Source organism: Juglans regia, chromosome 4, assembly GCF_001411555.2.
Source record: "Juglans regia cultivar Chandler chromosome 4, Walnut 2.0, whole genome shotgun sequence".
NCBI lineage: Eukaryota > Viridiplantae > Streptophyta > Magnoliopsida > Fagales > Juglandaceae > Juglans > Juglans regia.
In genome coordinates, this window is record NC_049904.1 from 11870346 (window position 1) to 12014524 (window position 144179).

A 144179-nucleotide genomic window follows, 5' to 3' on the forward strand; every position below is an offset into this window, starting at 1 on the left:
CACCTCAGTTTACTATTTCCCCGCAAAGAACTTATCAAGAGAAGGAAAAAAGAAATGTCAAATTTGGTGTGAAGTGAAGTAATTACATTTTGCAAGGACAATATTACAGGACACAAGTTAAAAAGTTACATCAAACCTGTTCTTTTCAATCCCAATAAGGAATGCAGCCTCAGCCAGTGCTGCTAAAAGACTTCCCTTGCCAGCATCTTTCCCAGTTACAGCATACTCACTTACAAAAGCCTGAATTTTATTTCAATGGAAACATTATTCATAGGTATTTCATCAAAAGTAAATATTATATCATAAGAGGAGCGCAACAACACACCTTTGGACCATCACGTGATGTATTATCAAACTGATGAGCCAAAGAAAACAAGTTGTTGGCAGACGTATAAATCTAAACAAGAAGCCAGACAGTGGTAAGAAGATTCTCGTTCCTTGTTGCCCAACATAAGACTGAATACATTCAAATCATAACGCAATTGTTTGTCGACAAAGGTCCATTCACATATGAAATAAAAGAAATGGTGATAGAAATTTTACATGAAAATCATAAAAGTGGGCCGGATGATCCAACGCTCGAGAAGACCCATCACAATTTGAGATCATTTTGATATCTGGATAGGTCTTGTTTATGGCACTATAGAACTTGAGGTAATTTCCTGGCGAATGAACAAGTAAAGAAGATAAGTAATAAATAAAAGGTATCCACACACAATCCGTATCGCAATGATAGTTTGTTCTTTAATTTTTCAGGTTTTAATTTTTTTAGAAGGAATAATGGATATTGCAACTAAATTATGGCACGCAGTTAAATTAAGCATCCAGTACACTTCACAATCTCCTTGGAAGCCAAAGTCGAGAGTTTTTCAACAAAGCTTTTAGTGAGATGTGCATGTGAAAGACATAATGCGCCATATAAAGGCCAATAAGGATCATTAGTGTGATATTAGTTTTTTTCTTAGAATACTAGAGTTTACATCATTAGACATTAGGAAAAATAGTCATAGATCTGCGTGATGCACAAGAATAACTATTTTAAATAAATACTATTAATTATTCTAGATTATTATACCCATTATAAAGGGAAGTAAAGCTCATTGATTATATATGACTTTGGAAATAAGATAAAATGGGAAATAGACTTTACTGACTTATACAGAAAAAAATAATTTAGCAATATGGATAGGTGGTACACAGACATCTTACTTGATGTATGGAGTAGGTCATCTTATGCTCAATTTATAAGCTATATTGTAAGACTAAGCACAACATCATCAACAACTAAAAATATATGCAAACCTCGGTAATTCTTTTTCCCACAATCCTCATTCCCTATAGCAACATATCTCAAGTCAAAAGGTTCTGGGTGTCCCATTGCAGCTCGAATGGAACCCCATGTAGAATTAGGATCACCTCTGGCAAACTCAATACCATCAAGGGCTTCCTGTAATCATGTCAGATTTAATCAAAGAAAATTATACAGCATAGCAGTATATAATTTTACCACCAATCAATGAGGCTGAATTCTACAAAACATGAATGGGGGAGATGTTAGTAACACCAAATTGGTTTCATTTTTCTTTTGTTATCAGATTCCCCCCTTTTGACCTATAAAACTCTATTAAAATGTTATCCATAATAACAACAGAAATTAGGCCAATAAGATTCAAATGAAACATCTTCCCCCCATAAAATACAGTTAACGTTGAAGTATTAACTTGATCAAGTTGATCAACTTAATGTAGTAGGAAGCAACAAAATCAGACTTACTTGCACAAAAGGAATGACACTGGAAGTATCAACTTGATCATTATGACTGACTCCTGTAGAATTGTTTACATAAAGATAATAAGAGATGTAACATTCAACTGCTATATTGAAAAGAAAAATAGTTTAAATCACCAAGCATTGGTTAAGTACCATTATTGAACACCCATATTGGCAATGTCCCTAGGTCCTCTGCTAGCTGCAGAAATGAAAAAAAAAAAATATTATGGATTAATACATGCTCAAGCAGCATACATAGAACTTATTCAGGTTACTAAGAACTACAAAAATACTCCACCCACAACATTAAATAAGATACCTACTTGGAGAAACTCATAATAGCCAAGGCCATCATCCGTCCAGTACATCCAAACATCACCGAAATGCCCTGGTCGCTCCTCCCAGGGTCCAACGGTTGCTTTCCAGCGAAATGCATTTCTTAACCATTCACCTTCAACAAAACAGCCACCTGATGCAATATATTCAGAGGGCATACATCTATAGTTAGGTTGGAAGATCAATCTGAAAGGCTTCATAAGTTTTTGTTCATTCACTCACCAAAAAGTTCTAGGATTTGTGGCTTTTCGGCATTAAATTAAGGTAAAGTAACATACAATACAACACTTTTTTTTCATAAGTAATAAAACATGTAAGAAAAGCCCCTGACTATGGTATTGCCCCAGAATAACAAAAAAAGGATAAAGAATTCCACCTGAAGATTTAAAGTCAAAACCATCCATAAACCTAAGACAGACATCAAAGAGGCAAAATAAGTGTGAATTAAGACCCATTTGGAGAAAACTCCTTTTTTTTTTTTTTTTTTTAGGTAGATCCATCTGAACAAAACTTCAAGAAAACTCTACTTGATTTCACAAATGGATTTCTCCGCACCAACAAAAGCACAAGTTGAGTGTCATAAAGGGAAAAATGCTGAGACAAATAAGTAATCAAAACAAGGAACCACCATGTGCCTAAAAGGAAGGCATAGATCAAGTATTAAAAAAAGATAAACCTCAACATCCACATATTTAGACTCAGAAACCAGTATGATCAAGTCTAAATATTATTAAGTTCACTTGTATGAAAAAAACCACTACCATGAAAATTTTAGTTTGAAGACATAAAGTTTTAGTTTGAAGACATAAAATTATGATTACCTGGAAATCTGAAAAATCGAGGTTTTAGATCTGCCAGCATTTCAACAAGCTCACTTCGGAAACCATGTCCCTGTGCCAAGACAACGTTTGTCAAAAGACTAACTAGACATGCTAGGAATGCATGTACCAAGGCATAAGAAGACGCTCTTTGTGACCATCAATGTCAAAACTGGAAAATGAGTAAATAAACAATTATTTTGGATAACTTATGCTGAAGATCGCATTTTCCAACATGAAAAAAGCATCCTGGATTAAAGGTGAAACGTTGCATATATAATCTATATAGAAGTTTCAAACTTCCATAAGGTAGTTCCATTTCCTATGTCCGAATCTCAAAAATTGGTCAAAGAAGATTTGTACTCCCTTACGTTTCTCTGTCATTAAGTGGCTATGGTTTTTAAACAAACTTAAGGAGGAGAATTTCAACTTCAAAAATACAATGGTGGCTAAATGCTTGTCAGGTTGTTGACAATAATAGCACAATCTATGCAGATTTGTCTCAGATTTTTCACGGATTATTACTTTTTTTAATTAATGTATTGTACCTTCTTTTTTTCACTATTAATGGACTACCCGGGATAAAGTCCCGAAGTTTCATTAGAGCAATTTAGTTTATACTACCTTTTAAAGGGGTTGACATAAAAGCAAGAAACAACATTAGCATAAGGAAGAGCAGCTGATAATTGCCACTTGCAGAAACCACAAGAGGCTTATGTATTCAGACTACTTTATACTAGATTTACAAATAAACATCTGATTTTTAAGGCAAGGGAGGCCTTAAAAAAATCTATAACCATCTCATATTCAAAGATCTTTCCTTAATGTGCATATTTTCAAAATCAAAATTAAGATAAAGTAAGTGTTACGCCCTGCATCGGGCATGAAAAACACCGGGTTACTTGTATAAATTCCATTGCATGGTACAAGGGAGAGGGGCAATGCAAAGAAACATGAAAAATCAATAGGCACCCCATCACTTATGATGGACAGATTGGATTCACCAACCATCCTTAAAGAAGACATTCAATTCATTCATTTATAAACATTTGAGATTATTGGTTTCCTTTCACCTCCTTTCTAAAAAGAGAGAGATACATGCTTATTTAGGATAATTACAATAGTTACAATCATATAAAAAGAATGTATAAATGTATAACATATTATATCAATGTATACAAGCCACAGTTTGAGCATATTTATAACTCATATAAAGGCATATATGCAATAGAAAATCAGCAAATACCTTGTATGTATCCAAGGGCATAGCTGACACTTGGTCAAACCAAATAACTCCTTTCCTGGTTGTTGTCAATTGAAGTCTAGAATTAGGATTTGTGGCATTGGCTTTCAACAGGACCTCCATCTTTGTCCAGTTAGAGACCTCAGATGCAGAAGCTCTGAGAGGCAAGGAATGTGTTTCAAAGGATGCATTAGCCCCATTTGATCACATAACATTTACAGAACTCTGAACGAATGTGCAAATGATACTCACATAATGTTAGCAGTTGATAGCGTCTGCAAGCCGTCTGAGCCCATCAATGATACAGATACATTAATTGCTCCTGAAGAACGAACATACAGAACCACTTTGTATGTCTTTCCTTTCAGAATATTCTGAAAGAAAACAAAAGTAAGGCAGTTTGTCACACTACAGCATCTTGTTTCCTACACAATTAAATCTCCTCAAGCTCACATAGACTCTAAACCGTTTCAAAATATTCATTATTTTCCCGCAAAGTTCGTGATTCCATGCACACTAGATTTGGACTTTTAAGTCTTCCAGATCAGGGTGAAAAAGAAATAAAGGGAGCAAAAAGGTTTGAAGCATATTCATATCCGTAATCTTGTAAAAGAGGTAGCAACTAGTGCTTACCATGCCCCAAAAGCCTGGGTTATAAACACCAACTCCCCCAGCTGGACAGATAGCAGTACCTTCACTGCCACATAGCACCTCCATTCGGAGTGCAACCTTATTGCGTTCAAAACATGACGAGCGGTCGGTCGATACTATAAGGGAAAAGTCATCCCCAATAATAGACCAGGGGTCAATATTTGAGGGAACATTAGGGCCCCCAGCTTCAAAACCTGGACAAGAAACTTCATGAGAATCCCTGATATTATAATATACAGAGGAATTTGAAGTCAACGGGACATGAAAAGGCATGTGAACCACCAATCTGCCAAATTCAAAGATCACGTATTGCATCTAAAAAGCTGGTAGTGTGTGACAATAAATAGATGGACAAAGATATAAAATGTCATAGGAAGATTCAATGAGGATTTTTTAGACCGATATTGTAACGCCCTAAGGGAGGCCTAAGCCATATTTGGGCCTATACTCCAAAAGAACTAATCAATGGTACAATTGGAGGCCCATTAGAATATTGTAAAGTAGCAAATACTTCTCCCTTCCAAGCAATGTGGAATCTCATAGCCCACCTACACTAACCACTCAATATGGGATATCACATATACAAAGCTAGCTTGAGAGTTGGATACCGAATTAGAAATCTTCCGAAAATCTAAGAAAAGTACTATCAAGCATTTAGTGAGAATCTGGCACACATTGAAACGCTTACTATGGGTCTCTTCTTTCTACTATTTTTGTCATATATTGGAAGTTTAGAGTAGTAGGAAATTATCACCTCTGTTGCTCACAAGCTCTGCCCACAACCCCCCAGCACCAGCATGGTTGATCTCCTGCAGAAGCATTTGAGATGATGATCATTTACCCTAGTCATAAACTTCTATTATGCACAGAAATCATCATACACATTATAAAGGCTCACAAATTCTACACAGTTTATCCATCTAATTATTTTTCTCCAAAGAAACATTTTACAAGAATAAAATCAAATGGAGCATGGCCAGACCAATCAAGCTTCCATTTAAAATGTCTCAAACTACTAGAGATACACAACTCCATTTTGGTGCACAGGTATGCATACATGAATGTGTAAACGCAGGGATGCATATGTGTTGCCATTTGCAAGTATACAAACTTGAACTAAACCATAGTTACAATACAGATAGCATATAAAGCGTGACTGGGAATTCAAAAAAAGAAACTATGAAGATTTAAGAGAGAGAAAAAGTGACCAACTGAAAATCAATCACAATTTTTTATAGGTAAAAATCAAGCAGAATTGAAGGGAGTGTGTAATTCCAGGTCAACAAACTAACCTCGAAAAATATTCCAAAAAGTGTTTTGGGTATTGGCCGTCCCAATTCTTTAGAAGCATTTACAAGCAGCAATGCTGTTTGGTTGGCGTCAACTCCAATAGCAAGACATTGAGGCACAAAAAAATTCCCAACGAAAAAGTAAAGCAGAAGAACACCGTAAGGGACCTTGCAAGAACCCATTTTGTACTCACCACATCTGATCTGTTCAAAACCTTATGAAGACATAAAGGAGCATATTCAGTTACATTCTGACCAATCAAACAAAACGAGAAGATAAAAGGATAAGCAACACACGTTTGTCTGATATGCCCAAGATTAGGAACTGCCGAAAATTAGGAACCCGTAAGCAACTCTATGATCAGTACCATTTAGCCACTGTCAGATGAATACTACTACCAGCTATATAAATTGGACAGTATAATTAATACGCAGTGTCTTTTCCAAATATTTTGGGATGAAGAATGAGAGTAATAAATAGTTGACGCTGATGACTTCATCATAAAATCCCACTTACATCATTTCATTTATATGATCTCTATTTTAATCTGGAGGAGGCAATAAATGTAAACTGCCGAGTTTGTAAAGTTTTCATTGCAATTGCAGCAGAGGTAGTGGCTTGAACAATTTACCGTGATTGAATACAAGAGGGGAAGAGAGAGAGAGAGAGAGAGAGAGAGAGAGTTATTGAAACACCCCGAAATCATAGAGCAGATCCAAACAAAAAGTAGAACCATGAATCAGAAACTAAGCCTTAAAATGACATTATTGCCTTCGTTACCAATCTAATCAAGAACAAAACAACACAGAGAATGAACTTCAGTTCAATTATCATAGTCAACCAAAAAAGGGAGAACCCAAGTTTAAAAGCAAAACAACAGAATACCCAACAATCATCCCAGACGCAATTCCATTAATACAGAATATAAGTCCAGAAATAATGATCCCCAGAAATAAGTTTTAGAAGAGAAATCCAAAGGGGAGAGAGAGAGAGAGAGAGAGAGAGAGAGAGAGAGAGAGAGAGAGAGAGAGTTACCAGGATGGATTGTTGGGGAAAGAAAGCAGGAGTGAGACAACAGTGTTTCGGGATGGATGGCGGATGTCCCCAACGAGTGGGAGGTTTGACTCTCTCTGTCTTCGATGCCTGAAGTTCATCCCAACAGAGTCACTTTATAGTTGGGTCGAGAGTGTTTGTTGCCTTGCCTTGCTTTCACGTAAGCAAAACATGTTTTGGTTTAGGCAGTGGATTGCAAGGTACAACTTGGTCATTTGCTCGTGTACCCCTCGCCATGGATTCCATCTTCCCCATAGTTTTTTTTTAGAAAAATTTTATTCATAAATCTCGTACAACATACATTATTATTTTTATGATTTTTTTATTTTGTTCTCTAACTAAATATATATGATATATGGATGAAGAGTAGAAAATTTTAATTATTTTAAAAAGAATAAAACCAAATAAAATTAAAAAAAAATTTAAAAAAATAAAAAAATAAAATAAAATAAATTATAGTGTATAGTGTGTAAGCTTATGAATAGAAATGCTATTTTTTTTAAGTAAAAATCCTTTATCTACTTCTCGTCCTTAATTATACCAAGAGTACTAAAGAGAAAAGATCTCTTCATAAAACGTAGGATAATTGGAATATTATTCTATCCATCTCTTATATTTGTTTATGACTTCGTCAACAAATACGCATGCACAAGATGCTTTAGGGTAGGTTTGGGGGTAGGATGAGAGATAAAATTCTCATCTCATCTCATCATTATATCATTTTTAAATTTTCATATAAAATATAATAAATAATTTAATTTCAAATCTGAATTCAACTTTTTTAAATCCGAACACAATAATAATACTAAAATATAATATTTTAAACACTAAAATAAAACACAAAATTCTCATTTCACATCCCAAGCCTGCAATGCATTACCTTTTACGTATTGGTTTAAATCATCCAATAAATTTTGTTACTAAAGACTTCGTAGAATTGGATGATTATTTATTGAGAAATATTATGCATCAACCACTAGTCACTCTCACACCTTACGCCTATAATTTTTTTTTAAAATATGTGGGTATTTTTCATAAAATGTGAGATAATGAATAATGATTGATGAAATTTTTTTTTCTTATTTTGATTTCTATTCCTGTCAGGCCAACTGATTCGAATCCTATTTTATTATGGTGTTGCAATATAGAACATAGCGTAATTGGAAGCTCCCCTTCGTTATCATTTCACGATTTATTAAAAAAGATCAAAAAAAATTTATTCTCCGAGTGTACAACCACTTTGATAAGTTATTATGAAAGCCATTTCACGTGTACGACCACATTGGTAAAATGATATTACTTTTATAAATTAATTTACAAAAATAATCTTCTTTTTAAAACATTGTTATATAAAATATTGTGAAAAGTGATGTGTATTTATCATTTTTTCCACTAAATATGGGATATGTTATAAGAAGCTAATAAGATCTGCGATATAAAAAATAATCATATTTACGGTGGTCTTTAAAAGTTATTTTGATAATTGATGGTATCAGTGGCGGAAAATAGATCCACTAAATCTTGGATATGTTATAGGAATACGTCTCATATCTCATAGATTTAGCTTAAATAAGAACTGAATAAAAGAAAAACCATTTTTGCAGTTGTCCTTGAAAGCCATTTTGATGGTATGCTCTCAAACGTATATGCATGCGTGTACGTACTGTCCCCCCAAAACAAAAAGGTATAAGAATACAGGCAGACAACGTGGAGTGTTCTTTTAGGATGCCTTGCGTTCACTCCAAGACCAAACTTCGTAACTGCCTTATACAAAGGCATCTATGACCCTTTTGATGCATTTTTATGTGCATTTGAAGCCTCAACTAGGGGGGTAAAAAAAAACCGGTGAATCGGTAAATCGGATCGAACCTGATTGAACCGATCAAAATCGGTCTGGTTCCTGTTTCATTTTTCTCAGAACCGATCAAAATCAATCCAGTTTCGATTTTTCTTTTTCTAACACCGACCAAACCAAACTGGACCGGTATATAGATTTTAATTTTTTATATTGTATAAAAGATTTTTTATATGATTTTTTATATTATATATTTTTTTTAGTTGAAGGAGGACGGTATTTCCAGTTTTTATTGATTAACCTTCACTTTTGGCAGAAGAATCAATGTTTTGAATACCATACCGGTCAAGACACTGGAACGAAATATTTCAATACCGGTACCATTTCGGGATAGTCGATATATGAATAAATTATATATATAAATTATATTCCAAAATAATAGTGTATATATAAATAAATTATATATAAATTATAAATAGTCTAATCTGAATTGGGGGTCAAAAAATAAGCTTATAGTTTGAAAAAATGAAAAAAAAAATTGAAGGCAGAAATTGAGGCCGGTACGACCTGTATTTGGGCCAGTACGAAACGTATATGGTATTCCGGCCCAGTGGGGTATGACAAATATCAATCGTACCGGTCGGTACGATACGAGATTGAAAACAGTGAGAGGAATATCATGTTTACATGACTTCCATATAAAAATAACTCCTTATTATCAATCAATTACAAACTAATAAAAAATACCTTACAAGAATAAAAAACCAACAACCATAAGCAAAAATGCACTAATAAAAACGTAATGAAGACAACCCTGAATAATCCATACTAATTAATCCTCTCAACATACGAAGTATATCCCCAAAACTATTCCAAGAAAAAATTGAGCCTACCGCCCCTTTCTTAGCCAACCAGTCTGCCACTTGATTCCCTTCTCTGAAAACATGATTCATAGAACAAATCATAGAATCCATTATGTAAGTAATTTCGTCCTAGAAATCCTCCAAATACCACACCCCACATCTTCTTCGTTTCCACCATGATACTACAGTCATAGAATCAATTTCAATTTCAACAAAATTAATACCCAAAAAATTGCAAACCTTGAGACCATGAAGAAAAGCTAATACTTCGGCTTTATTGTTAGAACCAGAGCTAACATGTGAAGCAAAGCATGAATCAAATGGCCACGATCATCTCTAATGATTCCACCAACACCAGAAGAACCTGGATTGCCAAGGCTGCTACCGTTGGTGTTCAACTTAAACCAACCAGTAGTTGGTCTTTTCCATGCAACTAATTTACACCGACGAATTAAAGGGGTCACAACAAGAATATGCAACCATTGAAGCACATGCATATCAAAATTGGACAGCTTAGAAACTGTGTGAATGTCATGACATAATAGGCCAATCCAATGTTTAATAGAATGCAATATATCAGTAATGGATTCAATAAGTCCCTCCATACGCGTTGTAACAACCCACTAGAAATTTACTAGTGAAATTTCTATTGACTTTAGGAATATCATGAAAATCCCATAAGTTTTTACGAATCAACCAATCGTACAGGTTTTAGTCTGTCAACATAATCAGTGTTATCACCTACTATGGTGTCAGAAATACGATTTTAATTACTTGAGATAGTTAGAAGTGTCAGAATGTGTTATGGTCTATGTCATTAGATTCAGTTGATTATTTATGATTTTATAATGCAATAGCCCATTTTCATAATTTCGGATGAAACGCTTGTTCGAAATTGTGAAATTATTTTTGGAGGCACTTCGGGATTAAATTTCGGTAAATAATTTTCATTAATATGAATATTTACAATTTTTCAGTACTAAGTTTATTATGCATTTTTTTGGAGTAAATAGTAACCTCGATAAGTGCACCCAGTACAGTATTTTCAAAATCATAGTGTGGAATGTCCAAATTTGGTTAGAGAAGTTTTATTTGGATACTTGGCAAGCTCTTAGCCACACATAATGAATAGTATTAGACACTTGGCACCATGAGGAACCATTAAATGGATTTGTGAAGGAAGTCAATGTATGAGATCACCTAAGCAAAACTTTATTCCATCTAATCAACCAAATTGTGTCAGACCAAAGAGGATTTCAATCCTAGCGAAATCCTAAATGGATGGGATCCAATTGAAACCCCAAAATTTTGGTTGAAACCGAAACCCTAAACGGTTTCCCAAACCCCTAAAGTTGGCCTCCAAACCCTTTTTAATTCGATTTCTAGCATTGTGTTTAATCACTTGATTAAAACACTTTCACATACTATTAATTAATCAAATTCTTGTTACGACATCATTATCCAACCTTTTAAACCTTGAAAATTTGATTGAGTCAAGAAAAATGGATTTGGACTTGTTAGCATCCCAAACCCTAACCAAACCCCAAATTAAAGCCCACTTGGTTGAGGCCCACCAAGACCCATGAATTTGGCCACCTTGGTAAAGTTTCTTGAGGAAGTTTCCTCCCTTAAATGGCAGACCATTTACTGCCATTGACTGCACCCAATAGTGCCTTGATGTGAAGGAGAAACCCACCCCATCAACCTCCATATCCAACAGCTGTTGCAGGCAATCATTGCCCCTCACTATTCTCCATTTTGTGTCACATAGCCACCTCCAATTAAGGGTCATTCAAGCCCATAACTTCCTCCTCCAGGAGTCTAAAGTTGTGCAAGACACATTTCACTCCCTTTTATCACTTCTTCACCCTATTCTTAGAGAGAAACTCGAAAGAACTCTCTTGGACAGATTTATGGATCTTTTTGCGTGGCGATGTTCGACCCTTTATAAGTATATTCGCACGATGACTCCTTCATAAAAGTGTAGTTTCCGTGGATAACTTATTAGTCTCATTCGATGCTCTTTTGTTCGGTCAAAAGTATTTTTAACCATGGAATGATCATTCTGGGCTTAAAACATCTCGTATGTTATGTTTTGAAATTTTTGACTAAGCTAATGGACATATCTTGGTCCGAAAATTTTATGGAGTGTTGTTAGCATGTTTTATGAATGTTAATTGAGGTTTTGTTGCATAAATAAAACTTTTGATGATAGATTTCTTTAGATCTAAAAACTTGAAAACTGGAAGTGGAAAAACATTTTTTGTTTTGTGAAAGTTTGAATATTTTGTGGTCTAATCTTATTCTAAAGGCTTTGATATTTTTATGTGATGATTCTAAGCCTCTTATATACATTTTAGGATGTTATTTTGAAGATATTTAGTATTAGTTTTAAAGAGATGATTTTTCTATGCAAGAAGATTTCAGTTAGACCTAAAATTTGATGTTGTTCGGTTAGATCTATGTTTTATTGAGTTTTAGCCATGTGATTTTAAGATTGATGGTTGGATCTTCTTTAGGACACATTTTTAAACCATGTGATGTGGTAGTTTGAAGATCAGATGTCTTTAAGCCATGGGTCAAGAGATTGATCAAAGTTAGTTGAGAGAAAAGTTTATGTCTTTGGACTGTGTAAAATCAAAAACTCCAAGTGTTATTTTGTGATTTTTGGTGACTTTTGTTTGATGATTTAAAGTATGGTTGATTTTAGGATGATGTTATGAATATGTTAGAAGTAAGATTTAATTTTTTGAAATTCTTAGAGATGTTTTTATTAAGGTCAAAACTTGTGATTTAAGGGTTTACTTTTTGTTAAAAAGTTTAGGTCTTCTTACAAAAAGTTTGGTGTTAATCATTAGTTTTTTCTTAATGGATATTTTAAGTGTGCTTTAAGATAGGAAGATCTTTGTTATAAAATTTTGGTTTAATCATGGGTATTGAATATGGAAGAAATTGCAACTAAAATGAAGAGAAATGACCTATGAATGTTTCGGCCATAGTGAGTTTTTCATAGTTGTGAATGATTTTAAATTTTTTTGAGTTAATATTTGAGTCTAGGATAAAATTTCCATGAGGAATGTAAATTTTGGTAATTTTTGGAGTTAGGATATAAAATCCTTAAGTTAGAGGTAAAATAGTCATTTTCCCAAATGTAAAGGGTAAAATAATAATTTTATTCTAAGTTTTCTCTTTTCGCATTTCTAATTGTTAGTAATTAAATTTCTAACTTTTAGAATATCCTCTTACAGTTCCTCGTGTTTTGCGCTTTATTCTCATAGAACGCGACGATCGAGGTAAGTTAGCTCTTAACTTATTATCAGTTTACTGTGTATGTGTGATGAGTAAGGGAACTACAGTTTATGTTCGTATATTGTTATATATGCCATGTCATCACAAGTTTGTCTATTACACGAATTATTCTGTCATAGAATACTTTCTGTTACACAATTGTCAGATTACATAGAGTACCTCTAGGATTGTCTCAGACAGGGATACTCGGCTCACTTCATTGTTTTGGAAGAGTGTACAGAAGGAGTTGGGGACCTAGTTGACCTATAGTACAGCATTCCACCCACAAACAGATGGACAGTAAAAGAGAACGGTTCAGATTTTGGAGGATATACTCAGAGTATGTGTGATGGACTTCAAGGGTAGTTGGATCCAGTACTTACCCCTTAATTGAGTTCACATATGACAGCTACTAGGAGAGTATTTAGGCAACGGCTTATGAGGTCCTCTAAGAGCAGAAGTGTAGATTTCTCATTTACTTGGACGAGGTGGAAGAGAAGAATACTTGGACAAGTAATCGGACAGGACGTGCGAGAAAATTTCAGTTATTAGGAAGAAAATTGCAAAAGCAACAAAAGTAATAAGCAAACCAGCGAAGGCGAGAATTAAATTTGATGTGGGGATCAAAGTGTCCCTAAAGATTTCACCAATGAAGGGGATCATGAGGTTTGGGAAAAAAGGCAAGTTGAGCCCAAGGTACATAAAGCCCATTTCTTGTTCTATTATAGGCTCTATTCATTAATTGCCATGCTACACTAATACAACGAATTTTACCTTTAATCTCCCAACATAGGCCCTTTTGAGATCTGGGAAAAGATAGGAGCTACAACATATAAAAGCACTTCCACCTCAGTTGTCAGCTATTCATGGCGTCTTCCTCTCTCTATGCTTCAAAAGTATGTTCCAAACCCCACTCGCGTGTTGGAGTACGAGCACCTCCAAGTACGAGACAACCTCACCTATGAGGAGTTCTTGATGGGAGTATGAGGGTAGAAGACCCAAGTATACGCAACAATATCATTGAAATGGCCAAGGTGCTTTGGAGTCATCACACCGAGAGGGAAGCCACTTGGGAGTGCGAGGATGATACGAGGGATAAATATCCCAACCTATTTTATTGAGGTACGCTTCATCTTGAGGACAATATTTCTTCTAAGGGGGAGGTTTGTAACATGCGAATCCTAAGATGGGCCATGGATATTCATTTTTGGGCATAGAGACAAAACCCATATGAGAGAAGCTCAGGTATGTACATCAGAAAGTTTACACTAGTTCAAGGTTTTAAGATTTCGTGGAGATAGAACTGAGTCATGGCTTCTACTTCCGATGAAACATTTTTAGAGATTTATTTGTCAACAAAACCAAACAATATGATGTAGAAGACTGCATTTGGTTTCCCCAAGCTAAGTGACCGTGGTATACTATGGTTCCACAATGCTACATTTTACGATTGAAGTCAATATGTCATTTATGACCACATACTCTCTCATTTAGCCGTTGAGGTATTATTATTAGCAGCAAAAATTTAATTAGTTGTCTATACTCATAAACCACATAGTATGTTGTTTAAGCTTATTAATGATGGTGGCCAAGGTTTTTGGTTTACATGATTTTTTAATCGTTGCACAACAGTATGAACTATGTATACACTTGACTAGAGTCAATATTTAAGTTCCTATAGCTATTTAGTATAATACATTTGATAGTCAATACATGGTTCCTGACTAAACCTTGAACCTTTTTTTGCTGCTTTTCATAACATATCGAGTTCTTTACCAGCTCACCTTCATCTTCTTATAGCAAAATATATACATCAAATTATTGACAATTATACAATTGAACATCCTTGAAGCTAACTGCTAGTCAAAGCACCCAAAACCACATTTGAACATCCTTGAACATCTAATTACGTTTTACAATCCTGTCGCATAACTTTATTGAAAGCCCAGTTCACAATTCAATAACCCATGATAATCCCATTCATTGTTCTATAGGCTATTCTATACTCAAAAGGTAAGCAAACAAATGAAGCAATCGAAGTGATCCCAGCAACAGAAAATATATGGGAGTTTCCAATGAATTCATTTGATATTTCCTTATTTTTAATGAAACAACCATGGCCAACAACTCGGTTGCAATATATTATTCACTGTAACAAAAATCATATAAAGAAAGTCTTTTAGTGCAAAATGAACAATAGCATGCTAAAAGTTCTCTTAGATAGTTTATAATCCAATAGTTAGAAGATGGATTTGAAAAAGAAGTTATTGAGATAAAATAAGCGGCAGAAATCAAGTATGATGGAAACTTATTAAAACATTGAACTTTCCCACCAGCAATAAGGAAAAAGGGAAACAAAAATTCATGAGTTGACTTAAATCTTCCTGAATAGTAGGCCATGCATAGCCAACAAAGCCATCAATCAAGTGACCCAACCTATTTGACAAAAATAGCATAATGAAAACACAATCCATTATTTTACCCACTACCAACAGAAAAAAATACCTAACCATTCTGCCCACTGTGCGATCAACTGAGAAAATAGAAGTATCCAATGGAGATTTTCTTTCCTCCATTCCTCATCCCAAAGATCTTCAAGCTTGGATCCCCACAATAAAGCAAAAGATGGACCAACAAAAAGGTTAAAAGTATCCAAATAGCATATTCGAACACTCCATCTCATAACACGTAACAATAAAAACAAGAATTCAACTCTGAATGCCCATCATCATACTCAGAATTCCCTAACAGAGGCTCATCCAAACCATCCAGCCTTGAGGTCTCCAAATGCTCTTGCCTTTTTCCATCGACATCCCCATGAAGGAGTCTTCACCTCAAACTTCTTGATGTCATCAATATTTTTATTATTTTAGCTACATATTTTTTTTTTTTATAATTGTAAGTATATTAACAAAAGAATAGGCAAAAGCCATGTTCAGTACAAAGAATGTCCTAGCTAAGTAGGAACATTGGAAATAAGGAAAGCATGGAAATCTTGGCCATTAAAATTAACGGAATTAGCCCAAGTACATAGGGTTCTAAACAAGAAAGCCTTTAGTTCCTCTATTGATCTTTCCTTGTCTTCAAAAGTCCGTTCGTTACGCTCCTGCCATAGACACCACATGACACAAATAGGCACCATCTTCCATATAGCCTTGATCTGTTTGTTACCTCTTAAATCTGTCCAACTAGCCAACATCTCCACCACGGACTCGGGCATAACCCATCCCAAGTCTAATCTTCTGAATACTTCATTCCATATCCCTCTAGCTATATCACAATGTAGTAGAAGATGATCCACCGATTCACCCTCGTTCTTGCACATGCAGCACCAATCAACGATGATCACTCCTCGTCTTCTCAAATTATCTGTTGTGAGTATCTTACCCAAAGAAGCAGTCCACACAAAAAACGCTGTTTTGAGGGGCTCCTTGTGTCTCCAAATCTTTTTCCAGGAGAATTGGGTTGGCTGTTCTTGTGATAAAGATTTATAATACGAGCGAACAGAGAATAAGCCTTTCCCCGTGTGTAACCACCACAACCTATCAGCTTGATGATTGCTGCGTTTGAGAGAATATAAGAGGCTGAAAAAGGCTGCAAAAATATCAACTTCCCAATCATGTGCTGCCCGGGTAAAATTAATGTTCCATTGGATTTGTTCCCCCACTATTACCATATCTTCCGCCACGGATACATCATTATCACTTGCCACCCTAAAAAGAATAGGAAATAGATCCTTTAAAACCCCATTACCACTCCAATTATCATACCAAAATTTGATCCTAGTCCCATTTCCAAGACAAAATCTTATATGCCTGGAAAAGACCCCCCAACCTCTTCTTATATGTTTCCACAAACTCACACCATAGGTCCCACTCACTTCATTGGTACACCATCCCCCCCATAATTCTCCATATTTACTCTCGATCACCAGTTTCCATAATGCCTCTGGTTTTTTATGATATCTCCACAACCATTTCCCAAGTAATGCCCGATTAAAGATTCTCAAATTTCTAATGCCCAACCCGCCAGAAGAGATAGGTTTACAAACATTTTCCCACCTGACAAGGTGAAATTTAAATTCTTCCCCCATTCCTCCCCATAGGAAATCTCGATGTAGTTTCTCAATGCGAACTGCCACACTTGCTGGGATAGGGAACAAGGATAGAAAATATGTCGGTAAGTTAGATAACGTACTCTTTATCAAGGTAATCCTACCGCCTTTTGACAAATACATTCTCTTCCATCCTGCTAATCGACGCTCTACTTTCTCAATCACTATATCCCATATAGGAATCGCTCGTGAGACAGACCCCAATGGAAGACCAAGGTATGTCATAGGGAGTGAAGCAATCTTACACCCCAGAGTATTAGCCAACTGTCTTATCCGTTGCACACCTCCAATAGGCACCATCTCTTATTTATCCAAGTTCACTTTCAACCCTGAAACTGCTTCAAAACAAAGGAGAAGGGCCTTTAAGACACGAATCTGATTGTTGTCTGCCTCGCAAAAAATAAGAGTATCATCTGCAAACAATAAATGTGAAATATTAATTGATCCTCCCCCCGGGGATCCTATTGAATACCCATTCAGACACCCGTTTGCAACCAGAGCTGAAATCATTCTGCTCAAAGCCTCCATTACAATGACAAAAAGTAATGGTGACAACGGATCTCCTTGTCTAAGGCCTCGTGTACTATTAAAAAAACCCGTTGGACTTCCATTTATCAGCACTGAAAATTTTGTTGTAGAAATACACCAACGGATCCATGATCTCCATCTTTCCCCAAATCCACATCTCCTTAGAAGGTCTAGTAAAAATTTCCAATTTACATGATCATACGCTTTTTCCATGTCTAGTTTGCATAAGACCCCATTACTACCATCTTTTAGTTTGATGTCCAAACATTCATTTGCGATAAGGACAGCATCTAGGATCTGTCTATCCTTGACAAAAGCATTTTGAGGCTTTGAAATTATCTTTCCCACTACCTCACTAAGGCGTTTTGCAAGAACCTTGGAAATGATCTTGTAAACCCCATTTATTAGGCTAATGGGTCGGAACTCCCTGATTTCTTCAGCCCCAACTCTCTTTGGAATCAAAACAAGAAATGTGGCATTTAGGCTTTTCTCGAAATGTCCAGCTTCATGAAACTCCTGGAACACCAACATGAGATCATCTTTTAGTATTTCCCAGCAAGTTTGAAAAAAACCCATAGAAAACCCGTCAGGACCCGGAGCCTTGTCTTTGGCCATCTTCCTCACCACTTCGAAAACCTCACCCTCCTCAAACGGCCTCTCCAAGTGAATACCATCCCTAGGCCCAATAGAGTCGAAAGCTAATCCATCAAGCTTTGGTCGCCAAACCTCCTGTTCAGTAAGTAGTTGTTCAAAGAACCCAACTACATGATCATTAATTCTCTGTTCATCCTTGCACTCTGCCCCATCTATCTTCAGCATCTCAATATTATTAGATCTTCTGTGAGAATTGGCCACCCTATAGAAAAACTTAGTGTATCTATCACCTTCCTTCAACCATAGTGCTCTCGACTTTTGCCGCCACGAAATCTCTTCTAGTAGAATGATCCTCTCAAGATCTACAACCAGCTCTAATTTTTTAATCATTTCGTCCTGTGATAAAGACCTGGACTCTTGAATCCTATCCATTTCAGCGATCTCCCTTGTCTTGGTTTTCTTCTGTTCCCCAATGTCTCCAAAAGACTGTCTATTCCATAATTTTAAATCTTGTTTTAAAGCTTTCAATTTCCCCGCCAGAATAAAACTTGGAGTGCCCTGAAAATGATAAGATGACCACCACTGTTTGACCCTATCAACAAAACCCTCTGTTTCCAGCCACATATTTTCAAACTTAAAATACCTACGTCTTCTTTAAATCCCACCAGAATCCAACATAATTGGCCAATGATCTGAACATAATCTAGGCATTCTTTTTTGCCAAACCTCAGGGAAATGACTTTCCCACTCAGGGAAAATTAAGAATCTATCTATTCGAGACCACGACTGATTATTAGCCCACGTACCTAAGCCTCCCACCATAGGTAGATCCACAAGATTCAACTCAAAAATACATTCCGAAAAATCAGACATAGCTGGCCGTAGTCTTCTATTACCAAAGCTCTCACTAGGGAATCTTGTTACGTTAAAATCTCCTCCAATACACCATGGAAGATCCCACCAACTGTATACTCCAGCTAATTCATCCCACAAAAGTCTACGATCCATGTCTGAATTTGGACCATAGACCCCTGCAAATGCCCACAAAAATCCATCCTAGACGCTCATAAACGAGCATGCTACCGTAAAAGCCCCAATAAACTCCTCCTTTTTCTCCACTACCCTTTGATCCCACATCACCAAAACACCTCCTGATGCCCCATTAGCTGCCAAGTATACCCACTCCACATGTGTGCAGCTCCATACACTTCTTACAATACTTGTGGTGATAGTTTTCAACTTCGTCTCCTGTAAACAAACAATGTCCGCCTTCCATTCTCTCAACAAGTTTCTCACTTGAAGTCTCTTACTCAACACATTTAGGCCACGGACATTCCATGAAACTATTTTTGGTTTCATTTGGGAAGGGCCAGCCCCTTTCCTTTAGTCCTTTCCCTACTAGAACTACCTTCAGAGTTCATTGACCATGTCAACCTCCTAAGCTCACGCTGTTTTTTGGATCCTATTTTCTTTTGTTGTTGATGGCCTGCTTCAATGGCTGTGAGGAGTGCCATGAATTTCTCCTCATACCCTTCACATTTCAATCCCACAATTTCCTGAATATCTTTTACTGTTTTAAAAACCCAATCTGAAGCATTCGACTGATCTGGGAAGAGACAGCTCAACGGGAAAGGATTTTGAATTTGAAATTCCTGTAGTTCCTCCAGACCTACTTCATCCATAGAGTTATTTGACACCTGAATAAGCCTCTGGGAATTTTCCTCATCCGAAAGGAATAAATTTTCACTTGCCGAATCTCCCATTTCACTGTCCCTCCTAAATACGTCTTCGTTGTATGGCTCAGAAGTGTACGTCGGACCTTCATCACCCCCCACTCCCCATCGGCACGTTCTGTGCACCTTCAGTACCTCCCCCACTCCCCATCGGCGCATTCTGTGCACTCGGAGGAGGAAGAACTACGCTCGGTGGTGGTGGAAGAACCACTTCTCGGTTTGTTTCTATCGTTGACGTGTGCTTCTCACCTTCCTGCTGGATCAGTGTCTTTGTCGGCGACTTCTGAGTTCGTCGCGACGATGATTCCGGCAAGTCTTCAGCCTGTTAATGGCGTTGCGACATCGATGACGGCTGCTCTCCTCCCTTCGCAGAAGTTGCCCTAGGCCTCCAGAGGTTTCGGGTCTTGAAGATGGGCCTCCATCTTCCGCGCGGGTCTCGGGCCTATTTTGGCCCATATGGGCCCATATGAGATGGCCCTCCAGTTGTCTGCCCCTTCCCCTTATCATCCCTTAAACGCCCCGTTTCAACAAGACCCATTCCATCCCTGACAACACGCAACACCTTTTCGACTTCCTTCTGCAGGTTCCTCAACTGCCACTGCACGTCCCTCACCATGCAGTGTACCTCCCGCATGTCTCTCTCGAAATCTCCTTCCCGAAAGTAGCCCTGGTGACCTCGAGACCCTTCTCCTCCGCCAACCCCTTTCCTTGGCTCAATGCATGTCTCTGTCGATGTTAAAGCTTCTTTATTTGATTGAAATTGAGTCTCCTTTCCCCACTGCCTCCTCTGAATATCATCACCATACCCAGCGGACTTTCTACCCAGCAGAGTGGCCTTCCTTAGCACCTCCCTCAATCTTCTCCATCCCCTTCCTCCCTCTTCTTCAGGAATCAAAATGACTACGGCGACCCCCTTCAGCATACACAGCAATCTCCAAGAATCTGCCACGTTTATTGGAACATCTCTGTGCTATGAAACTCTGGTACCCCTCCCTTGTTGATGAATAATAATCCTTTTTAACACCCGTCTCACTCTCCTCCAAAACTCTCTGAAGCCACTGTGCAATGCTCAAGCCCATCAATACCTCCTGTTTAAACCTCCTACCTCTCTCAGTGATACGTATGAGACCTCCTTCTCTCATGATGGAGAAGATTTTTGCTTCAATGACAAGTTCCCAAAAACTTCCCATACTTTTCTCCAGATGATATGCCTTTTTCCAGATGATACCAATCTAAATTCGACACAAGACTACATGCTAATCACCACTGGACTACATGTTAATCACCACAAGAAAATACCAACACAGCAGCAATACACAAGAAAACCAAGAAAAGAAAAGAGTGTACGGAGAGAAAATTTTTAGGAGAGAGAAACTTGTAGAAAACCTGGATTTTTAGGCCACGGACACATTTCCCCAATTAAACTTGTAGAAAACCTCAGGGCTGGATGGTTTGGATGGTTATATTTTTAATTAAAATTCTAAAACAAAATTATACAAAGATTAAAAAAACATCATTAGTCATATACGGTTAGTGTGGATAAAAAACTTTTTAAAGAAAAACAAAAACCCGTGACAGTTCTGATTCCTTCGTTTCGATAAATTGCAAGAAATAAAAACATTCTCACAATAGTTTTTATTATAGTTAGAATATTAAGGCCCTGAATTTCCTCTTCTTCCTATTTCACTCTAAGAGAGTTTCTAAATTTTCTCATCTCAAAATGATTATCCTCTCACATTAAGGCACTGTCTGTAACAGTCCGCTGAAAATTCATTGATGAAATTTCTATTGACTTTAGGAATCTCGTGAAAACTCTATAAGGTTTTACGACTCGACCAATCGCATAGGTTTTAGTCTGTCAACATAGTCAGTGTTATCACTCACTATGGTACTAGAAATATAAGTTTTATTTATTTGAGGTGGTTAGAAGTGTCAGAATGCATTATGGTCCACGCCATTAGACTCAGTGGATTATTTAGGATTTTATGGTGCAATAGCCTATTTTCATAATTCCAGACGAAACGTCTGTTGGAAATTGTGAAATTATTTTTATGGGTACTTCGAGATTGAATTTTGGTACAATATTTTCACTGTAGGTTAATATGAATATTTAAGAATTTTTAGTGCGAAGTTTAAGATTCACTTTTTTGGAGTGAATAGTAACCTCGATAAGCGCACTAATTGCAGTGTTTCAAAATTACAATGTGGAATGTCCAAATTAAATTAGAGAAGTTTTATTTGGACACTTGGCAAGATCTTAGCCATACTTAGTGAATAATTTTAGACTCTTGGCACCATGAGGAACGTTTGTTGGATTTGAAGGAATCAAGGTGTGAGATCATGTCACTTAAGCAAAACTTTGTTTCATCTGCTCAACCAAATGGTGACAGACCAAAAAAGGTTTCAATTCTAGTGAAACCCTAAATGGTGAGAATCCAATTGAAAGCCCAAAAGCTTGGTTGAAACCGAAAGCCTAAACGGCTTACCAAACCCTAAAGTTGGCCTTCAAACCCTTTCTAATCTGATTTCTAGCATTGTGTTTAATCACTTGATTAAATCACTTCCACATGCTATTAATCCTCAAATTTGTGTTAGAACATCATTATCCAACCTTGTTAATCTTGAAAAATTGATTGGGCCAAGTGATATTGGATTTGGGCTTGATAGCAACCCAAACCCTCTTTAAACCCCAAAATTTAGGCCCATTCAGTTTAGGTCCATTAAGGCCCACGAAATTGGTCACCATTAGCATTGCTTTATGGCTAAGTTTTGTACCCCCACTTGGCTGGCCAGATCTGTACAAGAAGGGCCTAGAAGGTTCTTGAAATACAAAGGTAAAATGCCACCTCACTCTTTCACTCTTACACTCTACCTTGAGAAAAGATCTTGGACTGATTTTTATGAGAAGAAAAGGCCAACACTCAACCTTTCCTTCAGTCATATCACTTCCCACAACTTGTGTAAGAGGCTCTTCAGTCCACTTCCCACGAAAAGCAACTCTCATTTACACTTTTCCTTTATAGAACACAAAAGACACTCTCAGACAGTTTTTCTTACCTCTTTTGAATGCCTGTTTCGAAGCTTTTGTAAGTGTTTTCTCGCAACGTTTCCTTCATGAAAGTTGTTTCTTTTGGAGTAGTTTACGTGGATATCTTATTTGTTCCATTTGGAGATCATTTGATTGGTCAAAAGTTGTTTAGACCCCAGAAAGGTCATTCTGGGCGATAAACTGGAGAGTGTGTTATATTTTGGAGTTTTTGACCAAGCTAATGAATAGATCTTGGTCCAAAATTTTTATGGAGTACTGTTAACATGTGTATATAATTATTGGTTGAGGATTTGTTGCATGATTAAAAGTTTTGGTGAAATATTTTCTTAAATCTAGAAACTTAGAAACTGGAAGAGGAAAAACAGTTTCTGTTTTGAGAAAGTTTAAATCTTTTATGGTTTAATCTTATTCCAATGGTTTTGATATTTTTATTGGAAGATCCTAAGCATCTTATATACATGTTAGAATGTTATTTTGAAGATATTTTATGTTAGTTTCGAAGATATGAAATTTTATACATTGAGATATTTGGTTAGGCCAAAGTGATGATGTTCTTGGCTAAATTTATGTTTTGGGTGATATTTAACCATGTGATCTTGAGTTTGAATCTTGGATCTGTTTTAGGACACCTTTGTAAACCATGTGACGTTTTGGTTTGAAGATCACATCTTTAAAAGTCATGGATCAAGAGGTTGATCAAAACAAGTTAGAAACAAAAATCTGTTTTGAACTTAGAAGAGAAACCAAAAAGTTCAAGTATGGTTTTAGTGATTTTGATGACCTTTGTTCATGATTCAAAACATGATTATTCTTAGGAATATGTTATGAGTATAGTAGAAGAAAAATTTTGGTTTAATCATGAGTTTTGAGATTTGAAAGAATTAAAAAAAAAATCAAAGGAAATAGCCTTTGTAAGTTTTGGCCCTATAGAGTTTTAATGGTTGTGTTTAGTTTTAAATTTTTTCTGAATTGATATTTGAGTTTAGGATAAAATTTACATAAGGTATGTAAATTTTGGTGATTTTTGAAGTTATGATGCAAAATCTTTAAGTTAGGGGTAAAATGGTCATTTTTTCACATGTAGAGGGTTAAATGGTAATTTTACTCTAAGTTGATATTTCTCCATATTCCTAATCGTTAGTGATTAAGTTCTAATTTTTAGAAATCACTACTTTCAGTTTCTCGTGATCGCACTTGAGTTTTGTCTCGAAGCACGAAGATCGAGGTAAGTTAGCTTTTAACTTTCTATCAGTTTAATGTGTATGAGTGATAAATAAGAGAACTAAATTGTATATATGCATGTTATCATATGTGTCATGCCAAGTCATTACATATTTATCTGTTACATAAAATTTATTCTGTCATGAATTATTCATTTGTTACACAATATATTCTGTCACGTATTACTATACATTGCAAGTATGTCGTGTTAAGTTAAGTATGCCATCTGTTACATGTATTTCATGTCACGTAATATTCACTATCACATGTTACGCCATGTTAAGAAATGTTGTCTGTTACATGGTATGCTATACGAAATGTTGCCTGTTACATGTATGACATGTTATGAAATGTTGTCTGTTACATTTATGTCTCAAAGTATGTCATGTTTGTCTTCTTACATTCATGTCACGTTATGCTACGTCAGGATTTCTGTCTTTTATGTCAAGTTCATGTTACGTCACGTTACGAAATGTCATGTATGCCAGTTAAGTTATTCATGTCAATCACGACCCTAAGCGCTAGGATGGGGTAATATCCTAGTAGAACTCCTTTGTTCACGCTGGAGTGTCTAAATAGGTATGAAATTCCCTGGGTTGACGAAGTACAGTCAACAGGTTGCGAATGGGGCCTAATTAGCTGGTCACCGGAGCGCACCAGGCACTAACGCCGATGGTGCCACACATTATGTTACGTGTGTCCACAGCAAGTGTGGCACAATCAATTCATGGGCCATAACAACTGTGGAGCATACACTACGTGAGACACAACGATTGTGACACGTAGAATACGTGGGGCCACAGTAACTATGGAGTACGTATTAACGCACTCGCAGTTGGTATAGATACATGTATTGTGATGCGGTAATTGGCAGGGACACATGGCTCAAGGGGACCCGTGTAGCACCCGTCTGGTCACTTTTATTAATTAAGTCTATTGAATAAGATTTCAAGTTCATGTATTTCACGTTCAAGTCATGTTTCACGTTATGTTATGTTCAAGTTCATGTTCATGCTATGTTTCAAGTCTATATCATGTTTCAAGTTCATGTACATGTCAAGTTATGTTCACGTTCATGTTATGTCATGTTCACATTCACGTTATGTTTCAAGTTCACGTTTATGTTATGTTATGCTCAGGTTCATGTTATGTTCAAGTCTATGTTCAAATTATGTATGTTCACGTTCATGCTATTTTTCAAGTCCATGTTATGTTTCAAATTCACGTTCATGCTATATTGCTAGTCCATGTTATGTTTTAAGTTCACGTACATATCATGTCACGTCAAGCTAAGTTTCAGTTTCAGTTCAAGTTATGTCATTTATTTCATGCTATATGTCAAGTTATGCTATGCTTACTTATGACTTTAATTATGCATTCATGCATTTACTGCCATACATGTATCATTAACTTGTGTGAAAGTTTCTTGTTAAGTTGCTGAGATTTGTAATCAAATCTCATCATGGTAGTCCCAACTACCATTCCCCCCAAATGGTAGGCGATGTGTCAGAATCAGAGTAGGGAATAGACACTGGCAGACTGGAGAAGGTTGACTAGACGCCATAGACGCAAAGCGGAGCTTGTAGCTTTCATAGTTAGGTCTTTGGATAGTATTCCGGCATCATTAGTCGAGTTACGCGAGTTACTCAACGAACTAGTCCAATAGTGTATTTTGGCAATGTAATTATGGAGTCAGGTCTCTGTTGTTTTGAGATTATAGTCTTCTGAGACCGTGCTGTAATAGTGGATGCTTATTTCGTGAAGTATGCATGGGTTATGTTTTAACTATTTGGGATATTATAAGTTTGGTGCTTAGTATTGCTAAAAAAAATATATATTATCCGCTGCGAATATTTCATAATACTAGATGCATGTTAGGAACATTGCATCTTATATGTCATGAACGTGGACAGGTAACCTTGTATTGCATGTTCCGACGCTTTAGATGTTCGTTTGATTCCAAGCGGAATCTAGGGGCGTCACACGCGTTAAGCATCTTCTCCTCCAAAGCCTCCAAGTGATGATCACAAGTAAAAGTCCCATAATTAAAACCACTTGAGTAGAGGAGGTTGCACGGCGAAACTAGGTCGACGCCGTCTCTTTCCAATTTCGGCCAATCGGAACACCAAACAAAGATCCAAAAAAAATGCCACACCTTACTAGGTAACTCTCCTTCAAAAAGCACATGATTTTGATCTTCATAATGTTCTACATCACAACGAGAAACAATCCAAATACCAATCCTACAAAAACAACATCAACACTTAACTCCAAATGCCATGCCTTCCACATAACAATAGACATTTTTAGAGGATGCAATTTATGCCACATCCAAGAATGCCATTCAAAATTAGAGCCCCTGATACTAATACAGTCCCAAGTTGACTTAGTTGAAAAATAAACCATTTTCAATTTTTGTCCAGATTAATACATCCAGGCCATTCTTGCAAGCTGCTAAGGACTCCAAAATATCATCAACATTATCCTGACCAAGTAGCCCCACAAGCAAATCCACATCCTAACTGTTATTCAATTTACAATCCTTTACTCGTAGTAAAGGTTGATCAACTAATTGCATATCATCAATTAATGGAACACAATCTTGCCATTTATCATACCAAAAAAAACATTTCCCTCCTTAAGCCTCCACTTCGAATTACTCATGACCGGAGTTATACTTTTAACAATCATTTTTCAAAATCTTGAACCCTTATTTGGATCAATGAGAGTCCAAGGTTTAGCACCCACATACTTTTCTTTAAAAAAATTCTCCCATAATGATTTTTACATTGAATTAAATTCCAAGCAAACCTCATGTGCAAAGCCTGTTGCATATCATCAAGGTGTCTGTCTCAATACAAGTCCTCCTTCCTCAATAGGTTTGCAAATACTTTGCCATGACACCCATTTTTTCTTCCCTTTTCCATTATTCTCCCCCTAGAAAAAGGTACTCATCAATCAATGTCATTCTTTAATAATGGATTGAGGAACTTGCAAAACAACAAATAAATGGAGAACCATACTTGATAAAACATGCCGTAGTAAAACAAGTCTACCACCCTCAGACTTGTATATAATATTATATAATAAATTACTAATTAATATAATATTAAATTTTAAATTGCTATGTCACTATAGTCTATTGTATTAATAGTTATACTAATACTATATCACTATATTATTATAATATACCACAATATATTATCACTATATTATTATATACTATAATATACTATATTATATATACTATATAATATACCGAAAAAATCTGACTGGAATCAGTAAAACTAGAAGTATCGGTTTAGGGGTATAACTGGTGTAGTATCAATTTTTCAAATCTCCAAACCAGTATATACTGGTTTGGTTCTAAAATATGTCCAAAATCGGACAGAACCGGATCAGTTATACCGGTAGCCTCAACTAAAGATTTTGGTGATTTCAAAGAGCTTCATTTCCTTATGTAATAAGAGGGGAAGAAAAAGGATTTTGATAATAGCTTTATTAATTTGATGGATAATGTTACAAACCACACTTCTATATTATTTTCATCCTATTATGTAAAATGTGGCACTCTCATCACCCTCTTTTATTTTTTTAAAGAAAAAATTTACAGGTTGATGGACAAATGCCACCTTATCATAATGGGATGAAGGTGTAGCTTTTAGAATTTCTCTAATTTGATAAAGTTGTTTTAAATTAATTATGATTATAAACGATCACAAAAGAGTTTTTCTAACTCAGCTTAAGCTGGTAATAAACCTGCGCTTTGGTTTGAGAAAATTTAAAAGGATAACACATTTTTTTTTTTTTTTAAAAAAAATAATTTACCAAACGGTATTTACAATCTCATAGTATATTTCATTTTCCATAATTCCTCCTTTTTTGTGTGTAGCTGAGAGAAGAAATTTTGAAATGTCTTATTTATGCCGTCTGGAGAAGCATGTGAAATGCTTGCCTCATCAGTGATCTTTTTTATAGCATTGTTTTTCCTCCTTTGAGTAGCTCAGCTGCGAAAATATTCTAATATAAACTCTATGCAAGTTTGCTCAACTGAGGTGTCTATTAATGCATACACATGTCATGTCTATTAAATATTTTTGGTGTTTTAATTTTACTATAATTATGTCAAGAGAATTGTTTAATTTGGAAAAGTATTTTTATTTGTAGATGGATGATGGATTTGGAAAACGATGATATTTTAGGGTTATGAGTTTTGGATGTTGGATGTACTATTTTATAGGTCATGATTGGATATTTAGTTGTTTAAATAAGCAAGATTCATATACTAGCTTTGCACAAAAAAAAAATGAAATAGGTTAGATTTGAAAATATGGATATTTGTTTTTGAAAAGAACGACCACATATATTTGTTCTGTATATGCATAAAAAAACTGTAAAAGAGAACTTTATGAAGTGTAGACATGAACTTATTTTTATGCATTTCTAAACTGAAAAAGAGCGAATTTTGATTTTTTGTTACCATATTAATTTCTCTTCCAAAATTCGTCAATCGTGTTTTGATTTTATGCCCCATGCCCAGTACCCAATGACATACATATCACTGAAAAAATTTTCTTTGACACTTTATTCTCTAAATAAAATTACATTCTATGTGGTGGGGATTCATTTGAAAACATTTTTTTTTTGCATATTATAAAATAGATATAGCATTGCCACCTAATCCCGTAGATATATATGACACCTGCATGCCCAGTACCCTATGACGATAAATATAATTTTCTATAGCCCCAATGACATACATGTCACTGAAAAAATTTTCTTTGATACTTTAATTCTCTTTATAAAATTACATTCTATGTGGTGGTGATCGCTTATTTATTACGCCATTTTATTTCATTTTTACCAGTTCAAGGGGGCTCAAATACCTTCGAGCAAGAATAAACTAAAAATTCGAGGGAGGATTTGATAAAATGCTGATCAAGGATACTTGTCCTCTTCTCCTACATCGGCATCGTCTTTATCTTTGAAGACATTGGCGTTGAATCTCATTGCATGGCTTAGACAAAACGTATAACAGTGTCTGAAAAATATTGGAACAATTTAACATTCCCATGAACTTGCTAACATTTACTAGCATACATGTATCTGCTCCCTGTTTCTAGCTGTAATGTTTGAGATAGTCTAACAGGCTTCTTTCTTAATAATCTTTTTATGTTTGTGAGACAACAGGCTCAAAAGATATGGCAGTGCACCATGGTTGATTATACATTGAGAAAGTATGTTACCCATCAAAATCATAGACTAATAATATTAATGGAAAAAAAATAAAAATAAAAAAATTACGGATGCAGAGAACTTTTTTTTGTGGAAGGGGTGGGGGGAGGAGATTTTTCCCAACCGATCACTTGAGTATGTTCTCCTACCATTTTTTATATTAAAATCTATGGCATCTCAATTGCATGTTTCAATGAAATAGGTCTACAATGCTAACAAGTTACTTAAACTCATTTAAATGTTTGAGAAGTTTCCAAAACGGAGTTCAATATCAAACAGAGGACAGTTGTGCCCATCTCAAATTCCAAAAACACTTTCGTTATTTGCCACTAAAGCTAACACAAAATCACAAAAAATATCAAACCCATATTTAGAAACAACGTTCATCATGCCAAATCTCCACATAAAGCTATATATCAATGTAAATAACGTAAGAAGATATCATTTTCTACATTATATGTTTTAAATTAGGAGTTGCAGGTAAAAAGTAAGAGTTATTGTGAGATCTGTACAACCGACAACCTTTTACTAAGCAAAATAGCGTTCTATTTTCTAGGCATATACATATATATATATATATAAATATATATATATTATTGAAAAAAAAAACACTAAACTAACAATAACTTTTACTTATTTTGTACCATCCTTATTAGTGGTGCAATTAAATTAAACATAGTGACGCGTGATAATCCATATAAATTAAGCATAGTGAAATGTGGTAATCCATGTTTCACAAAATTCAACAATAAAAAAATGCTATATACAAATGATACTACATGCACAGTTTTGTTTTTTATTGGTAAACAATTTGTTAACCATAAATGGGAAAAGGCATAGCCCAACTATACATGGGGACACTAAGGGCACAGATGTTTAGGGTTAAGGAATAAAACAAAAAAGCTCTTACTTAAGTCTGAAGATCATCTCCTATCACAATATTTCCAACTGTCCGAAGGGCAGGGATTAGCACTGATGCAGATGGATGTCCGGAAACAACATTCATATGCTTCAAAATGGTTATAAAAAATTACAAACAATTGAAAACATGATGAAACACGTAGATCAAGGAAATGTGATATACTCACAGGAGGAACTCAATTAGTCGGGCACAAACACCTACTTCAATCATAGTTTGGATTTTATCATTTGTACCACCAGAAAGATGTGGGAGAGCCCAGCAAGCATCTGTCAGGACTTCTTCATTATTTGAATGGACGAGACGCTCAAGAGCATATTGACCAAAGGGCAATTAAACCAGCATTAATAACAGGCTGCATCATTGCAGAGTTGACTTTCCATTATTTCCAAATAATCAATCAAGAAACCCGACAATTTCTTAAATATGCCACAAGGCATTCATAATTTAACATTATAAATAAGGTAATGCTACGTATAGTCCTGGAGTGTGCAGTGCCCACGTACTCGCTTTGGAAAAAAGTGAGGGCCACCATTAAAAAAAAATAATTTTTTAATGTGGGTCCTAGATTTACTTACTCGTTTCAAAATGGAGGGTAAATTGACAGGACTACAAATATCATCTCTCTTATAAATATGCCACATTGAGACTGATACTTTGTGACTTTTCACACAACTTAAAAACTCACGGTTAAAATAGACTTCAATAATCCAAAATACTCAAATTTCCTACAGATTTATATCAGTAAATTCTCCACTAACATATTCAAAGTGAGATAGGTACAATCCTGATTTAAACGTGAAGGGAAGACCTGTATCCAATTCCCTTATTATGAAAGCAAGTGAGTAGCAACCAATGCACACAATTTAACATTACCATGAACTTGTTGACATTTACTAGCATACATGTATCTGCTCCATGTTTCCAGCTGTAATGTTTGAGATAGTCCAACAGGCTTCTTTCTTGGTGCTCTTTTTATGATTGTGGAACAACAGGCTCAAAAGACATGGCATAGCACCAAGGTTGATTATACACTGAGAAAGTATGTTACCCATCAAAACCATAGACAAATAATATCATACTAGAGGGAAAAAAAAAGTTTGCTCATGGAGATAACTTTTTTTTTATGGAAGGGGAGGGGGGAGGAGATTTTTCCCAACCGATCACTTGAGTATGTTTTCCTTCCTTTTCTCATATTAAAATCCATGGCATCTGAATTGCATGTTTCAATGAAATAGGTCAACAATGCTAACAGGTTACTTAAACTCATTTAAATGTTTGAGGAGTTTCCAAAACTGAGTTCAATATTCAACAGAGTACAGTTGTGCCCATCTCATTGTCGAAAAACACTTCCCTGAGAAGTTGTTTGCTACTAAAGCTTACACAAAATCACAAAAAATATAAAATCCATATTTAGAAACAACGTTCATCACGCCAAATCTCCACATAAAGCAATACAAAAATGTAAATAACATAAGAAGATATCATTTTCTACATTATACGTTTTCAAAATAGGAGTTGTTGATCACAAATAGGAGTTATTGTAAGATCTGTACTACCGACAACCTTTTACTAAGCAAAATAGTGTTCTATTTTCTAGGCATATATATATTATTGAAAAAAAAATACTAAACTAACAATAACTTTTATTTGTTTTGTACCATCCTTATTAGTGGTGCTATTAAATTAACCATGCTGAAGCGTGGTAATCCACGTAAATTAAGCATAGTGAAACGTGGTAATCCATGTTTCACAAAATTCAACAATGAAAAATGCTATATACGAAGGATACTACAGGCACAAATTTTGTTTTTTATTAGTAAACAATAAGCTAACCATTAATGGGAATAGGCATAGCCCAACTATACATGGGGACACTAAGGGCAAATATGTTTACGATTAAGGAACAAAATAAAAAAAGCTCTTACTTGAGTCTGAAGATCATCTCCTGTCACAATATTTCCAACTGTCCGAAGGGTAGTGATGAGCACTAAAGGAGATGAATGTCTGGAAAGAACATTCATATGCTTCAGAACGGTTATCATACATTACATAAAATTGAAAACATGATGTTACATTGGTAACATGATGAAACATGTAGATCAAGGAAAGGTGATATACACACAGGAGCAGCTCAATAAGTCAGGCACAAACACCTGCTTCAATCACAGCTTGGATTTTGTCATTTGTACCACTAGAAAGATATGAGAGAGCCCAGCAAGCATCTGCCAGGACTTCTTCATTATTTGAATGGACGAGACGCTCAAGAGCAGGAAGTGCTGGCTTCACCTGCCCATCAAAGTCAAAGGTTACAAAGTGCCAAAATATGAGAGCTGAGAGGCTATCCTTGGAGTCAAATAAATAAACCGGACAAAAACCTTATCAAAAGGAGGCTGTGGCTTGCCCCTGCAGAAGTTAGACAGCGTCCATGTGGCATTTCTCATCTTCGAAAGCTTTACATGCTCATTCAACAATACCAGCAATGGAAGCAAGGCTCCAGGGCCAACTAAAAGATCACGGCATCTAGGAGAATCCCCGGCAACATTTCCCAACGCCCACACAGCCTACAATTTTAGTATAGAGGTTCAGAGAGGGCTGGGATTAAATCATTTCATTTTTATTTTAAACTATTCTTCCAAAAATAGGGTAAAATTCATTCCACTCCAAATATACCTGCTCCCACACATCGTCACTCGAAGAACCCAGAATCGCAACAAAGATTGGCCCCTGTTCACGGCCGATCCGAAGCAACCTCTTTTTCTTTTCTTTTTTTCTTTTTTCATTTTTTATTTATTTATTTTTTTTTTTTGTTAATGCAAAACGCATCACTCAGATGCATCAGCCACCCTATTCTTAACCCCTTACTTATGCATCACCCAGATCACACAATCGTTTTATACACCCCAGACCCACCGGCAACCTATCATCAAGAAAGAAAAGATTAGTCATAATTTCTACCTATTAACAGATAAAATGAAAGGGAGCAAAAGAAGAAGGCACAAGATCAAACTTAACTTGATCATGGGTACCGCCCGAAGTAACATTTGAAACTGCACATCCAGCCTCTTTTTTTTTATCGAACTCTACATTTTCAAGCAGATTAACCAAGGGGGGCAATAAAACCAGCATCAATAATAGCCTGCATCATTGCAAAGTTGACTTTACATTATTTCCAAATAATCAATCAAGAAACCAGACAATTTCTTAAATATGCCACATGAATATTTAGAGAAATGCATTGATTATTTAACATTATAAATAAGGCAATGCTACGTATAGTACTAGAGTGTGCTGTCCCCACGTACTCCCTTTCGAAAAAAGTGGGGGCCACCATTAAAAAAAAAATTTAATGTGGGTCTTAGATTTACCCACTATTTTCAAAAGAATAAATATCATCTCTCTTATAAATATGCCACATTGAGACTGATACTTTGTGACTTTTCACACCACTTAACAACTCACAGTTAAAATAGACTCAAATAACCCAAAATACTCAAATTTCCTACAGATTTATATTAGTAAATTCTCCACTAACATATTCAAAGTGAAATAGGTACAGTCCAGATCTAAAAGTGAAGGGAAGACTTGTATCTGATTCCCTTATTATGAAACAAGTGAGTAGCAACCAATTCACACAATTTAACTTTGCCAAGAACTTGCTGACATTTACTAGCATACATGTATCTGCTCCCTATTTCCAGCTATAATGTTTGAGATAGTCCAACAGGCTTCTTTCTTGATGCTCTTTTTATGATTGTGGGACAACATGCTCAAAAGACATGGCAGTGCACCATGGTTGATTATACACAGAGAAAGTATGTTACCCATCAAAATCATAGACAAATAATATCACAGTGCAAAAAAAATTTTAAAAAAAAAGATTACTCATGCAGAGAACTTTTTTTTGTGGAAGGGGGTGGGGGGAGGAGATTTTTCCCAACCGATCACTAGAGTATGTTTTCCTTCCTTTTCTCATATTTAAATCATTGGCCTCTGAATTGCTTGTTTGAATGAAATAGGTCTACAATGCTAACAGGTTACTTAAACTCATTTAAATGTTTGAGAAGTTTCCAAAACTGAGTTCAATATTGAACAGTGTACAGTTGTGCCCATCTCATTGTCCAAAAACACTTTCCTGACAAGTTATTTGCCACTAAAACTTACACAAAATCACAAAAAAAAATAAAATCCATATTTAGAAACGACGTTCATCATGCAAAATCTATACATAAAGCTATATATTCATATAAATAACGTAAGAAGATATCATTTTCTACATTATACGTTTTAAAATAGGAGTTGCTGATAAAAAATAGGAGTTATTGTGAGATCTGTACAACCAACAACCATTTACTAAGCAAAATAGTGTTCAATTTTCTAGGCATATATATATATATATATATTATTGAAAAAAAAAATACTAATCTAACAATAACTTTTATTTGTTTTGTACCATCCTTATTAGTGGTGCTATTAAAATAAGCATAGTGAAGCGTGGTAATCCATGTAAATTAAGCATAGTGAAACGTGGTAATCCATGTTTCACAAAATTCAACAATGAAAAATGCTATATACAAATGATACTACAGAAATAGATTTTGTCTTTTACTAGTAAACAATAAGTTAACCATAAATGGGAATAGGCATAGCCCAACTATACATGGGACACTAAGGGCACAGATATTTACGGTTAAGGAATAGAATAGAAAAGCTCTTACTTGAGTCAGAAGATCATTTGCTATCACAATATTTCCAACTGTACGAAGGGCAGAGATGAGCATTGAAGGAGATGGATGTTTGGAAACAACATTCATATGCTTTAGAATGGTTATCATACATTACATAAAATTGAAAACATGATGTTACATTGGTAACATGATGAAACACGTAGATCAAGGAAAGGTGATATACTCACAGGACAAGCTGAATAAGTCGGGCACAAACACCTGCTTCAATCACAGCTTGGATTTTGTCATTTGTACCACCAGAAAGATATGAGAGAGCCCAGTAAGCATCTCTCAGGACTTCTTCATTATTTGAATGGACGAGATGCTCAAGAGCAGGAAGTGCTAGCTTCACCTACCTAACAAAGTCAAAGGTTATAAAGTGCCAAAATATGGGAGCTGAGAGGCTATCCTTTCAGTCAAATAAATAAACTGGACAAAAACCTGATCAAAGGGAGGCTGTGGCTTGCCCCTGCAGAAGTTAGACAATGTCCATGTGGCATTTCTTATCTTCGAAAGCATTGCATGCTCATTCAACTGTACCAGCAATGGAAGCAACGCTCCATGGCCAACTACAAGATCACGGCATCTAGGAGAATCCCCGGCAACATTTCCCAATGCTCACACAGCCTACAATTTCAGTATAAAGGTTCAGAGAGGGCTGGGATAAAATCATTTCATTTTTATTTTAAACTATACCTCCAAAAATTGGGTAAAATTCATTCCACTCCAAATATACCTGCTCCCGCACATCGTCACTCAAAGAACCCAGTAGCACAACAAACATTGGCCCCTGTTCACGGCCAATTTGTAGCAACCTCTTTTTTTTTCTTTTTTCTTTTTTTTTTTTTTTTTTTGTTAATGCAAAACACATCACTCAGATGAATTAGCCACCCTATTCTTAACCCCTTTCTTATGCATCACTCAAATGAAACAATCGTTTTATACAACCCTGACTCATCGAGAACCTATCATCAAGAAACAAAAGATCAGTCATAATTTCTACCTATTAACAGATAAAATGAAAGGGAGCAAAAGAAGAAGGTACAAGATCATACTTAATTTGATTATGGGTACCCCCTGAAGTAGCATTTGAAACTGCACATGCAGCCTCTTTTTTTATATCGAACTCTGCGTTTTGAGGCAGATTGACCAAGGGGGCAATTAAACCAGCATCTATAACAGCCTGCATCATTGCAAAGTTGACTTTGCATTATTTCCAAATAATTAATCAAGAAACTCGATAATTTCTTAAATATGCCACCTGAATATTTAGAGAAAGGCATTGATTATTTAACATTATAAATAAGGTAATGCTACATATAGTCCTGGAGTGTGCAGTCCCCATGTACTTCCTTTGGAAAAAATTGGGGCCACCATTAAAAAACGTAATTTTTTAAAAGGTAATTCCACTCCTCAAAAGGGAGGGTAAAGGAATAGAATAAAAAACGATTACAACCGTCGCAACATGGCATTAGATGTGGGTTGGCTTTGATACTATTTGTTATGAACTCAATAGTTAGAACTCGTCCTTAAAAACTACCTTACAAGGAATTGTGCCTAGAGGCTTATAAACCGTCAACCAATCTCATACTTAGTTGATGTGGGATTGTAACAAGCCCACCCAATCGCCACCACGTTAATTTGTTTACAACCATGCACAGGCGACAAAACATTCAAAGCTAAGAAAACAAATTTCGTTTTGATTAGAAGGATATAAAGCTTAAAAATAAAATAAGTCCTATAAATTAAATCACATTGGTTAACGCAATAAAACTTCGTAAATGTAGTTTTTCTATTATTATTTTTTTAATTTCTTACATTTTAAAACACGTAACCAAGCAAGGGAACAAACTGCGAGACAAGCAAATTAGGACAATTGCCAATGCGCAAAAGATTTTTTGTCATATCTCATATCATGTTTTAGGTTCTATTTAAGTTTTAAGTATTTACAAACTGAAGTACGATAAATAAATCGATTTATCAATTATTTCATTACTACAATCAAATTGATTAATTTGATATTTTACCCCATATTTTAATTTATATTCAGCTTGTTTCAGCTACTAAATAATCATGTATTTGGAATTTCATGCTAATATCCTATAAAAATACTTTAAAGATGAATAAATTAATTAAGAGCAAGATCTACACTTTTCTAAAAGAGAACTAAATATTAGTAATGGATAATGATAGCCTACTACCCTATTTCATATAATGTATTCGAAATTTTTATTTTTTTATTTTTATTTTTAAGTATTTTTTTAACATCCTTAATCATTAAGAAAAAAATAAATAAATATACAATTAATTTACTAATAATCAATTCCTTAATTATTAAATAAATAATAATAAAAGAATAATAATAAAAGAATAATAAAAAATAGTACTATCATTACACATTTTGTTCTCCATATCTCTTAAATATCACAATGAGCAGTTGAGCGGTACTAACTCAAAATATTTGCCACTAGATCAGCCCAACCCCACATAACCCAATATGCGAATTCCCAAACCCAAACCCAAACCTAAAGTCCTAGGCTCCTTCGGAGTCCGTGCACCCGCTAGCATCATCCAGCGCCACCATTTCAAACTGGTAGGAGAAGAAGATGATGATTTCTGAGTCACCGAGGACCAGTCGACGCATTAAAAAGTGCAAGCTCGCAAACATTTGTGGTACACAATCTCCACCATTTCACTCTTTCGGTGTTTTCCATGCATTCCTAAATCCTGCAATTCGATTTGTTTTGACACGAACCCACGGTTAAGAAACATAATCGGGATCTGACTTCAATACTAATGCTAAATAATTCGAAACTAAACTAATATCAGTTAGATGAGATTACAGGGATTACATGGTTTTATTTTTTGTTTCCTTTACGGCAGCTAAATATAGCACTTTTTTACTCTAGTTTTACCTCTCTCTTTCCCAGTTCCTTTTCAATTCTCTTTTTTTACGCATATATTTCCTTTGAAACATTTTTCCTAAGAAACAAACAGAACCTTCGTTACATGTACCATCTGTACTTTTTAATTTTTCTCTTTAAATCTTATTTCAGTTGAAACTTATAAGGAAAGGAAATCCAGGGAAGAACGGGTCAGTCCACTCGTTGAAAAGTATTGGTTTCAAAGGTACCATCTATTCTTGAGATACGACGAGGGTATCAAAATGGACGAGGAAGGATGGTATTCCGTTACACCCGAAGAGATTGCGATTCGACACGCTCAGAGGAGTGGAAATGGAATTGTGATCGATTACGTTTTAAAAGGTACATTAAGGGCACATATGTTTAGGGTTAAGGAACAGAATAAAAAAGCTCTTACTTGAGTCTGAAGATCATCTCCTGTCACAATATTTCCAACTATCCAAAGGGCAGGAATTAGCACTGATAGAGATGGATGTGTGCAAAGAACATTCATATGCTTCAGAATGGTTATCAAAAATTACAAACAATTGAAAACTTGACATTACATTGGTAACATGAAAAAACACGTAGATCAAGAAAAGGTGATATACTCACAGGAGGAGCTCAATAAGTCGGGCACAAACACCTGTTTCAATCACAGCTTGAATTTTGTCATTTGTACCATCAGAAAGATATGAGAGAGCCCAGCAAGCATCTGTCATGACTTCTTCATTATTTGAATGGACGAGACGCTCAAGAGCAGATTGACCAAGGGGGCAATTAAACCAGCATCAATAACAGGTTGCATCATTGCAAAGTTGACTTTCCATTATTTCCAAATAATCAATTAAGAAACCCGACAATTTCTTAAATATGCCACACGAATATTTAGAGAACGACATTGATAATTTAACATTATAAATAAGGTAATGCTACGTATAGTCCTGGAGTGTGCAGTGCCTACTCTTTTCAAAATGGAGGGTAAATTCACCAGAACTACAAATATCGTCTCTCTTATAAATATGCGACATTGAGACTGATACTTTGTGGCATTTCACACCACTTAAAAACTCAAGGTTAAAATAGACTCCAATAACCCAAAATACTCAAATTTCAAACAGATTTATATTAGTAAATTCTCCACTAACATATTCAAAGTCAGATAGGTACAGTCCTGATCTAAAAGTGAAGGGAAGACCTGTATCCAATTCCCTTATTATGAAACAAGTGAGTAGCAACCAATTCACACAATTTAACATTGTCATGAACTTGCGAACATTTACTAGCATACTTGTATCTGCTCATTGTTTCCAGCTGTAATGTTTGAGATAGTCCAACAAGTTTCTTTCTTGATGCTCTTTTTATGATTGTGGAACAAAAGGCTCAAAAGACAAGGTAGTGCACCATGGTTGATTATACACTGAGAAAGTATGTTATCCATCAAAATCCTAGACAAATAATATCACAATGGAAAAATAAAATAAATAAAATAAAAAATTAGTGATGCAGAGAACTTTTTTTTGTGGAAAGGGAGGGGGGAGGTGATTTTTCCCAACCGATCACTTGACTATGTTTTCCTTCCATTTCTCATATTAAAATCCCTGGCATTTGAATTGCATGTTTGAATGAAATAGGTCTACAATGCTAACTGGTTACTTAAACTCATTTAAATGTTTGAGGAGTTTCCAAAAATGAGTTCAAAATTGAACAGAGTACAGTTGTGCCCATCTCATTGTCCAAAAACACTTTCCTAACAAGTTATTTGCCACTAAAGCTTACACAAAATACAAAAAATATAAAATCCAAATTTAGAAACAACGTTCATCACACCAAATCTCCACATAAAGCTATATATTCATGTAAATAACGTAAGAATATATCATTTTCTACATTATACGTTTTCAAATAGGAGTTGCTGATCAAAAATAGGAATTATTGTGAGAACTGTACAACCGACAACCTTTTACTAAGCAAAATAGTGTTCTATTTTCTAGGAATATATATATTATTGACAAAAAAATATACAAAACTAATAATAACTTTTATTTGTTTTGTACCATCCTTATTGGTGGTTCTATTAAACTAAGCATACTGAAGCGTGGTAATCCACGTAAATTAAGCATAGTGAAACGTGGTAAAACATTTCTCACAAAATTCAACAATGAAAAATGCTATATACAAATGACACTACATGCACAGATTTTGTTTTCTATTAGTAAACAATATGTTAACCATAAATGGGAATAGGCATAGCCCAACTATACATGGGGAAACAAAGGGCATATATCTTTACGATTAAGGAACAGAATAAAAAAGTTCTTACTTGAGTCTGAAGATCATCTCCTGTCATAATATTTCCAACTGTCCGAAGGGCAGGGATGAGCACTGAAGGAGACGGATGCCTGGAAACAACATTCATATGCTTCAGAATGGTTATCATACATTACATAAAATTGATAATATCATATTACATTGGTAACATGATAAAACACGTAGATCAAGAAAATGTCATATACTCACAGGAGGAGCTCAATAAGTCGGACACAAACACCTGCTTCAATCACAGCTTGGATTTTGTCATTTGTACCAACAGAAATGTATGAGAGAGCCCAATAAGCATCTGTCAGGACATCTTCATGATTTGAATGGACGAGACGCTCAAGAGCAGGAAATGCTGGCTTCACCTGCCCGTCAAAGTCAAAGGTTATAAAGTGCAAAAATATCAGAGCTGGGACGCTATCCTTGGAGTTAAATAAATAAGCCAGACAAAAACCAAATCAAAGGGAGGCTGTGGCTCTCCCCTGCAGAAGTTAGACATTGTCCATGTGGCATTTCTCGTCATCGAAACCTTTGCATGCTCATTCTACTGTACCAGCAATGGAAGCGAGGCTCCATGGCCAAGTAGAAGATCACGACATCTAGGGGAATCTCCGGCAACATTTCCCAATGCCCACACAACCTACAATTTTAGTATAGAGGTTCAGAGAGGGCTCGGAAAAGTCGTTTCATTTATATTTTAAACTATACTTCCAAAATTAGGGTAAAATTCATTCCACCCAAAATATACCTGCTCCCGCACACCATCCCTCAAAGAACCCAGTAGCACAACAAAATTGGCCCATGTTCACAACTGATCCGTGCCAACCTCTTTTCCATTTCTTTTTTTCTTTTTTCATTTTGTTTTTTTTCTTTTCCTAATGCAAAACACATCACTCAGATGCATCAGCCACCTTATTATTAACCCCTTTCTTACGCATCACTCAGATCACACAATCGTTTTATACACCCTTGACTCACCAGGAACCTATTATCAAGAAAGAAAAGATTAGTCATAATTTCTACCCATTAACAGATAAAATGAAAGGGAGGAAAATAAGAAGGCACAAGATCATACTTGAATTGATCATGGGTACCCCCCAAAGTAGCATTTGAAATTGCACATGCAGCCTCTTTTTTTATATCAAACTCTGCATTTTGAAGCAGATTGACCAAGGGGGCAATTAAACCAGCATCAATAACAGCCTACATCATTGCAAAGTGGACTTTACATTATTTCCAAATAATCAATCAAGAAACCTGACAATATCTTAAATATGCCACATGAATATTTGGAGAAAGGCATTGACTATTTAACATTACAAATAAGGTAATACAACGTATAGTCCTGGAGTGTGCAGTCCCCACGTACTTCCTTCGGAAAAAAGTGGGGGCCACCATTAAAAAAAATAACTTTTTAATGTGGGTCCAAGATTTATCCACTCTTTTCAAAACAGAGGATAAATTCTCCAGGACTACAAATATCATCTGTTACAAATATGCCATATTGAGACTGATACTTTGTGACTTTTCACACCACTTAAAAACTCATAGTTAAAATAGACTCCCATAACCAAAAATACTCAAATTTCCAACAGATTTATATTAGTAAATTCTCCACTAACATATTCAAAGTGAGATAGGTACAGTCCAGATCTAAAAGTGAAGGGAAGACCTGTATCCAATTCCCTTATATGAAACAAGTGAGTAGCAACCAATTCACACAATTTAACATTGCCATGAACTTGCTGACACTTACTAGCATACCGGTATCTACACCCTGTTTCCAGCTGTAATGTTTGAGATAGTCCAACAAGCTTCTTTCTTGATAATCTTTTTATGTTTCTGGGACAACATGGTCAAAAGGCACGGCAGTGCACCATGGTTGATTATACACTGAGAAAGTATGTTACCCATCAAAATCATAGACAAATAATATCAGCAGAAAAAAAAATAAAAATAAAAAGATTATGGATGCAAAGAACTTTTTTTGTGGAAGGGTTGCGGGGAGGAGATTTTTCTCAACCGATCACTTGAGTATGTTTTCCTTCCGTTCCTGATATTAAAATCCCTGGCATCTGAATTGCATGTTTCAATGAAATAGTTCTACAACGCTAACAGGTTACTTAAACTCATTTAAATGTTTGAGGAGTTTCCAAAACTGAGTTCAATATCAAACAGAGTACAGTTGTACCCATCTCATTGTCCAAAAACACTTTCCTAAGCAGTTATTTGCCACTAAAGTTTACATAAAATCACAAAAAATATAAAACCCATGTTTAGAAACAACGTTCATCATCCCAAATCTCCACATAAAGCTATATATTCATGTAAATAACGTAAGAAGATATCATTTTCTACATTATACGTTTTAAAATAGGAGTTGCTGATAAAAAATAGGAGTTATTGTGAGATCTATACAACCGACAACCTTTTACTAAGCAAAATAGCGTTGTATTTTCTAGGCATATACATATATATATATATATATATATACATTTTTGAAAAAAAAACACTAAACTAACAATAACTTTTATTTGCTTTGTACCATCCTTATTAGTGGTGCTATTAAATTAAACATAGTGACACGTGGTAATCCATGTAAATAGTATAGTGAAACGTGGTAATCCATGTTTCACAAAATTCAACAATGAAAAATGCTATATACAAATGATACTGTAGGCACAGATTTTATTTTTTTATTGGTAAACAATATGTTAACCATAAATGGGAATACGCATAGCCCAACTATACATAGGGACACTAAGGGCACAGATGTTTAGGGTTAAGGAACATAATGAAAAAGCTCTTACTTGAGTTTGAAGATCATCTCTTGTCACAACATTTCCAACAGTCCGAAGGAAAGGGATTAGCACTGATGGAGATGGATGTCTGGAAACAACATTCATATGCTTCAGAATGGTTATAAAAAATTACAAACAATTGAAAACATGATGATACATTGGTAACATGATGAAACACGTAGATCAAGGAAAGGTGATATACTCACTACAGGAGCTCAATAAGTCGGGCACAAACACCTGATTCAATCACAGTTAGGATTTGGTCATTTGTACCACCAGAAATATATGAGATAGCCCAGCAAGCATCTATCAGGACTTCTTCATTATTTGAATGGACGAGACGCTCAAGAGCAGGAAGTGCTGGCTTCACCTGCCCATCAAAGTCAAAGGTTATAAAGTGCCAAAATATGAGAGCTGAGAGGCAATCCTTTAAGTCAAAAAAATAATCCGGACAAAAATCTGATCAAAGGGAGGCTGTGGCTTGCCCCTGCAGAAGTTACACAGCGTCCATGTGGCATTTCTCATTTTCGAAAACTTACAGGGTCATTCAACTGTACCAGCAATGGAAGCAAGACTCCATGGCCAATTATAAGATCACGACATCTAGGAGAACCCCCGCCAACATTTCCCATTGCCCACACAGCCTACAATTTCATTATAGAGGTCAGAGAGGGCTGGGATAAAATCATTTCATTTTTATTTTAAACTATATTTCCAAAAATAGGGTAAAATTCATTCAACTCCAAATATACCTGCTCCCAAACATCGTCACTCGAAGAATCCAGTAGCACAACAAAGATTGGCCCCTGTTCATGGCCGATTCATAGCAAACTCTTTTTCTTTTTTCTTTTTTTTTTCTTTCTTTTTTTTAATGCAAAGCGCATCACTCAGAACCCTCAGCCACCCTATTCTTAACCCATTTGTTATGCATCACTCAGATCACACAATCGTTTTATACACCCCTGACTCACCAGGAACATATCATTAAGAAAGAAAAGATTATTCATAATTTCTACCTACTAACAGATAAAATGAAAGGGAGCAAAAGAAGAAGATATAAGATCATACTTAATTTGAACATGGGTACCACCCGAAGTAGCACTTGAAATTGCCCATGCAGCCACTTTTTTATATCGAACTCTGCATTTTGAAGCAAATTGACCAAGGGGCAATTAAACTAGCATGAATAACAGGCTGCATAACTGCAAAGTTGACTTTCCATTATTTCCAAATAATCAATCAAGAAACCCAACAATTTCTTAAAGACGCTACATGAATATTTAGAGGAAGACATTGATAATTTAACATTATAAATAAGGTAATGCTACGTATAGTCCTGGAGTGTGTAGTGCCCACGTGCTCGCTTTGGAAAAAAGTGGGGGCCACCATTAAAAAAATAATTTTTTAATGTGGGTCCTAGATTTATCCACTCGTTTCAAAATGGAGGGTAAATTTTCAGGACTACAAATATCATCTCTCTTATAAATATGTCACATTGAGACTGATACTTTGTGGCTTTTCACACCACTTAAAAACTCACGTCTAAAATAGACTTCAATAACCCAAAATACTCAAATTTCCTACAGATTTATATTAGTAAATTCTCCACTAACATATTCAAAGTGAGATAGGTACATTCCTAATCATAAAGTGAAGGGAAGACCTGTATCCAATTCCCTTATTATGAAACAAGTGAGTAGCAACCAATTCACACAATTTAACATTGTTGTGAACTTGCTGACATTTACTAGCATACTAGTATCTGCTCCCAGTTTCGAGCTGTAATTTTAAGATAGTCCAACAGGCCTCTTTCCTGATGCTCTTTTTATGATTGTGGGACAACAGGCTCAAAAGACATGGCAGTGCACCATGGTTGATTATACACTGAGAAAGTATGTTACCCATCAAAATCAAAGACAAATAATATCGCAGTGGAAAAAAAATAGAAAAAAAGATTACACATGCAGAGAACTTTTTTTGGGGGAAGGGGAAGGGGGAAGAGATTTTTCCCAACCGATCACTTGCGTATGTTTTCCTTCTTTTTCTCACATTAAAATCCCTGGCATCTGAATTACATCTTTGAGTGAAATAGGTCTACAATGCTAACATGTTACTTAAACTCATTTAAATGTTTAAGGAGTTTCCAAAACTAAGTTCAGTATTGAACATAGTACAGTTGTGCCCATCTCATTGTCCAAAAACACTTTCCTGAGTAGTTATTTGCCACTAAAGCTCACACAAAATTACAAAAAATATAAAACTCATATTTGGAAACAATACCAAATCGCCACATAAAGCTAAATATTCATGCAAAAAACGTAAGAATATATCATTTTCTACATTATACGTTTTAAAATAGGTGTTGCTGATCAAAAATAGGAGTTATTGTGAGATGTGTACAACCGAATACCTTTTACTAAGTAAAATAGCGTTGTATTTTCTAGGCATATACATATATATATATATATATACATTATTGAAAAAAAAAACACTAAACTAACAATAACTTTTATTTGCTTTGTACCATCCTTATTAGTGGTGCTATTCAATTAAACATAGTGACACGTGATAATCCATGTAAATAGTTTAGTGAAACGTGGTAATCCATGTTTCACAAAATTCAACAATGAAAAATACTATATACAAATGGTACTCCAGGCACAGATTTTGTTTTTTATTGGTAAACAATATGTTAACCATAAATGAGAATATGCATAGCCCAACTATACATGGGGACACTAAGGGCACAGATGTTTAGGGTTAAGGAACATAATGAAAAAGCTCTTACTTGAGTCTGAAGATCATCTCTTGTCACAAAATTTTCAACAGTCCGAAGGGAAGGGATTAGCACTGATGGAGATGGATGTCTGGAAACAACATTCATATGCTTCAGAATGGTTATAAAAAATTACAAACAATTGAAAACATGATGTTACATTGGTAACATGATGAAACACGTAGATCAAGGAAATGTGATATACTCACTGGAGGAGCTCAATAAGTCGGGCACAAACACCTGCTTCAATCACAGCTTGGATTTTGTCATTTGTACCACCAGAAAGATATGAGAGAGCCCAGCAAGCATCTATCAGGACTTCTTCATTATTTGAATGGACGAAACGCTCAAGAGCAGGAAGTGCTGGCTTCACCTACCCATCAAAGTCAAAGGTTATAAAGTGCCAAAATATGAAAGCTGAGAGGCAATCCTTTAAGTCAAAAAAATAAACCGAACAAAAATCTGATCATAGGGAGGCTGTGGCTTGCCCCTGCAGAAGTTAGACAGCGTCCATGTGGCATTTCTCATTTTCGAAAGCTTTCATGGTCATTCAACTGTACCAGCAATGGAAGCAAGGCTCCATGGCCAATTACAAGATCACGACATCTAGGAGAACCCCCGCCAACATTTCCCATTGCCCACACAGCCTACAATTTCATTATAGAGGTTCAGAGAGGGCTGGGATAAAATCATTTCATTTTTATTTTAAACTATATTTCCAAAAATAGGGTAAAATTCATTCAACTCCAAATATACCTGCTCCCACACATCGTCACTCGAAGAATCCAGTAGCACAACAAAGATTGGCCCCTGTTCATGGTCGATCCATAGCAAACTCTTTTTCTTTTTTCATTTTTTTTCATTTTTTTTTAATACAAAGCGCATCACTCAGAAGCCTCAACCACCCTATTCTTAACCCATTTGTTATGCATCACTCAGATCACACAATCGTTTTATACACCCTTGACTCACCAGGAACCTATCATCAAGAAAGAAAAGATTAGTCATAATTTCTACCTACTAACAGATAAAATGAAAGGGAGCAAAAGAAGAAGATATAAGATCATACTTAATTTGAACATGGGTACCACCCGAAGTAGCACTTGAAATTGCCCATGCAGCCACTTTTTTATATCGAACTCTGCATTTTGAAGCAGATTGACCAAGGGGCAATTAAACTAGCATGAATAACTGGCTGCATCACTGCAAAGTTGACTTTCCATTATTTCCAAATAATCAATCAAGAAACCCAACAATTTCTTAAAGATGCCACATGAATATTTAGAGGAAGGCATTGATAATTTAACATTATAAATAAGGTAATGCTACATATAGTCCTGGAGTGTGCAGTGCCCATGTGCTCGCTTTGGAAAAAAGTGGGGGCCACCACTAAAAAAAATAATTTTTTAATGTGGGTCCTAGATTTAACCACTCGTTTCAAAATGGAGGGTAAATTTCCAGGACTACAAATATCATCTCTCTTATAAATATGTCACATTGAGACTGATACTTTGTGGCTTTTCACACCACTTAAAAACTCACGTCTAAAATAGACTTCAATAACCCAAAATACTCAAATTTCCTACAGATTTATATTAGTAAATTCTCCACTAACATATTCAAAATGAGATAGGTACATTCCTGATCATAAAGTGAAGGGAAGGCCTGTATCCAATTCCCTTATTATGAAACAAGTGAGTAGCAACTAATTCACACAATTTAACATTGCCGTGAACTTGCTGACATTTACTAGCATACCAGTATCTGCTCCCAGTTTTAGTTGTAATTTTGAGATAGTCCAACATGCCTCTTTCTTGATGCTCTTTTTATGATTGTGGGACAACAGGCTCAAAAGACATGGCAGTGCACCATGGTTGATTATACACTGAGAAAGTATGTTACCCATCAAAATCAAAGACAAATAATATCACAGTGGAAAAAAAATAGAAAAAAAGATTACTCATGCAGAGAACTTTTTTTGGGGGAAGGGGAAGGGGGAGGAGATTTTTCCCAATCGATCACTTACGTATGTTTTCCTTCTTTTTCTCACATTAAAATCCCTGGCATCTGAATTGCATCTTTGAGTGAAATAGGTCTACAATGCTAACAGGTTACTTAAACTCATTTAAATGTTTGAGGAGTTTCCAAAACTGAGTTCAATATTGAACATAGTACAGTTGTGCCCATCTCATTGTCCAAAAACACTTTCCTGAATAGTTATTTGCCACTAAAGCTTACACAAAATCTCAAAAAATATAAAACCCATGTTTAGAAACAACGTTCATCATACCAAATCTCCACATAAAGCTAAATATTCATGCAAATAACGTAAGAAGATATCATTTTCTACAACCGACAACCTTTTACTAAAATAGGAGTTGCTGATCAAAAATAGGAGTTATTGTGAGATGTGTACAACCGACAACCTTTTACTAAGCAAAATAGCGTTCTATTTTCTAGGCATATACATATGTATATATATTATTGAGAAGAAAAAACACTAAACTAACAATAAATTTTATTTGTTTTGTACCATCCTTATTAGTGGTGCTATTAAATTAAACATAGTGACGCGTGGTAATCCATGTAAATAGTATAGTGAAACGCGGTAATCTATGTTTCACAAAATTCAACAATGAAAAATGCTATATACAGATGATTGCAGGCACAGATTTTGTCTTTTATTGGTCAACAATATGTTAACTATAAATGGGAACAGGCATAGCCCAACTATACATGGGGACACTAAGGGCACAGATGTTTAGGGTTAAGGAACAGAATAAAAAAGCTCTTACTTGAATCTGAAGATCATCTCCTGTCACAATATTTCCAACTGTCCGAAGGGATGGGATTAGCACTGATGGAGATGAATGTCTGGAAACAACATTCATATACTTCAAAATGGTTATCAAAAATTACATAAAATTGAAAACATGACGAAACACGTAGATGAAGGAAAGGTGATATACTCACAGGAGGTGCTCAATAAGTCGGGCACAAACACCTGCTTCAATCATAGTTTGGATTTTGTCATTTGTACCACCAGAAAGATATGAGAGCGCCCAGAAAGCATCTGTCAGGACTTCTTCATTATTTGAATGGATGAGATGCTCAAGAGCGGGAAGTGCTGGCTTCACCTGCCCGTCAAAGTCAAAGGTTATAAAGCGCCAAAATATGAGAACTGAGAGGCTATCATTTGAGTCAAATAAATAAACCAGACAAAAACCTGATCAAAGTGAGTCTGTGACTTGCCCCTGCAGAAGTTAGACAGCGTCCATGTGGCATTTCTGATCTTCGAAAGCTTTGCATGCTCATTCAATTGTACCAACAATGGAAGCAAGGCTCCAGGGCCCAATTACAAGATCACATCATCTTGGAGAATCCCCGCCAACATTTCCCAATGCCCACACCGCCTACAATTTCAGTATTGAGGTTCAGAGAGGGATAAAATCATTTCATTTTTTTTTAATTATACCTACAAAAATAGGGTAAATTTCATTTCACTCCAAATATACCTGCTCTCGCACATCGTCACTCGTAGAACCCAGTAGCACAACAAAGATTGGCCCATGTTCATGGCCGATCTGTAGCAAACTCTTTTTCTTTCCTTTTTTTCTTTTTTTTTTATTGCAAAGCTCATCATTAAGATACATCAGCCACCCTATTCTTAACCCCTTTGTTATGCATCACTCAGATCACACAATCGTTTTATACACCCCTCACTTACCTGAAACCTATCATCAAGAAAGAAAAGATTAGTCATAATTTCTACCTATTAACAGATAAAATGAAAGGGAGATCTGTACAACCGACAACCTTTTACAAAGCAAAATAGGAGTTATTGTGAGATATGTACAACTGACAACCTTTTACAAAGCAAAATAGCATTCTATTTTCTAGGCATTATATATATATGTATATTATTGAAAAAATAAATACTAAGCTAACAATAACTTTTATTTGTTTTGTACCATCCTTATTAGTGGTGCTATTAAATTAAGTATATTGAAGCATGGTAATTCACGTAAATTAAGCATAGTGAAACGTGGTAATCCATGTTACACAAAATTTAACAATGAAAAATGCTATATACAAATGATACTACAGGCACAAATTTTGTTTTCTTTTAGTCAACAATAAGTTAATTACAAATGGGAATAGGCATAGCCCAACTATACATGGGGACACTAAGGCATAGATGTTTATGGTTAAGGAACAGAATAAGAAAGCTCTTACTTGAGTCTGAAGATCATCACCTATCATAATATTTCCAACTATCCGAAGGGCAGGGATGTGCACTGAAGGAGATGGATGTCTGGAAACAACATTCATATGCTTCAGAATGGTTATCATACATTACATAAAATTGAAAACATGATGTTACATTGGTAACATGATGAAACACGTAGATCAAGGAAAGATGATATACTCACAGGAGGGGCTCAATAAGTCGGCCACAAACATCTGCTTCAATCACAGCTTGGATTTTGTCATTTGTACCACCAGAAAGATATGAGAGAGCCCAGCAAGCATCTGTCCGGACATCTTCATGATTTGAATGGACGAGACGCTCAAGGGCAGGAAATGCTGGCTTCACTAGCCCATCAAAGTCAAAGGTTATAAAGTGCCAAAATATGAGAGCTGAGAGGCTGTCCTTGGAGTCAAATAAATAAACCAGACAAAAACCTGATCAAAGGGAGGTTGTGGCTTGCCCCTGCAGAAGTTAGACAGCATCCATGTGGCATTTCTCATCTTCGAAAGCTTTGTAGGCCCATTCAACTGTACCAGCAATGGAAGCAAGGCTCCATGGCAACCTACAAGATCACGGCATCTAGGAGAATCCCCGGCAACATTTCCCAATGCCCACACAGCAAACAATTTCAGTATAGAGTTCAGAGAGGGCTGTGATAAAATCATTTCATTTTTATTTTAAACTGTACTTCCAAAAATAGGGTAAAATTCATTCCACTCCGAATATACCTTCTCCCGCACATCGTCACTCGAAGAACCCAGAAGCACAACCAAGATTGGCCCTTGTTCACGGCCGATCTGTAGCAAACTCTTTTTCTTTTCTTTTTTTCTTTTATCATTTTTTTTTCTTTTTTTTTAATGCAAAGCACATCACCCAGATGGATCAGCTACCATATTCTTAACCCCTTTCTTATTCATCACTCAGATCACACAATGAACCTATCATCAAGAAAGAAAAAAATTAGTCATAATTTCTACCCATTTACAAATAAAATGAAAGGGTGTAAAACAAGAAGATATAAGATCATACTTAATTTGAACATGGGTAACCCCCGAAGTAGCATTTGAAAGTGCGCATGCAACCTCTTTTTTATATAGAACTCTGCATTTTGAAGCAGATTGACCAAGGGGGCAATTAAACCAGAATCAACAACTGGCTGCATGATTGCAAAGTTGACTTTCCATTATTTCCAAATAATCAATCAAGAAACCCGACAATTTCTTAAATATGCCACATGAATATTTAGAGAAAGGCATTGATAATTTAACATTATAAATAAGGTAATGCTTCGTATAGTTCTGGAGTGTGCAGTGCCCACGTACTCGCTTTGAAAAAAGTGGGGGCCACCATTAAAACTAACAATTTTTTAACGTGGGCTCCGATAAAAAAAATAATTTTTTAATGTGGGTTCTAAATTTACCCACTCGTTTTAAAAGGGAGGGTAAATTTTTAGAACTACAAATATCATCTCACTTATAAATATGCCACATTGAAACTGATACTTTGTGGCTTTTCACACCACTTAAAAACTCACAGTTAAAATAGACTTCAATAAACCAAAATACTCAAATTGCCTACAGATTTATATTAGTAAATTCTCCACTAACATATTCAAATTGAGATAGGTACAGTCCTGATCTAAAAGTGAAGGGAAGACTTGTATCCCATTCCCTTATTATGAAACAAGTGAGTAGCAACCAATTCACACAATTTAACATTGCCATGAACTTGTAGACGTTTACTAGCATACCCGTATCTACTCCCAATTTCTAGCTGTAATTTTGAGATAGTCCAACAGGCTTCTTTCTTGATGCTCTTTTTATGATTGTGGGACAACAGGCTCAAAAGACATGGCAGTGCTCCATGGTTGATTATACACTAAGAAAGTATGTTACCCATCAAAATCATAGACAAATAATATCACAGTGGAAAAAAAAAAAGATAACTGATGCAAAGAACTTTTTTTGTGGATGGGGAGGGGAAAGGAGATTTTTCCCAACCGATCACTTGAGTATGTTTTCCTTCCTTTTCTCATATGAAAATCCCTGGTGTCTAAATTGCATGTTTGAATGAAATAGGTCTAGAGTGTTAACAGGTTACTTAAACACATTTAAATGTTTGAGGAGTTTCCGAAACTGAGTTCAATATCAAACAGAGTACAGTTGTGCCCATCTCATTGTCCAAAAACACTTTCCAGAGCAGGTATTTGCCACTAAAGCTTAGACAAAATCAGAAAAAATATAAAACCCATATTTAGAACCAACGTTCATCATGCCAAATCTTCACATAAAGCTATATATTCATGTAAATAACGTAAGAATATATCATTTTCTACAATATACGTTTTAAAATAGGATTTGCTGATAAAAAATAGGAGTTATTGTGAGATCTGTAGAACCGACAACCTTTTACTAAGCAAACTAGTGTTCTAATTTCAAGGCATATACATATACATATATATATTATTGAAAAAAAAAACACTAAACTAACAATAACATTTGTTTGTTTGTACCATCCTTATTACTGGTGCTATTAAATTAAACATAGTGACGCGTGGTAATCCATGTAAATTAAGCACATGAAACGTGGTAATCCATGTTTCACAAAATTCAACAATGAAAAATGCTATATACAAATGATACTACAGGCACAGATTTTGTTTTTTATTAGTGATCACCAAGTTAACCATAAATGGGAATAGGCATAGCCCAACTATACATGGGACACTAAGGGCACAGATGTTTATGGTTAATGAACAGAAAAAAAAAAGCTCTTACTTGAGTTTGAAGATCGTCTCCTGTCACAATATTTCCAACTATCCGAAGGGCAGGGATGAGCACTGAAAGATATGGATGTCTGGAAACAACATTCATATGCTTCAGAATGGTTATCATACAATACATACAATTGAAAACGTGATGTTACATTGATAACATGAAGAAACACGTAGATCAAGGAAATGTGATGTACTCACAGGAGGAGCTCAATAAGTCGGGCACAAACACCTTCTTCAATCACAGCTTGGATTTTGTCATTTGTACCACTAGAAAGATATAAGAAAGCCTAGCAAGCATCTGCCAGCACTTCTTCATTATTTGAATGGACGAGACGCTCAAGAGTAGGAAGTGCTGGCTTCACCTGCCCATCAAAGTCAAAGGTTATAAAGTGTCAAAATATGAGAGCTGAGACGCTATCGTTGGAGTTAAACAAATAAGCCGGACAAAAACCTATTCAAAGGGAGGCTGTGGCTTGCCCCTACAGAAGTTAGATAGCGTCCATGTGGCATTTCTCATCTTCGAAAACTTTGAATACTCATTCTATTGTACCAGCAATGGAAGCGAGACTCCATGGCCAAGTAGAAGATCACGGCATCTAGGAGAATTCCCGACAACATTTCCCAATGCCCACACAGCCTACAATTTCTATATAGAGGCTCAGAGAGGGCTTGAAAAAAAATCATTTCATTTATATTTTAAACTATACTTCCAAAAATAGGGTAAAATTCATTCCACCCCAAATATACCTGCTCCCGCACACCGTCCCTCAAAGAACCCAGTAGCACAACAAAATTGGCCATTGTTCACGGCCGATTCGTACCAACCTCATTTTCTTTTTTTTTTTTTCTTTTTTTGTTTTGTTTTTTTTTTTCCGTTTCTAATGCAAAATGCATCACTCAGATGCATCAGCCACCCTATTCTTAACCCCTTTCTTATGCATCACTCAGATCACACAATCGTTTTATACACCCTTGACTCACTAGGAACCTATTATCAAGAAAGAAAAGATTAGTCATAATTTCTACCCATTAACAGATAAAATGAAAGGGAGCAAAAGAAGAAGGCACAAGATCATACTTAAATTGATCATGGGTACCCCTAAAGTAGCATTTGAAACTGCACATGCAGCCTCTTTTTTTATATTGAACTCTGCATTTTAAAACAGATTATTGACCAAGGGGGCAATTAAACCAGCATCAATAACAGCCTGCATCATTGCAAAGTGGACTTTACATTATTTCCAAATAACCAATCAAGAAACCTGACAATTTCTTAAATATGCCACATGAATATTTGGAGAAAGGCATTGATTATTTAACATTATAAATAAGGTAATACAATGTATAGTCCTAGACTGTGCAGTCCCCACATACTCCCTATGGAAAGAAGTGGGGGCCACCATTAAAAAAATAACTTTTTAATGTGGATCCTAGATTTACCCACTCTTTTCAAAACAGAGGGTAAATTCTCCAGGACTACAAATATAATCTCTCTTACAAATATGTCACATTGAGACTGATACTTTGTGACTTTTCACACCACTTAAAAACTCATGGTTAAAATAGACTCCCATAACTAAAAATACTCAAATTTCCTACAGATTTATATTAGTAAATTCTCCACTAACATATTCAAAGTGAGATAGGTACAGTCCGGATCTAAAAGTGAAGGGAAGACCTGTATCCAATTCCCTTATTATGAAACAAGTGAGTAGCAACCAATTCACACAATTTAACATTGCCATGAACTTGTAGACGTTTACTAGCATACCCGTATCTACTCCCAATTTCTAGCTGTAATTTTGAGATAGTCCAACAGGCTTCTTTTTTGATGCTCTTTTTATGATTGTGGGACAACAGGCTCAAAAGACATGGCAGTGCTCCATGGTTGATTATACACTTAGAAAGTATGTTGCCCATCAAAATCATAGACAAATAATATCACAGTGGAAAAAAAAAAAAAGATTAGTGATGTAGAGAACTTTTTTTTGTGGAATGGGAGGGGGGACGAGATTTTTCCCAGCCGATCACTTGACTATGTTTTCCTTCATTTTCTCATATTTAAATCCCTGGCATCTGAATTGCATGTTTCAATGAAATAGGTCTACAACGCTAACATGTTACTTAAACTCATTTAAATGTTTGAGGAGTTTCCAAAATTGAGTTCAATATCAAATAGAGTACAATTGTGCCAATCTCATTGTCCAAAAACACTTTCTTGAGCAATTATTGGCCACTAAAACTTACACAAAATCACAAAAAATATAAAACCCATATTTAGAAACAACGTTCATCATCCCAAATCTCCATATAAAGCTATATATTCATGTAAATAATGTAAGAAGATATAATTTTCTGCATTATACGTTTTAAAATAGGAGTTGCTGATCAAAAATAGGAGTTATTGTGAGATCTGTACAACCGACAACCTTTTACTAAGCAAAATAGCGTTCTATTTTCTACTCATATACATATATATATATATTATTGAAGAAAAACACTAAACTAACAATAATTTTTATTTGTTTTGTACCATCCTTATTAGTGGTGCTATTAAATTAAACATAGTGACGAGTGGTAATCTATGGGAATAGTATTGTGAAACGTGGTAATTCATGTTTCACAAAATTTAACAATGAAAAATGTTATATACAATGATACTGTACGTACAGATTTTATTTTTTATTAATAAATAATATTAATCATAAATAAGAATAGGTATAGCCCAATTATACATGGAGACACTAAGGGCACATATGATAATCATCTTCCATTTAAAATAAAATTATAAGAACATAAAAAAATGATATATATCATCATTGACTAGGATAGTGATTCGTAACCATCGGAGTCAGATAAAAGGCATTGAAGAGTGCCAGTCACGGGTCGCCGAAACTATACTCGGAAGAAAGGCTAGCTGGGTCTATATTCTGAAAAAAATAAAAAACAGAAAATAAAAAAAAAAGAAAAATTAAAAACCACCTCAGGCCGGGAATTTCCTGATCCCCTTCCTCGAGGAGGGAAGGAGGAGGATTCTCTCTGTGAACAACTTCAGTTTCTTTCTGGCATTTCTTTCGTTTCTTTAATGTGATACCCATTTGCTTCATTATTAATAGAAGGAACCCTCGCAAAAAGTGGAAAAAAAACATAGAAGGGAGGAGAAAAACCGAGCACTGAAGTTGATTTTGCATTTCTCAAAGTCCAAGTAAGATACCTTTAAACCCTTTTCTTTCTCTTATTCATTTCATTCGATTTTGTTTTCCTTCTGGAATTGAAAGATAGGATCCGAAGTCCCTCTTTTGGGGGTGATCCCGCACCGAAAGCATTACATCCCTTGGATAGTTTTATTTCTGTTGATTTAGTTTCCGTGCAAGATTTGAAAATGCTTTGACTAGGAGCTGGGTTTTCTTTCAAATAGCTATGTGTTGTTTTTCTCTTTTTATAGTTGTTCGATTGTTTAATTGTATGCTGCTATTCGGCCGGTTTTCGTCTTATGCTCACATTGATTGTTTATAAATGTCAGTATGTATTTTTAATATTTTCTTTGGAAGCCCATCATATCGTTGTTTTCATAGCAAGAGCTGGTTTCTATGGGCTAGTTGGCTTTCAGTTTAAGGACACGTTATTAAGTCAATAGATACCGAGGAAAAGGAAAAAAGAAAACATTTATGTGAATGAAAAGCTGTAAGATGGCATGATTTGGTTTGAATATGCTTTTGTGTTGAGGATGTTTTAAGCTCTCTGGGCCCTCAAAATTAATTGTGTTTTATATGTAGCTAAAATAATAAAAATATTGATGACATCAAGAACTTTGAGGAGAAGACTCCTTCATGGGGATGTCGATGGAAAAAGGCAAGAGCATTTGGAGACCTCAGGGCTGGATGGTTTGGATGAGCCTCTGCTAGGGAATTCTGAGTATGATGATGGGCACTCAGAGGTGAATTCTTGTTTTTATTTTTACGTGTTATGAGATGGAGTGTTCGAATCTGCTATTTGGATACACTTTTAACCTTTTTGTTGGTCCAACTTTGGCTTTATTGTAGGGATCCAAGCTTGAAGATCTTTGGGATGAGGAATGGAGGAAAGAAAATCTCTATTGGATACTTCTATTTTCTCAGTTGATCGCACGGTGGGCAGAATGGTTAGGTATTTTTTTCTGTTGGTAGTAGGTAAAATAATGGTTTGTGTTTTCATTATGCTATTTTTGTCAAATAGGTTGGGTCACTTGATTGATGGCTTTGTTGGCTATGCATGGCCTATTATTCAAGATGATTTAAGTCAACTCATGAATTTTTGTTTCCCTTTTTCCTTATTGCTGGTGGGAAAGTTCAATGTTTTAATAACTTTCCATCATACTTGATTTTTGCCGCTTATTTTATCTCAATAACTTCTTTTTCAAATCCATCTTCTAACTATTGGATTATAAACTATCTAAGAGAACTTTTAGCATGCTATTGTTCATTTTGCACTAAAAGACTTGCTTTATATGATTTTTGTTACAGTGAATAATATATTGCAACCGAGTTGTTGGCCATGGTTGTTTCATTAAAAGTAAGGAAATATAAAATGAATTCATTGGAAACTCCCTTATATTTTCTTTTGCTGGGATCACTTCGATTGCTTCATTTGTTTGCTTACCTTTTGAGTATACAACAGCCTATAGAACAATGAATGGGATTATCATGGGTTATTGAATTGTGAACTGGGCTTTCAATAAAGTTATGCGACAGGACTGTAAGAAATCTAATTCAGGACTGTAAAACATAATTAGATGTTCAAGGATGTTCAAATGTGGTTTTGGGTGCTTCGACTAGCAGTTAGCTTCAAGGATGTTCAAATGTATAATTGTCAATAATTTGATGTATATATTTTGCTATAAGAAGATGAAGGTGAGCTGGTAAAGAACTCGATATGTTATGAAAAGCAGCAAAAAAAGGTTCAAGTTTTAGTCAGGAACCATGTATTGACTATCAAATGTATTATACTAAATAGCTATAGGAACTTAAATATTGACTCTAGTCAAGTGTCTATACATAGTTCATACTGTTGTGCAAAGTTTAAAAAATCATGTAAACCAAAAACCTAGGCCACCATCCTTAATAAGCTTAAACAACATACTATGTGGTTTATGAGTATAGACAACTAATTAAATTTTTGCTACTAATAATAATACATCAACGGCTAAATGAGAGAGTATGTGGTCATAAATCACATATTGACGTCAATCGTAAAATCTAGCATTGTGGAACCATAGTATACCACAGTCACCTATATTGTGGAAACCAAATGCAGTCATCTACATCATATTGTTTGGTTTTGTTGAGAAACAAATCTCTAAAAAATTTCATCGGAAGTAGAAGCCATGACTCAGTTCTATCTCCACGAAATCTTAAAACTTTGAACCAGTGTAAACTTTCTGATGTACATACCTTAGCTTCAGCCTTTTCAAGGTCAGAAAATTTCCTCTCAAGCCTCTGCTTGTACAGTCACCCTGTCCTTTCGAGTACATCGGTCAATAACTTCTTTTTCAAATCCATCTTCTAACGATTGGATTATAAACCATCTAAGAGAACTTTTAGCATGCTATTGTTCATTTTGCACTAAAAGACTTGCTTTATATGATTTTTGTTACAGTGAATAATATATTGCAACCGAGTTGTTGGCCATGGTTGTTTCATTAAAAGTAAGGAAATATCAAATGAATTCATTGTAAACTCCCTTATATTTTCTGTTGCTGGGATCACTTCGATTGCTTCATTTGTTTGCTTACCTTTTGAGTATAGAACAGCCTATAGAACAATGAATGGGATTATCATGGGTTATTGAATTGTGAACTGGGCTTTCAATAAAGTTATGCGACAGGACTGTAAGAAATCTAATTCAGGACTGTAAAACATAATTAGATATTCAAGGATGTTCAAATGTGGTTTTGGGTGCTTCGACTAGCAGTTAGCTTCGAGGATGTTCAAATGTATAATTGTCAATAATTTGATGTATATATTTTGCTATAAGAAGATGAAGGTGAGCTGGTAAAGAACTCGATATGTTATGATGAAAAGCAGCAAAAAAAGGTTCAAATTTAGTCAGGAACCATGTATTGACTATCAAATGTATTATACTAAATAGCTATCTCAACGTTAAATATTGACTCTAGTCAAGTGTCTATACATAGTTCATACTGTTGTGCAACGATTAAAAAATCATGGAAACCAAAAACCTAGGCCACCATCATTAATAAGCTTAAACAACATACTATGTGGTTTATGAGTATAGACAGCTAATTAAATTTTTGCTGCTAATAATAATACTTCAACGGCTAAATGAGAGAGTATGTGGTCATAAATCACATATTGACTTCAATCGTAAAATGTAGTATTGTAGAACCATAGTATACCACGGTCACCTATCTTGTGGAAACCAAATGCAATCTTCTACATCATATTGTTTGGTTTTGTTGACAAACAAATCTCTAAAAAAGTTTCATCGGAAGTAGAAGCCATTACTCAATTCTATCTCCACGAAATCTTAAAAGCTTGAACTAGTGTAAACTTTCTGAAGTACATACCTTAGCTTCTCTCATATAGGTTGAAATAATAAACAAAATGGGTTTTGTCTCTATACCCAAAAATAAAATTCCATGGCCCATGTTAGGATTCGCATGTTACAAACCTCCCCCTTAGAAGAAATATTGTCCTGAAGATGAAGTGTACCTCAATAGGTTGGGATATTTATCCCTCATATCGTCCTCGCACTCCCAAGTGGCTTCCCTCTCGGTGTGATGACTCCAAAGCACCTTGGCCATTTGAATGATATTGTTGTGTATACTTGGGTCTTCTATACTCATACTCCCATCGAGAACTCCTCATAGGTGAGGTTGTCTCGTACTTGGAGGTGCTCGTACTCCAACACGCAAGTGGGATTTGGAACATACTTTTGAAGCATAGAGACAGGAAGACGCCATGAATAGCTGACAACTGAGGTGGACAAGAAATGGGCTTTATGTACCTTGGGCTCAACTTGCATTTTTTCCCAAACCTCGTGATCCCCTTCATTGGTGAAATCTTTAGGGACACTTTGATTCCCACATCAAATTTAATTCTCGCCTTCGCTGGTCTGCTTATTTCTTTTGCTGCTCTTGCAATTTTCTTCCTAATAACTGGAATTTTCTTGCACGTCCTGTACGATTACTTGTTCAAGTATTCTTCTCTTCCACCTCGTCCAAGTAAATGGGCAATCTACACTTTTGCTTGTAGAGGACCTCATAAGCCGTTGCCTAAATACTCTCCTAGTAGCTGTCATATGTGAACTCAATTAAGGGGTAAGTACTGGATCCAACTACCCTTGAAGTCCATCACACATACTCTGAGCATATCCTCCAAAATCTGAACCGTTCTCTTTTATTGTCCATTTGTTTGTGAGTGGAATGTTGTACTATAGGTCAACTAGGTCCCCAACTCCTTCTGTACACTCTTCCAAAACGATGAAGTGAGCCGAGTATCTCTGTCTGAGACAATCCTAGAGGTACCTTTTTTAATCTGACAATTTCCTTGACATATAGCTTTGCCAATTTATCTAGAGTACGTCATTTGATTAGGGTTAAAGTGGGCTGATTTTGACAATCAGTCAACAATCATCCATGCGGAAATCCGGAAACAAAATGCATCCCGATCCACATCGCTCTGCCAATTTACAGAGTACATCATCTGAATAGGGATGAAGTGGGCTGATTTTGACAGTCGGTCAACAATCACCCATACTGCATCTGTCCTCTTGGTGCATTCGGAAATCCCTAAACAAAATCCATCCCGATCTCATCCTAGGTCCAAACTGGTATAGGAAGTGGTTGTAGCATCCATGAAGGCCTCTAGTGCTCGCTCCACAAAAAAGGTTGCTTCAAGTCCCGATACATCTTGGTGTTGCTCAGGTTAATTGTATACAATGAATGGTGAGCTTCTCGCAAAATCAACATGCCCGATCTCTCTGTCATTAGGTATACATAATCTCCCTCTAAATCTTAGTGTGCCATCATCTGATACTGTGAAGTTAGGCCTCTTGCCTCCTGGTAGCTCTTCCTTTATCTTTACCAACTTTGTCTCATTGGCTTGGGCAACCTTGATTTGTTCTATCGATGACGAACCCCCAAGGTCAAACTATTCAATTGGGCCTGTGTATCTTTGACCATCTCAATACTTGCTTGCCCAAGTCCAAAAAAATATGCTTCTAGGGGGAGGTTTGTAACCTACGGATCCTAAGATGGGCCATGGATTTTTATTTTTGGGCCATCGGCTAGACTCAATAGAGACGAAGCCCAACTTATTTATTTTTTAAACATATATGATTAAATCAGCCCATTAAAACCTTTAAAAGGCCTATTATTAATTTCGTATTAATATTATTTTGAAATTATATAATATTTGTCAAATTATATTTTTCAATTTTAATTTGAATTTTATCAGATGATTTATCCCTAAATAATAGATACTCATTTGTTATCTTCAAAGATCGCGAAACCTAAACACTCATGCCATAATAAACTTCCCTCATCACCTTATTCTAGTCCACATACATCTTTGACTCACGCATGACTTTTATGCATGTTCAAATGAAATTAGAATTGTATGCTTCTCAGATCACACCACGCCCACTTCCCCTTAATTTTCTCCTTATAACTTCTATGTAGTTTAAGACTTCTTCCACTATTGATGAGGACATCTCCTATTAATACTTTATTTATTTTATTAATATCTTATCTATTTTATTTAGGGTTTGTATTACCCTACTATTTAAGGACATCTTCAATTTTTGTTTTTTTATTAATGTGTTATTTGTTTCATTTAGAGTTTGTATTGCCCTACTACTTAAGGACTTGTAAAGAATATTGGAATAATAGGTTTTTGAATTGAGAATTGAGCGCTTGTTACAGCTGCCTCCTTCCAACCCCTTCTCTTTGCTTTTTCTTCCTCTCTTTATCTTCTGGTTTCTCTCCTTCTCATTCCGCTGTTATCCTATTTCTTTTCTCATTTCTATCCTACATCATATTTGGTATCAAGAGCCGGTTCTGTTGTTTTCTCAAACAATAGATTAATTTCGGTCCCCATTTTTTCCATTTTTCTGCAAGCCATTCCTACCGAAGAGTTCCCTTCGATCCAAGCCAAAACAAAATCCATTCACTTTCTTCTCACCAGAAACCGCCGAAAACCCATTCACCTTGTTTCATCTTCTTCTCAGACCTTGCCGAAAATCACCAGAAACCGCCGCACCTCTTGAGCAGACCATCCCGATAAAGCAAACCACACTCTGTCTCGGTCCCTCTGTCCATCTCATCATCTTAGTCTTGCTGCTGCTCTTCACCGTCACATTCAAAGTCCCCTTCAGTGAATCGGCTCTCTGCGATTCTCCCTATCGTCCTCTGTGAGTTGTTGCTGTCGCTGCCTCTCCCGACCTTGAGCACACTGCCGGTAAGTCTTTCGGCCTCTCCATCTGTGTTGCGTTGCTGTCTACACCGACCCGATATAGCCCCTGCTCTTTGACGCTCCTCCCCCGAAATACCCAGTGCCAAAATCCCAGAGAACATAGGTGCGGAAACACGAAACCAAAAAAAAAAAAAAAGAGAGAGAGAGAAAAGGAACTATAATCTCGGTGCACCATTAGAAGCGTTTCTCCTCAACTATCAAAGGGAGTCCTGTTTTCCTATTTCTATTTGGTTTTATACTATCGGTTTATTTTAAAATTGTATCAATTGTTTTTCTATGTGCTGCTGTTACCGTAGTAATTTTTCCAGACACTTGATTGGATCTTTTTGCTAAATTAGTCTCCGTGATTAATTTTACTCCACTTTTGCTGCGACCCAATTTATTCAATCCTTAGATTTTGTATTCCCATTCTCTCATTTTAATGGTCAAAAAAAAAAAAAAAAAAAAAAATCCTATGTGATTGGATTTTCTTGATTGGTATTTGACCCTTGCCTTGTTATTTTAAATATCAGATTTATTTGTCTGTCTCATTTGGATTTACTTAATCTAAAAAAAAAATAAAAAAAATAAAAAAATATTTTGCTCAGTTGATATTTTTCATGACTTGCACTTATTGTTCATCGATCTCTTCATTGCACTTCATTTAGCTGGTGTTGCGTTGCATGCAATTGCGTAGTGGTCGTCTTGTCACCTCTAGTTCTAGTACCTTTACCATGGATCCTTCCCAATTTGATGCCCTCACTCGACAATTAGCTCAACTAGCCAGTAACCAGCAACATGTACAAACTCAATTAGCGACTGTCCAAACTGAGATGGCTGCTACTCGTGAGGAGAACAGGGACTTAACTGCTAGGTTGAACAATTTTGAGGAACTCCCTCATTCGTCTGACAACTCTGAAGTGTCCTATAATAGACACTATCGTCGTCGACGAGGTAATCGACAACATGTTAGACATGATCGTGGGGGTAGGGATTATGATCGTGAGCGAGAACGAGACCATTACTGTCAAGGTATTCAGTCTCCTACTCGCCATGAAGAGCGCTTATTCAGAAACATTAAGCTAGAGGCCCCTACTTTTGATGGTTGTCCAGATCCTCGAGTTTTTACTCAATGAATTAGGGATATGGATTGTTTCTTTACCTGGTATAGAGTCCCTGAGGATCGGAGAGTTCAATTTGCTAGTCTGAAATTAAATGGCACTGCCCAACTCTTTTGGGAAAGTGTAGAGGATCTCTTTGAGAGGCGTCATGCGCCTCCTGTTGGAAGTTGGGAAGAAATGAAACATCGTCTTCAAGAGAAGTACTTGCCCCAATCTTACAGGGTTAATTTGCTGGACCAATGGAATGCCCTTACATAGGGCAATCGGCCAGTGATTGAGCATGTCACTCAATTTGATGAATTCTGAATGAGATGTCATATTGTTGAGGATGAGGCCATGACTTTGAGTAGGTTTAGACAAGGCCTAAAAGATGATCTTAGGCGCGAGCTTGTCCTTTGGGGTGTCGCTACACTTGATCACGCTTACTCTTTAGTCCGAGACTATGAGTTGGTTATGAGGACTCCGTATGGAAGGCATGGTGACAATCGCCCTTCCATCACCCCAGCGCCCACTCTTTCCCCTAAGTCTCTCTTAGGGCCTCCTCCATCTAATGTTTCCCCTGCATGGGAAAATAAGGGTAAAGGTCCCGAAATTCCCAGAACTTCCTCCCGCTTGCAGTGCTTCAAATGTAAGGGTTTTGACTACATTTCTTCCAATTGTCCTAGTCGAACCCTAGTCATTGAGGAACGTGAATGTATAGTTGATGAACCGTTAGAAGATCAAGTCTATGAGCCTAAGCTTGAGGAGTTTGATGATTTAGGTGATGATGAGGATACCTTCTTAGGTTGTATCTAAACCCTTCTTGTGGATCTAGGTTCTGTACCCCTTGCTCCCGACACACCCCGATTAAGTGTTGTACGTTGTACCCTTACCCAACCCAAAGGAGCTGATGATTGGCGTCGTCATGCCATGTTTCATACTTGTATCAAAATCAATGATAAGGGTTGTAAAATCATTGTGGATAGTGGGAGCTGCATTAACGCGGTTTCTGTGGCTACTGTGTCCAATCTTGGGTTGCAACCAGTGCCTCACCCTCAGCCGTATAGTGTCTCTTGGGTTGATACTTCTTCCATAGTTGTGAAAGAGCGTTGTCTGGTGCCTATCCAGTTCCTAGAATATAAGGATCGTATATGGTGTGACGTCATTCCTATGGATGTTGGTCATGTCATTCTCGGTAGGCCTTGGCTATTCGACTTAGATGTGACCATCCCTGGTCGATCCAATTCATGTTCCTTTGTGTTTAATGGAAAGAAGAGTCATCTTAACCCTTTACCCCCAAAACCTGTTGGCTCACAGCAAACAAAGAAAATTGTGGAATGAAAAGAGCTAAATATCATTAACTCTACGGAGTTTGAGCGTGCACTCGTGGGTGCTTTTGTTGTGGTTGTTATGGAGGCTCCTTTGGAGTCTCCAATAGTGGCCCCTGATGAGGCTCAGTCATTTTTTCAGGAGTTTCGGGATGTCTTCCCTGAAGACCTCCCTGACCACTTACCCCCTATACGAGATATTCAACATGCCATAGATCTTGTCCCAGGAGCGTCCCTTCCAAACTTGCCTCATTATAGGATGACTCCCACTGAGCATGCTGAGCTCCAAAGGCAAGTGAGTGAACTTCTTCACAAAGGCTTTATTCGTGAGAGTTTAAGTCCTTGTGCAGTTCCTGCCCTCTTGACTCCTAAGAAATATGGTTCTTGGAGGATGTGCATTGATAGTCATGCCATTAATAGGATCACAGTGAAATATCGATTTCCCATCCCTAGTCTTGATGATATGTTGGATATGATGGTTAGTGCCACAATATTTTCTAAGATTGATTTAAAGAGTGGGTATTATCAAATTAGGATTCGCCAGGGTGATGAGTGGAAAACTGCCTTCAAGAGGAAGGATGGCCTTTTGAGTGGTTGGTCATGCATTGATAGTCATGCCATTAATAGGATCACAGTGAAATATCGATTTCCCATCCCTAGTCTTGATGATATGTTGGATATGATGGTTAGTGCCACAATATTTTCTAAGATTGATTTAAAGAGTGGGTATCATCAAATTAGGATTCGCCAGGGTGATGAGTGGAAAACTGCCTTCAAGACGAAGGATGGCCTTTATGAGTGGTTGGTCATGCATTTTGGACTAACCAATGCCCCAAGTACTTTTATGAGAGTGATGACACAAGCTCTTCGGCCTTTCATGGGTAAGTTTCTCGTCGTCTACTTTGATGACATTCTCGTTTACAGTAAGACTAAGGAACAACATCTAGATCATCTCACACAGGGTTGTTCCACCCTTCGTGAAACAAATCTGTATGCTAATGTGAAAAAATGCTTGCTCTTCACCGATCGAGTTGTCTTCCTAGGATTCATTATGTCTTCTACTGGAGTATCTGCTGACCCCACAAAGATTCAGGCCATTGTTGGTTGGTCTGAGTCCAAGACTATACATGACATCAGGAGTTTTCATGGTCTGGCTACCTTTTATTGTCGTTTTATTAAGGGGTTTAGTACAATCATGGCTCCTATCACGGAGTGCATGAAGAGGGGAGAATTTCAGTGGACATCGGAAGCAGCTAAGGCTTTTAAGTTAGTCAAGAAGCGAATGACGGAAGCTCCTGTCATGCGACTTCCTGACTTCTCCAAAGTTTTTGAGGTCGAGTGTGATGCCTCAGGGGTAAGAATAGGTGGAGTTCATAGCCAGGAATGCCACCTTGTTGTTTATTTCAGTGAGAAGTTAAATGATGCCAAACAACAGTACTCTACCTATGATAAGGAACTGTACGCAGTTGTGCAAGCTTTGCGCCATTGGCGCCATTATTTGTTGCCCCAGGAGTTTGTTCTTTATTCGGACCACGAGGCCCTCCGCTACCTTAACTTCCAGAAAGGATTGAATTCTAGGCATGGCCGTTGGGTTGAATATTTGCAGGCTTATTCTTTTGCTTTGAAGCATAGGAAGGGTGTTGAGAACCAAGTAGCTGATGCCTTGAGCTGCTGCATCTCCCTTTTGTCTATCATGAATGTCAAGGTCATAGGTTTTGAAAGACTTAAGGAAGAATATGAGTCTTGTCCTAATTTTAGGGATACCTTTCTCGCTTTGCAAAGCGGGCAGTCGGATACCACTGATGGTTTCCGTCTGGAGGCTGGTTATCTTTTTAAAACTAATAAGTTGTGCATCCCTCAGACTTCAATTAGGGCTTTATAGTTTGGGAAATTCATATCGGAGGCTTGGCTGGACATTTTGGACGTGATAAGACCATAGAAAAGATTGAACGTCAATTCTATTGGCCCAACTTGAAGAGAGATGTGGCTAAGATAGTTAGCACCTGTAACACTTGTCAATTGGCCAAACAAAAGCGATAGAATACTGGTCTCTACACACCCCTTCCTATCCCTAGTTATCTTTGGCAAGACGTTAGTATGGATTTTGTGTTAGTACTTCCACGCACTCCGAAAAAGTATGATTCTATTTTTGTTGTAGTAGACCGTTTCTCGAAAATGGCTCACTTTATCCCTTGTAGCAAAACTTCAGATGTGTCTAAGGTTGCTAGGTTGTACTTTAATGAGATTGTCAAGTTGTATGGTCTTCCTAAGACTATTGTTTCAGATAGAGACATTTGTTTAACAAGTCATTTTTGGAGAACCCTATGGCATATGGTTGGCACTAAATTGAAATTCTCCACTGCTTACCATCCCCAGACAGATGGTCAAACTGAAATTGTTAACTGCAGTCTTGGTAACTTATTAAGATGTCTGGTCCAGGAAAATCTTAAGAGTTGGGATTTGATCCTCCCTACAGCTCAGATTGCATATAACAGTTCTGTGAATCGGTCTATAGGTATGAGTCTCTTTGAAGTTGTTCATGGCTACAAGCCTAGGAAGCCTTTAGACCTTATTCCCATGTCTCCTCATGCTAATGTGTCTGTGTCAGCTGAGGCATTTGTTCAACATCTTCATGACTTGCATATTGAGATCAATAAACAACTTGAGGCCAGTAATGCATCATATAAACTTCGAGCTGATTTGCATAAATGATATGTTGAATTTAAGGTTGGGGATTATGTCATGATCCGAATTAGACCGGAACGGCGTCCACTTGGATCCGCTTCCAAATTGCAGGCACGTAGTGCTGGTCCTTTTAAAATTTTAAAGCGTGTTGGTCCAAATGCATATATTATTGATCTTCCATCACATTTTGGTTACCACTCTACTTTCAATGTTGAGGACTTAGTTGCTTACAAAGGCCATTTCAATCCCTCCAGTGATCCTTTTCTACCTCCATCTGTGGACCCTGACCCTGAACCTTTTGTCACTCCTAATCTAATACCATCTATCACAGCACACAAAGATGAAATTGATACTATTCCAGATGAACAGATTGTGTTGACCAATGATGGAGAGGTTCAGCGTTTCCTTGTTCATTGGGTCGATCGACCAGATTCTGACTGTACATGGATTCCCAGAGAGACACTCCAGCAGCTTGATCCAGATTTATTGGAGTTTTATCAGAGCCAGCAGGATCTTCCTTTGCCCGGGTCAACAACCACCTGTTCCGGAGAAGTGGGTAGGGACACTAGACTCAGGCCTCCACTCACACGTGTTTGTGGCCGTCAGAAGCGTGCTCAACCACTTAGCTTATGGTTGGGTGATTGATTGTAGCCTTAGTGTGACTTGTCAACTCGACAGAGTTGAGCTTTTTTCCACCCAGGGATAGTTGATGAGGACATCTCCTATTAATGCTATATTTATTTTATTAATGTCTTATCTATTTTATTTAGGGTTTGTATTACCCTACTATTTAAGGACATCTTCTATTTTTATTTTTTTATTAATGTGTTATTTGTTTCATTTAGGGTTTGTATTGCCCTACTACTTAAGGACTTGTAAGGAACATTGGAATAGTAGGTTTTTGAATTGAGAATTGAGCGCTGGTTACAGTCGCCTCCTTCCAACCCCTTCTCTTTGCTTTTTCTTCCTCTCTTTATCTGCTGGTTTCTCTCCTTCTCATTCCGTTGTTATCCTATTTCTTTTCTCATTTCTATCCTACATCAACTATCCTTCCTACTTTCTAGTGGTGTTTCCATAATTATTATCTTATCAAAACGGCTCTAACCCACTTTATATTTTCCCTACTGACTGACTATCGCTCATACCCACTAAGTCTCAGCTTGTGAAAAAGAGAACATTGCCAACCATTTCAAAACAGAGGATCAAACAAATTGCCTATGTCGTTTTGGACCGCCACTCCACTTCGGGAACCACATGGCAACCACCAAGAAAGACATGTCGTCGCTGCCTACATCTCTCTCTCTCTCATATTCCTCTGAAAAAAAAAATCTCGTGACCAAGATACCACACCAAAAGTTAGAAATCACGAAGGAAATGCTGCCAGCCACCACAATCAAGTCGGAAACTGCTGCGAGTACCATTGAAAGAGCCGAACACTTCACCCACGTAACCACAAGCTACCCACCTCTGAGAATGACCAAAACTAGGAAGAAGCTCGGTGTGTTCAAACCCGAGTTGCCTAGCTGCTCCACCTAAATGCCAACTGCCACCCCATCTTGCAGGAAAGAGGAAACCACCGTAATGGTCATAGAATCTGCCGGCCAACCCTTTTTGCTCATACTAGCACCATCGCGGCAATCCTTTACTGTCCTTCCTTTGTCACCACTCTCTTCCATTGTTATCTCTCTCTCTAACAGTACAGAAAACTATGACTCAATCATTCTCATTTTTCTGTTGCCTTGGACAGTCACCCGCAGTAGATGAACCACCATAGCCCCTGCTCGCTGGAAAGCACCAAGCTCCACCGCCACAACCTCCTATGTTTAGCTGCACGTAAGACGTGTTTTGTTGCTTACTTAAAATAAACTTAGAAGCTAACGTATACGTGAGGCTTGAAACCACACGTGACACCTAAAGAACTTCCTTACAAAATTACGTTAATCCCCCTGCCAGTAACTATTAACATTAATGTAGTAATGTTATGTAAGCTATGTAATTGTATTCTAGTGAGTATAATTTTTATTAAATGAATGTTTTAAGTATGAAATTGTTTCTGGTTTATAAATTTAAAATGTGGATATATATGATTTGGGTACTTACAGAAATGTTAATATTGGATTACCGATACGAGGTAAGTTGCATTACCATACACTTCTTAGTCTCGTAAACTAGTTCATTAATATTAGTATAATATTAATACATTCTATGTGGCCAGTTTAATTAGTTTGATTTAGATTTAAGTTAGCTTAGTGGTAAAAGCCTTGGGCTTGGGGGTATGCTCTCCCCAGGTCTAAGGTTCAAATCCCCTTGGGTGAAAACAATTGGTAGGGGTCATCGGATTGGGGAATTTTCCCCTTGAATTACCCGAGATGCACTTGTAGGAAACTCCTTGCCGAGGGCCTGTGCACCCCTGGGATTAGTTGGGACGCTGTTCTTGGACACCCGATGCCAATAAATTTTTTTTTTCTTCCGCATGAAACTCTGATTATGTTTTATTTTAAAGTTTTATTTATTTAAGAACTCTTTTTATGAAATAATGAGATGTTTTATGAATTATGTGAGTCTCTTACTTGGCTTTAGTTACTAAAGTCCGGATATCTAGCCCACGAGAAGGTGTGTTATAGGAGCCCCATTGGAATCATTACAAAGAGCAAGCACTTTTCCCTCCCATAACATGTATTAAGCAGAATGAGCTATCACATAACAGTTTCGAGAAATCTCCTAACCTACATTATACAGTATGGAGCCACCATCGAGTATAGGATTGCAGTGAATGGTGCGTAGTCTTAATAGTGGTGACCTCTCCCCGTCCTAAGCACCAACATGCCCAATGACTGCATTTAGGAAACAATACAATCTACTCATCATAGCCGGTACCCAGACCTCATTGGCCCTCATGAATCCAATAGCATCGGGGATCCCATATACCACCTACACTCATTAGTCAGTATGGTAAATGGGGTATCAAAATCTACCCCCTTTAAGTTCCTGACGTCCTCATTTGGCCATTTCATCCTAGGTAGCATGACTCAAGTCCCACATTTCTAGTTGGGATTGGCTTTGATGCCATTGTAACACTGCAAAAGAGCCTGAAGCCATATTTGGACTCATATTCCAAAAGCACTAGTCAATGATACAATTGGAGCTCCATTAAAATTATTTCACAGAGCAAGAACTTCTCCCTCCCAAGCAATGTGAGATTTCATACACCATCTACACATTAGTCAGTATTGGGTATTACAAACAATTTCTTTTAAGGGATTTCTTTTCTGAATTCCCAGCAAGGTATCTGCTTGCAACTAGCCTTTGGAAATCCAATGTTATGGTGAATATGATGCTGTTCAGTGCTGAGTGTATCATGTAATAGCTTGTCTCTTTGTCATAATTTTCTACAACTAAATCATATCATCTTTTAAGGGTAGTACTCAACTTATCCGTGGCTTCACATATGCATTCTTGTTCTTGTGACATGCTTAACTAAGGAGAAAACGTAATCCTCAAAGCTGTCTAGGGTTGCTGTTAGCAACCCTATTCCTATAACATTGTCCCAATTTAAGAGGTTGCAGCCAAAACCTTGACAGCAGCTGTGTCATGTGTATGTGCCCATCAAAGTGCCACGCTCTATGTGGTTCTTGAGGGTTTATCCAACCCATAGCATGTAATGTGCTTTTGCTCATATCCACACTTTGAAACAAGAGGAAAAGTTCATTTTAGGGCCATTTGGGGTTGCTGACATTTTTTTTATTGGCACCGGGTGTCTGGGGAACAACTTCCCGACTAATCCTGGGGGTGCATAGACCCTTAGACCCTTAGCAAGGAGTTTCCCACAAGTGCACCTCGGGTAATTCAAGGGGAAAATCCCCCAGTCTGATGGCCTCTAGAAATTGTTTGCACCCAGGGGGATTTGAATCTTAGACCTAGGGGGAGCATATCCCCAAGCCCAAGACCTTTACCACTTGAGCCAACCCTTAGAGGGTTCATTTGGGGTTGCTGACATATGCCATGAATGATGGTTTTAGGGCCCACTTGTCAAAATTATGCATTGGGTTTTGGTTTGCATGCTGTCTACATGATGACAGCTTTGTGTGAGTAAAAATCTGACTTCATGGCATGCATTTTATTCTTAAGCCTGCCTACGTGGATGTATATGCATGTCATTGTGCTTTAGACATGTCTAGTGTGCATAAAAATCATAGATTAGAGGCTGTTTGAGGTTGCTGACAGCAACCCCTTTTTATGCTTGATCGAAATTTTTGAACTCTTGTAAATCTCTGTTTCTGGGTTGCTATCACAAGCCCCCTTCAGAGATTTGGTAGGGTTTGCCAAAATTTCAAAGGGTCATGCAATCAAAGGTTTTGGTCTGCATTTTTTGAAACAAAAATAGTTATTTTTCTTGATTTTCATGATGCTGTAAACAGGGACAGCACCATGGAAACAGAACTTGAATTGGATTTCATGGATGTGTGTGTGTGTGTGTGTGTGTGTGTGTCCATGCATGCCCTATGGTCTAGATTTCATATGAACTTGAAAACTTGGTAGATTTGCTCACCTAGGGTTTTGGCCAGATCAAGGATTTTGTAATGGCTTAGCAGCTGCAACACCTTAGCACTTGTATGGCCATCAATATCAAACTTTATCGGCTGGATTCAACACTAAATTAAAGAGGGTGAGATCAAGATTGCCCATTACCCGAAGGTTGCTGAGATTCTTGCAGGATTTGGACTCCTAAAATTGTAAGTCTCTGTAGCAGAACACAGTACTTCTTCTTGCTGATCTCCTTGGTCTCCTTGGAGCAGTAGGATTCCCAGCAGTGCTAGGACTTGGTATGCTGGGTTTAAAGGCTAAATTTTGAGAACAACTAATTTAACTTCTTGAGTTGGTACTCCAAGTCGAAGATTGGCCGAAGAATCAGAATAATACCCAAGTAGACTATATGTTGGCAAAAAATCACAGAAACCACTTTAAAGCATATGAATAAATAGCATAAATATTGAAGCTCATCTTGACTTGCCTCATAAAATACTAAAGTTTCATAAAAGAATAGTAGATGAGAGTTGCTAAGCCCCAATATTCCTAGCACCCACATGAATGCCCTATAGCAAAACTCTCTGTACCATAGCAGAAATAATCTTAAATCCTCTCTAAGATTAACAAAAGGCAAAGAGGATAAGGTCCCCCCCTGTTGTAGACCTTGCAAACTGCTGAAGAAACCCATGTGAGTACCATTAACCAAGATTGAGCATTGCACGTGTCCAGAAAAATAGGGGCTGATCATCCCACTTGTACAGAAAATTATTGCGATAGGGAACCATTAATTTTGATGGGTTCTGCATGAGTTTTTTTTATGGATTCTGCATGATTATGCCTCTACTAATGGACTGTTATCTATTTCATGCATTTTTTGGAGCGAAGATAAATTGGATTACCTAAGTTATATTATATTATATTCTTAACAATTCTAAACGTAATGTTTGACTTTGTATTATTTTTTAAGAGACATCTTTGCACACTTTCATAGTTTTTAATCTGCTATAATTTTTTATACATATTGAAAATGGCTGTTGAATACTATTAAAAGTTGTACACTTCATAGAGAAAGATGGTTTTTTCAATATAATTTTCATTTTTATATATCTAAATTAGAAACTGAATATTTGGGTTTCAGGATGCACTGAAATTGTTGTGGAGGCTGGCTTTTCCTAATAGGGATCTCCCATCTCTTAAATCAGAGCTTTGGAAGGAAATGGGTTGGCAAGGTCCTGACCCTTCTACAGATTTTAGGTACACAGCAGAGATATAAGAGGGCTGAATTTTAGAACCGAACTTGTTCTGATTTCTTTTGTGAATTTTACATATACCTTACACTGAAGTTTTCCTCTCTATTTTCAGGGGTGGAGGTTATATATGACTGGAGAACCTGATCTTTTTTGCCCAGAAGTAACCGGTTTGTTTATTATCTCTCTATCTAAGCACTATTTCCATTAATCTGAATGTCATTGTAATTGGCTATAATGCTGCTGCAGTTGCCTTCTGTCTTATTTCATCCTTTTGGTTGATTAAGTTTGTACTATCCAATCCTGTTTAGTCCCATTGCTTTTATGAGTTTTATCTTATTCATGCTCGTCTTTGCAAGGGTTTCTCCATAAGACAATTTGCTGCATCAATAAGTATTTGTATGCGCTACATAGGCAAGGACACTTCAAGGAGAGACATAGGAAATATGACATCTAATATAACGTAGCATTTATTTCATCCTTTTGGATGATTTGCTCCATCTCTGTTTAATATCTTAATTTGGTATTTTGTCACATGGAAAATACGACATGTGTCGATGAATCAAAAGTTGACACCAGTCATACTTATTACACTTCATCCAAATTGTTATAATTTATCATAAAGTTCAAAAATAAGCTTTAAAATTCCGAAATTATATTACTTATAAAAAAAAAACAAATCTGAAATTACTGAACACTTGAAAAAATTAAAAAACCAATTGATTCTAAAAATTTAAATAAAAATGAAAAAAATACACTTTTGAAAGGGGGTGGGGTGAGCAATGATCCCATTTAGCCCATTAAAGTCAATGGCCCCTGACCATAAGAACAAGGTTTTAAGGAAGGAAACCTTGAGCTCATCCATTGTCCTCTCATGATCCTTGAAGCTTCTATCATCTCTCAGCCTTCAAATGCACCAACACATACATATAGGGGCCATCTTCTAGATTGCTGCCACTTGAGGATTGCTATGGAGGCCTCTCCATCTTGCTAGAAAATCCACCAGCCTTCGAGGCATGACCCATGATATTCCCATTCCCACAAAAACCATCCCACATGGTCTGGGCCACCTCACAATGTAGAAGTAGGAGATCTATGGATTCCCCATTCTTTTTACATATGCAACACCAATCCAACACCATTACCTGATGTTTCCTCAAATTGTCTAAATCTTGCCTAAGGAGGTTGTCTATCCAAAAAAAGCTCTTTCAACGGAGCTTTTGTCTTCCCTATATTCCTCAATAGATAATATTTATGCCTTGACTAGTCAGAACTTGGTAGAACGATCTGACTGTGAATCTACCTTTCTTGGAGGGGCTTCAGCTGTTCTTGTCTGTGGTTCCCTTGGTCTCTTTTGTGGAATACAAAAGAGCAAAGAACTCGGTGATAACCTCCAACTTCCAATCTTGTGCGACTTTCATGAAATCTACGTTCCATTGAGGGGAAGTCGTTAGAAAAGGCCAAGAGATCGGCTACTAAAAGATCCTTCGCCCCGTACAAGCTCAATTATGGCTGGGAGTATGTCTTTGAGGCTTTGATCACCGCACCATGTCAAATTTTGTCATGCCAAAATTTGACACGAGAACCATCTCCCACTTCAATCGTGCATGTGTTAGGACAGTCTCCCATTCTCTTCTAATGTATTCCAAAAAAAAAAAAAATGTGGTCTACGAACCTCATTCAAACAACATCCTCCCCATGCTTCCCCAAACTTTGAATCTATAATTGTCTTCCATAGGGCCCCCGTTCTTGTTGGTACTGCCACATCCATTTCCCCAAAAGGGCTTGGTTGAACTTCATCAAGTTGTGGATCCCCAATCCACCCCCAGATATTGGTGTGCAAATAGTATGACAATTCACCATATGGAATTTGAACTTGTCCCCCGTCCCACTCAAGAAATTTGTTGAAGCTTCTCAATATGGTTGGCAACCTTTGTAAGGAGTGGAAACAAGGACATGAAATATGTGGGTAGGTTAGAGAGGGTACTCTTGGTTAGAGTGATCCTATCCCTTTTAGATAAGTATAACCTCTTCCAAGTAGCCAATTTATGCTCCACCTTTTCAATCACAACATTCCAAATCCCCTCTGACTTGAAGGAAGCACCCAATGGTAAGCCATGGTATTTCATGGGTAGAGAAGATCCCTTGTATCCCAAGATACTAGCTAGACACACAGCATTAGGGAATCCCCCACCGGCATCAATTCAGACCATACCTCGAGAGTCACTGATAGTGCCGCCAGATTTTTAAAGTAAAGACCACTGCTGCGAGCTCCAAGTCATGAATGGGATAGCTCTTTTCATGAACACGTACAGCAGTTTCTACTTCGGCTGGTTTCATCTGTAGGTGCTGATGAATCACCCGTCATGAGCTAATTAACTTTGATTAGAGAGCAACTTAGATCCAGTCTACTATGGGTGAGGTTCAAGCTAGTCAGGCTGCCATCAAAGCTCTTAAGATTGAAATTCAAGCTAATTTGAGCATGATCATTATATCGTAGAACTAGATAGTCAATGCACACGAACATGAGATGAATAAAAAAAGTATGCAATGTAGTCTAACCATAAAAAGTATCCTATGAAGTATTTTGGCTTACCTTTGGGTGCTTCCTTTAAATCGGTGAGGATTTGGAATGATGTGATCAAAAGGGTGGATAGCAGATTGGCCGCTTGGAAGAGGCTATATTTGTCGAAAGGTGGTAGGTTAACTTTGATCAAAAGTACTATTTCAAACTTACCCACCTACTTTTTATCTCTATTTTCACTTCCTACAAAGGTGGCTAACAACATTGAGAATCTACAAAGGGACTTCTTATGGAGGGGATTGGGGGAAGAGTTCAAATTCCACCTGGTTAATTGGCCAACAGTTTGTACCCCAATGTCTGGGGGAGGTTTGAGGGTTCGCCACTTGTTGAAATTCAATCAAGTTCTGTTGGGTAAGTGGTTGTGGAGGTATCAAACCAAACGAGAGGCCTTATGGAAGTCCGTTATAGATTCACAGTTCGGGAAAGCTTGGGGAGGATGGTGCTTGAATGAGGCTCGAGGCACTCATGGAGTGGGGTTGTGGAAAAACATTCGGAGTCTTTGGGGGACCTTTCAAGGACATGAACATGTTGTGGGTGAGGGTCTGCGGGTCCGCTTTTGGTCTGATAACTGGTGCGGTAACTATTGCCTACGAGATACATTCCCTACTATCTTTGCGCTCGCTAGAGAAAAGGAGGCATCGATCGCCGATCTTCTGGTCTTTTCAAATGGCACCCCACAATGGAATATTGACTTAATTAGGATAGCCCAAGATTGGGAGTTGGAGCCTATTACAGAGTTCTTTGCGGTATGATATTCTGCAAGCATATCAGGGGGCACCGGAGACAAGATGCTTTGGAATCATTCTAATAAATGTATTTTCTCTGTCAGATCTTTTTACCAAAAGCTTACGAACCCCGGAAAGCCTATGTATCCATGGAAGAGCATTTGGCAGACGAAAGTCACGTCAAAAGCAGCCTTTTTTGTTTGGACAACATCGTTGGACAAGATTCTTACTACAGATAATTTGAGGAAACGACGGGTTATTGTCCTAGATTAGTGTTGTATGTGTAAGAAGCATGGGGAGTTAGTTAACCATCTGCTTTTACACTGTGAGGTGGCCAAGGGCATGTGGGATGATTTTTTCTCAAGAGTTGGATTGTCTTGGGTTATGCCGTGTAGATTGGTGGATTTTCTCGCAAGCTGGAGAGGACTATACGGCAATTCTTAGATAGCTGCAATTTGGAGGTTGGTACCAATATGTTTGTGTTGGTGTATTTGGAGGGAGAGAAACGCAAGAAGTTTCGAAGACTAGGAGAGAACACTGGAAGAGCTAAAAATTGTCTTTTTTAAATTATTGTTCTCATGGGCGGGGCCATAGTTTGTAACGGACTTAGCATCCATGATCTTCTTCTTTCTTTTGTAACTTCTAACTAGGCATTTCTTCATGTATACTTCCTGTGTACTTGGGTTTTGCCTATTTCTATGAATATAATATCTTTGATTACTTATAAAAAAAAAAAGAATAGAATATGCCATTTTTGCATAGGAACTAGCTGTAATCTACGGGATTTTAAATAGCTTCAGCATGTAAGTTGTGAGTGACATAAATATCCTTTTAAAAGCCATCTCAGCGCCATTAAAAAGATGTACCCATTATATTCTTCTGAATAATATAAATGTTTTTGACACTTCATGGATAGGGGGGAAAAGTTTCTTATAGTTGTCGGTAACAGCAATATAGAGAATCCCTACAAATCACTACACTAGTATGCCTCTCATAATCATAGATCTGAATGGATTTCAGGAGGGAGAGACTTGGGAATGGGGGCGCGAGGATGGAGTAGCGACCTTGCACTTTGGCGGATCTGGTTCGGGGTAAGCGACAGACAGACCTGCCAAAGAACCCTCAACCCATGAGTGAGAGAGGGAGATTGAGGGAGGGAAGGAGAGAGACGGCAAGCTCACCTGCACTTGGTAGAGTCGTGAGTGACAGAGCAGAGGTGTCAAGCAATGGCGCTTCTGTCAAAACCCCAAATATTGTGAGATTATAGAGAGAGGGAGGGTGGGAGAGATTCTGAGCTCACTTGGACGTGATGGCCAAGCGGCTACATGTCCTGTCACAACAAACATCGTGGGAGAGAGGGGGAGGGAGAGAGATTCTGAGCTCACTTGGACGTGGCGAAGCCACAACTGCCAGAGCAGTAGTGCCAAGCAGTAGTGCTCCTATCAACCCGAAACACCTTGAGATTAGAGAGTAAAAGAGAGAGGGTGGGAGGGAGAGAGAGACGACGAGCTTAGATGGCTAGCAACGGAGCGGCGGTGGCTGTCGTGAATGTGTGTGCGTGTGTGTGAGAGAGAGAATTGTCTGGGTTCTAGTACTCACAAGTTCGTTTTGGATTTTTATTTTTATTTTTGGTCTGACTCTAGCTGATGTGGCATCATTGACTAGGCATGCTACTTCAGCAAGTTGTAAACATGTTGCATACCGGTTGTTCTGTCATTTTCCTATGCCTATTGTTTTCCTCAATGAAAAAATCTTGATTACTTGTAAAAAAAATTGTTAGTCTGAGGAAAAATAGTTCTTTTGCCGATCAAGAATCCTAAGGCACACTTATGTTTAGGGCAATTGCAGAAGTGCTTTAGGTTCTTTCACCTTTTAGGCTTCGTTTGTTTTCACAACTCCTCTCAACTCATCTCGTCTAATCATTACTACTTTATCAAATTTCCACACAAAATAAAATAAACAATTCAACTATTTTAAATTCCGAAAGGGAAAAAACAAGATTTGCTTTCTAGTTCTTGAATAGTCTCAGAAGCTTAAGTGAAACTTATGCATTGCCATGTCTTTCTAAACATATTATTTGAAACAAAGAACAATTAGTCCAGTTTTGAGTTACCGTGTTGGTTGGCTTTCATGGGGCTGTGCAGAGAGGTAGTTATTGAACATAAGGTATTTGAGTTCAGAAAGGAGAATGAAAGGTGGTAGAGAATAACAGAGAGTAGTCGCCTTGTGGTAAAATACATTTCTTTGGATCATGAAGCCCTGGGGCGGTTGGATTTAATGGTAAGGGAATGTGCAGAGTCATTGGGTTCTTTAGAGTTCTTGAGAACTTGTAGAAAAGGAAATAATGTGTTAATGGTGAGGAGGGGATGCAATAACAATGTCAGTTTTATCTTCATCTCTGAGTGTGGGCATGAAAAGAGGAGAGGACTGATAGTGGTGCCGGAAGGAAGGAAGGGGGAGGGGTGGAGGAATTTTGGAGTTACATTGAAGGAGCTTAGTCCCCCTCCCTCTGTTTCAAGTGTGAGAAACAGAGTAGCTAAAGGTGGTGGTGCTCCGAAAAGTGACGGTGGTGCTCCATCGTGGATGGCAGCTGGTGCACAGATGTACAGTGAGGTGCTCCAAGCATAGTAGGTACAACGAGTAGTGAGTGCTGTGGTGCCAGGCATGAATTGTACAAAGATAGTGTAGAGACGAAGGGGAGATGGTTATATATTGTTGGGGTCAAATGAGGAAAATTTCTTAAGAGCGCTGGGTGATATGGAGAAAAAAGTGAGGACGTTATTAGATGAAATAGACTGGCTGAAACGCAGCGTTAAGGGTAAGGAGGTGCTGAGTTTGGGCATGGGCCGTGATGCGGGCTTTACTGAAGGGAGGGGATTGGGCCATGATGTGGGCCAGAGGGATATGGGCGTAGGGAGAGGGCATGTGGAGCAGTTAGTCTCGACGGGCTTAGAGATGGGCTCTGCTTTGGGCCAGGCTGTAGGCCCAAAGAAAGGCTGGTGGGCAAAGTAGCGGCAGACCAAGATTTCGGTCCAAGGGTCGAGTCGCCCTTCGATGGCACCGATAAGTGCCTCGCCGGTTTCCCCACCGGCACAAAAACAACAGACGGCCGGGTGATCACTTTGGTGAGCCGATAGACTCATTCCAACGGGAGGAGTTGGAGGATGGTACCAGATGAGACCTTGAGGGTTGATTTTCCGTCGTCATCGGGTGGGTTGTTGCTGGGGAGTGCACAGACTCAGTCTTGCGTGGTGTTTGAAGGCTCAGATTTTAGTCTCGCAGGCAGAGGAGGGGCTTTTGTTTGATTACCTATCCCCATTTCGTGCCCTGTGTTTGGAGAAGGCACAGACTCTGTCGTGTAGTGGATGGAGGCACAGACTCTGCCATGTGTAGTGGATGAAACCTAAGATTTTATCTTCAAATGTTCGGGGGCTCAATGATCGCAATAAATGCCTTCGTATTAAATCATTATTGCGGATGTGGAAGTGTGATGTGGTGTGTTTTCAAGAAACAAAGTTGCGATGCATTGATAGGACAATTGTGAGAAGTTTATGGGGATGCTCGTATGTGGGTTGGACTTATTTGGCCTCTTTGGGAGCCTTAGGTGGAATGTTAATTATGTGGAATAAAAGAGTGGTTGAGTTGATTGAGGAGTGTATTGGAGAGTTCTCGGTTGCGACTCATTCTAAAAATGTGGTTGATGGATGGGAATGGGCATTTGCATACTCTTGTGGTCCTAACGTGGATAGGGACATGAGATGTTTGTGGGAGGCGTTGGCGGGTATATATTCATTATGGGATGTGCCGTAGTGCATGTGGGGTGATTTTAACACTATTTGCTTCCCTAGTGAGCAATCAAGGCACTGTCGACATGCTATGGCTATGGATGAATTCAGTGAGTTTATCTTTGATCTTGACCTCATGGATCTCCCTCTGGTAGGGGGTGAGTACACTTGATCAAATGGGCGGATATGGTCGAGATTGGATAGATTCCTTGTATCTCCTTCGTGGGAAGATAAATATCCTGAAGTAAGTCAGAAACGATTAGCTCGAGTTAGTTCAGATCACTTTCTTATCCTTTTGGATTATGGGGGTATTCACAGAGGACGTCGGTATTTCAAGTTTGAAAACATATATCTAACATTGGATGGGTTTGTAGAGATGGTGCGTGTGTGGTGGTCTTCATATCAGATTACATTCTGGCAGGCAAGTTGAAGGCACTGAAACAAGACTTGAAGAAGTGGAATTTGGAGGTTTTTTGTCACATTGACAATCAAAAGATTATATTGTTGGAGGAACTGCAAGACATAGAGGATAAAGAGTTGTTGGGAGATAATTCAGAGGAGGTGTTATTAAGAAAGGGCATGGTTATGACAAACTTGTAGAGGGTTCTGTTGTTAGAGGAGACTTCATGGCTTCAAAAATCTAGGACCGTTTGGTTGAAAGAAGGTGATAGGTGTACGAAATTTTTTCACAAAGTGGCTAATTCACATCGGCGTAACAATGCTATTGAGTCACTTCAATCAAGTTCTCGTGTGTTATCTTCTCATCCTGAGGTAGAAAACCATATAGTACAGTACTATGAGAATCTTCTCACAGAATTGGTTTCATGGAGGCCGAAGCTTGATGCTTTGCATTTCGAGGCAATTGACGTGCAGAGTGCGAGTGTTTTGGAGAGACCTTTTGTTGAAGAAGAGATTTATAAGGTCATATCTGGCCTGGCAAAGGATAAAGCGCCGGGGCCGGATGGTTTTTCAATGGGTTTTTTTCAAACTTGCTGGAACATTGTGAAAGGTGATGTTATGCAAGTTTTCAGGGAATTTCACTCTTTCCAAAAGTTTGAAAAATCCCTTAATGCGACTTTTATTGCTCTCATTCCCAAGAAACACGGGGCTTTGGCGATTGAGGACTTTCGGCATATAAGTCTGGTTAGTAGCATTTATAAGATTATCTCGAAGGTTCTGGCTAACCGGCTTAGCCCAATGTTGGAACGTATTATTTCCAAGTCCCATAATGCATTTATTCAAGGGAGACAAATTCTTGATTCAGTACTTATTGCAAATGAGTGCTTGGACTACAGATTATGAGAGGGAGGTTCAGGTGTTCTATGCAAGCTTGACATGGAAAAGGCATATGATCATGTGAATTGAGATTTTCTCTTATACTTGCTTGAGAGATGTGGTTGTGGAGTTAGGTGGATTGCATGGATACGCCATTGTATTTCAACAGCTCGCTTCTCTGGTTTGGTTAATGGCACACCTGCTGGTTATTTTGATAGTTTGCAGGGATTGGGACAGGGAGATCCTTTATCTCCTCTTCTATTTGTGATAGTTATGGAGGCTTTAAGTAGGATGGTGCAGGTTGCTGTTGGGGGAGGTTTCTTATCGAGTTTTCAAGTGGGCAATAGTTCTGGTGGCCCTACTATCATCTCACACTTTCTTTTGCAGATGTTACGTTAGTTTTTTGTGAAGTGGATAGGAGCCAGATTAAAACTTTACGAGCATTGTTACTTTGTTTTGAAGCAGTGTCGGGGTTAAAGGTGAATTTGGGCAAGTCTGAGATGGTTCCTGTGGGTGCAGTCTTGTAATACCCGAGAGCCTAGCCCTTTTGAAGTCAGTCGGATGCACGAAGCCAGCCCACGATCACTTGTTGAGGGACTCGGACGGCGTCGTTTTGGTAAGTAACTCATTTGAAATTTCTTTTCTTCTGTCGGTTTCTTCTCCTTTCTTTTCTTCTTCTCTTTTCCTTCCCAGCTGCTCTGCTTCCGAAAACTCCTCCATCTCCCGTGACTCGTCCCCATGTTGTTACGGTTTTATGCGGTTTCTCTCATAGAAATTCCTTCCCGCATCACATTTGAAACACCCAGATTTTTCTCTACACAAATTTCTAGTCTAACCTTGGTTGGCGCTGCTATCTCCGTGGGTCTTCAAGCCTCTCGCCGCTGACTTGGTTACACGACAGTGAGTCATTTCTCCTCCCTTCCGTTGTTTTCTCTGTGCCTCTTAGGTGACTTTGTGAATTTTTCTTCCTTTGGGATTCGGTTTGTGCAGCGTTTTCGTGGGTCTCGAAAACCTTGGAGCCTTCGTTGGAATCCTTCCTCTGGGTTGTTCATTTTCGTTTCAGTAACTTCCACCCATTCACTGAATTTTGTTTCTCTTAATCCTATACTTGCTGTTACACATTCCATAGATCCTCTTTTATTTTTTTTTTCGGTTTGTCAATCGCGCACACACACGCTGTCTTGGTTTGCCGTGCATACACTCAGACATTAATCTTTCTTTGCGCAGACCTCTAGCTTTTCATTAGAGATTTCTATGTCAATATTGGGTGTATACTTCGGAGGTTGCTTGAATTCGAGGAGGTTCGAACTTTGGTGACTCTTCTTGGCAAGTCTCTTCCGAAGCTTTGGGTAGGGGTTAGATATTGTGGTTGTTTGTAAAATGTAGTGATGTTGCTGATTTGTTGATGGCGTGGGTAATATTTTTGCACTGCTGCAGTGACTTTTGACAATCTGTTATAGTTACAAATTTGGATTGTGTTGATGTTTTATATGTTGGATTGTGGTGGAGTGTGATGGAATTCGGGATGTTGAGGAGTATGATTTTGGATGGATTTGTGAGATTGTTTTGGACTATTAATGAGACTATTTGGTGTAAATTGATGGGTGTTTTGAGCTAGTTGTATTGGATATTTTTATGCAAGTCTTGAATTATTGAATGACTAAAATATTGATGCTTGCATTGAAAATTTTTAGTTGAAGGATGGTGGTGAAATTTGGTTTGGATTATGTTTTAATCATTGGAGTTGTTGTTGTTGGTTTTGGAAGTGATTATGGTTGGTTCGGCGTTAATAAAAGGTGGCTGTTTTGGGTTTTAAATGCGAATGGTTTGGAGAGTTGTTCGGGTTTAATTGTTATGATAGTTATTGAGTTGTGAAGGGACTGTTTTGATTTATTACTCAATAAATAGTAGCTTACTAGATTGGTTATTAAATGTTGGATATATGTTTTGTTTAGGTGGTGTTACTACTAGAGTTCCGACTCAAGGTGTTAATAATACGAAGAAGTCAAGTAAGCGGGGTTCATATACTAGTTTTGTATAAAAGAAATAAAATGAGGTTGACTTTGAGAATAAACGTGTTTGTTTTTGAAAAGAGATGATCTGAAAACAAACTCAGATGTTTATTCTGCATATGCATAAATTCAATATAAGAGTGTTTTTCTGTTATGACTGGTGTAGACATGAGCTAGTTTTGTGCACTTTGTTTCTGAACTATGTAAAAGAGCGAATATGAAAATCTAAAAGTTTTGTTATGAACAAATGAGAATATTTTGTTTCTGTTTATCTCGAACATGTGAAGTGATCTAAAGTTGTTAAGTATTTTGTTTTGATATGATGTGTCATTTGAAAACCTTGGCATGAAGTTCTGATTCTGTATATGATTGTGATCCGATTTCGATGATATTTGTTCTGATTTCTGTTAAGGCCTAGCCACGGGTATAATGGTGGTTTATAACCCTATCACGGGGGTGAAAACATGGTATACAGCCCAGCCATGGGTATAATGGTGGTTTATAACCCTATTACGGGGGTGAAACATGGTATACGGCCCAGTCACGGGTATAATGGTGGTTTATAACCCTACCACGGGGGTGAAACATGGAATACGGCCCAGCCACGAGTATAATGGTGGTTTATAACCCTACCACGGGGGTAAACATTGTATTGTCCCGATGTGATGCTAAGCGATGATATGATTATAATGTTTCAGTTTGGAAATGCCAACGGATTTTCGTTTTGGGAATAAGTTTATTTTTCTGGAAATTTCGCTCTAATGTTTTTGTATCAAGTTTTGTTAATGCTTTTCGGAAGTAAAACGGGTTGTGTCTATAATCTGAAGAAAATGTTTTGTTCTGCTTATCAAATGTTATAAATGCTCATGTTTACATGCTAGTATATGCTCTCTGCTTGCTGAGTTGTTGATAACTCACCCCTTTAATTTTCATAATATTTCAGATGACATTGATGGTTCAGCTGATGATCAGTATTAGAGTTTATGGAGAAGATTAACAGTGAATTGTTGTTGGGTATCTCGTGTTATTAGTGTTGATGCTGGAAGTTATTTATATTTTTTCTTAAGTTTGCTTCAATGGATTTAGACGGTTTATGGAGACTTATGTCAATGTTACCTTATTTCTAGTTTGTTATTTGAGACATGAAGAAGAGTTGATTTTTATTTAGGTTGTTGGATTGAAAATTGGATAAATGAGTTTATATGGTTTATTAATTTGAAGTATTTACGTTTGATTTGAAGTTTGGGAAATATAATTCTTGAATTTGGAAGTACTCTAGCTTTGTTAGAGTTGATTATCAGGTTATATGAGTTAACTCTCCGGACCCTTTCTAATATACTAAGCTTGGCGCTTGCTGGATTGTGAGGTGTCCTCTTTCCCAATGAAATATCTGGGCCTTCCGTTGGAAGCAACATTTAAGAATAGAGCTATATGGGATTGGGTAGTGGAGAAGATAAAGATAAGGTTGGCCGCCTCATTATTATCAAGAGTACTCTCACTAATCTCCCCACCTATTTTTTATCTTTGTTTCCTATACTTGTAGGGGTGGTGAATAGAGTGGAGAAACTCTTCAGGGCGTTCTTATGGGGAGGCATGGGGGAGGAAATGAAATTCTATCTGGTAAGATGGAAGACTGTATGTGTCTCAGTTGTGAATGGAGGGTTGGGAGTGTGTAACTTGAGAACTTTTAATAAAGCTTTATTAGGGAAATGACTTTGGAGATATTATTTGGAGGGGGGAGCATTGTGGAAGGATATTATTGATGCTAGATATGGTGACTCTTGGGGTGGCTGGTGCTCTAAGGAAGTGAGAGGGGAGCATGGTGTGGGTTTATGGAAGTATATAAGAAAGGGGTGGCCATGTTTTGCAAATCAAATCCGTTTTATAGTTGGTGAGGGCATCCATATTAGATTTTGGCGGGATGTGTGGTGTGGAGGTCATGCATTGGAAATGGCTTTTCCGGCCTTATACTGTATTGCAGTTAATAGGGAGGCATCAGTGGCGGATGTGCGTTTATTCTCTCATGGTGCGTACCAGTGGAATATTATTTTTAATAGGGATTTCTATGACTGGGAATTACCTATTGTTTTAGAATTCTTCAGCTTACTATACTCCACGGAGACTACTATGACTCAGCGAGATAGTTTGAAGTGGCGGTCTAATAATCACAAGATGTGTATAGTCAAGGCGTATTATAGCATCTTGACAACACAACTTGATATTACTCTGTTTCCGTGGAAGAACATTTGGAAATCTCGAGTGCCTTCTAAATTAGCTTTTTTTGTTTGGAGTGCTACTCTAGGGAAGATATTGACCACGGACAACTTGAGGAAGAGAAGATGTGTGGTGTTGGAGTGGTGCTACATGTGCAAGAAGAATGGAGAATCTGTGGACCATCTATTACTACACTGTGAGGTAACAAGGGTGTTGTGGGATGAGATCTTTCTTAGGGTTGATGTTGCTTGGGTTATGCCTATGAGGGTGATGGATTTGTTGGGTTGTTGGTCAAAGATGCAAGGTTGTCATCAAGTGGCAGCAGTGTGGGAGATGATTCCGTTGTGTATTTGGACGGAAAGGAATGCGCGTTGCTTTGAAGATAAGGAACACACAATATCCGAGTTGAAGAATGTTTTTCTCTACACTCTAATGTGTTGGTTTTCCACTATTGTATTACATGGGGATACTGTTTAGGAATTCTTGTCTTTAATTTACCTCTTTTAGAATGTATTTAGGAGCTCTTATGTATACTTCCTGTGTACAAGGGCTATGCATATTTCATTCATATATATAATATCTATCTTTTACTGATAAAAAAACTAAAAATTCCGAAAGGGAGCGATGCCATGGTTTCTCATAGAGATTAAAGCAATTGGGAAGTTTATCATCCAGAAAAACTATTTACCGCTTTTCTTTCTCTGAAGGAATTTAATCCATGATGATGCTTTTTAAGGACCTAGAAGCAGTCAGATCTTCCTAATTCGGATTGCATTTTATGATGGGAACCAAGGTGGGTCTAGTCTTAAAGATATGTTGCAAGTTCCAGATGGACCAAATATAAGTTCAAGGGTTTAAATGATGAAGATTTAACTTTGATTCATTTGATAAGCTATGGAAAGGGCAACAACATGACTTAAAGGCTTTGGGCACTCGAAGACTTTCAACTTGTTTAATTTATTTAAAGGACTTATTTTATTAGTTTAAAATAATTGGGTTTATTATGGGAAGCACTTGAGGGGGCCTATGCAAGGGCATGTTGGCAAAATTATTATTTTATTGAATTAGAGTTAGGGTTATTGTAGTGCTGTACAGTAGCCGCAACACTGTTCACTCAAGGATATTTTTGGAAGATGGGGCATTATTTTGGTTAGGGTTTTAATTAGGTTTTAGTTTAAATACACTTTGTTGCCTCGTGCTAAGAAGTTTTATAAAATTTGATGAATTTATTCATTGTGAGTTGAGTTTCACTTCTCTTGTTCTTAATTGAACTTTTAAACTTATCAAAGGTAAATCACAACCGTTGTGGCGTTCCCCCTTTGTAATCTGGGTTTTTGAGACGGGTTCTTCAACGGGTCTAGATTTTAATATAATGTAGGTTCTTGAAACGAGTTCTCATTGGGTCTAGGTTCTCCATCCATTGTCTTGATTTTGGCTTTCTTGGAGAGTTTCAAATTGATTGTGGGTTTAGGGATTCCATTCTTGGGGGTTCATATCACTTTAGCTTTCATGACCCTAGCAGTAACTCTATTTCATTTGCATTATTTCACATGTGGCATTTGCTGTCCTTCCTGTTCTATTGAGGCAGGTCTCAGTGCTATTTCGTAAGGATTGGCCGAGAGACGGATTGGAACTTGTGCCTTGTGATATGGTATAGTGGTGTAAGGTGTATCTCCCATTTTCTTCTCTTGGACTAGATTGGCATTAGTTGAGAGATTCAAGCTAGTGAAAATAGAGAAAAAACTGGTAGGTTGAGTTTTGCTGAAAGGCAAGTGTGCTAATATTAAGGGAGTATTTCTTCTAGTATTCTATCCTCATTTACTATTGTTTCAGAATGGTTTTGATCTCTCTATTCCAGATTTTTTGAGCATTTGCAAAGTTGAGACCAAGAATGGGAATTCACTTTCTATCGGAGTTTGGAAACTCTGTTCATTCAGTTTTGCTTTTAACTGGAATTTTACTGTCATTGCTTGTGTCTCCATTAGAATGTTTTCCTCTATCCATTGCAGTATTTCCGAAGCATAGTGGACAATGTTGATAAATTCATATGTACATTAAAATACCGGTTATGCTTATTGAATAAAACACGTGGAGAGGGGGGTTAACTGAAAATGTTTCATGATATTATCTTATTGCAGGAGTCATTCCAGAGATTATTGCACAAACAAGATGGAACTAGAGCTGAGTGGGAATATCCTTTTGCTGTTGCTGGGATCAATATTTCTTTCTTGTTGGCTCAAATATTGGATCTTCAATCAGGTAATTTGGATTTCTGAAAGGAAGAATACTCAGTGTCAGTTGCAATCCTCTCATCAATAACCAGATGCTGAAAACTATTCCCACTCCAATGAATGATTAACGATAAAGCTCTATATCAGAAGACTCTGGTGGAGAGTGTCATTTGTCTTTTTGTTGCATCTAATGCCAGACTTCCCATCTTATAATTGACTGTTTGTTTCAGACTAAAATGTTTATTTTTTTTTCTAAAAAAAAGAATATTTTCCACATTTTCTGGTTTTTAGTTTAGTTTAAAAATGTTTGTCAAGGGAAAGCGAATTTTAGGCTAATGCAGAAATGACACAGAATTCCCAGGTTCTGAAGCTTTCTTCCCTCTGCCCGCCCCATCATCCACACCCACCCTTCCGAACTACTCATTCCCCCCCCCCTCGCCGCAGCCCCCCCTCCAAATCATAATGACGGTTTTCTTTCTGGGTGTTGCAGGATGTGGTGATTTCCTTGTGTGTATGTTCATGGAAAGTTTCTGCTACCAACTAGAATTTGAAAACCTTTTCAATGTCTTTTCTAAGATCTCAATCAAATAATTGAAAATCATTAATTTTCGCCAAAAGTTAGTTTCTTTTGAAAAATGTTTTACCTAACTCACACATATTCACCTTTTCTTGGTCATTGTAAATTCTGAGGTTTTATTTACAGAGAATGTCGTTTTTCTATATAATTTTATTTTGCAGGAAAACCGACTTCATTGGCAGGAATTCGCTTTCTAGAATTGCTTGGGGAGGATGAAATGGCATTTGATAACCTCTATTGTGTAGCGTTTCAAATGTTGGATGCTCAATGGCTTGCAAAGCGTGCTTCTTATATGGATTTCAATGTAAATAATTTTAACAAAGTCATATCCTGTCCATGATCTAACAAAAGTTTTGTATTGAAACGATGTTTGTTCGGTATTTGCCTAACGAAGTCTGCCATTGGCTGTTTATTATTTTGATTCTTACTATTTTTTCGGTTTTGTATATTTTCAGGATGTTCTCAAGTCAACAAGAATCCAGTTAGAGCGCGAGTTTGCACTTGAAGATGTCTTTGGCGTGAGAGATTTACCAAGCATACAACCTCTTGAGGAGATAATCTACACTACTTATATTAGTCTGTCAACCTTCTTTTTTTTTTTTTTTTCCTGTTCTCTGCAGATTTTGTAACATAAGAATTGTGTCCATATCTCTGAAACCACACCAAAAATTGTGTTCTTTAAAATGCCATTCTAGTGTTTGGCCAATCTTATATTACAATGTTAAATGGCACCCACCTATAAGAGTCTCTGATCTATGTTTGATTCTTTAATTTCATTGAACTTAATCTTTAGTTGCATAACTTGTAAGATTATTGTGCGACATCGGATAATTAATACTCATGTTAGAAAGAACAAAGGCAATATACAAAATTTAAAAGGTACGTTTAGAAAGAGCAGTATTTCTTCCAAAAGGTTCTTAGCTAGGTTATTGCCTAGAACCTCAAATTTGGTTCGTTCAATCTTATTTAGTTATTGACTAAGCTGGTGGTTGCCATCAAGCACAACATTGAGGAATTCTTCCATCGCGGCTTTCCTAGGTAGAACCTCTGCTGGATTCGTCGGAAGGATTCAAGAGCCACCTATTCATGCGTTCAGATGCTTTCTTAAACTGTATGAAAGGGGATTAATTAGGACAAGCATTGAAGTGAATCATCATTTCATTGATATTTGTATAACTAGAAACCAACACTGCCCGATTTTGAACCAAGCAAAATTCAAAATCATTTGATTTACCTGTTCATTCCAATATGTCTTGAAGGTAATGTAGCCAAGCACGAGCGACTGTGCCACGACCGCGACGCCAATGTTCATTCGGATCCATATTCCCTGGAATTGTTTTTTAAAGAAAATTGAGAACTAGGGCATATATTCCTCCATGGATATATTGAAAATGGCACTGAATATTGCCGTAGTCCTATGAAGGGTATACTGAACTAGGATTTCCTTGCATGTGCATCCAATGTCCACACAAAAGCATCTATTTTCTCATGAAACAGTTATGGTCTATGCTGAGGTAAAATATGAGATAAAAAGGCATTGAAGGAAACAAGCTTAATTTTCATTAAAAAAAAATAAAAAATAGCTTATGTAAATTTTTGATTGATAAATGAATCTAATATTCAAGTTTTAAAGAAAAAAAGCTCACTTTTATTCCTAGATGGACCAAATATCCAAGAAAGACTCCTGCTGGCACCCCAATGAGAAAGTAACAACCTATGTTAACATATGCAACTACACTTCGCTGACCAGCACCAACAGCTATGCCTGCAAAACAGAAGTTATTGAGTGTGACCTTTTACCACAATCAGATTACAAAATAGATACATGCCTGAGAGCACTGGCTGTATACTATTGACTAAGACAGAGATACTGAGTAGGATTGATAAATCTGAAACAGATTCTGCAACGTCTTCGTCACTTGTGAACATATAAGCGATTTTATGACCCAACACTAAACATAGAATCCATGTGAATACTCCAAGACATATAGAAGTATTTTTTTTTTTTATAGAAGAGTCGGAAGCCACCTGTCCATTAGCGACCCCGTCCCAATTTTATTAATAAACCTCACTTATAGTGGAGGAAAACCGTGGTAACAAAAATGACACTCGGGAATTACAAACCATCCCTTATATCTAAACCAAAACCCAAACCCAAACTTACAAAACCACCTAAAGTAGCAGACCCCTCCTAACCTTACCAAAACCTGATACTCAAAAAAAATAAATAATAAAAAAAAAAACCTGCCTATAAATGCAAAAAAAAAAGAAGATACAAACCCGAACCACTCCTCCACGAAACATAAATCTGCACGAAACCAGCAACAGAACCGGCAACACGCACCAGTTAAGCTCATCTATTTCTTCCGCCTAATTGAAGGGAGACCCCATTTATCAACTCTAATCAAACCCCGTAACAGAGGAGAAACCTCACCCATACCTTGCCATTCCGCATCACCATCACTTGCCCCCCTTCTAGCTAACCAATCCGCAACCGCATTGCCTTCCCTATGAATGTGCATAAACCGTATATCCATATTAATGAGCTAGAGTTGCAATTCCTCCCAAAAATTCTCCAAATACCAGCTACCGCATCTGTTATTATCTAACCATGCCAGAATCACTTTAGAATCCATTTCAATATCTACTGCACTGAAATTCATTTTCTTACAATGTTTAACACCCTCCACTAGCGCTTGTAACTCTGCATAAGTGCTGTTACCATACCCGAGATTCTTTGAAAAAGCTAACAACAACCTTCCATGCATATCCCGAATCACACCTCCTGCCCCTGACACACCTGGATTCCCTAGACTGCTTCCATCCGTGTTTAAACTTCACACGACCATGTGCCGGCTTAGACCATGCTATATAATTAATCTGTTGTTGCTTGATTGGAACTTTCTGTATATTGAAACAATCAAGAATGTAAAAGTCAGTCTGAGTGAACTTCTTAGGCTTTGAAAACCCTTGACAGATAACACCCACCCACTGTTTGATAGATTGCCACACAACTTGACCAGATTCAATCTTCCCTTCCATACGGGCCTTGCATCTCCTAGTCCATAGCCTCCACGAAATAACTGTAGGTAATACACCCAAAATGACACCTGTTTGAGAGGCATCTGAAGCTCTCCGAAACCAACTAAGGCAGGTTTCATACCAGTTTCTGCCAATTGGTAGACCAAGCATAACTCCAATTTTTTTCCAGACTTCAGCAGCCACTTCACTATCAAATAAAACATGGTTTAAGTCTTCATATTTTCCTTGAATACAGCAATTGCATCTCGAGACTAAAGGGATGCCAATTCTCCGAATTTTATCATCCACTGCTAAAGCTCCATGCCATGCCTTCCACATTAGTACAGAAATTTTTTTTGGAAGTATACTATTCCAAATCCATTTATGCCCCCCAAAATTCTGTCCTCTAACACGAACACATTCCCAAGCTAATTTTGTTGAAAACTTACCACTCTCACTAGTAGTCCAGATTAACAAATCACTTCCTTCCTTACAATTAGCAATAACCTCTAGAACCCTCTCTGCATTCTCAGTCCCCACAAGCCTCTCTAACCGAGCCATATCCCATCCTCTAATCCAAGTGACAATCTTTAATCTTCAAAAGAGGCTGCTCACTCACAAAAAAATTATCTGCTAGAGTCCCCTGCTCCAGCCATTTATCATACCAAAAGAAAACATTACCTTCTCAAATTTTCCATTTAGAATTGTTCAAAACTGTGGGGATACTTCTAACAATCATCCTCCAAAAACTTGTACCCTTTTGAGAATCCAGCAGCACCAAAGGTTTATTCCCCACATATTTCGAACGAAAAAAATTTGTCCAAAGAGAATCTTCATGCATCAATTTCCAAGCAAGTTTTAAATGAAGAGCCTTTTGCATATCATCAAACGATCTAATACCCAATCCTCCTTCTTCTATTGGCTTACAAATATTCCTCCAAGTAACCCATTTTTTCTTACCCTTTCCATCCCTTTCTCCCCCAAAAAAAGAGCTCATTAACCGATTTAATGAAGAAATAATTAACTTTGGAACTTGTAAAACTGCTAATTGATGTAACGCCATACTAGCCAGAACATGCCTCAATAGAATCACTCTGCCCCCCGCTGATAGTAATTTCATTTTCCAACCACTAATTTTTCTTTTAACCTTGTTCTCCAACTCTTCCAAATCACCAATTTTCATTCTTCCCGAAACAATAGGCACCCCCAAATATTTAAATGGAAACTTACCTTCCGAAAACCCCGTCAATCTTTTGAGATTCCTTTTTCTATCCATCGGAAGTTTTTTTGAGAAATACATAGCAGTTTTCTCTTTATTAATCAATTGACCAGACCACTTCTCATATGTTTTCAAAATATTAAGAAGACACCGAATTGATCGACAGCCACCAGTAGTGAAAATGACCACATCATCCGCATACATTAGATGAGATACTAAAATCATACCTCTAGGTTGAGAGAAATGTCCAAAACTTTTTTCTGCCACCTTTTGTTTTATTAGTCGAGAAAGGACCTCCTGTAATATAATAAACAAATAAGGCGACAAAGGATCGCCTTGCCTCAATCCTCTACCACCTTTAAAAAAACCTTTCATTGTACCATTCATTAATATCGAGTACCAAGGCGTAGTAATACACTCCCTAATTAATCCACAAACTGCAGGAGAAAAACCAAAAGATTGGAGCACCTTCAAGAGAAACTCCCACTCAACACGATCATATGCCTTGGCCATATCAATCTTCAATACCACATTTCCCCCATGAATTTTTTTATTAATAGAATGGACCATTTCTTGAGTTAGACTAATGTTTTCAAATATACTTCTTCCAGGAATAAACGCACCTTGCTCAACGGAAATAATTTTTGGAAGCAAAATAGCCAAACGGTTTACAATCACCTTTGAGCAAATTTTATAAAACACCGAACAAAAACTTATTGGTCTAAATTTATCAAACCCTGTCGGCTTATCCATCTTAGGGATTAAGACCACATATGAAGATGTATAAAATCTCGACCATTTACCTCCTCTAAAAAATTCTTCCACCGCTTCCATTATATCCACCTTAATAATATCCCAGACACTCTTAAAAAAACCCGATCCAAAACCATCCGGCCCTGGCGCACTATTAGAAGGAATGGAGTCCAAAGCATTTTTCACTTCATTAATCAAAGGAACTGCACCAATAGCCTCATTTTCCTCCAATGATATAATAGACGATATAATATGAGACAAATCCGGTAGACTATCTTGACTTTCTGTTTGTAAAAAATTTGAGAAATAATTGACTGCACTTAAATGGATCTCCTCAGGAGATCTCAAATAAGTTCCATCTTGAAGCCTCATTTCCATGACTCTGTTTTTCCTTTTATAAGATAAATACGCATGAAAGAAAGATGAATTTTGATCCCCTTCCGCATGCCATTTAATTTTAGCCATTTGAGCTAATCTAATTTCTTCCCGACTGCGCCAACTAGCTAATTCCATATTTTTACTCACCAGTTCCTGTTCGATCCCCAGGTCCCAATGCTGTTGAAGCTCAGATTCTAATTCCTCAATTTTGGTTTCTAACCCTTGAATATGAACTTCGATTCTGCCAAAGATACACTTATTCCATTCACGTAAAGCACCTCTTAATTTTTTAAGCTTAAAAGCCAACTTCAGAAGTCCCATTCCACCCACTCCCTCTTTCCAAATTCTTCCCACAAACTGATGAAAATCTGGATGCTCAATCCACATTTGTTGAAACCGAAATGGAGAAGGTCCATACAAAAAAAGATCAGACTGAAATTGAATAAGCATAGGCGAATGATCTGATGTTGATCTCGATAAATAGCAATTATTCACATTTGGGAATCTGGTCAAGCAACTAGCATTTAATAACCCTCTATCCAATTTTGCCCAACTACGTGATAACCCTCTTTGGCCATTACACCAAGAAAACCTTCTTCCCGATGATTTCATGTCCATTAAACCACAATTATTTATCCAATTATTAAAATCCTCCATTGCCATTCTCGGTCGTGGTCTACCACCTCGACGTTCTGAATCTTCCCTTATAATATTAAAATCCCCTACAACAATACAAGGTTCATTTCCTATTATTTCACCATTAAGGGACTCCCACACTTCTCTCCTATCAACCATATTACATTTGGCATAAACGAAGCAGCACATGACAATATTATCTCCAACCCCAACACGAATTAAAATATATTGTTCTTTACAAAGAATTGGCTGAACTGAAATATCATCTTGCCAAAGCACCCAAATCTTACCAGACTCCCCATCATTAGTAATAAACTTATCCATATGTAGAAATCGTATGACATCCTGCACGTTATCCGATGAAGCAAAAGGTTCCATTAAAGCAACAATTTTCGGTTTTAATTTCCTAACCAAAATTTTTAATCGACCTCTAGAAGTACCAAACCCTCTAATATTCCATGATAAAATAGGGCCAATCATAAGGAAAATTTATTAGGCCGAGAACTCACCCGATTCGAACTCCTAACTTTTTGAAAGATTTTCCTAGCTCCTTTTCGCTTAACATCCGCACCCTCATTATCCGAAGCATAGTCTTTTTGTTTAGAGAAATGTTCCACATTTAACTCCGTATCTGGTTCAGAGACCGTATCCTCCATACATTCAGGATTCTCCTCTGGTATTCTTTCTAGCTCCGAGTCTGAAACTATCTGCTCTACTCCCTTTTCAAAATTCAAATTACTCTCCAAATTTTCATTATCGACAACCCCAGCAAACCTCTCTTCCGGCAACCCCTCCCCTGCCAAATTCACCATATCATTCATTTGCATGCCCTCTATTACTTCGTCTTCTATCTCCTCTACATGATATTCCTTACCAGATAATACATTTTCTTCAATCAACCTAACATCCATTTCTTGTCCCTCCAAATTATCCAGAGATTCCCCCTCCTTTTCACCTAGGTCCTGTTGTTGATCTTGTGCACCACAATCCCATTGTTGATCCTGAGACAAAACTATTTTTTTTTTCGAAAATCCTTGTTCCATTCCTACATCCATCATCATTACTCCCTTGCCTTTATCCAACTCGACATTTGTTACCGCTTGTTGCTCTGTTTTTTCAGTATCTTTTACCTTCTTTGGTATCCAAATCTTTTCTCCATCTTTCCGATTATTCAAATTACAGGTACGAGCATTATGCCCTTGAACTTTACAATTAGTACAGAATGCTGGAAGCATCTCATAAAGAATTTCCTGCTTACGTCCCGACCCTGGCATCCCAATCCAAAAATAAGAAATTGGTTCTTTTGATGCATCCATCTCCAAGCATAAACGTGCTCCATCTGTGCGAGTTGCACATTTTGTTGGATTATCTCTTCTAATGTATCTACCAATCGGAGTAGTGAAAATCTTTAGAAAAGATTCATGATAAAAATTTGGTGGAAGACCTGGCAGCACTATTCAAACTGGGACCAACGACAGTTCCTCATCTTCATTGAAATTTGGTTTCCAATGAAAAACTCAATACTGAACCCCATTCACGTCACAAGATTCACGAGAAATTGCTTTCAAGAAGTCTTACTCATTTGTGATTCGAATGAAAACATTTCTTGGTCTCCGCATAGCTGTAACCATCGGCATGCAAGATAATCCCCAGCGGAGATGTATAAACGACCTAATCACATCCAACGAGGGTCTCTGTCTTAGAAACTTCAACACAATAGAGAAACGAAAAGGTTCTGCAGATCGAGCAATCTCCTCCTTAGTGAACTGAAAAACATATTTCTCCATCCACGTACTTTGGCCCACGATGAGGCGCCGATAATTCTGGAAGTGGTTGCGGAACCACAGAGACCAGTTCTGCAAAGGAACGTCGACTTGCCTTGACAATCTTGGCCGCCATGGCCCCCTACGGGAGGACCCGAGGCCAAATTCTAGTTCAACTTCTCAAATTCTTGGAGCTTTCTTGGTACAATCTTGCAGCTTCAGCACCTCCTCTTCCTAATTCATTTGAAACCCGAACACTATGCAAAGGAGATTATGAGAATAAGTTTATATACACCAATCATCGAACAAGGAATATGGGTAATAAAAATAAATACCTCGCAACAGTTAGGAAGACAAAGAAGACCATAAATTCCCAAGCAATGATATTGAGGCTGGCAAGGTCAGATCAACTTGGGAGATTTTAGACCAAAATCCAATAAGAAAAATAAATAAGAATGATGTAGTCTTACCAGATTGAAAAGGCAGATATTGCAACCGTAGAGTTCTTCATGTATGCGGCGAATAAGACTAAAACAGCATTGTTCCACAGCTCTAAGCTATTGGGAGTCAATGATCAGAAGAGCAGTAGTGTGATGGAATTATAGGAGTATTTAGACAAGAATGAGACAGGTCTTATTAGAGTAATGGGCTCCTCTTAGAATTAGACTTTCCCCTGGCAAAGTAATGCCATTGTCACAATTAACTCAGGATTTCCTTACTGTCACTGGCACAATGATTTCAATAATTTCATTAGTTACAACATATGGTGCAATTTTACAACTGATCCACCATCAACATGCCTTCATCATTGGCTGATGTCTGTAGTATCTCCAAAAACCAGCTTGTCTACAGCCCAATTTTTGCTTGTTCTTTCCGCAACAATCTTGAATCAGAAAGCTTATCTTCATAATCACAAACGTTCATCATTCAAATCTTTATAATCTAAATGAACTTAATATGTCTACACACACACACACACAAATAAATCTAGCTGCTTTTAGTAACTAGATTATTATATCAACAATAAAGGCTAGCTAGAAACTAATTTGGTGAATGAAATGAACTTACCAAAGCATCACGCCTGAGGATATTGAGAGCTTCACTACAGGTAATAAATCACGGAAGGCAGCTGATGTGAAACCTCTCCATGTGTTGGAACACCAACCTCCGAAGACATACACGAACAATCCGATCAACACTAACGAATAAGATATAATCGTGGCACCCATTGCACCAGGAATTCCAAAGTGTAGTTTTCTCATAAAAATCCATGACAAGAGAACATGAAGTGCAAATAAGGGTGTGCATCCGGACTGGATTTTTTTCCGGTCCGGTTAAAAATCCGGAAATCTGGATGATCCGGGCGGATACAAAATAATTATATCCGCTCGGATCGGTTACAGATCCAGTATTTAACCGGTGTTATCCGAACTAGCTTTAACAAAACTTAAAAGGATAGAGCATTGGTCATTTTCCCCCTTCCCCAAAAGTTAAAAGCTATAACCCGTAGGTTTCTCCTTCCCAAAGCAAAAGGTTATAGCCTGTAGGTTTCTCCTTCCCAAATTAAAAGGTCAAAAAGTAAAACTCACATTTTCAAATTTCATTTCCTCTCGGTGCCGTCTCACTTCTCGATTTCCTCTCTTTCTCTCTCTCTCTCCCATCGACGAAACCCAAGCATCTTTCATCAAATCCATCGTTGCCAATGACTAGTAGTGGCCGTCGTCTGTTAACGTCACTTTCTTCTCTCCACTTGGTAGCTTCCTCTCTCTCTCTCTCTCTCTCTCTCTAAGTTTGCAGATCTAAGTTTGTGTTTGTAGTTCTGAGGTTCTGTGTTTGTAGATCTACTTTTTGGGTTTCTTTATTTTTAAAATCTTCCAGCAAAAATGTATTTGTAGATCTACATGCTCGCAACACTTTGAATTTTGTAAAACTGTGTGCTTTTTTTCTTCTGAAAAATAATATATAGATGCTTTCTCAGTTTGTATAGATCTAAGTTTCTGTGTTTGTAGATTTGGGTTTTTGTGCATGTAGATTTGAGTTTTTGTTGGTATGGTACCCGTCTTTATTCAATCTCAAATCTGTCGGCTTATCTATGTTTTTCTTTTTTTTTTTTTCCCCTTCCTTTGGGTTTAGATCTGTAATTGTGTTTGTTGTCTTCTATATTCCTCAATAATCTTTTTGAGTTCGAAATGTGAATATGGGTTTTTATGTTTGTGTTTAAATCTAAATACAATTTGCCCAAATCTAAGTTCTTGTTTTTAAGTTTGCTCAGATCTGGAATTTTGTGTTTTTGTGTGAATGAACTATATATATGGTTTTGACCGAAAGAGGGCATAAAATTTTTACCCTAGCAGCTTGATGTCAGAAAATGGTCATGACCCAATTCTGTGGAAGGGATGCTATGTCCATGAGCTTGTATTTGAATAATGTTTTGTTTGAATAAGATCTAGAACGTATTTAAAATTCTTTGTTCTTTAAATGTTTCTTGTTGTATTTTTGTTTAATGAGCAGTATATATATCTAGCTTGTTGCTGAGAGTTTTAGTAGTTTTGTCAAGCTACTAAAACATATGTTCTATTAATATATGTGCCAAAGTGCTTTATCTTTGGTAGATTAAAAAGGATAGAATAGCCAAGTTTATTGTGCTATAACTGTTTCCCCAGTTCTCTATCTCCACAACTAGGTCAAGCATTTGTTTCTAAATTTGTTTTTAGTACTTTATCTTTATCGATTTTTAATACTTTATCATTTACTAAATATGTTTTCAGAATAGTTTTGGCACCTTTGACCAATTTGGATGGACAATGAAAAATATGAGTAGCTGCAACAATATGACTCTTTGGAAATATTAAGAGATAGAAATATTTCTATCTTTGCTTATTTTGGAGGCAGATAGTCATAGCATTGAGTGTTACATTTGAATATGTTGTGATGTATTATTATTTATTTTGTTTGTAAATTGATGTTTTGCATTGTGATGTAAACAACAATGTAATATGCAGTGTATTGTGTGTGTTGATGTTTATCACTAATTAGTTTGTTTTATAAAAATTTGAATGGTCAATGAAAAGTTTAAAATGCCTATAAAGATATTCATTATATAAAAAATGCCTATAAAAAATAAAAAACATAATGGCCTACTAAAAAAAGCCCTTTAAAAAGTGTTAAAAAGAATTTTTCTTTTGAAAAAAAGATGCTTTAAAGTGTTTAAAAGAGTTTTTGTTTTTTTAAAAAAGAAATCCTTCAAAAAGTGCTAATAGAAATTTTTTTTAGAAAGTGAAAAAAAAAAACCGTTTAAAAAGTGTTAAAAAAATAATTTAGAAACAAAAAATAGTATTAAACTGGATATCCGGTTACAATCTATATATCCGGGTCCAAATCCGATACCCGCCCATGTTTTAGCAAGATTTAGCGGATATCCGCCCGGTTTTAAAAAGTCGGATTCGGATGTTCCAGAATATCCGAATCCAGATCCGGATGCACAGCCCTAAGTGCAAATGTGAGAGCAGATAGCCACCCGACAACTGTGTTTTTGAGCTGTGTCTACAAATACTTTTGGATACTAAAGGTGAAGGGAAAGTAGTAGAGAACTGGAATGAACCACAGAGAAATGTATCCAGCAACTTCTGCTACATCTTCATTCTCTCCAAGTAGCTTGAAAATTGGTGTTGAGAAGATGAAAATAGGGACCAATATTGTTGCAGAAGTAATATTAATGACACATGACCTTTGCAAATAGATTCCCATCATGTGATATTGCCTTGCTCCAAACGCTTGCCCACACAGAGTCTCAGTTGCACTTGACATTCCCACCTACCCCATCAAAATTATATTGAAGATAATTAGAAGTATTAGAGCTTGATATAATCATGCTTACATAACCCATGTCCCAGAGCTGCATGTTTAAGTTGAAGTTTGTTCCATGTTCTTGTTGTCTTGAAAAATAACTCTTTTGGCTCATAATTCCTCGTTAAAACTCCCATCTACCTACTCCACACCTTCTTTGTTAGAAATTCAGTCATTGCACAATAGGTTATTTCTATATACTAAAAAAGCATAGGTAATGAATCTTATTTTAGAAAAGCACATGGAGTGTTTGATAATAAAAAATAAATAAAAAAATACAAATTCCTTAACCTCTACAAAAACTAACTCACTACATAAAACTTATACTTTGCACTGTCATTAACTCAACTGACTGCTAATATGGATAAAATAATAAACAACATGGCACAGTCCTGAAAGCTGAATAACAATGGACCGAGGATGCAAATTATCGGATTTTAGTAATTAATTTGATTGCACAATGCGTCAGTTTTCATTAGTAGTTTGTGATGCAAAGTGAAAAACCCTACCCTAGCTCTGATAATTTGAAGATATAAAAAGTATTTATTCCCATAATTCGCATATTATATATTGATCTAAGACAACATTATATGAACATGCAGAGTACTTATGCTCTAAATATATGCGTGTATATATTAAAATGTTATTTCTGTGTCATATGTCATATTCTGATTGTTGATACATGACAATTGTTCTATTAATATATATAAAAAGCTTGAATGGAGGGAGTTAAGTTCAACAAACTTCAAATCCAAAGATTTAATTGTTAAAATTGAAAACTTACGAAGTTTTTGTGCAAATATATGAAAATCTAGTGATTGATGCAGTCAAAAAAAAAAAAAAAAAGGAAGAGAGAGAGAGAGAGAGATTGTTACCAATATCCCATTTGCAAATCTCACAGTAATGATTTGTACGAGTGCATAAGCTGCAAGCTCAACTTCACCAAGATGGCCTATAAATGCCTGTGTCACCACAAACGTTCCGAATTGAGTTACCCTAGCTAGCATGGAAGGAAATGCTATCTTCCATATTCTTCTCGTTTCCACCCAAATTCTCCATGCCAGATTGCTATTATCTTTTGGTTCTGATCCAAGTAATCTCTCATCCATCTTCTAATTGTTATAATACTGTAAAAATGAAATAGTACATAACCGAAATTATATGAATCAGGATAAAGTTGATCAATTCATCATCGTCCATCACACCAACTCAAATTGATTGAATTGTCATCACATGTTAGTGTGTTTAAATAGAAGAGAGAGAGAGAAAAAAAAAGAGACAAATCACATGTTACTGTGTGATGTGGAGATGATAAAAGATATATATCAAGTGAAATATTTTCAAGCAATAAAATACTTATAAACTAGGTGTTGCTTCGATTCCCAAGCACAACTTGGTTTTTGCAACCAACCGCCTAGGTTGCAATTTAGGATGAGTTTTGTTACTTATCATCTCTACACACTACACTTATTTTTATTTTTCTTAGTTTTGTTTATTTTTTTTTATCATTCCTAAATTAATTGATTTTTTCTACTCATCATTCATACACCACACATTTAGTAAGAGAAAAAAAAAATTATGTATGATATGTAGTGTGAAGATGAATAGTAGAAATTTTAATTTAAGACATACCTCCTTGCCGGTACAATGTGCCTGGCTGTGCAACTAAGGTGGTCATGTTTTGCACAGTCAATATTTTAAAATTCAATAATTGGATATTTTATTTTTAAAAATATTTAATTTATTTTTTAAATAAATTTAATTTTTTCTTGATATTTTTTAACCACATGACATGACGTCAGGTCAGGTTAGGTTAACAAAAATAGAAAATGTTACAAGATTTAAATTGGAAAAATTATAAACATCATGAGTACCAAAACCACGAAAGTAAATATTTTTAGGTTATGTTTGGCTGTGGAATCAAACTCAATTAATCTCAAATTAATTATTAGTAGAATTAATTATTTTTTAAATTTTTCATAAAAAAGTTAAATGACTATCTTAACATATTTTATACATTTCAACTTAAAAGATTAAATCTATCTCAATTTAAAAAAGTTAAATCTATCTTAATATAATTTATAAAATATTATTATTTACAATTCAACTCAACGTTTAAATGAAGTTTTGGAGACTAAAACGTTAATGATGTAAAACTCAAAGACAGTATCATTACGTAGTTATTCGTTAAAAAGAAAAGGAAAAAAAAAAAAATGTTGCATCTCGCTGTACAGCTAGGGTTTAGAATAAGCAAGTAAATAAGATACTGATGCAGGAGATAAATAATAATTTGCTTTATTCTTTTATCTGCTTTATTATTCGCTTTATTCTTCCAAAGGCCTACTTTTGTTTTTTGTTCGAATCATTAATGGAATCTGGCACTGGCTGTTCTTTGAGGCATGCAGCAGAATAATTAGAAAACAGGAATTATATTATTGGCACCAACTTGGTCCTAATATGTGGTTAGAAACATTTTAGGATTTTTTAGAAGAAAATTCAGATACTACATAAACAGTACCAAAACAAATTTTAATCTATCACATGAAACTTTGATCAAATCATTTATCTCAATTTTCATGAAAAACTTTGTCAATTGAAATACATTTTCCACGCATCCCAATAATTCAAAAAAAAAAAAAATGTATAACTGTGTTTGGGTTTGTTAATTTTCTTCCTCTAAATTCTAATTAGTTTTAGGGGTTTATAATATTTTCATGTTTTAGGACTGCAGATGACTGGATCGAGACCCTTGACAGGATAGTTGGGAATAAACTAAACTGAAATATTCTACATTCATAGCGCGCAGATAAGAATAAACAACCATAATAATAAAGACATCCTTGTATTCATATGCATACTAAAGTTTCTATACTCTATCCCAAGTCCTATGCATAATCACCTTGTGTTTACAGAACTAGCTACCATCTTCCAGGAACCACTAGTTTTTTCTTTTTGTTTTTTATGAGATGGAAGACAAAAAAGAATGCAAGCAGGGGTATTTTTCCAAAAAATATTATACATTATACTCTCATTCTACTCATGTATTGAAGTGACGAAGCTTGTCAATAATCTAAAAAACAAGAAAACACCGAGACATGATGTATAAACTCCAATCATGTCCTGTATATGTACAGCATACATCATCTTCAGGTACTGTTATGTTGTTGTGACACTATTTGGCCTGAATTATTAATTAGAATAAAAAGGTAACGATCATCGATTATCTTCTTAAAATCATTGTGTTTACGTATTTTGGGTTTTGACTTTTGTCAAGAAAAGCGAGGCTAATGAGGTGTTGGGATATGAAAAGACCTGTTGACTGCAACATTACTAATTAATTTTCTTTCTAATGGCGTATGATATTATGTGTCATATTGTGCAAAAACATGTATATATATGGTGGAAGTTGAATTCCCACATATAACACCAAATCTAAATAGGAATGGTTGAGTTTAAAGTATGGATAAACTTTTCTTGGTCTTATATATGCATAATACTTCTCTGAGAGACTTGGACTAATGGGTCAACTTAGGTGTTCTTCTACTCCAACAATGGCTTCCCACTTCACGCACCAAGCTCAGAGAGAGAGAGAGAGAGAGGGGGGGGGGGGGGGGGGGGCTGGAGAACATAGATTCTATACATATTAAAGGGAGAGATTGTGTGTGAGAGTCTTCAAAAAGCTTTCTCCTCATCGCTTTTCCATCAAATAGATATGCCATGTGTGGAGGGAAAAATTAGTTGGTTGACATATTCTTGTGAAAACCTGTGTAAAATTATATTGTAACAAGTGTTGAAGCGGTGTAATATGAAAATGATTGAAGTATGCTCAACACGGCTCAACTGGCGCTCGACTAGCGCTCGAGGGAAACTTTCTATAGAGGTTCACTCGATGTGCGCTCGAGCGAAACCTTCTATAGAGGTTCACTCGATGTGCGCTCGAGCGAAACCTTCTAGAGAGGTTCGCTCGATGTGCGCTCGAGCGAAACCTTCTAGAGAGGTTCGCTCGATATGCGCTCGAGCAGTTTCTAAAATACAACGTGTGCTCAACTTGCGCTCGACACTTCGCTCGAGCCAATGTTTAAGACAACTTAAACTTCAGGGTTTTGAGCATCGTGATCAACGGGGACTATATAGAAGAGCTTATTTCTATTCTTTGGTGTGGAGAAACAGAGTAAAAACCCTAGTTGCTTCCAAGAGCCATTGAGAGAAACTTTTCCCACATTTTTGAATCTCTCTTGGACAAATATATCTCTACCACACCACACTCAAGATCAAACTTTATTTGAGTCCATTGGTTGGAAATGTTTAAGCTAGTTCCACTTTGAATTCTACAATTCTAAGGATATGAATGACTTTAGAATATGAAAAATATGATATCCATTAATTTTGGTTGAATTTGAGGTTTGTTTGCAAATAGTGAAAAATTAAGGTCTTAGTGGCAATTTTTGAGAGTTTATGGGTATTTTTGTAAATACCCATTTTTGAAACCCGTTGATTATGAATGTCTTCCGTAGTAGTACAAATCCTACCTTAGTACGAATTTGATTTCAACCGCTACGATATTTCCAAACTCGGAATGTTTGTAAGTTAGTTTCTAACTTACTCTTAGATAATTTATTTATGATTTTTGTGTAAATGCCACATTGATATTAAATGCCATTTTGAGCATGAAATATCATATGATACATCACTGAGCATTTGATTACTTATTTACATGACATGTGATATTTTCACATTTTTTAGCATATCACATATAAATGCCATTTTTTCACGAAACTTAATATATACGCACATGTCATGAAATACATTTTGTTCAAGTATTGCATGAAAATAATTTTTTCACGAACCCAAAGGATAGAATGAGGAATTATTCTAGTGAAACTCCTTTATTTACTCTGGAGTGTTTAAGAACAGAATAGTAACCTCTGTGTTGAAGAAGAACAGTTAACGGGCTTCAAATGAGTTCTTTTTAAAGATTGTTGGAGCGAAGTCAAATGTTATGACACCTAATGCTGGTAGGTGTACATGTTATGATATTATGATGTTATGTTATATTATCAATGCATTGAGAACGATGTCTGCAAACAAAGACATAGTGTTAACATGAGTTGTGCTATGGTCACTGGTAGGTGCTCACGGTGCATATGGGGAACTGTGTTGCTACCATATGTATGTTAATGATAGCTTTAATAACGATGAAATGTAATGATTTTTTAAAGCAATGAGTTATGAAATGTTCTCTTTCGAAATGTCATGCTTTTGAAATGAAAATGTTCTCTGAAAGAGAAAGTGCATCAAATTTTTTCTAAAAATGTTAAGACAAATACAGATATGCATGTAACGATTGATTTAGCTTTGGATACTCTTTATGTTTAACTACACTAAGTTATGCTACAATTTGGCTTTGAACTTATGATGGTCGTTAATGCATTGTGATTGATATGAACCCGCGGGAAAAGAATCACTTGAACCCACAATCAATTTGAAAACTCCCCAAGAAAGTCAAAATCAAGTCAATGGATGGAGAACCTAGACCCAATGAGAACTCGTTTCAAGAACCTAGATTATATTAAAATCTAGACCCGTTGAATAACCCGTCTCAAGAACCCAAATTACAAAGGAGGAACACCACAAAGGTTGTGATTTACCTTTGATAAGTTCAAAAGTTCAATTAAGAACAAGAGGAGATAAACTCAACTCACAATGAATAAATTCATCAAATTTCATAAACTTCATAAACTTCTGAAAATGAGGCTACAAAGAGTATTTAAACCAAAACCTAATTAAAACCCTAGATAAAATAAAACCCCATCTTCCAAAAATACCCCTGAGTGAACAGTACCACGGCTACAGTACGGCACTACAGTAACTCGGCTACAGTAACCCTAACCCTAGTTTAATAAAATAATAACTTTCCCAACATGCCCTTGCATAGGCATAAACCCAATTATTCTAAGCAAATAAAATAGGTCCTTGAAATTAATTAAATAAGTTGAAAGCCTTCAAGTGTCCAAAGCCTATAAGTCATGTTGTTGCCCTTTCCATAGCTTATGAAATGAATCAAAGCATAATCTTCATCGTTTTAGCCCTTGAACTTGTATTTGGCCCATCTGGAACTTGCAACATATCTTTAAGACTATGCCTACCTTGGTTCCCCCTCTCCTCAAAAGGATTCGACATCGAATCCCCACCTGGATCAAAGGGAAAAATGTTAGTAACATTATCATTAATTTCATATGCATTATCATTAACTTGTTCAAGAATTTGAAAAAATCCATCCAAGCTACTTCTGTTGTCAACAGATAAAGGTATTAAATCTAAATGAGTAAATGGATTAAGTCTATAAACAATTTCAAAAGGAGAATATAAAGTGGTAGTATGCATAATCCTGTTATATGCAAACTCTATAAATCCATCCATAGCTACAAAAATAGAATCTCTACTCCTTTCTTTCCTAGACAACTCCTAAACAAAGTCTATAGATATGTCTACACATGACTCACTAAGAACAGGTAAGGGTGTATACAACCCATGTGGGAAAAGCTTAAATTTGGTCTTTCTGCATGTAATGCACCTGCCAAAAATACGATTGACATCTCTCTTCATCTTAGACCAACATAAATGTTCATGCAAAATGTCTAAAGTTTTCTTGACACCAGAATGACTACTCCAATTATATGCAAACTCATTGAAAGACAAATGATAGTCCCACAAACGTTAATGCAACAAGTCAATATATGACAAATGATACTCCCCACAAATGTTCATGCAACATGTTTAAAATCTTCTTTATACCAAAATAACAATTCCAATTATATGCAAACTCAATGAAACGAAAATGATACTCCCGCAAACGTTCATGCAACAAGTCAATGTATGACAAATGATACTCCCACAAACGTTCCTGAAACACACCTAAAGCTTTTCTTACACTAAAATGATCACTCCAATTATTTGAAAACTCAATCAATGGCAATCAATACTCCCACAAACGTTCATGCAACATGTTAATGATTGACAAATGATACTTCCACAAACGTTTAAGCTACATGTTAATGAATGACAAATAATACTTCCACAAACGTTTGTGTAACACTTCAATGAAAGGCAAATGATACTCCCACAAATGTTCATGCGACACATCAATGAATGAAAAATAATACTTCCACAAACGTCCATGCAACACGTCATCGAATGGCAAATGATATTCCTAAAAATGTTCATGCAACACAACAAAAGTCTTCCTTACACCAAGGTTACCCAACAAACCAACATGTCCATCACACACAAGCAACTTATGCATAAAACTAGTAGGTACACAAAATATATTCTTTCTAAACAAGTACCAATCTAGTTTATAGAACTTACCAAATGATACTTTCTCACATGTTCCATACACACTAGCAAAGTCATCATCATTAGCATGCAATTCCTTATCATATTCAAGTCTCAACAATTTTGCATCTAAAATGAAGACAATGACATACCTTCTTGCTAAAGCATCAACCACAAAATTTTTCATACCTTGTGTGTATTTGAATACATGAGGAAAAGTCTCAATACAATCCTCCCGCTTAGGATGCATTCTAGTCAACAACTTACCTTGTCCCTGTAAGTGTGTCAATGATTCTTGTTTTTCCAAGAAAGGTCGATTAAGAATTGCCGCACCTGGCATAAAATTAATGTAGTGCTCTATCTCCCTAATAGGTGGCAATCCACTAAACACACCACTTGGAAACACGACCTCATATCCCTGCAACAAAGAGACAACAATACTAGGCAAACATACGTCAAGTTCGTTAGGATTAAGACTTGCCTTAGCATAAAAACTCACTTTTCTCTTTGTTTTTCTCTCACTTTCTTCATACTCTCTTTTCTTTCCACTCTCTTTTTCTTTTTCACTCTTTTTTTCCCTTTCACACTCTTTTTTCTTTTCACTCTCTTTTTCTCTGCCTTTCTCCATTTCAGTCTCACTATTTCTTTTCTTCTCAATCTCATCTTCACTATTGCTTTTCAGCTCAATCTCACTTTCACTCTTGCTTGTTTGCTCAATCTCCTTTTCACTTTTTCTTTTTTGATCACTCTCATTTTCACTCTTTCTTTTTTGAGCAACCTCACTTTTCAATTTCAGTTGGTCCTCATAGACCTGGCTTGGAGTTAAAGGAGCAAGCTTAATTGTTTTGCCCTCCTTTTCAAAGCTGTACATGTTCTTGAACCCATCATGTGTCACTCTCCTATCATACTGCCACGGCCTCCCCAACAAAATATGGCCCGCATGCATAGGCACAACATCACAAAGCACCTCATCTTGATACTTCCCAATAGAAAAAGTAACTAACACTTGTTTATCCACCCTAACCTCTCCACAATCATTCAACCACTGCAATTTGTATGGTCTAGAGTGTTTTAAGGTTGGTAAATTCAATTTCTCAACCAAAATAGTGCTAGCCACATCAGTACAACTCCCCCCATCAATGATTATACTACATACCTTATTGTTGACAAGGCATCTAGTATGGAAAATGTTCTCTCTTTGTTGCTCTGCATCATCCACCTTAATGTGTGCATTGAGAGCATGCCTGGCAACAAGAGACTCACCTGTCACAGGGTATACCACTCCATCATCATCACTAGCATCAACCAACTCGGGCACCTCGTCACTATCATCCTCACTCTCAGTCATCACCTCCCCATTGTCAAGCATAATCATCACCCTCCTATTTGGACATTGAGAAGCAATGTGCCCTGAACCCAAACACTTGAAACATTTAATATCTCTATTTCGTGAAGGTTGGGATTCTACCTTGGATTTGTTGCTAGTTCCCTCATCTTTTCCCTTAGGTGGTTCGGTCTTTCTCTTTGCTTCAGCTAGATCATTCCTATCCCATTTTGATTTCCAAGTAGTTCTAGAAACCGGAGTGTACCTTGCTGTCCCTTTTCTCTTTAATTGCCTCTCCACCTTCATAGTCATGTGCACCATGTCCTCTATCTCCACATAATGTTGCAATTCAATTACATTGACTATGTCCCTATTCAAACCACTAAAAAATATAGCCTTGGTGGCCTCTCAGTCCTCCTCTACATTAGCCCGAATCATCGCCACCTCCATCTCCTTATGGTAATCCTCCAAACTCCTAGACCCCTATGTAAGATTTTGTAATTTCTGGTAAATGTCTCTACAGTAATGGTTAGGAACAAATCTCCGCCTCATGAGAGCTTTCAACTCTCCCCATGTCTCTATATGCCTCTCATAATTCTTCCTCCTATTGGTCACTAATTGATCCCACCAAATAATAGCATAATCAGTGAACTCAATTACCACAAACTTCACTTTCTTCTCCTCAGAGTAATTATGGCAATCAAACACTAACTCTATTTTTTTTCTCTCACTCTAGATAAACCTTAGGGTCAGTTCTACCTTGGAAATATGGTATTTTCATTTTGATGGTACCAAGGTCTCTATCTACACCATCCCGACCCCTTAGATTCCCCTCAAGTCCTCTTTCATGCCTAACTCTTCTATTTCTACCCGACCCAATGTCAGATGCTAAGTCTTCCTCATCCTCACCATCTCATTCATTCTCATACTCATTTTCAACTTTATGCTCACGTCGCCTCCTATCCCTCCCACCATATAGATTTCTAATCGTTGCTTCTTGATGATCCATCCTATCCCTCACTTCACCCAACACAAAGTTCAACCGCTCAAACTGTTGTTGCATGACTTGCAACACAAAGGATGAGTTATCTGCTCTCCCCCTTGGTGATGCGCTACTCCGATGAGACATTATCAGGTGCTACACAAAATAATGTTAGTGGCAAAACAAGTAAACCTCACACACTCCCTTACGTGTTTACACTCGAATAATGACACTTCACTCGTGTTTCACTCTTAATTGGCTTTTTTTCGATAATAGTCTGACACTCTCTTGCCTTTTACCTCAAGAGTTTTCCCACTCAAGTTCTTTAAGAACTAATTGACTCAATCAAGACAAAGCAACCTTGTTTTATCCCAACTAGTAATTAGGTCCAAGAAACAAGAACAAGAGAAACACAGAAGAAATGAAAAAAAACGGCATGTGAATCAAGGAAATTATACGAATCAAATAGTAACTATAAGACAAGATACTAACTAGAATAATGTATGCAACCCCATTGATGATAAGGCTCAAGAAAAAATCTCGGGATTTTTTTTTGACGATTTTTTTTCTTTTCTTTTCACCAACTGATTTGATCACAATCAAGAATAAGCAGTTGAGAAAACCCTAACAATAACTCAAAAACCCTAGGGCAAGTGATATACGGCAGCCCCTAGAACAAGAGATTTCAGCAACACTAACAATAGTGAAGAAATCTGCTAGCCACCACTATTTTTTTTTTTTTGTAATCAATGCTAGAACAATGAAGCCCTAAAATTAAATATGCAAGGAATAAAAGATAGAATCAGACCTGATTGGAAACCTTGCTCTGAATACCAAATGATATGAACTTGCGGGAAAAAAATCCCTTGAACCCACAATCAATTTGAAAACTCCCCAAGAAAGCCAAAATCAAGTCAATGGATGGAGAACCTAGACCCGATGAGAACTCATTTCAAGAACCTAGATTATATTAAAATCTAGACCCGTTGAAGAACCCGTCTCAAGAACCCAGATTACAAAGGAGGAACGCCACAAATGTTGTGATTTACTTTTGATAAGTTCAAAAGTTCAATTAAGAAAAAGAGGAGATAAACTCAACTCACAATGAATAAATTCATCAAATTTCATAAAGTTCTGAAAATGAGGTTACAAAGAGTATTTAAACCAAAACCAAATTAAAACCCTAGCTAAAATAAAGTCCCTTTTACTGAACATAGTAATCCCAATTAAAACTCTTGCATAGGCCCCCTTAAGTCATTCCCATAATAATCCCAATTATTCTAAACTAATAAATAAGTCATTTAAATGAATTAAATAAATTGAAAGCTTTCATGTGCCCAAAGTCTTTAGGTCATGTTGTTGTCCTTTCCATAGCTTATCAAATGAATCAAAATTGAATATTCATCCTTTAAGCCCTTAAACTTGTAATTGACTAATCTTGAACTTGCAACATATCTTTAAGACTAGGCCCACCTTAGTTCCCATCAGTGATGTTTTTAGTTATTCTAACATAAGTTATATTTTCACCTTTATATTTGCTACGATTATTGCATACTACTAGTTGCATATAAGGATGCATTGCATATTAACTGTCACGTCCGGGGTATGTAACTTTGTGTTGCATGTTCATAGTCATTTTGTAGAAAATAGTTGGTCACAAATAAACAATTTTCTTGTAGTAATTTAAACAATATTTTAATTTTATAATTTTTTTTTCAAATTTTTCTCTCATTTCCCAAAACTTAACTAAACATCTTAACTTAAAATCATTTTATTACTCTTCATAAATAATTTTATTACTATTCATAAATAATTTTATTACTATTTGTAGATATTTTGAAATATTCTAAGTGTCCAAACTAGGCCTAAGTGTCGACTTTATTTATGTTTTAGATGAGTACGACTTTTTTATCCAGTTTGATCCAAAATATCGCATCTATTGCCTATGCTTCAACTATTGCTAGGAAGATTTACATTGTTGTAAAAGAAATGTTCATTTGTCGGTTGGCTTGTCGTTTGCAACAAACTAGCAAGAAACTTGATGAAGCTTATTAATGAGAGGTCGGCGTTTCAGGTTGATGATAATGAAGCCGAAATTATGTTTAAAGTAACTTTATTGTGCACTAATTTATCTCCAGCACTTAGGCCAATTGTGTATGTATGAGATTAATTTATGTTTAAACTAGCTTTATGGAAGGATAAATGACTAGTCTGGACCTAACCCCAGTGCCAAACATCAGTATAGTGAAGATCTGAGGCTTAAGGCCATGCAAGACCTCCACTGATAGAGGAAAAATTAGAATATTTGGGTTGTCCCATTTTTAAGACTTGGTTGCCTAGTGTAAATGGAGGGACTATATATAGCCCCCCTCCCTTTAGGTGATTGGTACAAATAGAATCTCTCTTTCAAATGTGTGTATCTCTTTAATCTAGAAATTTAAGCAGTGGAATATGTGAGTGTTGTTTTGGTTTTACCATGTGACACGTTCCACCATCGACGATGACAATTTCAGGTGAACAACTACGATGGAAGAGTTTGTGGAACAACCTCACTAGATCTGCGATTTGCCGACGAGGTAATATCGCTTCTTCTGAATATTCTGATCTAGTTTTTCTAGCACTAAGATATACGAGAAATAGATGACACAATACATTCATAACATTAATTGACAGAAAAAGTTGTAGTTTGGGGATAAAATGACAACTTGGATAGTTCCACGATAATATTGCAAAAGAACTAATAGTTTAAGGTGTAAATTATAATTTTTTCTAAAAACAATGAAGCATAACGGCTAAATCCCAAACATAAGAGGCACAAACATGATGGAATTGTAAGCAAACTTGATACTCAACTTATCTTCTTCTACTATCTAGTTCAAACTTTAATTTGACCTTATTGAGTGTCGCTGAAACATTTTTTATGTCAATTCTTTGTGTAGGTGACTCTGCACAACAATCCAAAGCCAATCTCATAACTGAAGATATGCAGTCCTCCATGGTAGCACGTTCTTTTTCATTTCTCAACAAATTGGCATCAACAATATCAAGTATTGAAGTGAGTCGTGATTCATCCACCCAATGCTTCAAGGTCAATTTTCCAACAAACATGCCATCTGTAGGCTTCTTTCTTGTGAAAGTTTTCATTAGTAGAATGCCATAACTATACACATTGCCTCTTGTAGAAACAACTCCTTCTGATCCATACTCTATGGATAACATTCTAACTCATCATATATACTTTCTTATTTTATAATAGTGAACAAACAATTATGACAAAAACTAGTACTTGTAGATCAAGACTCAATATATATATATATATATATATATATATTGCTATGGACTCGAAAGATTTTTAATTGCATGTGAATGAGTAGAAGGATGAACATGCAATTTGAAATTGAAAAGTTTGAAAATTTACCTGGTGCCATGTACCCATAAGTAGCAAGAGTCCCTATCATCTAAGAGTTTAGCCATTCCAAAATCAGCAACATGTGCAACCATTTTTTCATCTAACAAGACATTGCTAGGTTTAAGATCACAATGAATAATTGCTATTGAATAACCATGATGAAGGTATTCTAGTGCTGATGTGATATCAATCATGATATTTAGCCTTTGTAAGATATTCATATAATGATCTTGAGAGTGCAACCATTTCTCTAAGTTTCCATTAGGCATGTATTCCAATACAAGGGCTTGGAAGTCAATATTGCTGCAAATGGTGATGATTTTGACAAGATTTTAGTGACGAATATTTCGTAGCACCTCACACTTGGCATCAAAACTTTTGAATGCCCCTTCCATTTGCAAGTTCATAATTTTGATTGCAATATTCATCCCATCAGAAAGTGTTCCTTGGTATACTAACCCAAAACTTCCTTTACCAAGTAAATTATTAGAGCTGAATCCATTCGTTGCTTGTACAAGTTGTTGGTGAAAAATTCTTCTCCATGTAACTAGAGGGTACAAGTCCGCTTCAGCAGGAGATTTTGGATTCCTCTTTTTCCATCTTTTCCAAGCAAATGCAAGGGTCACTGCAAGCATTATAAACCCAATTGTTGGCAATATATACCTTAGCATATGTGGCCATGTTGTCTTATTTTTGCAAAGATCACCTTCTTTCCATGGGAGAACTTTCAATCGAGGTGCACCACAAAGTGCATTGTTTGACATAAATGATGCATCTGAGAAGTTTAGAAATGGTCCACTTGTGGGAATTTCTCCTTGTAGTTTATTGAATGAGAGATTTAAATATTTGAGGTGATGGAGTCCTTCTAAGGACTTGGGAATCTTTCCAGATAAATTGTTATCGGAAAGATCCAAGAACTCCAAGCTTACCAATTCACCAAAAGATACAGGAATTGAGCCTTGTAGTCGATTTATTGCCAAGGAGAGATTATTCAAATCTTTGAGACTACCAATTGTTTTAGGGATATCACCTGATAGTTGATTTCTTGACAAATTCAATATCCTCAAGACGTTCATTTTCTCAATCTTAGATGAAAGAGAGCCACTTAAAGAATTGGATGAGAAGTCAACCTCCAAGAGATATGTAAGCCTCCACAAGCTCAATGGAATCACATAAGTTAATTGATTGAAGCCTAAGTAGAGAGCTCTTAGCGAAGTCATATTATCTATTCTTCTAGGAATGTGTCCAGATAGATCATTACTAACTAAAAATAATTCAAAAAAGCTCCTTACATAACATTGTTCTGGTGGTATGGTTCCTTTTAGTCTATTACCATCAAGGCCCAAACTTTGAAGTATGCTTAAACTTCCTATTGTGATTGGAACAAGTCCTCTCAATTCGTTGTTGGATAAGGTCAACGTAGTCAAACCACTTAAATTCTCGATCTCTATTGGAATGCTACCCTTAAGTTTGCAATCATATAGGTAAAGTGTTTGAAGAGAAAGAGAGAGGTTTCCAATGGACTTGGGAAGGAAGCCATTCAAGTGATTTTTGCTCAAAGCTAAATAAACGAGATTTATACAATTGGACAAATAGGTGAAAATACTCAATTATGGAGATTCCACTATCAAATCATTGAATTCTAGGTCGAGCATCTGGAGGAATCTTAAATTTCCAACCGATTTTGGAATTAAGCCTGAGAATGAGTTCCAAGATAAGTCTATGAGAGAGATCTGTGAAGCATTAGAGATAGAGTTAAGAATTGTTCCGCTCAATTTATTTACCCCAAGAAAAGTAGTTGAAGATTTGGAAGGAAGAGACCTATATTTGATGGAAGATGGTCTGATAGGTTATTTACCCCCATTCCAAGCCATCTTATTGTTGAGATATTGAAGATACCAAATGGAATTGTGCCAAAAAAACCATTGACTCCAATTTCAAAAACCTCTAGATTTTGCAAATTACCAATTTGATATGATATTAAACCTGTCACAATATGTATAGTCATTGGTATTTTCTATTCAAGATGATAAAGAAGATATAATGAACCTAGAATACTCATTAGCAGTAAGAAAATAACCATGACCTCAAATATCATGCATAGGGCTGGCACATTTCAAGTTGAATTCTGGCTCCTCCCCCAGTTCAAATTATACCATGCATGGAGGTGTCACAAATAATTATGAATGTTTCTAGAATCTCTTGCAATTTTGTTAGTAGACGTGTTGAAATCTTCTAGTTTCAATATATTTTGAATGAGGTATTTTGTACTTCAAATTGAAATTAATTGTTCAATTAGAGATGATCATTGAACATGTATACTAAATCAATATTGGTATCGATGTAATTGACTCATATAAGACTAAGAATACCTTCAAGGTTGTTTTCGGAAAGGTACAACTCCGTAAGCATGGTTAAGTTTCCTATTTCTGGGGGTAGTCTTCCTGAAAATTTATTAGTCAATAAATATAGAATTTGCTAGTTTGTATTTGAACAAAAAGGATAACTATATATTGGAGGTTGATAGCCAACTAAACATACCTTCAAAGTTATTCTAAGTAAGGTATAGCTCTGTAAGCATGGTTAAATTCCCTATTCTCGGGAGCTCACCTGACAATTGATTACAAGAAATAGAAAGATACTGAAGATTGGGAAGATGATCAAACATATGTGTAGATAGTCCACCATATAGCATATTCTCGGCAAGTTCAAAGATTTGTAGTGAAGATATGTTGAAGAAAATAGAGGGCATTGGTCCTAAAAGCTTGTTTGCTCCAAGATAAATTTCTTGCAAGGAAGATATCTTGAAGATAGAGGAAGGTATGTGATATGAATCCGCGGGAATGAAATCCCTTGAATTCACAATCAATTTGAAAACTTCCCAAGAAAGTCAAAACTCAAGTCAATTGATGGAGAATCTAGACCCGATGAGAACTCGTTTCAAGAACCTAGATTATATTAAAATCTAGATCCGATGAGAACTCGTCTCAAGAACCCAGATTACAAAGGAGGAACGCCACAAAGGTTGTGATTTACCTTTGATAAGTTCAAGAGTTCAATAAAAAACAAGTGGAGTAAACTCAACTCACAAATAAAATTCAATATTGTCTAAACTTCAAATGAGGCTACAAAGAGTATTTAAACTAAACCTAATTAAAACCCTAGCCAAAAGAAAGCCCTTGGATGAACAGTGTTGCGCTATAGTATGCGCGGCTACAGTACCACTACAGTAACATCTTGAAACCCTAATTTCTAAAAAGTAACTTTCCAAATAAACCCTTGGCCAAAATACAAGGCCTTCTCCAAAAACCCTAGTTTATTAAAAATAAGATGTGTGGGCTAAACATCTTCAAGCCCACTTATTCTAAACTAATAAAATAAATCATTTGACCAAATTGGAAGCCTCCAATAACAATTAGGCCCTATCTCTAAGTTATGTTTTCCACAACTTGAATCAAGTGGATCGAAATTGGTTCTCCTTCTTTCAAGCCCATGTTGAGTGTTGGGCTCTTGCTAGCTTCATCGCAAGTGGATTGCACCAGCCGTGCATTGCTTCCTTGATCTTCTTGGCCCTTGATCTTGTAATTGGCCCATCTGGAACTTGCAAAGGATCTTTAAGAGTAGGCCCACCTTAGTTCCCATTAGTATAGTGCCTGAAAGCTGATTTTGTCCAAGACTAATAACTTGCAATGACGATATGTTAGACATAGATGGTGGAATAGTACCTATGAAATTGTTAGTGTTAAGATATAATTTTCTAAGTTTAGTTAGCGATCCCATTTGTGATGGAATTGCTCCATTGAATTCATTGTATCCAAAGTCAAAGAATTTCAACCGAGTAAGATGAGACAACTCAATTAGATTGAGCCATGAAAACTATTGTTTTCTATGCTTAGGCTCACAAGAAATGAAAGGTTTCCGATATGTGGAGAAATGGTACCTACAAGGCCCATGAAAGAAAGGTTTAAGACCATGACTCGGTAATGTCTAGAACCACAGATGACACCTACCCAATTGCAAACGGAAGTATTAGTACTGGACCAGTTTATTGTCAAATGATTTTGGGGATCAAAAGAAATATGAGCCTTCAAGGCAAGAAGAGCAGATTGATCCGTGGTAATGTTGGGAGTTGCTGCCAAGGCAATGCTAAACCCGCACACAAAATATAGCATCAGGAAACTTGTTGGGGCAGCCATGTGAATTGTATGTCGGTTTAGGCCCTCAAATTGAGAATTAACAAGTGAGACTGATATTTAAAAAAGATTGCAGCCAGAGAGGGAAGAAGGGAGGGGGTGGTTTGCGCATTGTTGCCATCATTGACTTGTGCGGTAAGGTAAACGTGGAAAGACCGCCAATTTTGGAAAATTTTTTTCCAAACTCCAACAGGCTTGTACTCTACAACCAAGCGTCTAAAATCAAGACTTCAGAAAGCTAATGATGTGTCATTAGATGATTGAAGATTATTTATTATATTTTACTTGTAAATTTATTATCTAATACCACATCGTGAGATAATGAAAGGATGATGTGAATTGAGATGATAATTGAAGATTATTTATTATATTTCACTTATAAACTTATTATCTAAAATATTTTGTATTTAAATGATATTTCAGAAATAATAAAATTATGAAAATTTTTGAAAAGTTTTAAGAATTTTTGTCGTGTCCAAATATGGCATTAATTTTTTAAATATTTTTACGTATTTTTTTTATTTTTAAAAATAATAGAAGATGTTTAATTTAAAAAATAGTTGAATATTTTAAAACATGTCATAAAATTATAAAAAAGAATCCAACTCTGGTCACGAAGGCTTGTGTCTCGTCCTTAATTAAAACATGTCATGATAAGGTTGTGGATCACATGTAATGGAGGTTGCCAACGACATGCCCATTAATTAAAAGTTGTGGTTGATTTTGAGTGGAATATCTACATTTTCTAACCCCTAAATGGTGCACGGCAACCTTAAAGTCGAGGTAACTCGGTCTTGTTAGTTGAAAACTGCATGTTTCCACATGTATGATGGTGACCCTGCTATAGGGCAAAGAACCTATTGGCCGCCGGCTTGATTTTATCCGCTTGGTGTAGTATACGCACTAAAAAAGTCTATAATTTAAAAAGACTGTTATAATCACAAATAGATTATATAAAAATAATCTCATAAATTAATGTAACTTTATATACGAACAAAAATTCGTTTGAACAGTAAAATCTTTGCGAAAGTAATTTATTATGTGGGGGAAAGTTCAAATCTGTTCGAACAATAAATTTGTTTGTTCGAACAGAAAAGATTTGGTGGCAAAACTTGACAGGAAAGTTTCTAAACTGGTAGAACGGAACATATTTAGTTCGAACATATTCAAATACCACATTTATAGATTCGAACGTATAATATTAATTTCGGTACGTAACTCAAAATATAAAAAATATATACGAATTCATGAATTAATTTTATGTAATTAATTTAAAAATATTTTAATGATTTCTTTTATATTAAATAAGATTTTTAGTTAAATAAATATTATCAGCCAGACACCACATAATATAAATTAATAATTACTCTAGAAAAGATAAAATATTTAATTTATAACTAAAATAAATTATCAAAACACCATATATATTGTCCATAACTATAACAAAAAAAAAAATATAAATAAAAAATAGAAACTACTGTGATGCGAGGTCTCTACACACATCATCGACTATAGCTAATCGTGTCACTACCTGTGTCAGTCGAGTATTAAGCGTGACCTGAGTTGCATTACTGGCATTAATCTCTGTATATAACTCATTAATCTATGTACGTAACTCAGAGACACTAGCAGTAATCTCTGTACGCAACTCAGATATGGTAGTATGCACTGCATCGATCACCACTTATGTGAGTATGCCGATCTCAGCACGCAGTATGTCGGTCATCTCCTCATGAGTAGATGTGCATGATGCCTTGGCCAGTGTAGATGCCTCACCAGCTGATACTCCAATATCTCCCGACTGTGCATCTCTTTAAATATCAGCCCTGTCAGGAACAAGTCCACGAAAATGAAGTCTCAAGTGTCCCGTACTTCGTGACAGGGTGGTGCTGTTGATCTTTCCCATCGGCTCCTGTGCACGCTCGGCAACTTTTGGCTCGACCCCGGAATGTAGCAAAACTTAAGTGATCAAGATCCCAAATGGCAGTATAACTATCGTAATGTACCAAGCCTCTAATTGGATCCTCTCAAATATATACCTCACGAGGTCGATCGAAATGCCACGAGCGACCCGTAACATAAATTTCGCTCGATTCAGCTAACCTCGATCTTGTGTTGCTGAGGGTTAATATTGTTGGCAATGATCAAATTCATGATCTTGAAGAAAGAAGATAAATCTGCCTGCCTAATACTCCTCGTCTCATCGTACACTGGAGCATTTGGACCAACAATCAAGTCTATGACCACCTCATGATCAGTAATTGTATCGACCTCATATGTGTAAACTGGTCCCTCGTCCTTAGCCATCTCTGCATCACCTGAAGGATCAAACTCTCTAGGTGGTAGGTTCGGATAGGCATCGACCAGTTTAGGAATACCGAGATATGCAGTGAGTCCATCCGTTGAAAATATAACAGGAGCTCTTTGGACACAGATCCTGTATGCCCCTCTATCGTCTGAGCTGGCACCACCAAGCTCTTTATAGAACTCAACAACGATGTCAATGTAGAAAATGAACTTCATTCCTTCTTCTCGTTGATCGAAGATTGGTGTACAACCACGATCATTGAATACTGATGAGAGAGAATGACCCTCCCATATAAGAGTCACAAAATCAGATAGTTTTGCCTGCCGCTAAAGTAAAATAGTCTGCTCTCAAACTGTTTGGATGGAATGTTCCCATGATCTACCATGTTTACGACCCTTATAAGATATTATTATGAACTGGAAAGTATAAAATCTAACATAAAAAAGATTCACAAAATTATATACTAATAGCAATTTAATAAATTTATTGATAGAATAATTTAATAAAACGATGAAAATAATTTAATAAGCTAATATAAAGTAAATGGTTCGAATGAAATATATAGTGGTCAAACGGAAAACAACTTGTTTGGTTCAAACCGTTCGAATGTCCAAAAAAGTGTTCGATTAGAAAGGTTAAACTCATTCGAACGCATTCGAATAGAAAACAGATCGAGCTCTGGTTGAGTCAACTTAGCGGCCATGAAAACACTTAAAAATACATCGATTCTGTGACTTTCTTCTACAAAATACATACTACTTTTCATTTCTAAACATCCTACAGTGGATTTGTGGTGTTCTATGGTGTTATTGATGGAAAATTCAATTTTTCTAGAAAAAACCAAATATTGTGATCAAACACTAAAAATAAATGGTAAAATAACTTATAAAGAGCATACCTTTACTTTAGGTGGAAGAGTGTTCAACATAGGTGGTGATTATGGCGGCAAACGACAGCGATTGATGGGCGTTCAAACGTTTTCAAACGGTGGGGATGGCAGTGTTCGAGAAAGCTCTGCCCGCGATAACTTATATCTGCATAACCGTTCGATCGTTATATTTAACCATTCGAATGGTTTTAAATGACTCTTCGAACATTAGTATTTACCGTTCAAATGATATTTATTTCAAATTTAGTAAAAATATATATTATAGTATATTATATTTATAATACTATAATTTAGTATAATATATACTATTATAGTAAATTATATATATATTTAAAGAGCCGGTAGTCACACACATAGCGACCTCGTCCCAAGTTTATTAATAAGCTTTCACTTATGGCGAAGGAAAACCGTGGTAACATCATTACACTTGGGGGCTTACAAGATAAAACGCTATAAACTAACCCAAAAACCAAGTGTCAAAATAAGCCAAAATCAAAACAAATTCTAAAAAGCCTAGGACAAAAAACAAAACAAACTGCAATTCAAACGTAAATCAACGTGAAGCCATCAAAGACATAAAGCCGTAAACGTGAATCAACGTGACGTAAAATGATGCGAACGCAACTGACCAACGTGAAGGCAGCGTGAATGCAAATCAACGTAAACATAAAACTTAGCTGACCACATTAACGTAAATGTAAATGCTAGATGTAAATGTAAACTCATCTAATCACGACGTAACTGTAAATTAAATCCTATGGATATGACTATGCACCTCTACAATAGGAATCTGGCACCTCTGAAGGATATCAACATATGCAATATTTAATATTTTATTTTTTCTCATTTTGATAGATATATTCCTGAAGCAAAATAGAATCTGCTCCCAACACGCTTGGATTGACATCTTTCTATCCTCCATGCGTGATCTACACCGTCAAATCCAAAGAATCCATATAATAAAAACCGGAGTGATGCCTCTTAAATGTTCTAGCTGCGACGACCTTCTTCCTTTAGAAACCTAATTCCATTGTTTCAATCATCGGCTGCTCACAACATGCACACGCCGAACACAAGGAAATACCCAATCGTTTAATATTGGTATCTACACTCAAAGCCCCTTGTAATCCTTTCCAGCATACAAAAGAAATTTTGAGAGGAATACCAAGATCCAAAACAATATTTGCCCACCTAACTTGCTCATTTTTTTTTCTGCACAACTCCCATCCAGGTTTAACAGTGACATTCAAATTGCTTGAAGGCTTCCAATATACCTTATCTTCCAACTCTAGCCTACCCAACTTCACCTTCAAACAAATATACCGAGCCTTCTCTCTACCTATCATCTTCGTGAGCTGTTCTTCATGCCACTCTGTTCCTGTAATCATCTCCTGCAATATTTATTTTGGTTGATCTATAACTTGTACCTGCCTGCCCAAAATGCCCAGTCCAGACCAATTCTCCCACCAAAAAGGAATTTGTGCTTCATTTATTTGCCACCTTGATTATTCCATGACAGCCACAAAACATGATGCAATCGACTTCCATAAGGGAGAGGAATTCCACTTAGCCACTTCTTGAACTGGATGATGTTTTTTACAATACTTTTCCCTCATGAATTTTGCCCATAAAGAGTTACCATAGAGTACATTCCATGCTAATTTCCATTGGATTGCGTTCTACACCTCCTGTAAATCCCAAATGCCTAATCCTCCCTCTTGTGTTGGTTTAGTGATTTTTTTCCAAGACACCCAATGTATTTTACGGTGCTCTTCCGTGCCTCCCCAAAGAAAACCAGCAAAGATTGAATTAAGTTTTCTAATGACCATTTTTGGCACATCCATTACTGACATAAGGTGAATAGGTAAGGTAGAAAGTACATGTCGGATCATCATAATATGTCCCCTGCTGGTAATAGAATACCTTTCCACCCATCAAGCTTTGCCCGAACTTTATTAACAATATTCTCAAAACAACGCCCTCCAATCACATATGAGCCTATAGGAATTCCCAGGTATGTACAAGGAAACTTCCCAAGTCCATAACCGGTGATCCTTTGTAAACTTTTTTTCCTCTCATAAGAAATGTGAGAGGAAAAGTAAATGGCCGACTTATCCATATTCACCTTTTGTTCCGACCACATAGTAAGTATCTATAACTTCCATTAGCCCTTTTACAATTTTTTATCCCCATTTAAGAAAAATATGACATCATCTGCATAAAGTAAATGAGATACCTGTGTTTTCATTCTAGGAATTAAGAGAAGCTTGATTTTTTTATGTTCGACTGCTTGCTTAACCAACCTTGTGAACACTTCCTGTACTAGAATAAACAAATATGGCGAGAGAGGATCTCCCTGCCGAATACCTCTGGATGATTGAAAATACCCTCGATATGTTCCATTAAGCATCACCGAGAAGTTACAATTATGTACACAATTATTTAGAATAACCACAAACTAATCTGAAAAACCATAAGTAGTTAAGGCCTCCCAAAGAAAATTCCATTCCAGCCTATCATATGCCTTCATCCTATATAATTTCAGCATTATATTTCCTCCCCTCATCTTCTGATTTAGATTACTTAGTACCTCTTGAGCCAACAATACATTCTCAAAAATACTACGCCCCTTAACAAACGCACCTTGTTCTTTTGAAATAATGCTAGATAATAACTGCCTCATTCTTGCAACTATAATTTTTGAAAAACACTTATAAATTACCGAACATGGGCTAAATGGCCGGAATTTAGCAAAACTATCAGGTTTGTTTGTTTTGGGAATAAGGACTAAAAAATTTGAAGTATAATAAGGACCCAACGGAACACTTGAAAAAAATTCCTTAGCCACATTAAGAATATCCTTACCAACAATATCCCAACATGAGATGAAGAAACTGGATCCAAATCCATCAGGCCCCAAACTACTATCTTTCGGAATAGCTAAAGTTTCCTCCATGCCTAGCACCGAAACCAGAAAAGAATTCTCCTCCTCTGTAACAATCGGTTGCACTAGCTGACATTTTTCTTCTTTTACATTTTCTTGACCTTTCGATTGCAACAGTTTCTGAAAAAACTCTATTGCTCCATCATGCACCTCAACTAGGGATTGAAGCACCTGCCCATCTTGCATCTCCATTCGACCTACCCATGTTTTCCGTCTATGATTCCTGGCCATACCATGAAAAAATTTGGTATTCGCATCCCCTTCCTTTATCCATTTTTCCTTCGCCTTCGCCTTTTGAGCCATGAAGATTTCCTCTCGATGCAGCTAGTCATTACTTTGTAGGTTCTACCCAACTCTTTGTAACTACCCCTCTGAACTATGTATGTGTATTCCACATACGTTGGAAGAAAAAGGGCCTTGGTCCATAAAACTGTCTAGCATTTGAAATCCTAACGTGTAACGGACAATGATCCGAGGTGTTTGAAGCCAAAATAAAAAACTTTGCCGTAGGATACCTCCATATGAATTATTGATTAACAATTACCTGATTTAGCTTAGCCCATATTCGACCTCTTCCTTCTTGCCCATTACACCATGAGAATCTTGAACCCTCTTCTTGAATCTCCATAAACCGACAGTTCATTATACTATTGTTAAAATCATCTTTAACTCCCTAAGGCTTTAAAAGACCCCAACATTTTCATCATCATATCGGATGACATTAAAATCAACCCCAACCACCCACGAAATGTCATGCCTTTGAACTGATTCTAAGGAGTGGTTTGGATTTAGAGATGAGTTAAGATGGTTTGTGAATAGTAGAATAAAAGTTGAACTATTTATTATATTTTGTGTGAGAATTTGAGAAAGTTATTTTGAAATTTGAAAAAGTTGAATTGTTTATTATATTTTATGTGAGAATTTAAAAAAGTTGTAATGATGAGATGAGATGAGATGAGTTGATGTGGGTTTTGAATGCAAAAAAGGCCTAAGTCTATGCAAAGTTGCACTCGCCCATATTGGAAACAACTCGCATAGATAAAAGATATTAACATCTCCCTCTCACCTTTCTAATACAACCCAAAAACATGTTGCTTAGAGCTAGAAATAATTTGCATATCAACATCCTTCTGCCACAAAACCCAAATCTTGCCTTCTTGTTGATAGTTAGTCATAATGTTATCAAACTCCAATTTCCTAGCCCATTTCTTAATTTGACATTTAGCCGCAAAAGGTTCCAAGATGGCCATTATATCTGGTTTTATCTCAAAATTATGCTTATGTAATTGTAAGTATGAACTACCTACCCCCTCATATTCCAAGCTAAGATAGTATCTAACATATCAAACCTATTTGGAGGACTGAAAAAGCGTACTTGGTGTTGCAGCTACAACGTTTTTCTTCTTCTTTAACTTTACAATTGGCAAATCTGTTTCATATTTTGTCTCCACTACTATAGTTTCTGCATTTTCAACGCCGTCTATATATCCTTTCCATCCTTACATAACCTGACCTCCTTCCCTGAAATCACATCCATTTCTATTTCTAAAGACTCACAGTTACTATTTGTAACGCCCGTCCTTGTGGTGGGACGTTTTATAAAATGATTTTAGAAAGGACGATGAGAATTACCATTTGATTTAAAACTTTGTGCTTTCATACCTAGGGTGCAAGACTCTATGTTATAAAATAAAATGTGCTTTGATAATGAAAGAGGTTTACAACGGAAAACATCAATTTTAACAAAAAAAAGGCCTTTCATACATTTAAACACTCATGCCTAGACTTCCGTGCTCTTCCCCATGGGTCGTGTCCATCTTGACCATTCAGTTAAAATATAACAACATAGATTTTTCATTCATGCATTCATCATTCATACATACTACACGTACATGCATACGTGCATACGTGCATACGTGCATTCATTTGAAAACATCACTGGATGGGATTTTCTTTTAAAGGGGCTTTCTTTTCGTAAACATTTCTCCCATCAGTGCCTTCATTTCTTCAAGAGTGCGTGTATTCATGCATTCATACGTTCATACATTCATCCATTCTTTCTTATCACATTCATAGGCCAGTACACACTGTTACGGCCCGTGTGTTGGGGTTAGCGGTCTTCCTTTGGACATGGACTCCACCTGGGGCCACGAGTTGGGAATCCCTTTCATGGGGGACAACACTGGATGCACTACCACTACTACTTACCCTTTTCATTGCAATCTGTCCATTCATTGGTACCCTTGTCATTCATTCATATGGACGTTACGTATTTTTATACATTAAACGTTCAGTCCATTCTTTCAGTTCAGTCCTTTCTTATAGTTCCGTCCTCTCACTTAATCAGTTTGTTCATGGAAAGAAAACATCTTTTAAAAGCATGCACTTAAACATCGTCTTTCATGGCATCCATGAAAGCATCACCTTTCATGGCATCCATAAAACGTCAGTTCATTGGGACATTTTAAAATACTTTCTTCGCGTCAGTTAAAGCATTAGTTTAAAGCTCGAGGCACATGCCTCGACATTCCTTTTCTTTTCTTAGAAAATACATACAATAGATACACTGTATAGTCATCCATTCATATGCGTATAATTAATACTTTTGTTGCATAAAAAGGGGATGCCAAGGAGGGCCATACATACGTATACCTTTGAACATTTAACATTTTCTTTCATAAAACGTCTTTCGTGTCTTTTTCTAAAGCATTGTAAAGAAAAACGTTTAATTTTCGTTTCTTTATATTTTAGAAAACTCTAGAAGAGTATGAATGTAATACTTACCTAGACTCCATGCTACTTGCATATCATGCAGTCCATTCATGTGCGTGTCAGATGACAACCTACATGCATACACATAACCTGAACGTCATTCTCTATCTAATGCATAGGCAACTTAAACTAGAAATAGAGCTACACATCACTTCTATCCTGTGCTCTTATGTGCCCTTTACTATGCTAAACTCTTCAGGGACCACTTACGGTCAGCACATCTTCCAACTCAAGGTCTTGCCTCGAGTGCTCATCCACTAAAGTGAACTCATAATTCACCTTAGGATTAAGACACTAAGACCTTCGTCTTAATCTTCTTACTAACCACATTCCGACTGACGGAATCATGCATCCCAATCCTAGACAATACTCCCATCACTACCTCCATGCACCTTAGCTCACACTAAATCCTCATTCCCATCCATACATGCCACACGACTCTAAACCAACTTTGAGGCTTAAGCATCGTGCAACTATGTCTAGGAAAGATTACCAATTACATATGGTGAATCCGTCTGGCACATGTGTCTGTGTGTAAGTGCATGGGCTGCCGAACCCTTCTCTTCCCTAGGAGATCTTCTTTTCACCATACTTTTCAAAAAGCATGTGATTGGTCCCTTTTTGCACAAAGAACCATGCCCTAGCCATCCACCTCAAGTGTTCTTACACAAAATATTCTTCTAGAAGACCTAAGAGTGCAGCCTTCCTTCCAACCTTGATCTTTCTCTTTCCCAAGAAAACCTTTTACCTACCTCTTATGCATGTATAACACATGGCAAAAAGCAACTTTTCTTTTCTCTTTGTTGCTGTCCATGGCCTCTTGGCCTTCCTTAGGTTCTACTTTTCCTTAACCTAATCATTTCCTTCTAGAATCTGTTTCATATAGTGACATGTGTCAAAAGCTTTCTCCCACAAGCAAAGATCTTCATGCATGCGCATGACACATGCAAGAAAGTGATAGATCTTCCTATGGTAGGCATGTATGCCAAACCCTAGCTCATTTTCACCTTTCTTCCCTTATTTTTATCTAGATTCATCAAGTCCTATATATAGCCTCATTGGATGACAAGTATCATGCATAAATATTAAGTTGGGCACGAGCCCTAATTCTATTGGGCTTCTAAACCCTAATTTCCTACAAGGGCCGAAACTCTCATGGGCTTATAAGAAATAAAAAATTTACACAAAAGCCTAGAAAGTCTTGGTCGTCACAACCTAGGCCATAACGTAGTTGTTGTCCCCATGGGTATTCTTCCTCACGTGCATCTTCAAATTGTTTTCTCTTACTTAGACTAGGGTTAAGATACATGTTATGACTAGAAATTTGAGTAACAAAGAAAGATAATTAACATGTGTGACAACCTGGACTTTGCACATGACAACCTAGAATTTGCCAAGTCCCCGTTCATATTTTTATTTGATACTATTTTAGTTAGAAAAATTATTCTCATCAGCAACTATTCACTACCCTACACCCCACACGTTATGAAAAATACCCCCACACCCTATAAAAAAATAGTTATAGGTGTGGGGTGTGAGAGTGAATAGTAGTTTATGCATAGAATTCCTCTTTTAGCTATTGGATAAGTGCTAGGGTTAGAGGAAGGCCTTCAGGTATATTCTATTTTGGACCTTAGAGTTCTAGGCTTATAGAGCCCACTAGAGAAAGACGAGTAAAAAGGCCACAATGGCCCATGTGGATTTTGGCCAACTAGGATGGAATTAGGGTCTAGAAGCCCAAAGTTGAGTTCTAAGATTGGTAGAGGCGTCACAGGGCATAAGAGGAGTATTTTGTTCTTTTCTAGAAACTCATCATTTGGAACTTAGGAAAATAGCAAGTGTGACACTTGTCCAGCATGCATGAGGTTCTTGATGGAGTGAGTGGAAGAGACAAAAGATGAGGTAATCGGATTAGGGCTTACACACCCACATGCAAGGCCCCATTTCTATAGTTGACACTTGTCAAGCATGAAAAGAGACATTTGGAGTTCCTAGAAGATCTTACTTAGGAAGAGATAAATGCATGTTCTAGAAGACTTTTGGAATATCAAGAGAGAGGGTGGCGACGACAAGAGCATGGGGATACTCAAGGGACACATTGGGAAGGCCGAAGATCACCTTACGAAGATCTAGGGTTTTGGCCAACACAAAGGACACACACTCTCAACTTGCCACATGGCAACCATGCACACGAGTAAAGTTCCAAGGAAGATTAGGCTTTGGTGTTTTGACCTTTAAGTCACCAAGTGCATCGTATCTAGACAAGTAAAGGAGGGAAAAATTGGAAGCTGAGGCAAGAGAGGGTTTCAATTATTTAGGAGTCACATGATAAGTCTTATTTTTATGTAATTTTTATCACTCTTTTATTTATGAAAAATATCATTTTCCCTTCAATACTATTGATTTTACTTTATTTATAGATATATTTATTTATTTTCTTGGATTTGAAGGAATGAGAATATTTAGTACAAAAGGAGAGCATTTTAGTATAAAAGAAGAGACTACAGATCCAGACTAATGAGAGGTAGCAAGATCTAAAGAGAGTCGATGAGATTTAGGCGAGGAGCCTTGTCCCGAGAGCAGCAAAGAAATCTTTCTTGCCCAAAGGTAAGAAGACTTACCTATTGGTAGGCAAGGAGAGGCCCATTCATCTATGACCTCCGTGCCCGTTCATTTGTGACTTCCACGCCAGCCAATTATATTCAGTGAAGACGACATCTACTCGCATCTACCCTCCTGAGTTCTGCATTCATTCTATTGGCGACCAAATCCTCCTGAACTCCGTAAATCAAGCCGCATATCACTAAATCTTCAATTTTAGATAATTACATTATTCTTGGGATAATTTATTGTATGTTAACATTTATCTTTAGAAACTATTTTCGAAATCTTTAGACTAGATTGTAGCCACAATTATCTTGTTTCTGGATTTGAATTTTAACATCAATTTTAATCCCTTCTTGTGGGATGAATAGGGATTGCTGGATTATTTTGTTCTGAGTTTTAATTTGGAGTTTTAGAGAGTCTGAGTTTAGGTTTCAATTGTTCAGAATATATTCTTGAAGTGTTCTTTCAAGGAGGCAGATCTGGGGGAGCAGAAGCGAGAGCCGCATATTTCATCAACTGACTCCAATGAAAAACACCAGTTTTATTCTTTTTCTTTTTAATTTCATTATAAACTAATTCTATTTTCTAGAGCTTTGATGTAGCCTAGTATTGAACACAGTTTATATTCTAAGTTATTTTATTTTCAATGTTTTCATGATTGAGTGTTTATTCATTGTTCTTAATACTTACAATTTTCCAGCTAACTATTGTTTGATCTTTTGGAATGCAATGAGACTGAGAGGTGATTTGTGATTAAAGATTAAATACCATTAGTTGAACGAAAGCAAAGATGCTTTACCGCAACTAGTGTGATTTTCAAGAAAAATCCAAAGAACTTAATGAGTCTCCAATTAGTTAAATTCACATAGAGATATGGAGTTATTAGTTGGAGATATGTTTGATATTGTTCAAGAGAAAATATAGAATAGTTAAAGTATTTTTATCATCAACTTGGGATAATTGAGATTCTATAACAAGGAAGAATAAATTGTGTGGGATTTGCTAGGTGAAGTCAAATGCTCTAGATCTATTCTTATTATTTTTAAAATCTTACTTTTAATGTTATTTTCTTCAGTTTAATTTAGATAGTCCACTCTTCAAAATTTATTTTACCAAATAGTAATTAATTTAGTAAATTTCAATACTCAATAACATAATTATTCACTGTGGGTTCGATAACCATTTTTTTTAAAACACTTTACCACTTGTTACGATTCCGTGCACTTGCAGATATATTTTTAAATCAAACATCACACGCCACTTTGTAAGAATCAACCGCTGGATTTCCAATGCAATCCTATCATGAGGGAAAGGGAAGAGTCTTTTGCCAAGTGTCAAGCATGCAATGGCTTTTAGATTTTTCAAGGAGTGAAAGCTCTATATAAGAGCACATCCGAAAATCATGGAAGTCTTTTGCTCAAGTTCTCAACTTTCTTTCTAAGGAATTTCGACCACCGCTATTTTCTATCTAGCTCTCACACTTTCTCACATTTTCTCACCAACCAAATGCCACCATTCTCTTCACTATTTCGAAAACCACCAAGATTTCTTCTTCAACTTTTCGACTAGAGGAAGAGCACACAAAGGTAAGTATTGTTTCACTTTTCTCATCACACCATACACAGCCAAGGAGAAAGAACACACACATGTTTCGGTTTAAGGTTTCTTTCACATGAACACACACTTTCACTTTACAAACTAGGGTTTTTCTTCAAGGAAAGAAAGAACCCAAAATATTCTTCTTGTTTTAAGCACATGAACAGGAGGTATAGAGTGAATGAAGGCCACAACCACCACTTGGAAGAAAGGCTAGGGTTTTTATCCTTGAGGGTTCCAGATTCTAGGGTTTTTCTATGAGAAAGCATTTTCGAAAACCTTAGCCACTCACACTCACCCTTATTTCAAGATTAGGATTTCTCCAGTCATCTTCTAATATGTCCTAATATATATATATATATATATATTTTTCAGATTTTGCTATTTTATACATTGGATTTTTGTAAGAAAACTTCCAACTTACTCACTTGAGCTCTTGTTTGTTTATCATTGCTTGAATCTTGTTATCTTGTTATATATATGCTCGATTTTGATGAAAGAATGAAATGCTATGTTTTCATGATGGTTTGTTGAAGCATATTTCGAATATGACATGTTAAGGTTTTGGTTTTGACATGTATATGTGCATGTTTGTTTTGATATATGAATGTGTAGAAGTATGAGTATATGTGTTGTGATGATGAAAATTCATGTTTGGAGGACTTGTATGAATCAACCAAGGCTATATCAAGGGTCTACGAATTTATTTTGTGTTTTGGCAAGTATGACTCAACTATGGTTACACGTATTCGTCATATGATTGTATGTTCTAATATTTTCAAGTCATATTGCGAGATGCATATTGTTGATTGGGCTATATATTTCGGGTTTTGCATCTTGCATGAGTATGATAAAGTGTAGGATCATGTGTCCATGTTTCATGCATTTGAGCCTATGTTTTTTTTAAAAAAAGGTCAAAGTTTGTTTTATCATGACCCTAAATGCTATGACGGGAAAATACCCTAGTCGAACTCCTTATCTACTTTGGAGTGTTTAAAGTCGAGTGGAGACCCCTGGGTCGACGAAGTACAGTCGACGAGTCTCGAATGGCTCCTTATGGAAAAGGATACCGGAGCGAGGTTGCACCTAAAGCTAGTGAGTGTCACACGGTGAAGGCGAAATAAGCGAACTGCCGTAAAGAATATGTTTATGTTATGACATAGTCACCTCGATCAAGTGGATCGTTTGTTGATGCGGTAACTAGCGGGGAACACACGGTGCTTAGGGGAGCCGTGAGGTTTCCAACCATGTGAATCATGAAATGAATAAGGCATTTGAGCTCCATGTTATGATATGATATGATATGCCATGATATGATATGTTATGATATGCCATTATATGTTATGTTATGTCATGATATGTTATGATATGACACAAAAGGATGTGATATGATCACAATATGATATGTTATGAAATTATAAGAATGGCATGATATGTTATGAAATTATAAGAATTACATGATATGTTATGACAAGAACAAGAACCCGAGCTCAAATGATATGAACATGTGTTAAGAGTCTAAAAGATGAATAGATGTTTTATGAAAAAACTCCTATGTTGCATATGTCAAGGTTTTCACGTCAAAGTATATGTCCGTGCATTCATTTGTGGTTTACTTTTATATATTTGTGATATCTACTGTATGTTGACTGTTTACTTGCTGAGATTTCTCGAAATCTCATTGTGGTAGTTTCTACTACCATTCTCCACTCGGAATGGTAAAAGTTCTTACAAGTTTAGATGACCATGACGAAACGCAAAAGGATGGTACCCCCAACCCTTGAGGAGGTGCCCGAGAACAATGAGTGCTCGACGGAGCCCTCTTTATTGGCTAGGGTAAAGAACTCCGACCGACTCATCACCAAGGCATTGTAGCTCATTAAGGAGCTGAAGAGGCTTGAGATTTAGGACAAGGACCGGTTTTTGGAGAAAATGAAGAAGTCAGACTAAAGATGTATTTTGGGAAAAATGGACCATGGGAATAGTAGTAGAAAAAGACATCACTTAAGGTTTTTGTAAAAACAGTTTTTGAGGGTCCTGTGTTTGGGGAGTCTACCGAAACAATTATCTATTTTGGAGCACTTGAATGAAATTTCAAACTTTTGGGATGTTTACAATTCGGTACCATGATCATTACATTACCACCCTTCCTATGTAGTTAAAAGAATTTTTCCGCTTCGAATTACTGCATACTACTAAATTTATAGGTGCATTGCATCCTATTTGTCATGTACGAGGGGTATTGCAACACCCTGCTCCTACCTTCTTACGTACGCTCCTTCTTTCTGACATACGTTCCTTCTTTTTGACATAAGCAAATTTCGAGGACGGAATTATGCAATAGTTTGCCCTTCTCCTAGTGACTGTGAATCTCGTTATGCTTGCCGAACCCCAATGGTGTGTTTCAAAAGATATTAGGTGACTTCTAAGGCATGCCCAGTGTTTTAAATGTATTGGAAATATTTATAAGGAGTATTTACAGTGTTATTGAACTAAGTTTGATTTTAAATGCGACAATTATAATATTCTTGAAGAGCTCCAAGAATATTATAATCGTCGGAAATCATTTTAATATTATTATTAAAATGATTTCAGTTATTTAAAATATTATGAGATTTAAATCATGTTTAAAACTCTAATTAAATTAAATGTTTTATTCTTTAAAGATATTAAATAAGACTTCATCATTTTATTAATGATGAAGGAATATTATTTTATTAACTAAAGTTTAGTTTAAATAATATTCTACCTTAATTCCTCTAAGTGCTTTTAATTAAGTTAATGTTTACGCATTTTCAAATCAGTGTTTTAATTCCCTATTGTTAGATCGTTTTGTAGATCCCCAGACGTTGGGTTTTAGAATAAAACCCCAGCCCCTCTTCCTTCTCCCTCACTTTTCCCTCCTCCCTCTCTCTCTTCCCTTTCTTCTTCAGCTTGCACTGCACGACACCCTCTCTCACCCGGTTCCTCTACTGCCCAGTCTGGTGCCGTCGTGCACCGATGAGCCTCACCGCCCCTTCCATTGGCACCTCCTCCCTCCGATGAGTTCTCCCATGCCGGCCTTTCTCTCTCATGCTCTCCCTTTCTCTCTTTTGACAGTGCACAGCCCGAACGGGCTTGATGCTGTTGTGCCGCCGTGCGCCGTCCTTCGGCACCACCACCTCCACGGTAGCCTCCCCTCGCACCGGCCATCCTCCTCCAGCGAGCTCGGCCTCCGTCGTACAACCCTCCCTCTCCTTTCCACAGTAGGCAGCCAAAATGCATTTTTTACCCATTTCTCCTACTTGCGCCTCCATATGCAGCCACCCACGGCCACCAAGTATGGCCATGAACTTCCCCTTCCCTTCCCTTTCCTCCTCCACTTGACCCGAGGCCCATAGCCTCTCTCCACCTCACGGGCTTTCTCCCTCGCTCACGCACGGGTTCTCCCAGTCCACCACCTTACTCTGCCACCCACGGCATGTGACCGCCATCTCCAACCTCCTACAGCTGCCACCAGCACATCCCGGCCACCCTTGGCCCTGATCTACCACCCATGCATGCACACTCTCCTTCACTCTCTCTCACGGGATCTCTCCCCCTCACACACGACCAATTTCCTCTCCACCAACGTGAACTGTCGTGCCACCACCATCGAGCCTCCACGGCTCCACCAGCAGCCTCCCTGAACCCTAGGTCCAAACCACCACTTTAGGTGGTGGGTAGCCATTATACATAGCTAGATCCACCATGTTACGCTCCTTGCCACCATCACAAGGCCACCACGAACCCTTCCAAGAACACACTTAGCTATCCAAATGCCCAAACAGCCACCGTACGTGGGTTACCGGCCACGTACGACCCTTTCCGACATCATCGGCAGTAACGATTAGCGAGCAACGCACGGGTTATCCCATTGATGGTATAACCCTCTATTTCTCATTATTTATGTTAGATGTTAATTAGCTGATTAGGTTGTGGACTGTGTTGTTAGTATTGTGGAGTTCGCTGTATTGGGATGTTCTGTGCAGTGAAGTGTTGGGCATTCTATGTAATGAAGTGTGGGGCGTTTTGTGTAGTGAAGTGTTGGGCGTATTTGTGTAGTGTGCAGTGAAGTGTTGTGGACTGTGCTGTGAAGCGTGGTTGTGGAGTACGTGCTGTAATGGTGGCGTGGCGTTGTGTGGAACGGGAAGAGTACATGTAGAGTGTACTCTGTGTGGCGTAGAGTGTGTGAAGGGAGTACACATGGAGTGTACTCCATATGATGGGGCAATGCACCATATGGCGGGTATGCCGTAGTGGTGATGTGGCGTAATATGTGTGAAAGGAGTGTACTCCATGTAGTGGAGTGATGCACCATATGACACGTATGCCATAGTGGTGATGTGGCGTAACGTGTGTGAAAGGAGTATACATGTAGTGCACTCCAAGGGGTGTAGCGACACACCGTGTGGCGTGTCGTAGAGATAAGAGTGGTTGTGTAGTTGTTGGGCGTAGAGCGTGGTAAATAGTATCGGGAACTGTGGAATAGTGTCCCGAAGTAGTTATGGCGTAGCCTGTAGTCTAAGGTGACAAGTGTCACCGTGATGGACTTATGGCTTGGAGATTGTGTGAAGTAGCAGAACAAGTATCAAAGTAGTGTAGCGGAAGCATGACTGGGCAACGTCACGAAGTGACGTGGTTATTGACAGTCGTGCTTGTGATGGGTGAGAGCATTGGCAATGGCTAGGCCATTGCCAAGTCTAAATTTTAGCTAGAATGTTGTATTTTAACTATAACATGGATTTATAGCTAAACTAGTCCACATTGGACTAGCTATCTTAAAGTCTAAATAATAATAAAATATTAAATATTTTAATAATAATTTTTTTTAATATTTTACAAATTTAATTAATAACTTTATTAAAAAATAAAATTATTATTTTTCAATTATTTTTTCCCTCAACCTAATTATTCAATAAATATATTTTGTAAACCATTCACCCAACAATCATATATACAAACATACCAACATTTCTTCTACCCATAAAAGCAGTCCACTCAAATTATAAAACAATCCACAGCCATTACAAAAATAGTCCACTAATCCATCAAAACAGTCCACTAATTACAAAACAGTCCACTAAAATTACAAAACAGTCTACTAATCCATAAAAACAGTCCACTAATCCATCAAAGCAGTCCAATAATTACAAAACAGTTCATTGCCATTACAAAAACAGTCCACTAATCAATCAAAACAGTCCAATAATTACAAAACAGTCCACCCTTCCATCAAAACAGTCCACTAATTACAAAACAGTCCACTAAATATACAAAAACAGTCCACTAATCATCAAAACAATCCAATAATTACAAAACAGTCCACTAATTACATCCCACATGTGGCTAGGCAGCCACTAAATTCTCAAAAAATAATGTACTACCAACACTAGAAGTTAGACACCTCCATAAGGTGTCGAAGGAGATGTAGATGTACATCCGGAATGGAACTTCGAATCCTTAAAAATTGCCAATTGAATATTACTGAAATATTCTTGTTGCATGGCATTCATGCCACGTACATCTAGCATCATTATCTTTAGTTCAAAATTCTTCTGCTCTAGTTCAAATTTCTTCTCCTCTAGTTCAAACTTCTTCTTCTTTAGTTCAAATACTTTCTCACTTTTTTCGTCTGCTTTCAACATAGCATTTCTCCGCTCTTCCATTGTCGTCGCTCTATCCTCAGTCATTTTAGCTAACGCTTTTTTGATCTCTACCTCTTTGCCTTCCATCGACTTCCGCTTCCTCTCCCTTTCTTTCTCTACTTTTTTGCTTGGAGGTCTCTCAGTAAGAACCTCCAGGTCCTCCTCGGCTAAATCAACATCAACTTCACCAACATATTTTTCTTGTGGCTTTCTCTTCTTACCAAAGGTAGATATGTGTTGCTGCCATTTTGGTTGGTGTCTCAAAAGACACCAACAATGTTCCATTGTAAAATTAGAGCCTACCATCTCTTTATACAACATCTTGGCCTTCTCAATCTATAAAGGCGAAGGAATATGTTTTAGTTCATAAATAAGTCCAACATAAATTCATGATTAAAAATCCAATAATTACATACCTTGTCTTGCTCGGTTGCACCACTCGGGTGCAATGACTATACCTGTGCTATATATGCACAGAACTTATTTGTCAATTTTTGAATCGTTGACCATCGATTCATCAATGAGCCCTCAGAACGGTCAACAATGTTTGGTTTTTTATATTCATGGTAAAATGTGGTAATTCTTTCCCACATTTGAGTTGACTTTTGATCAGTACCCCCGATACTAATGTTGAGCCAAGCTGACACGAGGAGATTATCCTCCTCTACAGTGAAAGATGCACCTCTTTGAACTTTTTTTGAATGATGTCTCTTTTCACCGTCAGTTGTGGTTGCTTGGATCACAACATTAGAATGTTGCGTTGGGGTGCTATTACAACCTCCTCCCCCACTTTGTAAGAGAGTGGTGAAGAAGGGGTCATCCTCAAAATGTGTGTCCATCCTTGAAAAAGATGAAATTTTCAAGGAGTCAGAAAATTGACCCAATATAAGTCCAAATTCACAAGATTCCAGCATATTCACAACATTCACTGACTTATGGCAGATTGGGTGAAGTTATACACTGACTGAAACAGCCAATATCAACACTATAGAACTCCACAAATGCAACATATATTATATATATATATATATATCTAAAGGTGAAATCCTAACTTCATTGTAAAACTATATTGTGATAAGCATCAAATAAACTCAAAAACAGGTGAATAATTACAAAACAGTCTATAACACTTGTAGTTTCGTGCCTCTATTTACTGGAAGCACAATTTTATTTGAAGCAGTACAAAACAGTCTAAAACAGTCTATAACACTTCACCTTCTATACAAAACAGTCCACAGTTTTATTTGAAGCTAACTCTATTTGATTAATGTCTCTATTTACTGGAAAGTAAAGATGAATGGATTTCAAATCTGGATTGGTTATTATCCTATCACACTAATCTCTAAACATTAGGAGATCTATAGAGATTACTTAAGGCCTCAGTTTACCCCAATGGAAGGCCAATTTGAAATTCTATGAGATAATACTGGGAAAGTTAGAGAAGGATGTTTTAAGGATATTAGAAAAGTTAAACTATCTATGCTCTCTCTCTCTGCATAGTTAACTTTTTGTAAGTCTATGGCGCACATGTATTGAGTGAAGGAGCTTCAATTTCAGTTTTAATTTTTTATTCAGCACATCAATTTTGCTTCTGGTCCTTACAGTTTACAAAATGCGCAGATTTTGAGAAATCTGAAGAATGCTTTCTGGCCATTTCAACATGATCACACCAGGAGTTTATTCTTATGGGCAGCACATGCCGCTAATTGCATTGATAGATCAAATATTGGCCCTAGAATTATAACGAGGTCAGCATGCTTATCGCAACAAAATGGTAGCTAAATCATGGAAACTGAAACAACTATAGTATGCATATGAATAATCTAATGGGGCAGCATGCTTATCGCAACAAAACAGAAGGTATCCAAGCAGCAAACAGCCCAAAGCAGCAAACATCCATTTAGTGGGGTATCTATTTTCAGAGAATGCACATAGAAGAGGGAGAGAAGAATGTGAACAAATACCAATAATAATTTCTAGGTAGTTTGAAAAGAAATGGAAAAAACAAGCACAAAAAAAGCTAGAAAAAAATTTTAGAAAGTGTAAGCCTTATTCTTTTGCATTACATTATATGGTTAGACATGATGTACGCTGGGGACTATTGTACTTTGTCCACTGCTTCCCACTAAAACAGGCAAACATTAATGATTAAATTCATGTTGTTTCTGAAGGGTATAGCCCAGCAAACATCAAGGTCCAGCCCAAAAAGTATAGCACTAACAAATAAATTCATGTTGTCATGGGGACTATGGCTGCCATGAATAACCTGGTGTCCCAAAAGTATAGCACAAACAAATATGGTACAGCCCAGCAAACATCAAGGTCCAGCCCAGCAAACCTCAAATTGCATCTCTTGTATATATTCCAAAGATAACTTATCATATATCAATTAACAAAAAAATTCTGGAATTAAAGATTTATAGATTTATAGATTTTCTGGAATTGATTCAGCTTGCAATGGTAATAGGCATTCTCTTGTAAGACAAATTTTCTAGATTAAATATGGCACCATAGAAACTTTAATTTGGTCTTGCTTCATTTTCTTATGAGTGTACCTCTACATCCAAAATGATGTGCAAGAAGAAATCCATTTAGAAAGTATGGCACCATAGAAAGTATTTATTTTCACAGGATAATGCTCATCCAAGCTTAAAGATAATGCTCATCCAACGTGCAAAAGTAATTGGCCATGAAAGTCTAGCTCAAAATTTTGATCTGAAGATACTTCGAGCCCTTGGAATGTCTTTCTCTGTTGGTCTTATATGTCTAACTTTCCTCATTTTTAATGTTACTCTAGTTAGGAACAAAAGATATTAAGATAAAGTCATCAGTTATTTTGTTTTTTTGATCGGTAATAAAGTCATTAGTTATTTAAGTCTACTTTGTTATGTTGTGTAGTTTAAGTTGATTTCTGCAATATTTGTGTTACATACTGATGTATAATAGTTTGACCCTCTCCATTCATAACTTATCAAAATCTTCTCTTGTTCCTTCTCAATCTTCTCTTGTTTAAGCTCAAATTGAATATTAAATGCAAAAATGCCATGCTTGTTTATGAATGCAACATGACAGCCATTGAATTTCCTGGCATGAATACTACAATTTCTCAGCATGTATGATGTTCAAAATTACAAAATACTCGTTTGAGTTCATATGTACAGACCACTCACAGAATACCAATCAACATTTTTCAATAACCAACAACATTGCACACATCAATAAACCCACAATTATCATATATCAATTAACAAAACCACTCCACAAAACAGATCATCCATACCTAAACTTGGACGTGGGGATCGATTGCTTTCACGAGCGTGCCACACGGTCCAGCGATGCAAAATTGCCTCCAAGTCTGGAATTGTAAAACCCATAAATTTCATCATGTGAAAGCAAAGAAATCTAAGTGTGTGTGCATTTAAACAATCGGGGGTGTGAGTCCCCGTGAGTAAAAAAGAGAGTGAGTGACTTACCACCAGCGGACACTTCCAGTGAGGAGAAGACGAAGAAGACCTGCACTTCGGGAGTTTCGGGAGAAGGCGGAAAAGGGCGAAGAAGAGAACTCAACAAGGGAGTTTCGGGAGAAACAAAGAAAAGGGTGAAGAAGAGGAGAGAAAGAAAAGGGCGGAAGAGAAGGGAGTTTCCGGTGCCTGGAGGTTCGGGAGAAAGAAGAAGGGCGACGCAGAAAGGAAGCGAAGGGGTTTCAGGAGAAAGAAAGAAAAGAAAGAAAAATGGGGGTTTCGGGAATCACGGGAAAGTCGAAGAAGAAAGGAGAGAAGGAGTTCAGGAGAAAAAAAAATAAAGAGGAAATGGGTTTCGGGAAGAAGACGGAAGGTCGAAGAAGAAAGGAAGAGATGAGTTTCGGGAGAGAAAAAGAAAGAAAGAAGAAATGGTGGATTCGGGAAGAAGACACAGAAAATCGAGGGAAAGAGCTTCGCGGGAGCACAACAAATAATAAAATAACCATTTGATCTGTGTGCAGTAACTCGCTAAACTTGGCGAGGGGTGAAGATTTACTGTAGATAGAATGTTAAACTTTTGATGTTTTGCTAGGCCAATGTAGATGATTTTTTCTCTATTTACTTTTAATTTAGACTTGCATTGGCAAATGGCTAGTCCATTGCCAATGCTCTGAGAAGTTAGTATAGAAATAGTGTAGCAGGAATGTGACGAGATGTCACGATGTGACAGGAGTATGTGAGGGACCGTACTCTTGATGAGTTAGGAGTTGGCATAAGAATGGCATAGCGGGATGTCAGGTGACGTGACAAGGTCATGGTATAGCTTGGAAGTAGTCTCAAACTATATGACGTGACGTAAGGCATAGTTGTGAATGGAGTCTCTTTGTGTTAAGTATTGGGATGAACTGTCAAAAGAAACAGGTAGCATGAAGAGTCATGCTAGTCGGGTTAAGAGAAGGTTGGTATCGGAGTATGGTGCTTGTTTACACAAGCAGGTGATCAACGTGTTATATGTTGGTCTTAAGTGATAAGGGGGTAAGGTATGTGTGTAATCTGGTTAGACACATGTGCCGAATGGATTCACCATATGTAATGGGTAATCTGTCCTAGACATAGTTACATGGTGCTTAAGCTTCAGAGTTGGTTTATAGCCATGTGGCTTGTATGGATGGGAATGAGGATTTAGTATGGGCTAAGGTGCATGAAAGTAGTGACAGGTGTATTGTCTAAAATTGGGATGCATGATTCCGTCGGTTGGATTCATGAGCGAAATGTGGTCAATAAGAAGAATAAGAGAAATGTCTTAGTGTCTTAATCCTAAGGTGAATCATGGGTTCACCTTAGTGGATGGGCACTCGAGGTAAGACCTTGAGTCTGGAAGATGTAGTGACCGTAAGTGGTTCCCGAAGGTTTTAGCATAGTAAAGAGCACGTAAGAGCATGGGATAGAAGGAGTGTTCCAAATAAAGTGTAGTTCTATTTCTAGTTTAGGTTGCTTAGGCATTAGATAGAGAATGACATTAAGGTTATGTGTATGCATGTAGGTTGCCATCTGACACGCACATGAATGGACTGCATGATATGAAAGTAGCATGGAGTCCAGGTAAGTATTGCGTTCATACTCTAGTTTTTCTAAAATATAAGAAACGAAAACGAAATGTTTTTTCTTTACGAAACTACACAAAAGATGTTTTACGAAAAACGTGCTAAGTATAAGTGCTCAAAGATATACGTATGTACGGCCCTCCTCGGCAGCCCCTTTTTACGCACCCAAAGTATTAATTGTACGCATGTGAATGGATGACTATACGCAGTATCTATTATATGTATTTTCTAAGAAAATAAGAGAAATGTCGAGGCATGTGCCTCGAGCTTTAAATTGATGCTTTAACTGACGCGAAGAAAATGTTTTAAAATGACCCTATGAACTGATGTTTTATGGATGCCATGAAAGGTAATGCTTTATGGATGCCATGAAAGGTGATGCCTTATGGATGCCATGAAAGACAATATTTAAGCTCATGCTTTTAGAAGATGTTTTTTCTTGAACGAACTGTCAAATGAAAAGGATTGAATGAAAGGAAATGACTGAACTGAAAGAAAGGACTGAAATGAAATGAACGTTTAATGTATGAAAATAAGTAACGGCCACATGAATGAATGGAAAGGGTACCAATAAATGGGCAGATTGCAATGCCGGGTAAGTAGTACTGGAAGTGCACCCAGTGCTGCCCCCCATGAAAGGGATTCCCAACTCGTGGCCACGGGCGAAGTCTGGGTCCAAAGGAAGACCGCTAACCCCAACACACAGGGTGTAACAGTGTGTACTGGCCTATGAAAGTGATAAGAACGAATGGATGAATGCATCGAACTCTTGAAGAAGTGAAGGCATTGACGGGACAAATGTTTTACGAAAATAAAACCCATTTCAAAAGAAAAACCCTGTCCAGTGATGTTTTCAAAAGAATGCACGTATTCATGTATGCATGTACGTATAGTATGTATTGAATGATGAATGCATAAATGAAAACCTATGTTATTATATTTTAACTGTATGAAGTAATGCTTACGAGTCATCGACTCATTTTATTTTTTATGCATGTCCCTCCTCGCCACAGGAACTGAATGGTCAAGACGGACACGGCCCATGGAGAAGAGCACAGAAGTCTAGACATGAGTTTTAATTGTACGAGAGACCTTTTTATTGTAAGATTAATGTTTTCCGCTGTAAATCTCTTTTATTGTCAAAACACATTTTATTTTATAAATATAGAGTCTTGCACCCTGGGTATGGAAGTAAAAAGTTTTAAATCGAATGGTAATTCCCGTCATCCTTTTCTAAAATCATTTTATAAAAAGTCTCACCACAAGAACAGGCGTTGCATGTATGTAGCCTTGAGTTACATGTCCTAATGCTTCAGTCACCGTTCGATCCGAAGCGTGGCTAGGGCCACCACAACATGCCAAATAATAATAATATCCATATGCTACATCCACACCATTATTAAAATATTATAAACCACAACTTGTTCATCACCCAAATAAGATAACAAAAAAATATTATAAAAACATCAACATCCTTAAATGTGGATAGACACCCAATACTACAGGTTGCACTGATTCCTTTTCCTCGTATCTCACCTCAATTTTTACATCTGCATCAAAATCTACGGTTTTGAGTAGCGAAACCGTAGTAGGAATACCATGGCGAGATTTCGAGTAGGTTATAACCAAAGACAGTAATTATAAATTTAAGAAATGGCGATGAATATGAATAAATGAACTTTGTAGTCGAATAGAAGAGCATTCATACTAGGGCACCAGCCTCTGAGCAAGTAAAGTAAACATAGTTCACCGTAAAACTTATTACCGAGCACATAATGCCCAAAGTATCAACTAGCATAACTTTCCCCGGACCCCATGTCCTGCAAACCTCAGCATGAAATCCCCTAACTAGCCATTTTTGTTTATTAACATGCAGACCACGTTCTCCCTGTTTACGAGGTGAGCTACTACTCTCTTAGCACTGTGCTATTTTTCATTTTTTTTACACCTCTACACTCTACATGCAAGTTGATTAAAATATTTTTTAATTCCTTTGTTTTTCCCCTTCTAAATAACAAAATAAATCAAAAAACTCTATCATCTTTATTCATTTAACTAAGTTACTATGCTTATTGGTGCTAATACAATCTTCTTCCAACATTCTATTTGCACATTTGCAATGAAATGGGAACCATTTCATGATGACACAAGTCTCAATTTCCATGCTCCACCTTGAGGGAATGGTTGCGGTGACCCCGACAGAGGTTTGATAGGGAATAACTGTAACGTCCCGTTCCCGAAGGTTTGAAGAGTTAACTCTTAATACTTAAAATTAACTTAAATAACACAACTATAAAATTCAGAAAATCCCATAAAATATTAATCCACTTAATCAATCCAAAAATCTAAGTTCCTCCATGGCGGCAATAAAGAAATCCCCAATAACATAAATTAGAAATTCTCCAAAAATCAAAAACATCATCAACTCATCAAATCAAATAGCCGAAAAAAAAAAATCATTTTACTAACTACGACCCTCAAATAAGCATTTGTATCCCCAGACACTTATTCCACTACTATCATCACACCTTGCTAAAGTTTTTACTCTTGTTCTCCAGCTGAACCATCAAAATTATCTGAAAAATATATAGAGATAAGGGGTGAGTTATCAACAACTTAGTAAGCAGAGGAAATATACTAGTGTGTAAACATGAGCATTTACAGAGTTCAGAATGGA

General features: G+C 36.9%; 3 protein-coding genes and 8 pseudogenes across 4 annotated transcripts in view; 1 reads left to right on the forward strand and 10 right to left on the reverse strand.

Annotated features, from left to right (window-relative positions):
• The window catches only part of LOC108992575 (alpha-L-arabinofuranosidase 1), a 13591-nt gene extending 6270 nt beyond the window's left edge, over positions 1–7321 (reverse strand). Inside the window, exons 1-14 of one of the 2 annotated variants that reach the window (XM_018967159.2) lie at positions 7144–7321; positions 6111–6322; positions 5573–5627; positions 4801–5012; positions 4420–4541; positions 4171–4324; positions 2928–2997; positions 2094–2239; positions 1924–1969; positions 1774–1826; positions 1303–1447; positions 544–662; positions 326–397; positions 137–240 (exon numbers count right to left, since the gene is read on the reverse strand). In XM_018967159.2, the coding sequence (XP_018822704.1) occupies positions 137–240; positions 326–397; positions 544–662; positions 1303–1447; positions 1774–1826; positions 1924–1969; positions 2094–2239; positions 2928–2997; positions 4171–4324; positions 4420–4541; positions 4801–5012; positions 5573–5627; positions 6111–6290 (1478 nt within the window). In that variant the 5' untranslated portion in view covers positions 6291–6322; positions 7144–7321. Of the gene's footprint in view, positions 1–136; positions 241–325; positions 398–543; positions 663–1302; positions 1448–1773; positions 1827–1923; positions 1970–2093; positions 2240–2927; positions 2998–4170; positions 4325–4419; positions 4542–4800; positions 5013–5572; positions 5628–6110; positions 6323–6404; positions 6463–7143 lie in introns of those variants that run through there. The other variant, XM_018967161.2, reaches the window with a different exon arrangement.
• A 22889-nt stretch (positions 7322–30210) lies between these two features.
• On the reverse strand, positions 30211–33449 carry LOC108992544 (annotated as a pseudogene).
• Positions 33450–33461: 12 nt separating this feature from the next.
• On the reverse strand, positions 33462–36011 carry LOC108992545 (annotated as a pseudogene).
• A 126-nt stretch (positions 36012–36137) lies between these two features.
• On the reverse strand, positions 36138–40987 carry LOC108992546 (importin subunit alpha-1a-like). Its single transcript, XM_018967142.1, has 6 exons — positions 40904–40987; positions 40651–40814; positions 40454–40532; positions 39422–39550; positions 36283–36410; positions 36138–36192 (listed from the first exon to the last, which is right to left on the reverse strand). Exons 1-6 carry the CDS (start codon positions 40970–40972, stop codon positions 36138–36140), a joined length of 624 nt encoding a protein of 207 aa, XP_018822687.1. The 5' UTR covers positions 40973–40987.
• Positions 40988–40993: 6 nt separating this feature from the next.
• Positions 40994–44134, reverse strand: LOC108992547 (annotated as a pseudogene).
• A 39-nt stretch (positions 44135–44173) lies between these two features.
• LOC108992548 lies at positions 44174–46911 on the reverse strand (annotated as a pseudogene).
• A 39-nt stretch (positions 46912–46950) lies between these two features.
• Positions 46951–50943, reverse strand: LOC108992549 (annotated as a pseudogene).
• A 260-nt stretch (positions 50944–51203) lies between these two features.
• LOC108992550 lies at positions 51204–53855 on the reverse strand (annotated as a pseudogene).
• A 2111-nt stretch (positions 53856–55966) lies between these two features.
• Positions 55967–89588, forward strand: LOC108992600 (annotated as a pseudogene).
• Positions 89589–89666: 78 nt separating this feature from the next.
• Positions 89667–110080, reverse strand: LOC108992599 (annotated as a pseudogene).
• A 3714-nt stretch (positions 110081–113794) lies between these two features.
• Positions 113795–114682, reverse strand: LOC108992551 (receptor kinase-like protein Xa21). Its single transcript, XM_018967144.1, has one exon. It carries the CDS (start codon positions 114680–114682, stop codon positions 113795–113797), a length of 888 nt encoding a protein of 295 aa, XP_018822689.1.
• Between the last annotated feature and the right edge of the window lie 29497 nt (positions 114683–144179).

Bases quoted from the DNA above. Each gene is read 5' to 3' on its own strand.
- LOC108992546 (XM_018967142.1), bottom strand. From the start codon at position 40,972: ATGACGAGAAATGCCACATGGACAATGTCTAACTTCTGCAGGGGAGAG. The intron at 40,533-40,650 runs GTGAGTATATGA...TGTTGTTTCCAG, and splicing joins CGACTTATTGAGCTCCTCCT to GCATCCGTCTCCTTCAGTGC. The intron at 36,193-36,282 runs GTATGATCTTGT...TCTTGATGATAG, and splicing joins GGTACCCATAATCAAATTAA to GTTCTCGATGAGTCAGGGTT.
- LOC108992551 (XM_018967144.1), bottom strand. From the start codon at position 114,682: ATGACTTCGCTAAGAGCTCTCTACTTAGGCTTCAATCAATTAACTTAT.